A 144,179-nucleotide genomic window follows, 5' to 3' on the forward strand; every position below is an offset into this window, starting at 1 on the left:
CACTATTTTATGTTTTATCTATGTAAGTCAGTGTTTTGTGTATTAGATTAAAATACTTATACTTGATAATTTAACATTTAAAATAATATGAAATATTATTCACTATTTTATGTTTTATTATGTAAGTCAGTGTTTTGTTGTGTATTAGATTAAAATATTTATACTTGATAATATAACATTTAAAATAATATGAACTTTATTCACTATTTATGTTTTGTAAGGCTGTCTTTCGCTGTGTATTAGCTTAAAATATTTATACTTAATAATTTAAAATGTAAAATAACATGAACTAATATTCACTATTTTATGTTTTATCTAAGTCAGTGTTTTGTTGTGTATTAGATTCAAATACTTATACTTGATAATTTAACATTTAAAATAATATGAAATATTATTCCCTATTTTATGTTTTATATATGTAAGGTCAGTGTTTTGTTGTGTATTAGATTCAAATACTTATACTTTAAAATTTTACATTTAAAATAATATGCAATATTGTTCACTATTTTTGTTTTATCTATGCAAGTCAGTGTTTTGTTGTGTATTAGATTAAAATACTTACACTTTATAATTTAACATTTCAAATAATATGAACTAATATTCACTATTAAAATACTTATACTTGATAATTTAACATTTCAAATATATTATTCACTATTTTATGTTTTATCTATGTAAGGCAGTCTTTCGCTGTATATTAGATTAAAATATTTATACTTGATTATTTAAAATTTAAAATAATATGAACTATTATTCACTATTTTATGTTTTATCTATTTAAGTCAGTGTTTTGTTGTGTATTAGATTAAAATATTTATACTTGATCATTTAACATCTTGTTTCATATAATCAACATGGTTTTGCTTATGGATGTGACTGTGTAATCTGAAAACAATTCACTCTGACATATTTTCTTCTGCTCCTTAAATTCCACGATCGGCTATTTATACACTCCTGAGAGACTATCAGACAGACATTTGCATTCTTAACTCATATAATGTGGTGTTTAAAAGGTTAAAACTTAAATGCATATACTTAAATAAATGTCATCTTATTTTATTTTATGTGTTTGTCAATGCTATTTCTTAAACCCGTTTTCATTCTCGCCCCACAGACATTATGGACGCGGCCATGAAATCTGAAAAACAAATCCATGACAGATTTCGTCATGTTCATAATTTCGTCATTCTGTGGACATTATCCCCCAATAAGAAAAAAACATCCCTGCAAAAAAACATTCACTTCCATTTCACCAATCTGTGGACTTAATTATTAATTCCACCAATAATAAAAAAAAACATCCTCTGAAAAAACATTCACTGTCACACCAAGCATTACTGCAGTCATAAAACACACAGTCATAAACCCCTCCCCACCGGATCCACACATGGGTCAAATTTCACATACCACCTGTTGGTCATAAAACCCCCATATAAGGACTTCCTGTCATAAACAATGTCATGAAGGGTCATAAATCAAGGGTCATAAATCATTTTTGACACATAGTCCCCCATATAGACTACTAAAGCCTTTTCTGACTATATGAAACACATTTACACATTTAGCAGATACTTTTATTTTAAAAAGAAGCACTTAATTAATGATGAATACAACACAAAACACACAGGTAAAAAACACAGATTATGAATGATGTTGAGGTATATCAGATAATGTGTTTATATTGTCTTTTGCTGTGAGTGTGATTCAGTGTTTACAGGTTTAATGATCAATCATTGAGCAGATGACAGTGATTTTATGTTGATTTTATTTATTTTATTGCTTTTCTTCTCCAGCTAATGTCTGTTCTGTGTTTCTCTGTTTCTGTTTGCTGATGTGAAGGGATTGATACATGGAGGATACTGTCAGTGATGGAGGGAGAAACTATCACTCTAAACCCTGATGATACTAAAGTACATAAAGACGACAAATTACTGTGGATGTTTGGAACCTCTTGTATTGCTTTAAGGGAAAGCGCTGCTGATAGTTTGACTGTATATGATGATGGTCCTGATGAGAGATGTAAAGACAGACTGGAGCTGAATCATCAGACTGGATCTCTGACCATCACAAACACCACAAACACAGACTCTGGAAAATATGAACTACAGATCGACAGAGCGGGAAAGATCTCAAGAAAGAGATTCAGTGTTTCTGTCTTTGGTGAGTAACTCAAATCTTTACGTAATAATGATTTTGTTTTAAATCAGCTGAATTGATCAAACGAGTATTGATTAATGTTTTAATTATTTTGCACTAAACTTGATCAATGTGTTGTGTTTGTGAGCCACTGAAGACCTCTACAACTATCAACTATCAGTGACGGCACATTATTAATAAACACATTAGCTCAAGAAAATGATTGATTCAAATCACATCAGTCTTTTGATAGAAAGTAAAAATGATCTGCAGTTTCTCAAGCTCAACAGTATAAATATATAAAGTGTAGAGTTAATCAGGATAAAACCATTATTACTGGAACAATAAGAAGAGAAAACAAAGAGGAACGTTAAACAAACCACAATGAAACATGATATTCAATAAAAATGATATTGTTTCCTGGCATAAACACAATTAAACACTGATGTGTTGATGCTGATGATCACACATGAATCAGAGAATATGATTGGTCCAACACACACATCACACACACATGAGAACTGAGGCCATTTGACTTGTTTATAGATTTATACCATCAGTTAGATGTTTATATATGAGAAATTACATTCATTTTATTTATAAAATTAGTACATTTGAGGTATTTAGGTCTGGAGGAATTTATCCATGTTGCTTTTACTACTTCGTTTTCTTTTTTCTGATTTCTGTTCTGTGTTTCTCTGTATGTGTAGTTAAGAAAGAAATAAAGACTGTGACAGTGACGAAGGGAGGATCTGTCACTCTGGAGACTGGTGTTAATGACATGCAGGAAGGTGAACGGATCCAGTGGACGTTTGGACTGGAAACTCCGTTAGCTGTAATCACAGAATGGATTAAGGGAATCACACCATCAGTTTATGAAATATTCGAAGACAGAATGGAGCTGGATCATCAGACCGGATCACTGACCATCAAGAAGATCAGACCCAGAGATGCTGGAATTTATATGCAATGCAAACTAATCAAAACTAAATTATTCAGGGTCGAAGTCTCTGGTGAGTAAAGTAAATATGTCAGTATAATAACAATCTTATTTTAGATCAACCCTGTCAGACATTTAGATGAGAGACTGAGTTTGTATGATGACACTTTCTGATTTCTGTCAGAACAGACTCTGTCAATGTGTGTGTGTGTGTGTGTGTGTAATTGTAAATGATTGTGTTAATATCAAGAAATCTAAATGCAAATATTACATTCAAAATCAACTCCTCCTTACTATATATATATATATATATATATATAAGCAAAGGTTTTCTTTAAGATGATCTGTCACGTGTGTTTTCTTTCAGATCCCACTGATAACAGAAATAACCCAGAGGAGGAAAGTATGAGAAGTATGAATCCAGTGTAACATTATCATCATTCATAATTAATTAATCAAAATCAACTCTCCTTACTATATATATATATATATATATATATATATATATATATATATATATATATATATATATATATATATATATATTTATATATTTAAATCAGCTGAATTGATTAAATTAATGACTATAGGTTTATTTGGTTATATCTTCTTATATGCACAGTCTTCTGCACAAGTATTGAAGAATAATGTCATCTATTATGCTGTATATAAAGGCACAGTTTCATTTCAAATCACTTTAAAATCAAACGAGTATTGATTAATGTTTTAATTATTTTGCACTAAACTTGATCAATATGTTGTGTGTTTGTGAGAAACTGAAGACCTCCACAACTATCTGACAGAGAAACATTCAGTGACGGCACATTACGGTATTAATCATAAACACATTAGCTCAAGAAAATTATTGAATCAAATCGCATCAGTCTTTTGATAGAAAGTAAAAATGATCTGCAGTTTCTCAAGCTCAACACTATAAATATATAAAGTGTAGAGTTAATCAGAATAAAACCATTATTACTGGAACAATAAGAAGAGAAAACAAAGAGGAACGTTAAACAAACCACAATGAAACATGATATTCAATAAAAATGATATTGTTTCCTGTCATAAACACAATTAAACACTGATGTGTTGATCCTGATGATCACACATGAATCAGAGAATACGATTGGTCCAACACACACATCACACACACATGAGAACTGAGGCCATTTGACTTGATTATAGATTTATACCATCAGTTAGATGTTTATATAATGAGAAATTACATTAATTTTATTTATAAAATGAGTACATTTGAGGTATTTAGGTCTGGAGGAATTTATCCATGTTGCTTTTACTACTTCATTTTCTTTTTCTGATTTCTGTTCTGTGTTTCTCTGTATGTGTAGTTAATACAGAAGTAAAGCTAGTGTCAGTGAAGGAGGGAGGATCTGTCACTCTGGAGACTGGTGTTAATGACATACAGGAAGGTGAACGGATCCAGTGGAAGTTTGGACTGGAGACTCCGTTAGCTGTAATCACAGGAGAGACTAAGATAATCTCACCATCAGCTGATGAAATATTCAAAGACAGAATGGAGCTGGATCATCAGACCGGATCACTGACCATCAATAACATCAGCCTCACAGATGCTGGAATTTATATGCAATGCAAACTAATCACAACTAAATTATTCAGGGTCGAAGTCTCTGGTGAGTAAATCAAATATGTCAGTATAATAACAATCTTATTTTAGATCAACCCTGTCAGACATTTAGATGAAAGACTGAGTTTGTATGATGACACTTTCTGATTTCTGTCAGAACAGACTCTGTCACTGTGTGTGTGTGTGTGTGTGTGTGTGTGTGTGTGTGTAATTGTAAATGATTGTGTTAATATTAATCTAAATGCAAATAATACAAGTCAACTCCTCCTTACTATATATATATATATATATATATATATATATATATATATATATATATAAGCAAAGGTTTTCTTTAATATGATCTGTCTCGTGTGTTTTCTTTCAGAAATAACCCAGAGACTGTGCATTTGAGGAGTGTAGACGTTCTCTGACTCCAGACTGTGACATTATCAACATTCAAAAATCAATCCAAATCAGATTTCTCCTCATGTGAGTCTCTAAACCCCCGTATGAAGGAGATCTAGCTGTGTGTGTGTGTGTGTGTGTGTGTGATGTTGAGCAGTTAAACAACAGGATAACATACAGACACATTTCATTTACTATGTTCTTCACACTGATCTTTAGACTAACTCTCATCTTTATTTGATCCTCTAATGTAAATCTAATCAAAATCTCACATTTCATCTGTAACTCATGTCATATAATACACACTGTATAAACCAGTTTCTGTTTCTGCATCTAATAGACAAAATCTCTGATGAGAAATGTCATGCATAGACTATATAAGAAGAATGTGTGTGTGTGCTGAATGTGTGTGTGTGCTAAACCAGTATTTCTCGGACTAATGTGTGTTTTTATATAACAAGCATGTTTAATCCTGAGCTTTAGATGCTTTAACAGTCTCTTCACTTCTAGAAGTTTCTAGAAACAGTTTAATCAGAGAAGCTTTAGCTTGAATCTTTTGTATTTGCTGATTTGAGCCGGACGCACAGCGTTCACTTCATGCTGTTACTGAATAAAATAATCAAAATAAACCACAAAAACACAAATCTTGATGCTGTCGTCTGCTTTATGCTCATCCTGATCCTCCAGACTGGAAAACTGGAGAAACACCATTTTAGTTCTTCAGAAAGTCACACTTGTGTGTAAAGGAATAATAAAGTTGCTCAGAATAAACACATTTGACTGGTACAATATATATAAAAAAACAACACTAATAATGAAGAAAAACAGCAAAAAAAAACAAACAAAAAAAATACTAGTTTTATAAAATGCAACCATACATCACAAAGACCCGAGGAAAGGATCACAACGATCAGAAAACTTTTTAAGTCAAGTCAAGTCAAGTCATCTTCATTTATATAGCGCTTTTAACAATGTAGATTGTTTCAAAGCAGCTTTTCAGAGATAAACGTATAATTTAAGGTAACAGAGATTGTTTTGGCTTTACAGCAGAGTTAAGTTATTTTCCATCTAAAGTTAGTTTTGATTGATTTGCTTCCGTCGCAACGATCATTTGTTATTAAATTAGGGGCCGCTAAGACGACACCATTCTCTCTACACAGACTTTAAACGCGAACCTGTGAGAAACACTGATGGCGTTCACATTCGCATTTAGAATTGGTTCTATAGTTATGTGCGTTTGAATATTCGCAGATTTGGAATTCCCTACAAACCAAGCCTAAACAAGTACTTGTCTTTCCTTATAAATTTTGATAAAGAATTTTATTTTATTTTGTTGCTTTGGGGTAGGACCGCGAAACGAATTTTCCCGACAACGCCTTATCTGTAGAGTGGTAGAGGGATCATCATCCTCCATAGAGAGAGACTTTTTAAAATTGTTTGTATTAGAATTACACAATCAACTTCCATTATTTAGTTTGAGGGAGAATATTAATACTGTATTAATTCATTCTCAGTGTGTGAATGTGTATTATAATAACATGTTAAGCTTCAGTTTTAAGGAAATGTCAGAGAATGAGTAGTTTGGTCGCTCCTCCACTAGTTGGCGCTCCAGTGTCTGTCATCGTGTTTAATTCACCAGTCGCTCTCTTTGCTCCTCTGCCTGATAACCTTTTCACATTATGTTATCTCCTATTGTAGCTTTACAATCTGTTCATTGAAAACTAAAAACTATTAAACATAGCAGGTTTGCTCATTTCAAAGTTGTTTACAGTGACTGTTGTTGTTCGTGGTTTGGCCACAGTGAGGCGCCATTTAACAGACAGTCAATTCACAATTCACAAGAAATATGCTTCAAAATATAATGGCAGGAAGCGATATAATGATGTTTGAAATTAAATGTTTGTGAATTAAGATCTGTTTATACTTTTAGAAAATTCTGTCATCATTTTCTCACCCTCCCAATATTTGGGAATATTTAATTTAATTAATCAATCAACGATACTATTGATCAGCATTACCAAACGTGGACGTTCCACTAGGAACAAACATTGATGTATTGTTTTAATTTATTACTGTGAAGCTGCTTTGATACAACCTATGTTGTGAAAAGCGCTATATAAATAAACTTGACTTGACTTGACTCAAGTTGTTCCTAGACTGTATGAGTTTCTTTCTTCTGCTGAACACGAGAAGATATTTTGAAGAATTTTGTAACCAAACATTTGCTGGTCCCCATTGACTTCCATAGTAAGATAAAAACCCTATGTGTGGAGTCAATGAGATTCATAAACTGTTTGATTACCAACAATTTTCAAAATATCTTATTTTGTGTTCAGAAGAAGAAAGAAACTCAAACTCATTAAAAAAAATAAAATCTTGCAATCTTTTGAACAATGAGCATACAAGGGCAATAACATCCCAATAACATAAAATTAAATATAATAATAAACAAATATAATAGAAAAGAAAAAAAGAGAAAGCAGAAAGAAATTCAGATAACCACAAATAAGTACAAAGAGTTACAAATTATTCAAAGATTAAGGCTTTAAAATTATTTCGTTTATTTTTTCTTTTGCTTTATTATTTATTGTTTCTTTTAACGTATACAAGTAGTGGCCTATTTCTATTTTAAAATGAGTAAAAAAAAATATATATATATTACTCTTAAGTGTAACGCTGAGGTCAGCAGGCACGAAGACGAGTACATGTTCAGGAATGAAAACCGAAGCTAAAGTGGAGTAAACAGAAGATACAATGTCAAAATAAGGATGAGCTCACACTATAATGCTGTTTTAGCGGCTGTTTAAAACAAATAAAAAAATAAAAATCCACCAGATGGCGCCATTTATCAGTTAAATCAATATCATACCACTGATGATCGGAGTAGAAAGATGTAAATCAGTACATCAGTAAAATCAATGTCAGTTTGTCTCTAGTATTAACCACATGTTTATAGTATTGTGTGTAGGCCTGTTTCATCAATCCTGTTCATTTCTCTCTTTACCTTTTGTGAATCATGTGTCTCCGTAAATTCAACTATCAACATTGATGCACTAAACTTTCACCTTTAACATGTTATTCAACATTTGAGCTTTACTAGCGGTTAAACTCAATCCTGAACACAGTGTCTAATCTACTGTAATTTAAAAGCTTTCTGTTTCATGTAGGTCTATATATATTGGACATGGAGCTAATCTTGGAAAGGTGAATTTCAGGTTAATAACACTAGATAGCGCTCTAGTGCAGAATAAGTCAGGCAATTAATTAATTTTAATTGTCTCTTCACTTTATTCATACATTTCTTTACATATTATAAGCGTTTCCAACTCAATATTCATGTCAAGCCATTTCAAACAAGGGCTGTTTGTCTGTAGTGCAGTTTACAATGGGAAATGCATTATTATAGTGATTTTTACCTCTGTAAAAGTATGGTAATGTTTTATCAGACAGAAAGTGTCTGAACCGTCTAAAATTGAAGAGGTCATATTAAAATTATGAATACCCTGGTACATTATTATTTATTTATTTTACGCTCATTTACTTTTAAAATGTGGTGTACTTTAATATGACAAAATCATCATTCTTCCCTGTGTAAATATCACATTACAGGCGTCGTTTATTCTGTGAGAATATGATTCTTCCCCAGTTATGTTATAGTTTAATTTCTGAGGGTTTACATCTGCTGTGTTTGGGTTCCAGCTTTGATATTTACAACATTTGGATTGATATTGCAAAGCAAGGGTGATGAGCTCTGTATACAGATGTCTAGCTAAATTTTTCATTCACAAATGTAGAATTGTGAAATCATCTTCCAAATTTTTTTTTTAAATGAATTTAAACTGTATATAAAATCCTTAAAAGGGTGGTTCTTCAACTACATGCACTTTTGGCCTTGTGAACTTGAGGGGAAAAAAGGGTTCAAATCAAAATTGTCACAGTCTAACAGTTAAATATAACTAGTCTAGTTTAATGATCCATAAGAGAACGCACTTACATTATAAGACAAATTGGTGTTTTTTGACATATTTTCCGATCCGCACTGAACAAATGTAATTTCCATCACATGTAAATATTTGATTATTATTTAAAATGATTATGATATACATAATTTCTTAACAGTGTAAGACCACTTTCACACATAGTTTTACCAATTTATACCTATATTGCAATTATAATAGATTTGTGGATTAAGTAAATTAATTGTCATGAGGCCCAAACACAAAGCTTACATCCACCACAACCTGAAATATAATATTGCATTGTTAGATACATTTCAGAAAAATAACTACTTGTGTTATTACATTAAGTGGAACATTATCCCATAAACTATGCAGAATTTTTTAATGAGTGATTAGAATTTTGTACATATTTTTTAAAAAGTTAGGAGGTGGTGGAAATGACTGGGTGTTGTGGAAATGACAATGAATGGAAGTCCATGTAGAAAAACAGAAAACATTTATTTGAAACCCATTTAACATATCATTAGTCATTAGTCTGTTTGGTTCCATAACCAGATGAACAGTTACAGTCTTACTGTAAACAACTTTAACCACAAATAGTGAGACCTTTATCCAGTTGACCTCCGCAGCATCTTAAAAATAGATGAAAAGGCATTTCAACAAATATATATTTGAATAAATACATTAGCGTTGTACATTTCAATAAATAAAATATTCATATGTAGCCACTCAATCTATGAATTCTACCTTGTAAGCATAAATGTCATTTCCACCTCACCTTTGCCATTTCCACCCAAGAAGGTAATGTGGTGGAAATGACGGTAATGTGGTGGAAATGACGGTGGTGGAAATGATAATCCTACAGTATTTTGTAAAAAAATCCAAGCTAGTATTACAGATTAGCTATGAATTGGTAGCTAGCATTGCATGCATGCAAAAATACATCTATTTGTGTTAAAAAATCTAATTTATTTACAAACTCATTTATTGTTACGCCATGTTTGGAAATGACATACAATAAAAATATTTTCATTTCAAGCTAAATTTACCTTGAGTTTTCTTCTCCAAGTTGCTGAAGAAATTCAAAATCTCCTCCATGTCAGACATGTGCTGTGATGTCATTGTTCATCTCCATAGAAACTACCCAAACAATCTTTCAAAAAAACTCTTTAAAGGGACATTACAGCGTTGTGGTGGAAATGACGCAATACTGTGGGACAACTACATTTTGTATATAAAATCACATTAATAGTTGTCTGACCTTAAATACCTCAATTATGTTTTGATTCTTTTACTGATACTTTAGTCAGTCATAATAAAAAAAAAAATAGATAAATAATTTTTTTACACTTCTTTTTCATTATTGAAGATCAAAAGTCTGGGTGTGGGACAAGCACAAAACAGCAATATTTGCATGTATAATGATGTTTAAAAAGGTGAAAAAATCATCGTAGACTACCGGTAAAAATTTCCTAAAGTACTCTCATTGTAAATTTAACTATGAAAGTGTGAATTTTTCAAAATTAAGAGTTTTTTTATAAAATATGATCAAAGGACATGAAAGTGCCCGTAGTCTAAGAATTGCCCAAAAACTCTGAAAGGTCCTAAAGCACAAAAAATATATGATACCCTAAAACACTTCCCAACTGAGGTAAATAGCTGAAGAATGACTGAATTCTCCCCTTATGTCATGTTATAATTTCTTACCGTTTATCTATTTGAATTTGTTTATTTGAATGTTTCTTTTTCCTTTTATAAATCATCCTTATTTTTGTTACTAAGACTAGGCTACATATATATTTCCTGTTTGTATTAAGAGCTGCTCCCTCTGGCTATATCTTCTCTGTATCCTATTCTGAAGAAACAGATTTTATGCAGCCATGTTTGTTTGTAAATCTTGATATTTTCAATAAAGCAAAAAATAAATAAAATAAATAACAGTATATTATACCAGGCAGTATATTTCCGCCTTCCGACCAAAAAGGCAGTCATTTCCCGATGACGTTCAGGATAACATGGCAGCTTTGCAGTTTTTTTTATTTTTTTTTATTATTGAACAAAGATCACATCAGGGGATATGTATCACACACTAAAAATAGGATAATAAACTCAAGGTAAAGCAATAAAGCAGCAAAGTACATGTATGTAAGCAGGTCGTAAAGTAAACAAGCGTAACGCAACTTATATAAAAGCAAATTCGGGCTATCCAGTATGCAGCACTGCTAACATTGGCTATAACATTAGGCTACTAGCCTAACATGATAATTCATACATATAAATAACACTGCACAATTAAAGACAGACAAACAGATCCAACTAAAACCACGTTTTATTGAGTCAGCAGTTATATACAAACAATAAGGAAACCTTCAATACTTAAGGCTGTTGCAGTAGCGAACCAGCTCACCAATCTGGCTTTCTGCCTCTGTATGCGCGCGCACCCTGTAATGTTTGTAAACAGGAAACCCGTGTGAGCAACCGAGCCGTTCCTGGTGTTGTCTGTGTACCGTTCAGAGAGGAGCCGTACGTGTTTCACACACCAGATTCCGAAAACGTTTACTGAGAGGTTTTAATATAATGTAGTGTAATTTTCGATCAATTTCATTTATTTAAAAGCGAATGTTTATCATGTGTTCATCACATCTCGCTGCGTGCCGCCATGTTTGCGAGACGTCACGTGTACTCGCATCTCTGCAAAGAAAGTTATGGACTTCCGCATGAGTTGTAAATATGATTTAAATGGCATTATATTTCACGTTTCTTAGCAGAAGTTGGAAAGTATCACTTTGTGAGTTGGGCAAATTAACATTGAATCTAAAAAATAATATTGCACAGATGTAATTTGCAAGTACAAAGTGATCACATTTACTAATGACATGGAAAATTCCCACAGACTTGGAACGAATGAGGGATTGCAAAACTGGAAAAGCTGCAGATCTTCATCAGTCCCTCAGAAGTCTGGAGTTTGACGGCATCAGGATCCCTCAAGGTGAGATTTTGTTTGGTAAACGCCTTTTTGAGACATCTGGGATTGAACTTCATTTTTCCGAGACTGGTCTACTGCTTCAAAAATGTTTTTGTTTTAAATTGCTGCTTGAATTACGTTTGAATACTATTTTAATTATGCATTTTTTGTATCTTTTGGCGTTGTGAAGTGCAGAATTTGCTTAAATCATTTTAAACGATTCTGACGTAAATCCATTGAGAGCAATTCATGCAGATTTATGGACCGTTATCCAGTGGATATCAATAAATAAGTGGGCATTTAAAAAACAAGTAGGCCCTATTTAGCCCTATATAAATTTAATAGGCTCGCCAATCACGTGTTTGGTATTTTGTCGGCTGTTTAGAATTATAACCAATCCGATTCGTGAATTAATTGTTGTTTTGATTCGGTTCTTTTCAATGAATTGGTCAAACGGGTTAGCAGAATGGTTTGAATCGAATCACGATTCAGTCTGAATGATTCATTAAAGGGATAGTTCACCCAAAAATGAAAATTATGTTCATTTACTCACCCTTGTGTTGTTCCAAACCTGTATGAATTTCTTTCTTCTGCTAAACACAAAATATTTATTTTGAAGAATGTCGGTAACCAAACCGTTTCTGGTCCCCATTGACTTCCATACATATGCTGTGTTTGAAATCGCCCTCTATACTCTACTCTATACTCTATATTAGTCCACTTGCAATAGTGAATTAAAACGAGTGAGTGAATTTAGACACTGGGGGCCCTATTTTAACGATCTAAGTGCACACTGCAAGTGTCCAAATCCACTTTTGCTAGTTTAACGACGGGAAAAATGGTCGGCGCATCTGGCGCATGGTCTAATAGGGTTGTCCCTATTCTCTTAATGAGTAATGGGTGTGTTTTGGGCATAAAGTGCAATAAACCAATCAGAGTCTCATCTCCCATTCCCTTTAAAAGGGCAAATTCGCTATTTACATTGCTTCTCTAGCGAGAAAATGGATCTGCGGTTTTTTAGGCCAAAACATTTTTTGTCACATACAGCAAACAACTCCTCACTATCCGCTAGCTGCCTGTCCCCTGAACACACTGTAAAGAAACACGGTCTCTGTAAACAGCACAGACTCCACAAACAGCAAGAAAAACAAACTAGGCTAACCCGCACCACGAAACATAACAAACTGTTTCAGCCAATAACCAACAAGAATGATGTGGGGGTGGGGTTTGGGGGGTTAGTGCGCAGATAAGGAGGAGGGAGGGTCTAGCTAGCCTCCGTTTTGTTTGACAATACTTTGAATGTCAACAAGAACAGGGGCGTCGCACCCGTGGGGGATGTGGGTGTTTTAACTTTTCCCGGTGAGAGGGTTCAACACCCGCACTTTTTCCGCAGTTTTGCACAAACGCCTGACTACAGTCGCTCCTCCGTTTCCCTGGCTGCTCTGTGTCAGCGCTCGCTGCGGCTGCCTCCTCTCCCCCTCCCTCTCAAACATGACACCGGCTTTGAGTGTGACCGGCTGATGATTGGCTGTTCTGCCTTAAGTCCCGCCTCTCTTGGTGTGTTAAGGCTTGTTCGACTTCATGCAGCTCTGCGCAGATCGATCGGCGGCTGACTTAAAGCAGTGCATGCCGGTTAGAAATTTTGTCCGACTTGATACAGCGCCGACACCACGTGACTGTGCCGTATGCCATCAAAGTACCGCGAGAGCAATTCGAGAGTAGCCGGAGAACTCAGCCAGCGCAGCTTCTCAAGAGCGGCTGCACGAGGGCTGATGACGACACAGCTGTTTCACGATTGGCCGGATTCACTGCATGACAACGATCACGTGTGTTTCATGTTTATTCGAACACCTTTAGTTCCTCTAAAGCTCTCAAATCAGTTTTTTTATAACAGTAAACACTCTTTTCATGTAGTTGCGATGTTATATTGTGTCATGTTTATCAAATTAAAACTGATTAAAAAAAACGTAGACTCCACTTCATTGATAGTAGCTTATGTTGAACTTTATTCTTGTTCAAACAGACGCTGTATGAAGCAGTACATAAAGAATTGAATGAAAATGTCTCTGAAACATATTATTTGGCAAATATTGGATTTATTTCACTTCAGCACGGATGGGGAGGAGGGAGGGTCGAGCTAGCCTCTGATTTGTTTGACAATACTTCGAATGTCAACAAGAAGTGACGTCGCCCAACATCACATAGAGCAACTTTAAAACGCACAAGCAGACCATCTACGGGACAAAATGTATGTGTGTTGTGGACCCGCATATAGGCGCACATTACTAACGCACTCTTTTAAAAAAAAAAAAAGGTTGCCTTTAGACCAGTTTTCTGGTCTATTTCAATTGCCTCAAAATAGCAACGTGCCAACAATGCGCCTGGACACAATTTGAAGGATCCTTGGAAGAAGGCCTCCGTTTCTCGCCTGTTTTGAAGGATGCATCTGATGTATCCTTCGCGGCCTTCAATCACCCACAATCCAATGCACACATTCCAATACTCGAAAATAAACTGACGGAAAACGAGTCAGAGTTTATTATGAAATGTTAGACAAGAATAATGTTTTCGGACATGAAAGCATAGATGTTATCTTTTGTTTTGCTGTAAATTAATCACTAACACTAAACTGACAATAATATAAGCCACTGGGAGACCGTGGACGGTCAACATTCAATGTATTGCATTACTAAAAGCCAGTTCATATAAAGATTTGTAATACAAAGTATTTTCCTAAATTAAGTTTTAAGAGTATTTTCGTGTCGTGACCGTGTGGGCAGGAACATGTGTGATGAAGCAATGCGCTCTCTTTCTAGCGTTTTAATGCTGAGGAGGACACTACAAGCCTCAGAAGGACTGAACTAGGAGGGACACACCCTACATCAGTTGTACACTCGTTATTATGGTGCATTGTGGGATTGAATGAGTGCACTCAATGGGTGGTTCATAAACAGAGGCTGTGTCCTTCCTAGTTCAGTCCTTCTGAGGCTTGTAGACCAGTGTCCTCCTCAGCATTAAACGCTAGAATGAGATGGTCTAGTACGAGTGCTTGGCTTCATCACACATGTTCCCGGCCACACGGTCACAACACGAAAATACTCTTAAAACTTAATTTAGGAAAAATACTTATTACAAATCTTTATATGAACTGGCTTTTAATTAATGCAATACATTGAATGTACAGCCGTCTACGGTCTCCCAGTGGCTTATTTTATTGTCAGTTTAGTGTTAGTGATTAATTAACAGCAAAACAAAAGATAACATCTATGCTTTCATGTCCGAAAACATTATTCTTGTCTTACATTTCATAATAAACTCAGACAAGTGCCATATTTAAGGGTATAGGAGGCGATTTCGGACACAGCCATAGAATTTTTCCCCGTACTATGAGGCCTATGGGGGCCATCATCTGTTTGGTTACCCATATTCTTCAAAATAGCTTATTTTGTGTTCAGTAGAAGAAATTAATTCACACAGGTTTGGAACAACACAAGGATGAGTATGATGACAGAATTTCCATTTATTGGGTGAACTCCCTTTAATGTCTGACTGATCGTTTAGAGCAGCTTTTCACTCGTAACGTGAAAGTGAATCTTTCCAGACAGTCTTTTGAAACCAAACAAATGTTTTCAGTGATGAAGAAGGATTTAATAAGCTGAACTTATTTGTGAATGAATCTTAACTTGTAGATAGACAATTTTTAGACATGAACATTAAAAAATATACACAAAAATATTAAAAGTATTTTTGGCAAGAGTTAGTTAGATTCGAACTATAATTGATTTGCTGCTCTACTATGAGATATATTTATATTGCCCTATATCTGTTAACAGTAGAGATATTCTTGTAGAGGTAAACTCTAGTTTTGCACACTAGAGAGCGCTCGTCTATGACTCTCTAATAACAGGGGCTCAGAGTTTAGCTGGTTAGCATAGCCTTGTTAGGCCCTGCGGTTAGATACTGTAATTATACCATTTTGTAGGCAAACATCATCTTTCTATTGATGGTTATTAAATGGTAGTATTTTTTCCCCATTAATAGTGTAAAATAGATGTGTGTTTTTCCACTGTCTGCTGAAGGAAGTTTTAATATAGATCTATCAGTGAGTCACATGACATTATGATTGAGGCGGATGCAGTCTGTCATGCTACACTGCCAGTGGTTAAAAAAAAGCATCACTGTTTAAAAGAATGGCTGACTCAATTGCAATGCATTTTTTTTATTTACCTATTTTTAAAATGATTGTTTCTTTGACATTAACAGATCAACATAAGATGTGTGAACCTAGGTGTGATAACAAGATTAGTGGAAACTTCTCAGAAATAACTAAGTGTTGCTTGAGATGCAAATAACTAATTGAAACTAACACTTCTTATCTGTAGGATCACAGATCATGATATACAGTATATATATACAGAGAGATGCAAATGCTGCTGAATACATGCACATAGTAAATGATATTAATATTTCATATTCACACAGTAAGATCTCACAGAGAATATATTTAGAATAAACATTTTCCATTCCGTACTTTATTTTGCAGTAAACGCTATGTTTTGCATAAAGATTCACATGAACACACACACTATTCACAAGAACACATATTCTCACTATTCACACCTCAAGACGAGCAAACACTGATGCACATTAACCACAAACGCTTATTAATAAAGCACGTTCTCATGCTCTCAACAGATGAAACCACATTTTTTTCCAGATCTAAAGCTGAGGCCTTCTGTGGTTTGAGTCTGTTGAATGCAACACTGTAAAAACACACCAAAAACATCTGTTTGCTGCTAATATTTATAACAAAATTAAATGTGTACTGTTATTCTGCAGTTTCATGTATATCAATCATTGACTTTTGATCTGAATGCATTGAGAATGTGCTGTTAGCACATATAAAATGGCTGTTCAAAGTCAGCTGGGATTTCCTGACCACACACTGAGTAAAAAAAAAAAAAAAAAACCCTGTTCAAAATGAATACTTGTGAACAAACATCTGAGCCGTTCCCGTGTGAGATTTAACATCAGTCCCAGTAGGGCATCTTGTAAAGTGGAGGTTTTTACCATGTTATCTATGTAACTTTGCACTCTCCCCCAAATGTTGTGTTAAATTCAGTTAATGTATGATAAATGTCTGGTAAATGTGGATGAGTTGTGGGATTGTTGAGAATCCACACAAGGGTTTTAAGAGCTCAGAGGAAACTATAGACTCACAACCCTAAAGTAAATGTTCAAAGCTAGAAACTGTTGAATAAAATCCAGTTAATGTCCTATGATGCTTAACTATCTCTGTGATTCTTTGTGCTTTTAACCTTTACTATAACTGAAACACACATTACCATGCAGGATCACAATAATCAGAAAAAAAAAAAAAAAAAAAACCTTTTTGAGGAAAAGTAACATTGATGTTCAGAGTTTACATGCACTTAAGAAATTGGTTTATTGCAGCGTTATGAAACGCAGTGTAAGTGTCATGCTCTTAACCTTCATACAATGGCTGATATCAGTAATCAGCTTTAACCAAACCTTTGTGTTACTTTAGTTATCTCTACTCTCACACACATGCACTCTTCAGAAAACAGTAAGAATGCATGTAAGCATGAACACTGATTTTGAATCTTAAACAGCTTTGTTGCAATAATCTTTCTAGTGTGCATGAAAACCCTATTGATAAGAACATCAATAATGAGGAAAAAGCCTCACAGAGTGTTTAATTAACGTCTGGTGATGACACCTGCATATATCACCTCATCCTCCTGTTTAACACTCTGAAAGAAAACACACAGAACATACAAAGAGAACATTTATCAATATTCATAGAATACAATGGCAAGTTTAGTAAAAAAATTGCTAATAAGATCTAGAGGTGAAAGGCAGAAAAGAAGAGTATGATAGGGTTTTTCATAGTTTGTGCCTTTGTTTATGGTTATGGATTAATTTTTTTTTTTTTTTTTTTTTTTGTACTCAGTTTTTATTGTCTTGTTGGATAACAATATCAAAGAGGTATTGTGACAATACAGAGATACATAGCAATACATTCACCACCCTCCCTCCCACCCACCCACCCCTACCGCATGGGATACAACATAACTATTAGTGTAGCACAGTCAGTGTTATAGAACAGTCCATTTAGTGCCTTTCTAGTAAAATGTCCTGAACTCTGGCAATTCCATTGCTCCATGTTTGTATAGTCCGAGATGTAGCGCCGTTGATCTTGGCAGAAGAAAGTTCAAGAAAAAGAATCTCTAAAAAAGTATTCAGCCAATGCTTATGGGCTAAGTTGTGGGGTGGAACCCAAACTTGAACAATGATTTTCTTGGCTGCTGTAAGACCAGCTAGCCAAATTTTCCTAGATCTTTCATTCATGTCTTCAAGTTTAGAGTCATCATTGAGAAGGTGTAAAACAGGGTCCATAGGGAGCTGAATATCAATCAGATCAGACAATGATTGTAACACCTTGTTCTTGGTTATGGATTAATTAAGTCAGTGGCGGATTTAGGCATGGACAGCACAGGCACATACTAGGGCTGCTCGATTAGGGCAAAAATCATAATCATGATTATTTTGGTCAATATTTTTTTGACCAAATAATTTTATTGATTATTTTGGTGTTGCCTTTGGCTTGCTCAGTTGGGGATATTTAATTTAATTAATCAATCAACGATACTATTGATCAGCATTACCAAACGTGGACGTTCCACTAGAAACAAACATTGATGTATTATTTTAATTTATTACTGTGAAGCTGCTTTGATACAACCTATGTTGTGAAAAGCGCTATATAAATAAACTTGACTTGACTTGACAATATTACAATCACGAGTATGAATGGGCCAAATGACCAAAACTTTATATGAGTAATTTATTTAACGATAATGATATATATCAAGCATGTATTTGCTGGAAATGATATGATATGATAATAATATATTATATTTAAATTTTAGATACCAGGAAAATTTCACAATTCTATACCAAATTTCAATATTGAAAAAAACAAAAGCAAAGCACACAAAAAAGCAAAGTAGAAAAAATAGGACACATACAATAAATAAAAAAAATATGCAAATGAAAGATTTTCATGCAAGTATCAACAGGCTACTATACAAATTGGGAAAGGTACTGCAGTGGGTAGCAAAATGGCACCCAATTATGTTTGTTTGTACATGGGAGTTTTTGAAAACGACTTAATTCTAAATGAATCAAATTCTTTTTTTCCTAAGATTTTGCTTTACAAACGGTATATTGATAACATTTTTATGATTACTTAAGGCTACGTACGTCTGCAGAGTTGTTGATGTTTCTGAATTATCTTAACTCAAGGACTGAGCATGTGAATTTTACTATGGAATGCGATCCAGTAAGCATCAGTTTTCTTGATGTTAGAATATACATATGTGATGTGACGGGAAACTCCATACCGATCTGTATCGAAAACCAACGGATCGCAATACTATTTTAAGAGGCAATAGTTTCCATCCTAGACATCTAATTAAGAGTTTGCCTATTAGTCCATTTAAGCGTGTTCGCAGAGTTTGTAGCACAGAGGAATCCTAATCTCAACAATCCGCTGATTTAACGAAAAGATTTTTTAATCGTGGCTACCATAATGAATGGATCGATAATGCCAATTTAATGAGATATCTTCTCAGATATAGTGCTTACAAACTTAACATAATAATTATAAAAAGCAACTTTTTAATGTTCCCATTTGCACTACTAAGTACTCAGCTGATCCTAAATTATCAGGTGTTTTTAAGAATGGTCCGAAATTATTTTTTAAATGTCAAAACAACCTTTGTGATTTGCTTGTAAAATCTGAATTTCCTTCACTTGTAAAACAAGGTATTTCAACTCTCCTCCAGGCAATTACAGGTGTGGCAATTGTGTCCAGTGTGCCTTTACACATAAGTGCAATTCCTTTAGTCATCCACGCTCTGCCCGCAATATTCGATACCTGGTACCATTACCTGTGCTCAGAGCCGCCTTAACCTAATGCTAGACCACCCCCACCCCTTCCTCTCGATTTATGGAGTCTCATTTTAAGAAAGTGTAATATCTGTATTCTACGATTTTTGTGGGGTTTTTTTTGCAAAAAGATCAGCAAATTCATCTAGATTTAAGGCCTTTGCCCTCCTTGACTCAATACTTAGAACACCTAAATTGCTTAATCTTTCATCTGACATTGTGGACCTGAGATAAGTTTTCACCAGCTTTAGTGCATACATTATATTATACAATTAAATTATGCTTATTTTAAATGTATTGTGCAGGCTAGGTATAAACAATATAGGAAAAAACTTGATAATATAAGACGCTTCAAAACAGAGCGCACATCGTATGCGCATGCGTATGCGCATCACGGGTGCAGAATGATGTGCTCAAAGCAACATGGAGTCACAGTGTGCAGCGCTGCGCTGCACAAGTGCGCATTTAAAAGTTCACGGCACAAAGCGAAGAAAAGTGGAGCGCACAAATCCTAGTGTATATCTGTCCAACAGTTTATTGATAATTTGTTTCTTCAGTTTTAAATTCCAGTTATTGTGCGTTTGATGCCTATTCATAGTCCTTGTGCTGTGAACAGGCACACGGTAGCGAGTCATTTAAAAACAACAACAAACATAAAATACAAATACACAAAATAAAGTAATTTTATGCAAATCCACAGCCTTTTATCCAGTGGCGGAGCCAGAGGGGGGTCCGGGGTGGCACTGGACACCCCTGACATGCGATTGGCCACCCCGGGTGCCACCCCAAAATTTTATTTGCTACTGGCAGTTGCTGATGCTGATTAAAAAAAAAAAAAAAATTACGTTCGCCGGCAACGCGGCGCGCGCGCAGTTTTCAAACGGACGAGCAGAGGACGAGAGATAGTTGCAAGATACCGAACTTCACCGAATAAGAAAACATCATATTTGAAGTAAGTTTTTAAGGTTTAGCATCAGGGGGGTTTGCTCCGAATACATTCGGCCTAATACACGCATATACAGTAGGCTACCTTGCCGTGTGTAGCCTACGTTACAGTATACAAATGTTCTAGCTAATGTGAGGATAGGAGATCAAAACGCAGGCAAAGAAGAACAGAAACAAGCGATATCATAATGCGATCACTATAGGACTGTGAAGCTTTATGGGTGTAGGGTGTTGATGGACTCGAGCTGTGTTTTGATCATCATTAAATCTGATCTAGATGTAGTCTTTGATAAAAATGCGATTTTCTCAGCTTTTTGCTCATGTTGCTTTTTATGAAACTTGCCAACATTCAAGTGTTGATAAACAAGTAATAAAAACTCAGTAAGTGTTTTAGCGCAATTTTCTCACCTCATGGGATCACAACACTAAGAGATAGTAAATCTTTTCCTGGATTTTTTTTGTGCGTTCCCGAGATTAGACCTTCCTTAACATAATGCCGAAAACCCGAAGTCTCTAGGTGGTCTGGTTGAGGAGTAGATAGAAGTGCAAGATTGGTGCGCACAGACGCACAGAACAGAAATCACGAGTTAACCAGCGCAATTTGTCCGGTGGAAAATTGCGCTAAAAAGACGCACGAAGCTAGAATTTTTTTTTTTTTAAAGCACAGGGTCTGTTCTTTCTTATGTTCAGATATTCATACAACAAAATATTCTGGGGTGCCATGAAATTGTGAAAATTACCAAAAACACCATTTTTTTTTTTTTATACTGGAAAGTAGGGATGTCCCGATCCGATCACGTGATCGGAAATCGGGCCCGATCACGTGGTTTCAGACTCGATCGGAATCGGACGTTACCTCCCGATCAGGACTCGGATATATATGTATATATATTCTTATTATTATTTTATATTCTTATTATTATTTATCATCTATAATTATGCTGGCACAGATTTACGCCGGTTTCACACTGCACGCGTTAGCAGAGCATAAGCAGCGCAGGAGCAGTGCATATGGTGAGCAGGAGCAGGACACGCGCGTTTTCCTTTCACACTGGCAGCGTTTGTCACGCGCGGCTGAACCGCGGGTTGTGTACAGACAGAGTAGCCTACTCTATAATGGATAAGTTGGCATTGCTTTATTTCGTTTTCAAATACATTTAAGAGAAAATACTTGTCAAGAAGCTTATTTTATTAATAATTTCATAAATATAACTGTTCATCTTTGTTTTTATTGTTCTGGCAACAAGTTTGTTTTTGGACATTTGTTTTCTTTTTAAATTGATGTTGGTCATTTGATCGACTGTTTAAAACACAATAGATATCATCAATGCACTTTTTGGATAAAACTGCGGTGTATTTTGGCCATGATCAATGCATATCACTTTAATTCAGCGTAAGCGGCGCAGCAAAAATAGACTCTGCGCCGAAACGATCACGGCACTCCTGCTTCTGCTCCTGCTACGCGCTGCCGCGCCGCCTCTGCGTGCGGTGTGAATGCTCTAATCTGTTAACATGGGCGCCGAAAAAAATACGCGCTGCACGCTCTGCTAACGCGTGCAGTGTGAAACCGGCGAGTGCAGTTCCTAAAAGCACATTACTGGCTTTGCAAACACTGTGGCACTTTTATTTTTTATTTGTTTACATGCCTGCCGGGTATTTTAAGTTGAGGTGCTATTTGTTTAAATATTAGACTTTTTTTATATTTACTGTTGCACTAAAGTCCAAAAGTGAAGAATTTATGTTATTTATTACTTGATTGTTCAAGCTACCTCACAGAAGTGCTCTGTTTGTTAACAGAGTTGTTGAATGTTAAAATAAGGTGAATTAAATAAAAAATAAGGAACATCCTGGATCTGTTTTTTGCTCTTCTTTATTCTTTTTTTTAATGTATTATAGAAGTATCGGATCGGGACTCGGTATCGGTAGATACTCAAAATCAAATGACTCGGACTCGAGGGCAAAAAAACCTGATCGGGACATCCCTACTGGAAAGAGTTAAGATAAAAATATTTTTAATAAGCACAAACATAGTCCAGTCATTTTATGAAAAAAGGTTTAACAAATTGCAACAGAAGCAAACTCAAATCATTTTGTATCCTCAATATGTCCTGAGTAAGGAAAAAAAGTCCAGAAGAATCCCATTAGGGGAAAGTTTTGAAAACTGTTTCTGGGGATTCACTTTTTATTTTACCTACCTTTAGTCTTCAGCATTTTCCTTAACATTGTCTCCTGTTCTTCCCTCAGACTCGTCCCCCAGAAACAGTCCCACAGACCCAGCCCCAAACCCAATCTCTTAATAATTAATAAAGGCTGGTTTCTAAAGTACTTCTTCCTGCCTCTATGTATTAATGTTCATGGGTAGCCGTAATGGGTTCCATTCAGACCTTAACATTAAGTATTTTACTGTTATATGTCAACAAGATTCAACAAGACATTTTCTCCTGGCTATATCCAATGTTTAGACCTGTTGTGGTATTTATGCAAATTATCACATACATAATTAGATTATGCACCATTTGTCCATGTTAACAACCAATTTAAAAAAAAACTTGTAATACATTTTTTGTTTGTCTTGATGCAAGTAATCAACTCAGTAATTTTCATGGTGATATCTAAAGGTTACAATTTTTACCCTATTCACGTAAGAAAAAGAATGAATAGGCGTATGAATAGGCTATATTTGGGTCTTTTTCAGAATGGGATTCTTCAGGACTTGTTTTTCCTTACTCAGGACATATTGAGGATACAAAATCAGTTGAGTTTGCTTCTGTTGCAATTTGTTCAAGGTTGACCCCCATTTTGGCTTAAAATGACTGGACTAACAGGCAGATCAGACCCCAGCCCTTGCATCATCACCGGCTAGTCAGAGTCAGTGTGGTCAGACTTCAGAACCAGCAACAGCTCAGGGCATCTACCAGACACAGGCAGTCAATCACATACCAAATTCAGGAATTTAAGTTGAGAAGATTTTGCCAGATTAAAAGGATAGTTCACCAAAAAATGAACACAAAAAAATAATTATAAATTAAATAATTATAATTAGAAAGATGTTCAACACTTATAGACACAAACAGAGTGACCCAATTCCTTCCATAAGCTTTTCCACTGTCTGTCTGTCTGTGTGTGTGTGTGTGTGTGTGTGTACTGTGTACCCCCGCAAGTAGCAGTGGCCACCCCCTGGCCACCCCATGTATAAAACTCTAGTTCCGCCACTGCTTTTATCTACAGATCATGCATTATAATGTGAATATATCATATTGGAGAGAGTTTTACCGTGCATCCTGCTGTAACCGGACGAGGCACGCGCGCTGTTTGAATACTGAATGGAGAATGATTGACAGCCGCAGAGGAGGGAAAACGAGTTTCCATATACTTTAATTTAATGACGTAAATAGACTTCTGTCCCTCACATTAAGCTATGGAATGGCTTCAGATGACTTTGTGAAATTATAATGGACCACCCAAGTCACCCACCTGACGTGAAAAAGAGGCGCAGAAAAGCGAGCTGTTTGCATCCCTTAAATAAAAATACTCAGCACCATGAGTTTGTTGATCATATATTTTATCCTTTTTCAAACTGCCACAAACTAACAAACGGCCAGGTTCTAACGTTACACTTCTGTAATGCATTTAATACAAATACAACATATTAACAACTTTACTCACCTCTAGCCTATATTTCCTTCTTTGCTTGAACTAGGCTATAATATTCGCGCAAAACTTCCACCAACTTCTGAATAGAAAAAAACCCTGCAGATCCGATTTAAGCAGTCTTACATTTGTACATTTGCACCCCCCTGGCCCCCCTCTGGAACCGCCACTGCTAGGGGGCCAGTGCCCCTGTGACAACAAGCTTGGACCCCCTTGTGGCCCCCCTAAATGTGGAGTGTGAAATAATTTTTACAAAACAATTTTTTGCTATCGTTGTTTTTCACATCCGTTATTAGACAGTGGCAACACGGAACACAAATGTAAGAGGGACTGCTTAAATCGGATCTGCAGGGTTTTTTTCTATTCAGAAGTTGGTGGAAGTTTTGCGCGAATATTATAGCCTAGTTCAAGCAAAGAAGGAAAAAGCCCAGGCTGGGCTTCAGCCCAGGTAAGCCCGTACATTAATGCGGCCTTGCCTGTGCTTCTACTTATGTGATTTATCTCATTCGTTGCCCTCGTGGTCTTGCGTATGTTGGTAAAACGTCTACTCTAGATCATTGCGATCATCTGACTGCAGTAGATGTGAAAAATATGTATAAAAATGATGTTATTTAAGCCAGCGCAAATACCTGTTTACATCCTGTTTTCGGTCGAAGTCCAAAGTAGTCGATTGTCGAGTTCACGCGCATAGGTTTAGTTACCTATGATCACGTGCGTGTACTCGACAATCGACTACTTTGGACTTCGACCGAAAACAGGATGTAAACACAGGTATGAGCGCTGGCTTAAATAACATCATTTTTATTCATATCTTTCACATCTACTGCAGTCAGATTCACTCGTGTTCACTCTGAAGGAATCACTTACATTTTCTGTGCACTTGTAATGACACATCAAGGATGTTAAGAGGCTAAAAGCAGGTTTAAAACGTGCCCCACTGAAGTCAACAGGGTGCAAATTTTAAAAAGAGGATAACACGGTGTAGGCAACACCGATTTTTGTGTTGTTCTCTGTACTGACAGCACTCCAAATTTACAAAAAAAAAAAAATGAGCTCAATGTTAAATTTTTGTGTTGTTCTCTGTACTGACAGCACTCCAAATTTACAAAAAAAAAAAAAATGAGCTCAATGTTAAAATTGACCGGAGTTCTCCTTTAAGTTGTTTGTATAAATGTTTTTATTTTTATTACATTTTTTTCCTCACTATTATATTTGTTGTTGTTTTTTTTAATATTATCTTTTTTTTTTTTTTTTTGGTATTATTGGTCACATGTGTTACCTATTATTGTCAATTACTTGTATTATTGGTCACTTTTTTGTGTGTGGGCCCGATTTAGGTGATTACCTGTTTCTACTTAAAGTTCACTTTGCTCTACATTTGCATTGTACCTGATGAAGACCTGATGGTCGAAACGTTGTGCTTTAAATACATTTATCTGGAGTAGCATTGCAAGCTTGCAGACTTCACTTTTCTTTTCTTTTTTGTTTGTTACTTTGATGTCCTGAGGGTTGTTCCATAAAACAAGATTAGAATACAAGCCAGGCTTATTTTGGTTAGTCAGACTTATTTTTGGTGGATTCTGTTTCATAAAGCAAACTTAAAATAGTTCAAACTCAGTTACCCTGGCAACTTATGATGGGAAACTAGTGTGTGTGTGTGTGTGTGTGTATGTATGTATGTATGTATGTATGCATGCATGTGTATATATATATATATATATATATATATATATATATATATATATATATATATAAAATGTACTTTATTATGTCTTTCAGTTCGAACACATTTAACACAATTATACAAATAGACAGTTCCTTTAAAGACATATTTTCCCCCAATAAATATTCCTTATTTTTCCTTCTACTTTTTTCTTTTGTGATAATACCCACCAACACATACATATGATTTAAGGGGAAAAAGACAAAAAACAATAAATAAATATTGATAAAAATTTAACATTGACATATTTATATCAAACTCTTATAATGACACATAATTCCTAATAGTTATTCAAGTAATATTATTATGACCGCCGCTAGCGTAGCTAGCGAAAGCGGTCATATAGGGATTGTCAAAGTTTTTTTTTTTTTTTTTTTTTGTCAATCTACTGAATTTTCCGTCAACGATACCAGGGACACCGAAACACCGGGGAACATGAAATTTGGTGGGCATGTAGCCCCACTAGACTTTTACGGAAAAATTTAGTTTGGTCCCCGGGGGCCACTTTATTTTTGTGGAAAGCCAGTGCAGGCCTGAGCGGCGGTCATATTTTGTACCGCTGTGCGGTACATCTAGTTTAAATATCAAATATTTATTAAATAAATAAATAAAATAAAAAATAACTAGAAAATATAGCTGCGAGCAGCGATTGCGGGCCCAAGCCGGTGACACCGCCACCCTGGTGCCTTTAGTTACTCTGAAACTTATATATATATATATATATCAGACAAGTAATATTCTTTGTCTTGTCACTTAAAAAAAAAAAAAAATATATATATATATATATATATATATATATATATATATATATATATATATATATATATATATATATATATATTCTTTTTTCCCCTATTTTTAATATATATATATTCTTTTTTCCCCTATTTTTAATATATATATATATATATATATATAAATATATATATATAAATATATATATATATATATATATATATATATATATATATATATATATATATATATACATATATATATAATTACCTTTTTTTGGATGCTAAACTATTGTTTATTATATGCTTTGTACTTCACTTACGTTCCAATATCGAAGGGAAAAATTATCCTCTTCACATGCGCAAAAATGTGCTTGGAAAATTCACAGTGGAGCGGTGCTTACTGTGAATGTACGAATTGTACTACTGACTATTTAGAGCAGTGTAATCTTTATATGTTAGGTTGACCATTTTATTATTATATTTTATTAAGTCTATAATGAACAGGCTGCAATGTCAAGATTGTAATGCTGGAGTGTGTGTGTGTGTGTGTGTGTGTGTGTGTGTGTTCATGTTTTTCTGTCCCGGTGGGGACTTTAACCTGAATGCACACAGACTCATGGGGACTCGTGTCACAGTGGGGACCTAAATAGAGGTCCCCATGGGTAAACAAGCTTCATACAGAATGAGTTTTTTTGGAAATGTAAAAATGCAGAAAGTTTTCTGTGATGGGTAGGTTTAGGGGTAGGGTTAGTGTAAGGAGATAAAATATACAGTTTGTACAGTATAAAAATCATTAAATCTATGGAGAGTCCCCACAAAGATAGTAAACCGTGTGTGTGTGGGTGGGTGTGTGTGTGTGGCGTGGGCGCGATTGAACAGTGGACACATAAAAACATACTCCGTCATTATACAGGACGACATTCAAACTGCAAAGTGTTAACTTATATCTGTGTACAGTCGCAATAAAACACAACATTCTGCTTTTGTAAAATAATTTCAAGCAATCCACCCCCGAAAGGCGCTAATTTTAAAATTAAACTAAAATGCTCATGGCTGCACGGGCATTCATAACGGTGCGCATCCACGGCGAGGAACGAGCAGAACAGAGTGAATGTTTTTCAGTTAATTCCTACTTCCATAGGAATTCATTTGAAACGCTCGCTCAACCACTATCAATGTCAGTGCGGACGAACATATTTTACTTTCGTTTTTAAGTTGGCGATTCAAAAGCCCCCAGCGGTGTCACACGTCGATTAACCGGTGGTAAAATATTCTCACCGTCACATACCTAGTATATTTTTATGTAGATACAATAGGCCTACCTGATTTTGAACACAAGAGGGCAGTATAGCCCTATGTATGACTTGACTTTTATGGGACTAAATAGTACAATTACTATTTTTAAACTTATAAATATTTATTAAATTGAAAAAAAAAAAGAATAAAATGGGTTTAGTTGTGATATTTTTGTACTTTTATATAGAAATAAATGGTGTTTAATTACATTTTTAGAAGATGAGGCTTTAAGGGTTACTTTACTTTAGTCCTCACTATAGCAAAACCGTTTGAGATGTTTAATATCCGTTCACAATTTAGCATCTTTAATGTATCTTTATCATTTTGAAAAAGCTTGGTGTGAATAAAATAAACCAGTTAGGAAGAGTAGCTAAAAACTCAATGTCTGAAATATCCAAAAAATCCACATTCAAACCAAAATATCTGAATTCCTTTTGCTCTGAGCTAATAACTGTAAATTAGAAAGTTGTCTGACTCGATGAGCCCAATATATATACTGATTTTTGGAACTGTTGGTAAAACTAACCCCCCCACTTTTGTCAAAACCATGTTGAAAGTGATACACTTCCTGCTGCCAGTTGGTGGCGCTATAACTTTGGCTCACAATAGTTACATCCATCTGATCGGCCTCTTACCACGAACACACTGGTGAAGTTTCATGAAGATCAGTTAATGTATGCAGAAGTTATACCACTTCGTGTTTCTCTTTTCTCGCCATAATTTCGTTTCCTCGCCACGGCCAAACCGTTCGAGATATCAAAAATCCGTCCGCAATTTAGAATCCTCAATGTCTTGACTTCATGCAAACCGAGTTTGGTGGGGATTGGATGAATTCTCTAGGAGGAGTACTTCGCATTCCACAGCAAGCGTTTTCCAAACAACCCATAATAGCCGACTTCCTGTTGGGCTGGCGTAAAACTTGACTGGGGGAAAGTTGTTCGGCCCGATGAGATCTATATGTGTACCGAGTTTCATATTAATTCATGCAAGCGTGTTTGATCTATGGACCAAGTTTTGGGACCCCTTTCAAGGGGGCGCTGTTGAGCCCCCCTGCCACGCCCGGGTACCAGCTTCAGCCCGTCCCTGATGGCAGGGGGTTCTGACTTGTGTGCAAAGTTTCAAGAGTTTTTGAGCATGTTAAGGACCCCAAAAGCCCCTGAAACCTTGATTAACAATATAAAAGCAATAGTCAAATCCCCCCTCCCCTCACACACACAGAGACACAGAGAAGAGGGAGAGAAAATTCTTCAGAAAATCCACATTCAAACCAAAATATCTCTCTTCCTGTTGGTCGGAGATAGATCATGTAAATTAGAAAGTTGTCCGTCTTGATGAGAACAATACACATACCAAGTTTTGTTGCTGTTGATAAAACTAACCCCCCCACTTATGATTAAAGGTGGCGCTAGTGAGCCCCTCACCACGCCCGTTTCTGAAACTTTGCACATGTCTACTGGATAATAAATGTGATGTGTCTGTCGAGTTTCATGCATTTTCAAGCATGTGAAGAGTCTCAAAAGCATCCGAAAAGAATATTAAAGTTTGATGCGTTGCCACGGCAACAGTATCTAAGATATCAATAATCCTTTCACAGGTCTACATCTGCCGTGTGTCTACATTATACACATAAAGTTTGAAGCAAATCGGGTAAAAATAAGAGGGTGATTTCAAAGCATTTTGAAAGTGACACACTTCCTGTTGCCAGTTGGTGGCGCTATAACTTTGACTCACAAATGTCACATCCATGTGATCGGCCTCTTACAACTAACACACTGCTGAAGTTTCATCAAGATCAGTTAATGTATGCAGAAGTTATAACACACTTCCTGTTTGAATTATTCGCCATAAATTCGTTTCCTCGCCACGGCCAAACCGTTCGAGATATCAAAAATCTGTTCGCAAGAATTCATCCTCAATGTCTTGACTTCATTCACACCGAGTTTGGCGGCGATCGGATGAATTCCCTAGGAGGAGTATTTCACATTCCATTGTATGCGTTTTCCAAACAACGTATAATAACCGACTTCCTGTTGGGCTTTTGTAAAACTCAGAGCACGAAAGTTGTGCGGCCCGATGAGATCTATATGTGTACTGAGTTTCATATTATTACATGCAAGCGTGTTTGATATATGGACCAAGATTTCGGACCCCATTCCAGGGGGCGCTGTCGAGCCCCCCTGCCACGCCCAGGTACCAGCTTCAGTCCGGCCCTGATGGCCGCGGGTTCTGACCTGTGTGCAAAGTTTCAAGAGTTTTTGAGCATGTTAAGGGCCCCAAAAGTGGCAAAAAGGCAAAAAAAAAAAAAAAAAAAAAAAAAAAAATAATCCTTACGAAAACAATAGGGCCTTCGCCCTTTCAGGGCTTGGGCCCTAATAAAAGGGAGGGTTATATAAAAATGTAGTTAATGTAGACTAATATATATTCCTTTATTTTATGGAATATTCTTTGATTTCAGAGTTGCACATATCTTTTCAAAATGTATACATTTGCTCTTAATTTCATGTTATCCTCTCCATAATGTACTTTAGAAACTAAATCTAACCACTCATTTAAAACTGGGGATTCTTGCTTTCTTCAAAAAATTATTGCATTAAAAGCTGTAATTCTCAGCATCCTAAATAAGTATACATCATCTTTATTAAGTAGCATAGGTCCTATACCCAAAACTATATTTTGTATCTTTATATATTTAGTTTCTTAAAAAAATCTTCCCTGAATTAGGCTACTTCTGTTCAATTTTTTATTAGAAGTATAAAATATATGAGTGTAATGAGCTAGAAGTTCACTGCAACTCATCCAACATCCTAAAGATAAATTATTATAATTAGAAGATATTTCTGGTGTTATAAAATATCGCATATTAATTTGCCAAGCAAAATGTATATTTTAGTCAGAATTATTGCGCTCCTATTTGGCACGCAGCAGCGCTCATTCAATATGAAGATTAGCAGTAAAATGGATACATTTGCACGACTTTCTAACATTTACAGATGGAGAATATAACTGTAAAATGTAAGTTTTGCACTGAGGGAAAAAAAACATGTCACAAACACATAAAACAGCACACAATATACGCTGTTTGATAATGGATCGATTTGATCCACGATCGACCTTTAGGGCTGCTTCAGAAACGCGTGCACACGCAATTATCTAGACTAGATAAACCTGGATCAAATTAGTGAGATTGCGTGAACTTCAATTACCTTTTATGGAACCACTTTAGCCCCAACTTATTTGTTAGGCTCATTCTAGTCCGGTTTAATCCCCGTTTTTCTAAGCGTCTTTTATGGAACAACCCTCTGCACCTGAGCCTAATCTGGGGGTTTGGGATGTGCACACCAGTTTTGTATTTTTGATACTATACAAATTGAATAATCAAATGTAAAATAAAACGGCATAGGCTTCACTATAAGAATAAAACTTTTTTTAAATTCCTATTAAAACTACTAAAATCATTCAGTCAAGAGCAGTAAGTGATTTCCTCTCTTTCGTTGTTTGATTAACATTATTGACATGGGCGTCAGTAGGTTTATTATTAGGCTCCTGTCACTAAGACAAAATGCATGGATCCAATATATTGAAATACATTGTAGCGTTTATACGCCCGCGTAAATATAATTAATTATTATTCATAATGGATTATGATCAATAATTAATAATTTAATAATTTTCATAATTTACTGTAGCAGAATCAATATAATTTTATCATTTCATCCAATGAACAAAGCATAAACAATTATTAACTCTAGTAATTATATTATTAACTCTATTAACTATAATATCTTCCTGGCCAAGAAAGAATAATCCCCAGCTAACAGTAAAGAAATAAATCAAGGGTAAAAGCATAGGTAACTTAGATCGCAGTTCAAGGCAATAAATTCGTAAGCACACTACACAAGTAATAGGCTACTTCTCTTTTCAAATCCAAACAATACTTTATTGATTATATACTAACACATAAAACTAATATCTAACACAAACACACACACACGCATACACACACATTCATACAAGTTTCCGAAAGAAAGAAAGAAAGAAAGAGTTTGGAAAGAAAGAGTTTAAGAGTGAGATGATGAAATCTCAAGATTCTATGCACTTATAACACATAATCTGAACGAACCATCAATAATTAATTTCACCCTTCGTTTCTTAGGTGGGTTACTAAATCTGTATCAAATACACCAGTTCAGTTCAGAGTCTGGAGGCAGTACTTGCTTGTTTGCGTTCCTTTTTTTCTCTTGGGATTCCCTTTTTGCTAGTTGTGTTCGTAAGATAGCATTGATATGAAACAGTACACACTTTCATTCACACATAATATCTAACGATTTCATGACTTGTATGGGATCTAAACAAGTATAGACACATATAGGTTGTAGACAACAAAGAATTATGTAGTTGAACGATGTTTGATTATAGGCCAGTCAAGAATTGTTCTGGGATGGGTTTTATGGATTTTGATATGTAAAGTCCCTTGGTGTGTAAAGTTTATGGGGTTTAAGACATTCCAATCTGAGGTCATGGATATTTCCTGCTGAAATCTGTTTTGTTCATCTCTCGTGGGACCTTTCTGAATGTCTCTGTCATTCTCTTAACCAATCAGTGTTCGGCAACAAATCTAGCATTGACCAGTTATTTCGTTAGTGGGGCTCATCCCTTTGAAGTGGGGCTCTTTTAAATAGCCAGACTGGTGGCGCCGGGACCCGATGGCAAGATTGATGACGATGATGAGAAGTTCTGAACAAATCTTCCCCCTTCATTTGGCGAGAAGCGGAAAGTTTGAATTAATCTTCTGGAAGAAGATAAGTTTGTGTTTGGTTCATCCTCGCAGTCGCTACAACATAAAATTTTCTCCCAACGGTTTACGTTTAATGATGATAAGTTCGGGCCTTTGAGGAGTGAAAGTGCACCACTGGAAATGATCAAAATGGGACACAATCATTTTATTTTATTTATCATATTTTCATAATTGTTTGAAGTCGAAATCGAAACTCAATTTCCATTAATCACACAACCCTAGTGCACGCAAACAAAACATTTTTATGGTAATTTGTGCAGTAGGATTTCTATTGCACATTTGCGTGGTATGTTGAAGATATCATGATATCACCATGTTGGTCAGTTAGCCTTATCGGCAGAGGTGTAAAGTCCAGGTTCAGAAAGTAAAAGTCCTCCCCAGTATTTTGTTCCAATCACCTGGATTTGCTAATTAGCACAGTTTTTCAGCCAGGAGATAATTAGTGAGAACTAATTAGTGAAATCAGCTGGCTGAGTTCATGGGTGGAATAAACATGGCAGGACTTTTACTTTCTGACCCCTGGACTTTACACCTCTGCTTATCGGAGTGGACGCCAAGATTATTTTTTGTGAGCTAGATGGGCTACTAGGAGGTGGAGATCCCCACTGACCTGGCCCTGTATTTTCTTATTGACTTTCTGGGCTCCAACCTTTGGCCAGTGGGTGTGTCGGCCCAGAACGGGCGCAGGATAATTGGGCCGATTTTGGGCCCAATTCTCCCCTTTTGACAATCCTAGTTAAAGTCCAAATTATCTTGATGGTTTTACAGTTGATCTTATCAGACTTTCCTGTGGTGTGAGGTGTGTTAAGAGTGGTTTAATCTACTTGAAAGAACGTCGGGGCTTCACCAATTCTCAAATCTTAAATATCCAACATGTTCAATATATTTATATTTACAATCATAAATCCTGTTGCGTGGGGGGAACCCCGAGGACAAACCCAGCAAACACAGACCATTCCCCTAACGCAAGTATTTTGTTCCCGTTTGGTTAATAGAACCTAATAATAACATTCTAGGAAAGTTCTCTTTGGGTTTTGTAACGGGGTTCAGAGAAGGAGGTGGGAACCGGCGAATGTTCAAACACTTTAATATCCCAATAAACCTACAGCAAAATCAAAGTAAAAGGGGCATCCCCTCTCGGACGACTGCCACACACATACACAAAACGCAATGTAAAGTCCAGGCCTGATCCAGAATCTGGAGCATAAAAGGAGTAGTGGTGACAATGAAGGAAGAGAGAGGACCAGGCCGTATATATATATATATATATAGATTTATAATAAGCATCTCCTCCCAGCAATGTTCTCATGTCCCTCAGCCTCGTCCTGCTTGCCACAGTTTTTTTTTTTTTTTTTTTTTTTTTTTTTGCAACCATAAAATAACGTCCCAGAACGTTGCAGGGTAGTTATTTATTAATAAACCTAAAAATTACTTATACTGAATGTTCCCTAATGGTTATTACTTGTATGTGAACTAAAAACGTTGAAGATGTTTTTGTGTAATGACCTATACAGAGCTCTGAAATTAGTTTAAAGGTGCCTAATGTCCACCAAAAAATCAATTCATACTCCACATTCCATACCAGATGGGGGCAGTATACCTCCAGAAAGTGAGTTGGTCTACTCTAGAGTAACAACCGAGAAACGGCATAGTCTCTATGCTCCTAGGGAAAACTAGTTGTGAAACTAGGGACAACATCTATTTAGAGTGTTACGTATGCTGCCCGCCTGATGCTAATTTAGCAGCATATATCAAGTTTGATTTTCGTTAGCAATACCTCTTCTAGCTAAGTTATCATTAGTCACCAAAAAACATTCGGTCTCATTACACCTTGCATTGTTTTCCATTACGTTTCGTGCGTCCATTTGGGGTTCATTATCATCGAAGACATTTCAAGCTTCTTAGCTAATGTTACATTTTAGCATCAGCTTGGTAGAGACGGGCTCTGGTAGATAACAGGTGAAAACCGGATTGGATCTGTGGGTACAGCAAACTATCAAATGCTCTGACATATAAACATCTTTTCCTATTCAATTTTGCATGGAAACGCTTCCAACACGCTTGCGTGTCGCGTGAAAAATAGGCGTCGTTTCTTAGGCCGGTGACACACCGTATGCGTAAGCGTCTCAGCTGCGTGGCGTGTCCGTTTTTATTTCGGCTCCCATGTTAAAGGAACACTCCACCGTTTTTTGAAATAGGGCTTATTCACCTTCTTTCCTACATTTAGATAGGTGGGCAAATGCATATTTGTCTCAGTGCATGGGTTGTTTTAGTTTGACAGGGTCGGCGCTAGCTTAGCTTAGCACAATGAATGGAATCCTTTGTTGCCAGCTAGCATGTCCTGAGTAAAAGTGATTAAAAAAAACCCCCCCACCTAATTACTTCTTGTGGCCTGCGTATTCACAACGAGTACAAATAGCGATGCTGATTAACACTAGGCGATTTCCTAGGCAGATATTAACTTGGGACTATATTAGGGGGAAGCACAGGCGAATCACTGCTGCTTAGGCGAAGCACTGCTACTTGGGCGCAGAGATATCACGCAACACATGAAATGTGAATATGTGGTATAATATGTGAATGTGAATACAGGTATAATATGGGTCGATCTATAGCCTACATCTAGAGAGGCCGCACTATGCTTAAATATATTTTTATTTGCACAGACGTGCTTCGCCGCGTGCCTTCTTCAGTGCCTAAACGCGTCTGTGCAAATAAAAATAAAAATAAAAATATATTTAAGCATAGTGCGGCCTCTCTCCCACTTCATGTATTATAATTATCTAGGCCAGCACTCTTAAAATTGACAAGTGTACACATTGAGTGAAGCCTGCTCATATCCACATTTACTTTTCGCTCTATACATGCGTCATGTTTAAAATAATCACTTACTCTGTGGACAGTTGTCCATTTGGTCCATTCGGCGTGGGGCTTTTTTTTCCAGTTCACTTTATCACACCGGGAAAAAAATAGAGTAAAAGTTACTGCAGGATGGATCAACGCCGTGAAATCCTCGGTAGCTGTGACACAACTGCCGGCACGCTCATCTTGATCTGACGCGCTGAGCCTGGTCATCGATGGATGGCAGAAACTTGTCCCACTCTCTACAGCACAGACACTATTTCAGTCGGGATAGATTGGCATATTCCCCCAGATTCACACCACCAGTTCGTGTTGGCTCTCATCCTCACGTCCTCAGGCTGTTGAGCGATCGCAACCTCCTCCTCCTGTCATTCTATTTCCAAAGCACGCAGCTCATCTTCTGAAAACTCAGGTATGGTTCTGGCTCTTGACTGTCTGAGAAGTCACCCTCTTCGTCTCTCACAAAATCAGCCATGTTCATTGCCATTCATGTACTGTAGGAAAAATAGCCAGCTACTATTCACGCCGGTATGTTGACATTTCATGTGTTGCGTGATATCTCTGCGCCCAAGTAGCAGTGCTTCGCCTAAGCAGCAGTGATTCGCCTGTGCTTCCCCCTAATATAGTCCCAAGTCAATATCTGCCTAGGAAATCGCCTAGTGTTAATCTGCATCTCTATTTGTACTTGTTGTGAATACGCAGGCCACAAGAAGTAATTAGGTGGGTTTTAAAAAAATTTTTTTAGCACTTTTACTCAGGACATGCTAGCTGGCAACAAAGGATTCCATTCATTGTGCTAAGCTAAGCTCGCGCGACCCTGTCAAACTAAAACAACGCATGCACTGAGACAAAAATGCATTTGCCCACCTATCTAAATGTAGGAAAGAAGGTGAATAAGCCCTATTTCAAAAAACGGTGGAGTGTTCCTTTAACAAGTTACGCGTGCATGATAGAAATAGAACCGACGCCTATTTTTCACGCGACACGCAAGCGTGTTGGAATCGTTTCCATGCAAAATTGAAGAGGAAAAGATGTTTATATGTCATTTTGACACGGATACATATTAATACATGTCATTTTGATGTTTGAAAGTGTCTAGGGTTTGACATAAATGCAAATATAAATGCAATTTAAAAAAATATTATCGATTTTCAAACACTGCACCTGTCAACACAGAACGAAATATTCTATAGCCTATATTGCCGTCAACACTGCGCGTTGTCTTTGCTGCTATATATTTATGTTTAACATGAAGTATAGGCCTTCCACAACTCTCTCCCCATATGTCGAATATATCACCAATGAGGCTTATCATATGTCACCTAGCAGCAGCAGCGCCGCGTGAGACACGCTTCTGGTGTGCAAAGACATGGAAAACGCCACGCAGCTGACACGCAACAGAAACGCCACGCTCATGCCACGCAGCCAGTGTGTCACCGGCCTTACGCCACACATCCAGTGTGTCACCGGCCTAAGGGTCTCTTGCCAAGGGCTTCAGCCATTCTTCCGCTCTCTTCCCTGAACTGAAATGTAGTAGTGGGGCTGTAGGCTACTTTCCACACGATTGACATCAGGTTCAAGTTCGCCCACAAGCCGTGCGAGTTATTCGTGTATTGCAGTTTGGCTGGTGGTTATGTTGCCCGCATACTGCCTCCCATGGCCGAAACTGGTATTATGACACCTGTCGGGCTGTGGCTAGTAATTTAGCATGCTAATTCAGGTTGATATCTCTGCAGCACTATAACTTGTCATTTTTTTAATGACATCATCGCCCTTATTTCTTCTCATTCTTTTGATGCGTGTAGCTCATTTTATGGATATTTTTACCTCAATTCTTACACATGGCACCTTTAATACAGCATAACATGCAGAAATCAGATCAATCAAAATGCATTATAACTTATAATGATCAGATAAATCCAAATTTAAAGCTTAAATATTAAGTCAGGGTTAAGAGTAGTATGAAAAGTATTTCTATCTCCATTTACTGCGCACCTCTGATTTGCATGCGCTTTCTCCTGTCTTTCTCAGAAAACCTTTCGTAATTTAAAGTCCCCCTGTAGTTAAAGGACAAGTTCGGTATTTTACACTTAAAGCCTTGTTTTCAGATTGTTTCTGATGAAATAGAACGGTTAAGATTGAAATTTGGACATGCTGCTGGCCCGAGAATTTTCGGTTTCTTTGATAGCTTGAATGTAACTCTACACCCTGGACTCGTTTAGTATAGGTTCTATGAATATGCAAATGAGCCCCGCCTCCCCTCACTCACACCAGCTCAGAGATCCACTCGTTGATGATCACACGTTGATCTGATTGATTACAAGGTGGTTTGTGACGTCAGAAACACCAGTGATTTCAAACTGTGTTTTTGAGATCACTGTAGGTCATTGGTCACTGTAGATTTAAGGAGAAAATACTCTGCAATGGTGTTGACTTGTGAATTTACACATGGTTTGTCTTAAAGCATATTATAAACATTACATAGACATATAAACAACATAAAAAAACTTGATTTTCACCACAGGGGGACTTTAAAAATTAACTGTCATTTCGTTTTGCTAGTAAATATGATAGTAATTATGATTTTGGATATATTTGACACCCTTATTGAAGAGAACATGATGTTAATCAAAAAGTTTTTGCTTATGGGCCAAAAGAAGCATGTCCCGCTAAACTGTACAATTTAGTGGTAAGAAATACAAATACTGATATCCTAATTAAAATCAAATAATTTTTTTTTTTTTTTTTTTTTTTTTTTATGTCTGTGAATAAATTTCATATTTTAAAAACCATAGATTGTATTGAAGTCATTTGTTATTTGGTACTAAAGAAATGTAAAATCTGGGTACCCTGTAAAATATAGTAGCCTAAATCATATTGTGGCGAGCAGGACTAGGCCGAGGGCCGTGGGAGAATGGCGTGAGGCCGGTGGCGTGATTACTGATGAGCGACACCTGCACGACGCACCGGTCTCGTATCTCTCACGGAGGAGCGGAATCAGAAAAGGAGGAACGACAATCGTGAAGATCAAGAGAGGACCAGGCCTGGACTATTTTATTTGATGTTTTGTTTTATTTTGTGTGCCGGCAGTCGACCGTGAAGGACTGCCATCTTTACTTTAGTTTTTGTATTGGTTTATGTTATTAAAATATGTGGAATGTTCTCTGGTTCCCACTTCCTTCTTCCCATAACATTGAACCTTGTTATACTTACATATAAATGGACAAATTTAATCTTGTATATAATGGTTAATGTGCTCAAATTATTTTTTATTAATTAAACAATAAATAAAAACAAGGTATGGTTTGTATAGTACTGATTATAGACATCCATACATCCATCTTCCATACCGCTAATACTATGGGTCGCAGGTAGAGTTGGTACATTTCACATTTTAACCGCTACCAGTACCAGTGCCTGTATCCAGCAGTACCTTTTCAGTACTTTAGGCATGTTTACCTCAATAACTGTAAAGAATTCCTTTATAGAAGTGTTATTGACATTATGTCAGAGCTGCTTGGTCGCTGTCTGCCATTGTCTGTGATGTTTGTATACTGTAATATTTACCTGTAAATTGTAGGCTACTACCTACTTAATTGAAATAAAAAAACAACCATTTTAATATTTAATAAAACCAAATCATTTCTTAGAAAAAACAAAACAATTTTCCACAAATTTTGTGTTGTGTGTTTTCTGGTTATCAAATGAAGACATAAAACATAATTTAAATTATCTTTTAATCATAAAATTAAACAAACTTTTTTGTCAAACATGCTGCAAAACTGAGCTTTATACTGTTAAATTTAAAATATTATTATTATTATTATATTAAAATATTATACAGGAACACACTGGATTCCACGATTCCATCAGTGTTTTCTGCATCGCGGAAATCATAGGGCCCTAAACTTAGGCACTGGCTGTCTGTAGGTGTGTGTTAGCTTGTTAGCTTAGCTGCAGCTGCTGCGGGAACTTTACAGTACAACTTTACAGTACAAATACAGTACAATGCAGTATTTTAAAGCTTTTAAAAAAATTAATAATTTTAAATATAGCCTATCTCAGTAGCGTAGCCAGGAATCACAATGTAGGTGGGCCCAGAGAAAATCAGGTGGGCACAACCTAAAATGCATCCGTTATCAAAATAGGCCAACACAACTACACCTGCTTGAATACACCACAGTTTAATCAGAGCACAAGTATGTCATCATAAGCAGTGTTAAGAAAGCGATAAGAACAGCATTTCCACTGCGCGCAGCCAGGCCACACCACACGCGTCTGACAGATGCAAAACAACACCATCATCAAATCAGCAGGACAGTATGGACAGTGTGTAAAAACAATGCTTGGTCATAGTCTGGCTTAGCGGCCACATAAACCACGTTATATAAACAACATTGACTTGGCAACTACATAGTAAACGTAGATTGGCTTACTTTTGATGGCTAGCTTATAACAGGAGACGACGGGGCTGGGGGTCGCACACCAGACGCGCCGCGCCACGTCTTTTAAATTCGAACACATTATTCTCTATGAGTGTACACACACCGGCGGCGTCTGTCCGCGGCGCTCAGCAACGGCTCAGGACCTTGTTCAAAATCCTGCCGCGCCACAGAGCGCCATTTACATAGTTAGGGCCCAAGCCCTGAAAGGGCGAAGGCCCTATTGTTTTCGTAAGGATTATTTTTTAGGGCCCAAGCCCTGAAAGGGCGAAGGCCCTATTGTTTTCGTAAGGATTATTTTTTAGGGCCCAAGCCCTGAAAGGGCGAAGGCCCTATTGTTTCCGGTAGGATTATTAGGGCCCAAGCCCTGAAAGGGCGAAGGCCCTATTGTTTTCGTTAGGATTATTATTATTATTATTAGGGCCCAAGCCCTGAAAGGGCGAAGGCCCTATTGTTTTCGTTAGGATTATTAGGGCCCAAGCCCTGAAGGGGCGAAGGCCCTATTGTTTTCGTTAGGATTATTATTATTATTATTATTATTATTAGGGCCCAAGCCCTGAAAGGGCGAAGGCCCTATTGTTTTCGTTAGGATTATTTTTAGGGCCCAAGCCCTGAAAGGGCGAAGGCCCTATTGTTTTCGGTAGGATTATTATTATTATTATTAGGGCCCAAGCCCTGAAAGGGCGAAGGCCCTATTGTTTTCGGTAGGATTATTAGGGCCCAAGCCCTGAAAGGGCGAAGGCCCTATTGTTTTCGGTAGGATTATTATTATTAGGGCCCAAGCCCTGAAAGGGCGAAGGCCCTATTGTTTTCGTTAGGATTATTATTATTAGGGCCCAAGCCCTGAAAGGGCGAAGGCCCTATTGTTTTCGTTAGGATTATTAGGGCCCAAGCCCTGAAGGGGCGAAGGCCCTATTGTTTTCGTTAGGATTATTATTATTATTATTATTATTATTAGGGCCCAAGCCCTGAAAGGGCGAAGGCCCTATTGTTTTCGTTAGGATTATTTTTAGGGCCCAAGCCCTGAAAGGGCGAAGGCCCTATTGTTTTCGGTAGGATTATTATTATTATTATTAGGGCCCAAGCCCTGAAAGGGCGAAGGCCCTATTGTTTTCGGTAGGATTATTAGGGCCCAAGCCCTGAAAGGGCGAAGGCCCTATTGTTTTCGGTAGGATTATTATTATTATTAGGGCCCAAGCCCTGAAGGGGCGAAGGCCCTATTGTTTTCGTTAGGATTATTATTATTATTATTAGGGCCCAAGCCCTGAAAGGGCGAAGGCCCTATTGTTTTCGGTAGGATTATTATTATTATTAGGGCCCAAGCCCTGAAAGGGCGAAGGCCCTATTGTTTTCGGTAGGATTATTATTATTATTATTATTAGGGCCCAAGCCCTGAAAGGGCGAAGGCCCTATTGTTTTCGGTAGGATTATTATTATTATTATTATTATTATTTTGTCAACCTTTCGGCCACTTTTGGGGCCCTTAACATGCTCGAAAACTCTTGAAATTTTGCACACAGGTCAGAACCCGCGGCCATCAGGGCCGGACTGAAGCTGGTACCCGGGCGTGGCAGGGGGGCTCGACAGCGCCCCCTGGAACGGGATCCGAACACTTGTCCATAAATCAGACACGCTTGCATGTAATAATATGAAACTCGGTACACATATAGAACTCATCGGGCCGAACAACTTTCGTGCTCTAAGTTTTACGCCAGCCCAACAGGAAGTCGGCTATTTAGGGTTGTTTGGAAACGCATGCTGTGGAATTTAATGTACTCCTCCTAGGGAATTCATCGATTCGCCTCCAAACTCGGTGTGCATGAAGTCAAGACATTGAGGATGCTAAATTGCGGACGGATTTTTGATATCTCGAACGGTTTGGCCGTGGCGAGGAAACGAATTTATGGCGAAAAAATGAAACAGGAAGTGTGTTATAACTTCTGCATACATTAACTGATCTTGATGAAACTTCAGCAGTGTGTTCGTTGTAAGAGGCCGATCGCACAGATGTGACTATTGTGAGTCAAAGTTATAGCGCCACCAACAGGCAGCAGGAAGTACATCACTATTAAAATGCTTTGAAATCACTGTCTTATTTTTACCAGATTTGCTTCAAACTTTATGTGTACAATGTAGACACACGGCAGATGTAAACCTGTGAAAGGATTATTGATATCTTAGATACTGTTGCCGTGGCAACGCATCAAACTTTAATATTCTTTTTTTATGCTTTTGAGACTCTTAACATACTTGAAATTGCATGAAACTCGACAGACACATCACATTTATTATCCAGTAGACATGTGCAAAGTTTCAGAAACGGGCGTGGTGAGGGGCTCAGTAGCGCCACCTTTAGTCATAAGTGGGGGTGTTAGTTTTATCAACAGCAACAAAACTTGGTATGTGTATTGTTCTCATCAAGACGGACAACTTTCTAATTTACATGAACCATCTCTGACCAACAGGAAGAGAGATATTGTGGTTTGAATGTGGATTTTCTGAAGAATTTTCTCTCCCTCTCTGTGTCTGTGTGTGTGTGAGGGGAGGGGGGGATTTGACTATTGCTTTTATATTGTTAATCAAGGTTTCAGGGGCTTTTGGGGTCCTTAACGTGCTCAAAAACTCTTGAAACTTTGCACACAGGTCAGAACCCACGGCCATCAGGGCCGGGCTGAAGCTGGGACCCGGGCGTGGCTGGGGGGCTCAACAGCGCCCCCTTGAACGGGGTTCTAAAACTTGATCCATATATCAAACACGCTCGCATGAATTAATATGAAACTCGGTACACATATAGATCTCATCGGGCCGAACAACTTTACCCCGGTCAAGTTTTACGCCAGCCCAACAGGAAGTCGGCTATTATGGGTTGTTTGGAAAACGCTTGCTGTGGAATGTGAAATACTCCTCCTAGAAAATTCACCGTGCCCCCTTCAAACTCGGTGTGGATGTAGTCAAGACATTGAGGATGCTAAATTGCGGACGGATTTTTGATATCTCGAACGGTTTGGCTGTGGCGAGGAATCGAATTTATGGCGAGAAAAGAGAAACACGGAAGTGGAATAACTTCTGCATACATTAACTGATCTTGATGAAACTTCAGCAGTGTGTTCGTGGTAAGAGGCTGATCAGATGGATGTAGCTATTGTGAGTCAAAGTTATAGCGCCACCAACTGGCAGCAGGAAGTGTGTCACTTTCAACATGCTTTTGACAAAAGTGGGGGGGTTAGTTTTAACTACAGTAAAGAAAAAATAGTTTGTATATTGTTCTCATCAAGCCGGACAACTTTCTAATTTACATTCAATAGCTCTGGCCATCAGGAAGTCAGATATTTTGGTCTGAATGTGGATTTTTTTGCAAAATCAGCCTCTGAATTTTTAGCCACTCCTCTTAAACTATTTATTTTATTCGTACCAAACTTTTTCAACATGATGAAACTACATTAAATATGCTAAATTGTGAATGGATAATAAATATCTCAAACGGTTTTGCTATGGCGAGGGATTAAATAATGTCTAAAAAGGAAACACTAAAAATCTTCTAAAAATGTAATTATATACCATTTATTTCTATATAAAAGTATACAAATATCACAACTAAACCCATTTTATTCTGTTTTTGCAATTCAAGAAGAATGAAAAAGTTAAAACAGGCTATTTAGTGCTATTTGGTTCAACAAAAAAGCAAACATAGGGCTATACTGCCCTCTTGTGTCCAAAAGGACATCAAAATAGTATATAAAACTTTTTACCAGGTAGGCCAATATTGTATTTAAATATACATGTATTAGGTATGTGTCTGAGGATATTTTCCCACCGGTTAATCGACGTGTGACACTAGTGGGTGCTTTTAAATCGCTAATATAATAGTGTAAGAAAAATAATGATAATGTTGCACACACAAATCACACACATGTGGGAAAGAATGATGCTTTTAAACAACACTAAACCGCCATTAGGTGTCGCCAGGCATCCATCTTAATAAGCGAGTCATTGATTCATTCGTTCAAACGATTCGTTCGAATGAGTCGATCATGATTAAGACAGATGTTTATGGATTGATCATTCAATCTTTGAGTCAACCGATTCGTTAAAAATGCTGAATCGTTCAGTTATGAGAAAACACGTGATGCGTGATGGTTCTGCCGTGATCTTTGTTTAACTATTTTCGCTGCTGAAACAGAACAAAAACAGTCAACATTGCATCTAAAATGTAAGTGACTTAATTGTAACTGTTTATTAACCTGTTGTATGAAATCTAGGGGTGGGAGAAAAAATTTATTCTTAGATGCATCGCGATGCGGACGTGGACGATTCTGAATCGATTCACAAATGTCAAAAAATCGATTCTCTAAAAAAATATTTTTCTAATAACGTAATATTGACGGAAGGCAAAAGGCGGAACTCTAAGCGGACGTGCGTGCAGTCTGTGGCGCGCACATAACAGAGAAGTTTCTTCTGCTCACCAAGGCTGCATTTATTTGATTAAAAATACAAACAAAAACAGTAATATTGTAAAATATTATTCCAATTTAAAACAGCTGCTTTCTATTTTAATATATTTTAAACTGTTATTTATTCCTGTGATCAAAGCTGAGTTTTCAGCATCATTACTCCAGTCGTCACTGTCACATGATCCTTCAGAAATTATTCTAATATGATGATTGATACTCAAGAAACATTCATTATTATTTTAAATGTCGAAAACAGTTGTGTACAGTCTTTGATGAATAGAAAGTTCAAAAGAACAGCATTTATCTGAAATCTAAAGCTTTTGTAACGTTAAACACTACCGCTCAAAAGTTTTGGGTTAGTAATAATTAAAATTTTATTTTTTGGGGAAATAAATAAAATAAATCAGTACTTTTATTTATGAAGGATGAGTTAAACTGATCAACAGTTACAGTAAAGACATTTATAATGTTAAAAATATATATATTTGAAATATATGCTGTTCTTTTGAACTTTACATTCATCAAAGCATTTTGAAAAAAAAAAAAATCTGTACACAACTGTTTTCAACATTGAAAATAATAAAGAATATTTATTGAGCATCAATCATCATATTAGTATGATTTCTGAAGGATCATGTGACACTGAAGACTGGAGTAATGATGCTGAAAACTCAATTTTGATCACAGAAATGAATTACTATGTAAAATATTTAAAAATTGAAAACAGCTGTTTTAAATTGGAATAATATTTCACAATATTACTGTTTTTGTTTGTATTTTTAATCAATAAATGCAGCCTTGGTGAGCAGAAGAGACTTCTCCTAAAAACATTAAAAATCTTACTGACCCCAAACTTTTGAACAATAATATATATATATATATATATATATATATATATATATATATATATATATATATATATATATATATACATATATATGTATGTGTGTGTATGTATGTATGTATATATATATATAAATATAGCTGCGAGCAGCGATGGAGGGCCAAAGCCGGCGGTACCGCCACCCCGGTGCCTTTAGGTAACTAAAGGCACCGGGGTTGCGGTGCCACCGGCTTGGGCCCGTAATCGCTGCTCGCAGCTATATTTATATATATATATTTATTATTATTATTATTATTTTGTCAACCTTTCGGGCACTTTTGGGGCCCTTAACATGCTCGAAAACTCTTGAAATTTTGCACACACGTCAGAACCCGCGGCCATCAGGGCCGGACTGAAGCTGGTACCCGGGCGTGGCAGGGGGGCTCGACAGCGCCCCCTGGAACGGGATCCAAACACGTGTCCATAAATCAAACACGCTTGCATGTAATAATATGAAACTCGGTACACATATAGATCTCATTGGGCCGAACAACTTTCGTGCTCTAAGTTTTACGCCAGCCAAACAGGAAGTTGGCTATTTAGCGTTGTTTGGAAACGCATGCTGTGGAATTTAATGTACTCCTCCTAGGGAATTCATCGATTCGCCTCCAAACTCGGTGTGCATGAAGTCAAGACATTGAGGATGCTAAATTGCGGACGGATTTTTGATATCTCGAACGGTTTGGCCGTGGCGAGGAAACAAATTTATGGCGAAAAAATGAAACAGGAAGTGTGTTATAACTTCTGCATACATTAACTGATCTTGATGAAACTTCAGCAGTGTGTTCGTTGTAAGAGGCCGATCACATGGATGTGACTATTGTGAGTCAAAGTTATAGCGCCACCAACTGGCAGCAGGAAGTGTGTCACTTTCAAAATGCTTTTGACAAAATGGGGGGGTTACTTTTACCCACAGTTACAAAAATCAGTACATATATTGGTCTCATCGAGCCGGGCAAGTTTCTAATTTACAGTCATTAGCTCTGACCAACAGGAAGTCAGATATTTTGGTTTGAATGTGGATTTATTTGCAAAATCGGCCTCTGAATTTTATATATATATATTTTTTTTAAAGTGACGACAGAGAATATTACTTGTCCGATATATATATATATATATATTACATTTTTATATATATATATATATATAGCTGCGAGCAGCGATGGAGGGCCCAAGCCGGTGACACCGCCACCCCGGTGCCTTTAGTGTAACTAAAGGCACCAGGGTGGCGGTGCCACCGGCTTGGGCCCGCAATCGCTGCTCGCAGCTATATATATATATAATTTGTTATTATTTTTTTTCTTTTCTACTTCTCGGGCACTTTTGGGGCCCTTAACATGCTCGAAAACTCTTGAAACTTTGCACACAGGTCAGAACCCGCGGCCATCAGGGCCGGGCTGAAGCTGGTACCCGGGCGTGGCAGGGGGGCTCGACAGCGCCCCCTGGAATGGGGTCCGAAATCTTGGTCCATATATCAAACATGCTTGCATGTAATAATATGAAACTCAGTACACATATAGATCTCATCGGGCCGAACAACTTTCGTGCTCTAAGTTTTACAAAAGCCCAACAGGAAGTCGGTTATTATACGTTGTTTGGAAAACGCATACAATGGAATGTGAAATACTCCTCCTAGGGAATTCATCCAATCGCCTCCAAACTCGGTCAGCATGAAGTCAAGACATTGAGGATGAAAAATTGCCAGGGGATTTTTGATATCTCGAACGGTTTGGCCGTGGCGAGGAAACGAATTTATGGCGAATAATGGAAACAGGAAGTGTGTTATAACTTCTGCATAAATTGACTGATCTTGATGAAACTTCAGCAGTCTGTTCGTTGTAAGAGGCCGATCACATGGATGTGACTATTGTGAGTCAAAGTTATAGCGCCACCAACTGGCAGCAGGAAGTGTGTCACTTTCAAAATGCTTTGAAATCACCCTCTTATTTTTATCCGATTTGCTTCAAACTTTATGTGTATAATGTAGACACACGGCAGATGTAGACCTGTGAAAGGATTATTGATATCTTAGATACTGTTGCCGTGGCAACGCATCAAACTTTAATATTCTTTTCAGATGCTTTTGAGACTCTTAACATACTTGAAATTGGATGAAACTCGACAGACACATCATATTTATTAGCCAGTAGACATGTGCAAAGTTTCAGAAACGGGCGTGGTGAGGGGCTCAGTAGCGCCACCTTTAGTCAAAAATGGGGGCTTAGTTTTAAATAGAGTCACAAAAATCGTTATGTATATTGTTCTCATCAAGCCGGACAACTTTCTAATTTATAGTCATAAGCTGTGACCAACAGGAAGTGAGATATTTTGGTTTGAATGTGATTTTTTGGAGAATTCTCTCTCTCTCTCTCTGCATCTGTGTCTCTGTGTGTGTGTGTGGGGTGGGGGGATTTGTCTGTTAGGAGAGATTTACTTTTATAATTGTTTTTCAAGGTTTCAGGGGCTTTTGGGGCCCTTAACGTGCTCGAAAACTCTTGAAACTTTGCACACAGGTCAGAACCTGCGGCCATCAGGGCCGGGCTGAAGCTGGTACCCGGGCGTGGCAGGGGGGCTCAACAGCGCCCCCTGGAACGGGATCCGAACACTTGTCCATAAATCAAACACACTTGCATGTAATGATATGAAACTCGGTACACATATAGATCTCATTGGGCCGAACAACTTTCGTGCTCTAAGTTTTACACCAGCCCAACAGGAAGTCGGCAATTATGGGTTGTTTGGAGAACGCTTGCTGTGGAATTTGAAACACTTCTCCTAGAGAATTAATTAAATCGCCACCAAACTCGGTGTGCATGAAGTCAAGACATTGAGGATGCTAAATTGCGGACGGATTTTTGATATCTCAAACGGTTTGGCCGTGGCGAGGACACAAATTTATGGCGAGAAAAGAGAAACACGAAGTGTTATAACTTCTGCACACATTAACTGATCTTGATGAAACTTCAGCAGTGTGTTCGTGGTAAGAGGCCGATCAGATGGTTGTAACTATTGTGAGTCAAAGTTATAGCGCCACCAACTGGTAGCAGGAAGTGTGTCACTTTCAAAATGCCTTTGACAAAAGTGGGGGGGTTAGTTGTATATACAGTAACAAAAATCAGTACGTACATTGGTCTCATCGAGCCGGACAACTTTCTAATTTAAAGTAATTAGCTCCGACCAACAGGAAGTCAGATATTTAGGTCTGAATGTGGATTTTTGGGATATTTCAGACTCTGAGTTTTTAGCTACTCCTAACTGGTGTATTTTTTTCACACCAAACTTTTTCAACACGATGAAAATACATTAAAGATGCTAAATTGTGAACGGATATTAAATATTTCAAACGGTTTTGATATAGTGAGGGATTAAAGTAATGTACAAAAAGGAAACGCAAAAAGCCTCATCTTCTAAAAATGTAATTATACACCATTTATTTCTATATAAAAGTATACAAATATCACAACTAAACCCATTTTATTCTTTTTTTTTTTCAATTTAAGAATTACTTGTATGTTTAAAAATAGCAATTGTACTCTTTAGTCCCATAAAAGTCAAGTCATACATAGGGCTATACTGCCCTCTTGTGTTCAAAATCAGGTAGGCCTATTGTATCTATATAAAAATATACTAGGTATGTGACGGTGAGAATATTTTACCACCGGTTAATCGACGTGTGACACCGCTGGGGGCTTTCGAATCGCTAACTTAAAAAGGAAAGTAAAATATGTTCGTCCGCACTGACATTGATAGTGGTTGAGCGAGCGTTTCAAATGAATTCCTATGGAAGTAGGAATAATCTGAAAAACGTTCACTCTGTTCTGCTCGTTCCTCGCCGTGGACGCGCACCGTTATGAATGCCAGTGCAGCCGTGAACATTTTAGTTTAATTTTAAAATTAGCGCCTTTCGGGGGGTGGATTGCTTGAATTTTTTTTACAAAAGCTCAATGTTGTGTTTTATTGCGGCTGTACACAAATATAAGTTAAAACTTTGCAGTTTGAATGTCGTCCTGCATAATGACGGAGTATGTTTTTATGTGTCCACTGTTCAATCGCGCCCACGCCACACACGGTTTACTATCTTTGTGGGGACTCTCCATAGACTTAATGGTTTTTATACTGTACAAACTGTATATTCTAGCTCCTAACACCAACCCTACCCCTAAACCTACCCATCAAAGAAAACTTTCTGCATTTTTACATTTCCAAAAAAACTCATTCTGTATGGTTTATAAGCTTGTTTACCCATGGGGACCTCTATTTAGGTCCCCACTGTGACACGAGTCCCCAGGAGTCTGTGTGCATTCAGGTTGAAGTCCCCACCGGGATAGAAAAACATGAACACACATACACACACACACACACACACACACACACACACACACACACACACACACAGACACACACATTCCAGCATTGCAGTCTTGACATTGCAGTCTGTTCATTATAGCCTTAATAAAATATAATAATAAAATAGTCAACCTAACATATAAAAATTACACTGCTCCGTTTAAATAGTCAGTAGTACAATTCATACTATTCACAGTAATCACCGCTCCACTGTGATGTTTCCAAGTACATTTTTGCGCATGTGAAGAGGATAATTTTTCCCTTCAATAGTGGAACGTGAGTGAAGTACAAAGCCTTTAATACACAAATGTTTAGCATCCAAAAAATGTAATTATATATATATATAAATATATATATATATATTTTTTTTCTTTTTTTTAAAAGTGTGTGTGTATATAAATATATATATATATACCGTATATATAAATATATATATATATATATATATATATATATATATAGCTGCGAGCAGCGATGGAGGGCCCAAGCCGGTGACACCGCCACCCCGGTGCCTTTAGCGTAACTATCACATCATATACTGTGTGTGTATATATATATATATATATATGTATATATATATATATAAATATAGCTGCGAGCAGCGATGAAGGGCCAAAGCCGGCGGGACCGCCACCCCGGTGCCTTTAGGTAACTAAAGGCACCGGGGTGGCGGTGCCACCGGCTTGGGCCCGTAATCGCTGCTCGCAGCTATATTTATTATTATTTTGTCAACCTTTCGGGCACTTTTGGGGCCCTTAACATGCTCAAAAACTCTTGAAACTTTGCACACATGTCAGAACCCGCGGCCATCAGGGCCGGACCGAAGCTGGTACCCGGGCGTGGCAGGGGGGCTCGACAGCGCCCCCTGGAACGAAATCCGAACACTTGTCCATAAATCAAACACGCTTGCATGTAATAATATGAAACTCGGTACACATATAGATCTCATCGGGCCGAACAACTTTCGTGCTCTAAGTTTTACGCCAGCCCAACAGGAAGTCGGCTATTATGGGTTGTTTGGAAACGCATGCTGTGGAATTTGATGTACTCCTCCTAGGAAATTCATCCATTCGCCTCCAAACTCGGTCAGCATGAAGTCAAGACATTGAGGATGCTAAATTGCGGACGGATTTTTGATATCTCGAACGGTTTGGCCGTGGCGAGGAAACGAATTTATGGCGAATAAGGGACACAGGAAGTGTGTTATAACTTCTGCATACATTAACTGATCTTGATGAAACTTCAGCAGTGTGTTCGTTGTAAGAGGCCGATCGCACAGATGTGACTATTGTGAGTCAAAGTTATAGCGCCACCAACAGGCAGCAGGAAGTACATCACTTTCAAAATGCTTTGAAATCACTGTCTTATTTTTACCCGATTTGCTTCAAACTTTATGTGTACAATGTAGACACACGGCAGATGTAGACCTGTGAAAGGATTATTGATATCTTAGATACTGTTGCCGTGGCAACACATCAAACTTTAATATTATTTTTTGATGCTTTTGGGACTCTTAACATACTTGAAATTGCATGAAACTCGACAGACACATCACATTTATTAGCCAGTAGACATGTGCAAAGTTTCAGAAACGGGCGTGGTGGAATGGCTCAGTAGCGCCACCTTTAGTCAAAAATGGGGGCTTAGTTTTTCCTAGAATCACAAAAATCGGTATGTATATTGTTCTCATCGAGCCGGACAACTTTCTAATTTACACTTATAAGCTCCAACCAACAGGAAGTCAGATATTTTGGTTTGAATGTGGATTTTCTGAAGAATTTTCTCTCTCTCTCTGTGTGTCTGTGTGTGTGTGTGGGGGGGGTTGTCTATTCCATTTAATCTTTGTTTTTCAAGGTTTTAGGGGCTTTTGGCGCACTTAACGTGCTCATAAACACTTGAAACTTTTCACACAGGTCAGAACCCACGGTCATCAGGGCCGGGCTGAAGCTGGTACACGGGCGTGGCAGGGGGGCTCAACAGCGCCCCCTTGAACACGGTCTGAAAACTTGGTCCATATATCAAACACGCTTGCATGAATTAATATGAAACTCGGTACACATATAGATCTCATCGGGCCGAACAACTTCCGCACTCTAAATTATTAGCTCCGCCCAACAGGAAGTCTGCTATTATGGGTTGTTTGAAAAACGCATGCTGTGGAATTTGAAACACTCATCCTAGAGAATTCATCCGATCCCCACCAAACTCGGTGTGCATGAAGTCAACACATTGAGGATGCTAAATTGCGGACGGATTTTTGATATCTCGAACGGTTTGGCCGTGGCGAGGAAATGAATTTATGGCGAGAAAAGAGAAACATGAAGTGTTATAACTTCTGCATACATTAACTGATCTTGATGAAACTTCAGCAGTGTGTTCATGGTAAGAGGCCGGTCAGATGGATGTAACTATTGTGAGTCAAAGTTATAGCGCCACCAACTGGTAGCAGGAAGTGTGTCACTTTCAAAATGCTTTTGACAAAAGTGGGGGGGTTACTTTTACCCACAGTTACAAAAATCAGTACGCATATTGGTCTCATCGAGCCGGACAACTTTCTAATTTACAGTCATTAGCTCCGAGCAACAGGAAGTCAGATATTTTGGTTTGAATGTGGATTTTTTGGATATGTCAGACTCTGAGTTTTTAGTTACTCCTCCTAAGTGGTTTATTTTATTCACACCAAACTTTTTCAACATGATAAAAATACATTAAAGATATATATATATATATATATATATATATATATATATATATATATATATATATATATATATATATATATAAATATAGCTGCGAGCAGCGATGAAGGGCCAAAGCCGGCGGCAACGCCACCCCGGTGCCTTTAGGTAACTAAAGGCATCGGGGTTGCGGTGCCACCGGCTTGGGCCCGTAATCGCTGCTCGCAGCTATATTTTATTATTATTATTATTATTATTATTATTTTGTCAACCTTTCGGGCACTTTTGGGGCCCTTAACATGCTCAAAAACTCTTGAAATTTTGCACACTCGTCAGAACCTGCGGCCATCAGGGCCGGACTGAAGCTGGTACCCGGGTGTGGCACGGGGGCTCGACAGCGCCCCCTGGAATGGTGTCTGAAAACTTGGTCCATAAATCAAACACGCTTGCATGTAATAATATGAAACTCAGTACACATATAGATCTCATCGGGCCGAACAACTTTCGTGCTCTAAGTTTTACACCAGCCCAACAGGAAGTCGGTTATTATACGTTGTTTGGAAAACGCATACAATGGAATGTGAAATACTCCTCCTAGGGAATTCATCCGATCGCCGCCAAACTCGGTGTGAATAATTTTTGATATCTTTAATACTGTTGCCATGGCAACGCTTCAAACTTTAATATTCTTTTTTGATGCTTTTGAGACTCTTAACATACTTGAAATTGGATGAAACTCGACAGACACATCACACTTATTAGCCCGTAGACTTGTGCAAAGTTTCAGAAACGGGCGTGGTGAGGGGCTCAGTAGCGCCACCTTTAGTCATAAGTGGGGGGGGTTAGTTTTATCAACAGCAACAAAACTTGGTATGTGTATTGTTCTCATCAAGACGGACAACTTTCTAATTTACATTAACAATCTCCGATCAACAGGAAGAGAGATATTTTGGTTTGAATGTGGATTTTCTGAAGAATTTTCTCTCCCTCTCTCTATGTCTCTGTGTGTGTGAGGGGAGGGGGGGATTTGACTATTGCTTTTATATTGTTAATCAAGGTTTCAGGGGCTTTTGGGGTCCTTAACGTGCTCAAAAACTCTTGAAACTTTGCACACAAGTCAGAACCCCCTGCCATCAGGGACGGGCTGAAGCTGGTACCCTGGCGTGGCAGGGGGGCTCAACAGCGCCCCCTTGAACGGTGTCCCAAAACTTGGTCCATAGATCAAACACGCTTGCATGAATTAATATGAAACTCGGTACACATATAGATCTCATCGGGCCGAACAACTTTCCCCCGGTCAAGGTTTACGCCAGCCCAACAGGAAGTCGGCTATTATGGGTTGTTTGGAAAACGCTTGCTGTGGAATGCGAAGTACTCCTCCTAGAGAATTCATCCAATCCCCACCAAACTCGGTGTGCATGAAGTCAAGACATTGAGGATTCTAAATTGCGGACGGATTTTTGATATCTCGAACGGTTTGGCCGTGGCGAGGAAACGAATTTATGGCGAGAAAAGAGAAACACGAAGTGGAATAACTTCTGCATACATTAACTGATCTTGATGAAACTTCAGCAGTGTGTTCGTGGTAAGAGGCCGATCAGATGGATGTAACTATTGTGAGTCAAAGTTATAGCGCCACCAACTGGCAGCAGGAAGTGTGTCACTTTCAACATGCTTTTGACAAAAGTGGGCGGGTTAGTTTTAACTACAGTAAAAAAAAAATAGTTTGTATATTGTACTCATCAAGCCGGACAACTTTCTAATTTACATTCATTAGCTCCGGCCATCTGGAAGTCAGATATTTTGGTCTGAATGTGGATTTTTTGGATATTTCAGACTCTGAGTTTTTAGTTACTCCTCCTTATACATAGGGCTATACTGCCCTCTTGTGTTCAAAATCAGGTAGGCCTATTGTATCTATATAAAAATATACTAGTTAATATGTGACTTTGAGAATATTTTACCACCGGTTAATCGACGTGTGACACCACTGGGGGCTTTTGAATCGCCAACTTAAAAATGAAAGTAAAATATGTTTGTCCACACTGACATTGATAGTGGTTGAGCAAGCATTTCAAATGAATTCCTATGGAAGTAGGAATTAACTGAAAAACATTCCTCGCTCGTTCCTCGCCGTGGATGCGCACCGTTATGAATGCCCGTGCAGCCGTGAGCATTTTAGTTTAATTTTAAAATTAGCGCCTTTCGGGGGGTGGATTGCTTGAAATTATTTTACAAAAGCACAATGTTGTGTTTTATTGCGACTGTACACAAATATAAGTTAACACTTTGCAGTTTTAATGTCGTCCTGTATAATGACGGAGTATGTTTTTATGTGTCCACTGTTCAAATGCGCCCACGCCACACACACACACACACACACACACACACGGTTTACTATCTTTGTGGGGACTCTCCATAGCCTTAATTTTTTTTATACTGTATAAACTGTATATGCTATCTCCTCACACTAACCCTACCCCTAAACCTACCCATCACAGAAAACTTTCTGCATTTTTACATTTCCAAAAAAACTCATTCTGTATGATTTATAAGCTTGTTTACCCATGGGGACCTCTATTTAGGTCCCCACTGTGACACGAGTCCCCATGAGTCTGTATGCATTCAGGTTGAAGTCCCCAACGGGATAGAAAAACATGAACACACACACACACACACACACACATTCCAGCATTGTAATCTTGACATCGCAGCCTGTTCATTATGGCCTTCATAAAATATAATAATAAAATAGTCAACCTAACATATAACAATTACACTGCTCTAAATAGTCAGTAGAACAATTCATACATTCACAGTAAGCACCGCTCCACTGTGGTGTTTCCAAGCACATTTTTGCGCTTGTGAAGAGGATGATTTTTTCCGTCGATATTGGAACACGAGTGAAGAACAAAGCCTATATTAAAGAATAGTTTAGCATCCAAATACATCGCAAATGTTGAAACATTTTGATTCTAATGAGAGGGTTACGTGAGCCCAACACTGCTTTCTTTCATTTTTATTTTTACATTAAATTTAAAGGATTTGTTGTGGAATATTTTGAGTGTATCATAAAATCAGAATAAGGTAAGTCAAGCAATATTTTTGGTCTTTTATTTATATATATATATATATATATATATATATATATATATATAAATATAGCTGCAAGCAGCGATGAAGGGCCAAAGCCGGCGGTACTGCCACCCCGGTGCCTTTAGGTAACTAAAGGCACCGGGGTTGCGGTGCCACCGGCTTGGGCCCGTAATCGCTGCTCGCAGCTATATTTTTTTCTTTTTCTTTTTTTTCTTCATTATTTTTTTTTTTGCCTTTTTGCCACTTTTGGGGCCCTTAACATGCTCAAAAACTCTTGAAACTTTGCACACAGGTCAGAACCCGCGGCCATCAGGGCCGGACTGAAGCTGGTACCTGGGCGTGGCAGGGGGGCTCGACAGCGCCCCCTGGAATGGGGTCCGAAATCTTGGTCCATATATCAAACACGCTTGCATGTAATAATATTAAACTCAGTACACATATAGATCTCATCAGGCCGCACAACTTTCGTGCTCTAAGTTTTACAAAAGCCCAACAGGAAGTCGGTTATTATACGTTGTTTGGAAAATGCATACAATGGAATGTGAAATACTCCTCCTAGGGAATTCATCCGATCGCCGCCAAACTCGTTGTGAATGAAGTCAAGACATTGAGGATGAATTCTTGCGAACAGATTTTTGATATCTCGAACGGTTTGGCCGTGGCGAGGACACGAATTTATGGCGAATAATGGAAACAGAAAGTGTGTTATAACTTCTGCATACATTAACTGATCTTGCTGATACTTCAGCAGTGTATTCGTTGTAAGAGGCCGATCACATGGATGTGACCTTTGTGAGTCAAAGTTATAGCGCCACCAACTGGCAGCAGGAAGTGTGTCACTTTCAAAATGCTTTGAAATCACTTTCTTATTTTTACCCGATTTGCTTAAAACTTTATGTGTATAATGTAAACGCACGGCAGATGTAGACTTGTGAAAGGATTATTGATATCTTAGATACTGTTGCCGTGCCAACGCATCAAACTTTAATATTCTTTTCGGATGCGTTTGAGACTCTTAGCATGCTTGAAATTGGATGAAACTCGACAGACACATAACACTTATTAGCCAGTAGACATTGTAATGGAAAATTTAGATTTTCATTGATTTACAGTGTTGATTTTCATTATTTTCATTATTAAGACATTGAAATGATCTTTGCTGGACTGTACGTAGTCTGCCAACATATGACTAATGTGTGTGTGTTTTTAAACACTGGGAAACAGGTGAGACATCAGGAGGAGGCAGGTTGAAAAGGGGCTCTGACCCCTAGGGTCAGAGGCCGGCCAATTTAGAATTTGTGAGTTTGTAAGAACAAACTTAGCAGTATCAGAAAACTAGCAGGGAAGCCTCTCCTTGTTTAGATAAGGGCCTGTAAGCAGAAGACCTTGAAAGCAGTATAAAGACTCCTCTGCCCTCCCTCTCCTGGTCGCACTTGTTTCACAGACTGTACTGGTGACTTCTGTGTGGCAACTGGGCCTTCTTGCAAGAATAAATACTTTTAAAAGACAATTTGACTCAGAAATGTCTCTTACGCAGGTGATGATTGTTTAATGAATATTTTTGCCACAACAACATGTGAAAAGTTTCAGAAACGGGCGTGGCAGGGGGGCTCAACAGCGCCCTCTTGAACAGGGTCTGAAAACTTGGTCCATATATCAAACACGCTTGCATGAATTAATATGAAACTCGGTACACATATAGATTTCATCGGGCCGAACAACTTTCCCTCTGTCAAGTTTCACGCCAGCCCAACAGGAAGTCGGCTATTATGGGTTGTTTGGAAAACGCTTGCAGTGGAATGTGATGTACTCCTCCTAGAGAATTCATTCATTCACCTCCAAACTCAGTCAGCATGAAGTCAAGACATTGAGGATGCTAAATTGCGGACAGATTTTTGATATCTCGAACGGTTTGGCCGTGGCGAGGAAACAAATTTATGGCGAGAAAAGAGAGGAGACGAAGTGTTATAACTTCTGCATACATTAACTGATCTTGATGAAACTTTAGCAGTATGTTCGTAGTAAGAGGCAGATCAGATGGATGTAACTATTGTGAGTCAAAGTTATAGCGCCACCAACTGGCAGCAGGAAGTGTGTCACTTTCAACATGCGTTTGACAAAAGTGGGTGGGTTAGTTTTACCAACAGTTACAAAAATCTTTATATATATTGGTCTCACTGAGCCGGACAACTTTCTAATTTACAGTTATTAGCTCAGAGCAAAAGGAAGTCAGATATTTTGGTTTGAATGTGGATTTTTTGGATATTTCAGACTCTGACAGTTTTTAGCTACTCTTCCTAACTGGTTTATTTTATTCACACCAAACTTTTTCAAAATGATAAAGATACATTAAAGATGCTAAATTGTGAACGGATATTAAACATCTCAAACGGTTTTGCTATAGTGAGGGACTAAAGTAAAGTAACACTTAAAGCCTCATCTTCTAAAAATGTAATTAAACACCATTTATTTCTACATAAAAGTATAAAAATATCACAACTAAACCCATTTTATTCTTTTTTTTTCAATTTAATAATTATTTATAAGTTTAAAAATAGTAATTGTACTATTTAGTCCCATAAAAGTCAAGTCATACATAGGGCTATACTGCCTTCTTGTGTTCAAAATCAGGTAGGCCTATTGTATCTACATAAAAATATACTAGGTATGTGACGGTGAGAATATTTTACCACCGGTTAATCGACGTGTGACACCGCTGGGGGCTTTTGAATCGCCAACTTAAAAACGAAAGTAAAATATGTTCGTCCACACTGACATTGATAGTGGTTGAGCGAGCGTTTCAAATGAATTCCTATGGAAGTAGGAATTAACTGAAAAACGTTCACTCGGTTCTGCTCGTTCCTCGCCGTGGATGCGCACCGTTATGAATGCCCGTGCAGCCATGAGCATTTTAGTTTAATTTTAAAATTAGCGCCTTTCGGGGGTTGATTGCTTGAAATTATTTTACAAAAGCACAATGTTGTGTTTTATTGCGACTGTACACAAATATAAGTTAACACTTTGCAGTTTGAATGTCGTCCTGTATAATGACGGAGTATGTTTTTATGTGTCCACTGTTCAATCGCGCCCACGCCACACACACACACCCACCCACACACACACGGTTTACTATCTTTGTGGGGACTCTCCATAGATTTAATGATTTTTATACTGTACAGGCACCGGGGTGGCGGTGCCACCGGCTTGGGCCCGCAATCGCTGCTCGCAGCTATATTTTTATATTAAATTTACATTTATTTGTCTCAAATCGTAGTTAATGTATATACTGACTTCACTCTGGGCTGCAAAATACGTTTAGTTTTATATTCATTTACAGAAATCAGCTGTTTGAATGAAAATTGAGTTGAACACTGCAATGATTTCGTTATAGTCCAACGATTCAGTCAGTTCTCCTGAACATCTGCATTATCTTCCTCCTGCGGCAGCCGTGGTCTTTTTGACACAAACTTTAGTGTTGCTCGGTTTAATTTTAGTTTAACATAACTTACTTAGCTAAACTTCAGTGTCCCTCTGTGGAATGTGCTCGTTGTTGTGGGGGTGGGGGTGGGGGGGAGGGGATGGGCTGTTCGCAATCTGACTGCGAAATGCGCTACGTGGGCATTTCGTCATCACCGTGACAACCAAACAAGAATCAAGAAACATTAAGATTTATTTTTAAAGGTCAAAATTGTGATAATCGCAACATAATTTCATAGGCTACCTTGTGAGGCCACTGACTGGATGGGCCTGACTGACAGGTGGGTGGGCCCAGGCCCATCCAGGCCCACCCGTAGCTACGCGAGTGGCCTATCTTGTGTTTGATTAGGAGCTTCCATCCTGAGGCAAATAGCCTTGTCTGCTTCTAGTTTTGTGAAATGTAACCACGCTTCAGAACGTTTTCGGTTAGCCATTGCCCTGTGTGTAGTGTTTGAACAAGCTGCTAGGTCACATGGTCTCTCTCGCGCCCAGATGCGTTCTCAGGTACCGAAATTTGCACTGATTGGTTTAATGCGAGTCGGTACTCAATAGTACCTACGTAATGCGGTCGGTGCCCTTAAAAGTTCAGAGTTCGGTATGGCGGCAAATCAATGCCTATAAAGAACCGAGCGCAGAACTGATGCTGGCGTGCGTGGTAAATTACTTCCGCGAGAGGATTACAGATCTTCATGCGAGGAAACAGGAACTCGCGAGCTCTTTTCAAACCCTACGCGCGCATGACATCTCTGCACACAATACAAGCCATCGCGCGCTAGGACTCACAGCACGCTCATGATTATGCCCCACGCTTTCGCGCTTGATCTTCTCTCACCTGCCGCTTTTGCTCGCTCAAACCATAGATATAAACACTAGATGTCGCCTGGGCTACGGCAGTTCATTGGAACGAATGCGTCAATAGAGCCGCCATCTTGGAACAGGGGAGCCCCTCCTCTTTAATGCATCAGCGTCAATGTAGGCAAAGGTCTAACGGAAATAAAATCACCATAAATCGTCATGAATGCGATTTTCTAGTTTTTATGGTTCGTTCCAACGGTCAGACATGTATTTATCGTTGAGTCCAGAGAAAATTTAAGGTTTTGATATTAAGATAATTACTTCTTTTTCAAAATATAATGCATAGCTAGTAGTAGGCCTAAGTTTATTAGTCATATTCTTCCACTTGAGTAAACTTAGAATAAACTATCGCTATATAATATATTATATATATATATATATATATATATATATATATATATATATATAAAAATGAGCAAGACTTGGCCACTAAATATTTCATATTCAATTATTTTAATGATCACAATTAAAGTTTTAATTTTATTAAATCGAACAAGCGAAACATTCAGCATTCAATCAAATATTCTAAAATGTTTTATTCAAAAATAAAAAATGTTTTATTAAGAATAATGTTATTTCAACATAATATCTCGTTATTTCGACATAATATGTGTGCGTGCAACAAGCAAGAAGTGCATTTGTAAATCCGGTGACGCGTGCATTGATTTTTGTTAATAAACTTCTGACAGTGTCGACTCGGCTGCAGAGATGAAGTTGACGATCGCCATCTCTGTAGTGAACGCGCCTATAGATAGAATTGCAATTTGCACATAATGGATAACGTAATCAGAGAGTAGCCTTTTTCTTTCGTTTTGAATTATTTCGTTTAAAGACATTTCAAGCTTTGTGTATTTGATGTATTTCTCATGTCTGTGTGAGGCATACACTGAGTTTCGTTAAGTTAGGATGAGATGCGCTCCAGTTAACGTGCAATGTAAGGGCGCCTCCATGATTATATTAACAGGTAATTTGTTGATGAATAAAATTGATTAAAATTAAGATACAATTTATACAAAACGAAATTCACTTTAAAGAAAGGCTTTAAACAGTTGACATTTTCACAAATTCCAATGTCCTTCCACACCTCCATCCCCAGTTTGAAAGGAAGAAACAAGCCCTTGAGCCCACTGTATCCGTGTGCAAAACTCACACATACATAAGATTTATGTAATTCTATGTATAATAATCATGGATGTACTGTTTGAAGAATGTCAGGGAGAGAACAAGCATACTATTAGGACTGTAGCCTACAGGTTACAAGCGTCACACATTTTTTTCCATTAAAAGGTTTGAGTACAATCGGTAAAAAAAAATCAAAAGTTAGGAACAACACAGCACAACACAGCCAAAAGTGGGTATTGAGGATCAACTCCTGCATTATTGTACATTTTAAACACAAGGTTATTTCAAATAATATCTAAAGAGTACAGCACATTCACAGTTCATTTTCTGTGCGAGAATCTTCCTCCAAGCAGAGAAATGTACACTTAACTTATAAAAAAACAACTTGACTACTACCATCCACAGAGTAAATGTAATCCCATGCTGTCTGATTTAGATTTCGTTCGTGTATCCATACGCAGCACAAAAGTCCAGCATTATCCATGAACTCGAAGAACAGGCGGAGATAGCAGCGTTACCTAGCTACTTCCTATGACAAGTCCCCTGTTTAAAGATGGCGGCGCTTTTGACGCATGTTTAGAACCCCAAGGCGACATCTAGTGTATATATCTATGGCTCAAACACTTTGATTTTTGGTATTCGAGGGGCGGGACTTACTGTTTTAATAACCTCAAATGTCATTGGTTACTTCCCCTTTTCCGGAAGTCAGTTGTGATTGGACGCCTGTCCAATGACCCGTAATTCACTTGAATTGAGACTTGAGATCACTTAATTTATTTTTAGTTTATTTATTTATTTATTTATTGTGGTTTATTTATTATTGTGCTTGTGAAACAGGAAGTCTTAGGGGTACTAGTAATTGTGAAGGTTCCTGGGAGGAGAGAACAGGGAGAGCGCGAAGGGGCAGGGCCGCCTTCTGAAAAGAAAACGATTCGCGAGCGCAGAGAAGAGAGAGACATTAGGCTTGTTCGACTTCATGCAGCTCTGCGCAGACCGATCGGCGGCTGACTTGAAGCAGTGCATGCCGGTTAGAAATTTTGTCCGACTTGATCCAGCGCCGACGCCACGTGACTGTGACATGTGTCATCAAAGTACCGCGAGAGCGATTCGAGAGTAGCCGGAGAACTCAGCCAGCGCAGCTTCTCAAGAGCGGCTGCACTGGGCTGCACGAGGGCGGGTGACGACACAGCTGTTCCACCATTGGCCGGATTCACCGCATGACAACGATCACGTGTGTTGCGTGTTTATTCAAACACCTTTAGTTCCTCTAAAGCTCACAAATCAGTTTTTTTTATAACAGTAAACACTCTTTTTATGTAGTTGCGATGTTAAATTGTGTCATGTTTATCAAAATAAAACTGATTAAAAAACGTAGACTCCACTTCATTGATAGTAGCTTATGTTGAACTTTATTCTTGTTCAAACAGACGCTGTATGAAGCAGTACATAAAGTATTTAATGAAAATGTCTCTGACACATTATTTGGCAAATATTGCATTTATTTCACTTCAGCTGTGGTAAAGTATGCAAACACCACGTGAGCGGTCACTACGGGAACCAGAAAGTGTCCGACTTCACGTCTCCGTTTGCAGCTCCTCCCCGCCTGCACGCGGCTACTCTCGCCGATCAGTTGCATCCAGCCGCAGCCGATGTCGAACACACCTATACTCTCACTGAGAGATCAGCTCGTCTCTGTGAGCAGCTTCTGCATGGGATTTCCCCAGACAGGCAATGCACTCACTGAGCTCGTCAGATGGGTGCAGAGGGGCGTGGCGCAACATTTAAATCAACGTCGCACAAATTTGCACAAATTTGTTCTTTTAATATTTCGTCAGATGGCCGCAGGGGAACGGTGAATCAGCTGTGAGCATGCCGGTGTGTCAGGCTACCGGCGGCTGAATCTGCTTGCTTGCAGAGCAAGAATTCAGCTCGTTGCTGGGCTGTTTGACGGCGAAAAGGCTTTCTTGCAGGAGAGTCAACGCAATGTGTGAAGATCTTCGTTGAAGGAGAATAAATCTGAATCCTATGGCGAGATGAGCTGCTTATATAGGCAGATCCCCCCCCACCCCCCACCCCCCACCCCGGTTTTGGCGGATGCTACGCCGTGCAGTTCCCACTATTTAGCCAATAAGCGTGTGCAGATCACTGCACTGTTATACAATAATCTGAGAAAAGGAGTTTCCCCATAGCGTTTAGCAAGACGTAATATGAGTGAATGTTTTGAAAGGGAACTAACTTTCTGGAATCTAAATACCAAATTGAAAGCAAATTGACTGAAGACTCACCTCCAGCTGACGCTGTAACATGTAAAGTCCATGGCTGCATCCGTAATTGCATACTTCCCTACTATATAGGAGGCGAAAAACAGTATGTGACAAAAATAAGTATGTCCGACAACATGATGAACTAATCCTTTTATATTTTTATTTTAATTTTAATTTTATTTCTGTTTTTATTTTTGTTATTAAATTCTGACTGTTTGTGTTGTATTTTGTGGTTTTAAAATTTTGTTTTGCTGATTGTTCGAGATAAATAAAAAGGAAATTAAATTAAATTAAATGAATGTAGTACGTCTGGATTACATTCATACAACACGCATTCATGCGATATAGAACTTACTTTTCGTAAAGTTGTGAAGTAATTACTTTAATAATAACTACTCAAGGAGAGTGTGTGATTTTGGACGCAGACCAAAACGGTATCTCCAAGACAAACCTTTTTTCCCCGCGATCTTATTTTTTGTAAATATCAGTCCAAACACTAGTATTGCCATTTCTTCTTGTGTTTTACCTGGCATGTTTGTTTACTCTAAAGTCACGTTTGACTACGAGAGATTTTGTGAGATTTCCCTTCTTCACAGTTGGGACTCTGGTTGTTTGTGGATGGACTCTGTTAGTGTGTGTTGTGCTGTCTTGGTCACATTGGGCACTCCACACAATATAGGATATATTATACACACTTTTATATTTTTGTCATATTTGTGGTCTTTCACATTTTGAAAATCTGATTAAGATTAAGATTGATTAAGATGCCTTAAGGTGTCATGTCTCTACACAAAACAGTTTTCTGATGTTGCTTTTTCTTTATTGACTGCTATCTGTAACATTACCAGGCACTATAATTACATCCTTATGATGACACATATTTGATGACACTTATTAACATTTATTGTTAATTAGCGAGCTAGACTGAAGATGGCTAAACTCTCTCGCACATTACAGCCAGTCATCTAAATATAATAGCAACTTTTCTTTTATATACACAAAATTTTTTTTTATACATTTATAAACACAATATTTTAAAAGCAAATATTTGCAGAATAGCTCATCACTTATCAACCCTCCTTTAAGCGTATAATGATTAATTTGATTGATACGAGTTCTTGTTTTTTGTGCATATAACATAGTAAAACAATATAATGACAAGAGTGCGATTTTCTTGAATATTAGCAAGATGTGGTATTAAAATGTGGTATTCATTTTGTTAAACAGTTCAATAAACTGTTAATTGTATTCATTGACAAAGACAATTTTATTGACGGTTTTTGCTCTATTTTATTAATGAAAATAGTTCCATACAAAACAGAACAATTGCGTCCTCCAGTAATAGATGTTTCATTTATGAATGATTATCAGTGTGCATGTCTTTATATCGGATAAAAATATTATTTTTTACATTAAAGTTTTTATGCACATTTTTTAGATTTTAAATTCTTAATGCACATAAAAAACTTAATTGCGCTTAATCTAAAATGCCTGATACAAAGTGTCTCAGTATAATTATCTCCCAGAACAGTCTCATTTGACAGCGTTCTCAAACATCAGGCATCCGCCTCAGAATGCAAGATAAATTGACCATGTTTATTGTGTTGTATGCATGCAAAGGCGCATTTAATTTATTATATATGAAAAAAAGAGCCACCATTACTTCTCCTACTGCTGCAACTTACATTTTTCTTAGTGATATTTGGTGCCAGTTTACCAGGAAGTGCTGATTTTGTTCTCTTGAACTCATTGGATGGAACGGGAGCTTCATCAGAAATGTTTTATGCAGTATTCTAATTTAATTCGCAACATGACACTGACACTGTTTTTAATGTTTAATCTGTAAGCTATACCATACGTGCCGTGACTTTACTGGAGTGCTGAATTGCAGATCTGGTGTAAACATTTCCACATCGCTACGATCAGATCTTTCTTAACTGCCGTTTTATCACCTCTGTTATTTTTGTTGTGCGTTTATTTTGTTATTGAGAGGAGCATGCTGCACATATAGTATATACATATTCACCTAAATAAATATAAAAAATAAATATTCATCTAATAGATAATTATTCATTTAAATGTCACTCTCAGCAATATTGAGACATTAGGGGTAATAGACACATGAACTGCCCCTGAATCTCAAGTGTTTGTAAAAAAAGAGGTTTGTCTCTGGCTACTTCGTGAAAGTTGTGATAGTGTCAGCAGATTGGGGGGTTGGGAACTAAACATTTGTTTCACACTGTTTTTTTTTTAAACACTCTTGAGGTTGGGTGAACTTCCCATTTAAATGTTATACATACGCATGATCTTTTCGCAGAACTAGCTTAAATTTTTTTTTTTACATTTATTTTTGCTCTCTTAAACCGCTATGGCATTCATTTTTAGTGAGTGTATGAAGTCCGCTTTCCCAGGAAAAGCACGCCACGACAGAAACAAAGAACAACTTTAAATCCTAGATTTCAAACCCTGGTGAACCACATTTAACTGGCCGTGTCAGATTAATGTTGTACTTTTAGTAACCCCACTATAATCAAAACTGGTAGTTGTATTTGTTTTAATTTAATAATAAAGAAAATCAGGAAGCAAACCCATTTACCCTTAAACAGGAAAACACTAAATGCATCTAAATGTGATTCTGCTATAATGACACAGATGACAGTCATAAATGATCTTACCGATTTCGTGTTTCTCTTGTAGAATGTTGGATCAGCGTAGGTTATCTCTTCAACACGAGTCTCAGCTGTAAACATCAATAATAGATGCATTAAATCAACAAAGTGGAATCACTAAATCAGTTTTCATCCTAAAAATACATAATTTGAGGTGTATTATTAAAGTGTATAATTATTCATTATCATACTTCATACATGTTTAACAGTTGTATCAGTAGTAGGAGATACTTGCCTTCTTGATCAGCTTTTCTGTGTTTCTTGCAGATCCAGATCATTCCGACTGCAGCAACAATCATCAGAAATCCAGCAGCAGCAGCAGAGATCAGTGCTGTCGGAGATACAGGACCTGGAGGAGGACCTGAAGGAGTGTGTGGATCTGGTGTTGTAGCGGCTAAAGAGAGACAGTCATTAGTGTGAGTGAATTAGTAGGAGAAAGTAGTAGATCTGTGTTTATCATAGCTGACATGGAAGCATACAAAGACAATAGTGTAGAGGAGGACCCAGGTGAAGTTTATTATGTTTAATATTTATTATTATGCACAGATGTGAAACATGAACTAAGAACTTGACTGATAACAATAATTTGACATGTGGAACATGGAAACAGCATATTGTTGAATACACAACAAAGTAACATGGCAAACATAAGGGCTTAAATACAAGACTATGGGGATCACATGACAAAAGCAACCAATGAAAAGATAGAACGAATGAAACAAGAATCAATAGGCTTTTTTTTTTTACTTGAACCGGCACTGCACAGACCAGTCGGTGAATGACATCAAAGTATCGCGAGAGCGATTGGAGAACAGACGCTCCGTATGCTTTTGAATCACTCGCGGTACTTTGATGTCATAAACCGATCAGTCTGTGCAGCGCCGTTTCAAGTCAACAAGCCTAATGAGTAAATGCTGCATGGAACAAACGAACCAATGAAAACAAGGCACATGACAGGATCACATCAAGGGAACAGGGAATCACAAGACTAAATTCCAAAATAAAAGACATGAAAACATGAACAAAACCTATAAAACAGACATGACAGTCTATAACACACACCATGAAATGTCTGCATCATAAAAGTTAATTGGGATGTCAGTTGGTGAGAGTTTAAACTTGTGATGAGGTAAATAATTTCACACTACATTTTCCTCCCTGTATCTCACCATCTTAATGAAACGCTTGGTTTTGTACAACACTGAAAAAAACAGTGAAACGTTTCCCTGCAGTCAAAGTCTGTGTTAGAGCAACAATTATATTGATAGAAAACAGAGCAGGATTGTGTCTTGCCTGAACGACTCCTAATAGCACTATTTGATCTGTAGTGTCTGTCCTGTTCTTATCTCTTCTCCTGGGTATCAGTCAGTGGATCATGGAGACGGTTATTTTTGTTACTGTGGAGATTTTCCTGTTTTGAGGTGAAAGCGACTACTCTACTTTCTCCACATTATAACGTCACAGTGTTTTAGCTTGGTTTCAATAAATGTTTTCAAGTGAGGTTTTGAGGTCTGAAATGTAAAGTATGTTTTAATAATACAATGGCCTCTTATATGTCAAACGATCAAACACAATTTCAGGTGAACGTTCAGGTCCTCGCTGAAATGGCCACGGTTACAAAAGGATAAGACAGGATTATAAAGTGATAATCTTTCTGTAATACTCTCCCAGAAGCTGCTCTGTTTGAATGGAAGTCAATGAAGATGTTTCAGTCTACAAAAATAAAAAGCTTTTCTGTGGAGACGGTTCATCATATAAGTATATGGCTAAGTTTGCATGAAATATCATTTGGACTGATCTATATGGGTTTTTATATGAAAACAAAATCTGTTTTTAGAAGCCTATATGGATTAATATTTAAAATGGAATTATAGTATCATACAGAAATGTCAAAGATCACAAGTAAATATGATTTTTTTTATTTTGTAAGAAGAATTATAACAATAAAATGGCACTTCTGTAATATATAATAGAGTGAGCTGTATGTCTCTACTCACCATAGACAGTAACAGTGAATCTGTATGTAGACGGTGAGCTTCTGCGGCTGATCTCAACTTCATAAACTCCAGTATGATTAGCTGTGGTGTTCATGATGGTCAGAGATCCAGTCTTCTTGTCCAGCTTCAGTCTGTCTCTGAATCTCTCATCAAGAACATCATAGATCGTATTTTTCACTCCATCAGTTTTAGCTATAAGAGGCCCATTAGTTCCAAATGTCCACGTTATCTCTTCACCTCTCTGTATTTCAGTGAGACTAGAGTCTAGAGAGACTGAATCTCCCTCCATCACTGACACTGACTTCACTGCATCTGTGTCAGCACACACTCCTGAAGAACACACATAAACAGTCTCTCAGTCACACATTCAACTTTAAGTTGTTTTAATGAAGCTTTAACTGTTAGTTTCTAAATGATTACAAACTTTGAGAAAGTAGAAAGAAACAGCATTATGGGAAATAAATGGCAGGGTGGAAAACAGAAATCTTCACACACCTGCATATAGTTTACATTTTACGTTTTGGTTTAGTGTTATTAGTTCCATAAGTAATACAACATGCAACTTCTCATGTTCACATCTACATCTCAGTAATATCTGTGAATAAGAGCAAGAGCTTCTTCTGACTGATTTAAATGGTGGACTGTTGATCTGAACTAACTTTTACCAGAACACCCCAAAAAGTTTGTAACTCACCATCCAGACGGCAAAAGTACAGCCAGAAAAAAACTAATGTTTTTCCTTTAAACATTTTCTTCCAACAACTCTGATGTATGAAATAGATGTTTAGAAAGATTATCTGAGAGCGATGTGGACATCTACTTCTGTCTCTGTGTCTCGGCTGAGTGAGCATGCGTGTTGTGCGTTTTGCAACCCTGATGTTTTTTTCACATTTTCATTGGGCCGTGTGTCATTGTACTAATGATGCTGTATTGATTCAGACCAACAAAATCTTGGACTTGGAAAAAATAACTGGATGGTATATGTTTTCAAGAGAACATGATTATTGAGAGTTTACATTTCTCCCTAAATATAAAATTAATATGTTGCCCTTCTAAACATGTGGGCGAACTGGAAGCAATGATTTTTCTTTTGAAGTGGTACAAAATTAGACCTGGTGCAGCTGACTTGTGATCTTCAGTCACACATGTTCAATAAGTCCACATTCAGGGTGTTTCATTTGTCTTATGATCCTTTGACTGTGTACCCTTTCTACCCGAGCCTCTCCTCTTATGTTTACTTGTTTGTGTAATGACTGGTCCACTGAAGGCAAGTTGAGGTGAGAAACATGGCCAGACCAGAACCCACGAACAAGAAACAAACTCCCAAAACGTGACAGTCTGCCCTGTTGCTGGTTTTCACCCTGCCTGTTTTCATTGTTTGCTCCTGTGACATCACTGTATTAAGACTGGACTGTTTTCTGGATTCAGATTTTTGACAAACGTTTTGAATGGACTGTTTATGCAATTAACCTTAAAGTCCACATGAAATCAAAATTGACCTTATTTACTTTGTTTGCCTAAATTGATCGCGGAGAAGCGCTAGAGTAAAACCCTGCCCTCTGTTCAATATTCCGTTTCACTGGGAAATACGTCACAACACTGGAGAAAAGTCGTTTGCAACTTCCGGTTCACACAGACTTTAATATTCTTAGTCAGTTTGAGTCCACTTGAAGTCTTCCACAATCTTCCACAAAACACTAGGCTTGTTTGAGATGTGCCTTGCCTCGCCTGAAATGTATGCGAGAGTAGGCGGCTGCAGTGAGAGGAGGAGTGAAAAAAGCGCAGGCAAGCTGGACAGATCTCTCTTCTCGCAGTGGATCTGACACCTGCAAGATCAAAGATGGATATCGCGGGATTCACACTCGTGCAGTGTTGTAAATAAACTGGATGTAATTCAAGTTCTGTTGCTTTTATACGAAAATAAATAAAATGAACAAGACACCCAAAGTAGCCTACTTGTTATTTTAATTCTATTCCAAATACATGTTTATCAATATTTTTTTCTTTAATACAGACATATGTGGGGTTTTTTTAGTTTGTTTTTTTTATATATATAAATTAAATTGCATAACCCAAAGAGATCGCACTGTCAGATAGTTTGGGAATATTCACACATAACATATACACATAAAACATGATATTAGAGTTTTACAATCAAACATTTTAAAAGAGAACAATACATCACGGTTGTTTAAGCCAATGAACATTAAGCTGTGTCGTCAGCAAGTCGTTGCCCATCATGCTTTTGATCAGCGCAGTCGGTGGAGAGCAACTGCGCGCGACTGCAGAATCCGACACGTGCGCCTTGCGCTCGCGAGAGATTTTTGACATACGTCAGCATGACATCAGAGCCAGGCGGACCGCACTCGGACACATTTCTAACCGGCATGCATCTCGCGCTGATCACCGGTGATCGGTTCTGCGCAGATTTTGCTCATCTCAAACAAGCCTACTGATGTGATCCCACTGTCATTCATTAATTATTTAAATGACGAATGTGTGCGACAGACAGTAAATGATCCATACATAATTCTTGTTCAAACAGACGCTGTATGAAGCAGTAGCCTACATAAAGTATTGAATGAAAATGTATCTGAAACATCTGTGTATTATTTGGTTCCCATACTTTCTGTGTAGCCTACTTTCTGGTTCCCGTAGTGACCGCTTACGTGGTGTTTGCGTACTTTACCACAGCTGAAGTGAAACAAATGCAATATTTGCCAAATAATACACAGATGTGAGACATTTTCATTCAATACTTTATGTACAGCAATTTGATAAATATGACACAATATACCATCGCAACTACATGGAAGAGTGTTTCCTGTTATACAAAAATCGGTCTGCGCAGAGCTGCATGAAGTCGAACAAGCCTAAATTCTACCCTGTTAAATATAGGCTTGTTCGACTTCATGCAGCTCTGCGCAGATCGATCGGCGGCTGACTTGAAGCAGTGCATGCCGGTTAGAAATTTTGTCCGACTTGATACAGCGCCGACGCCACGTGACTGTGACGTATGCCATCAAAGTACCGCGAGAGCAATTCGAGAGTAGCCGGAGAACTCAGCCAGCGCAGCTTCTCAAGAGCATAGACATAATAAATACATAGACGCCCTATTGGCCGCTTTGGAACGTTGCTGCGATACGTCAACGCGTCCGCCATTTTGCGGAGGGCAAGACTGCGCTGTAATCAAATGCAAGTAAACAGGTGAGCTGCGGTTTTTCTGTATAAAACCCCCAAAAAATATATTTATCAACCGATTTCAGTGGTTTGTATGTGGTGTACAAAAAAGTTCCATTTCTAGTTATTTAAAATCTCGATAGTTAGACTTATAAAATGTATTTATTTTTAATAAGGAATGGCCAAAGTTCAGGGTTGTCATGTATTTGGTTTTTCATTCTTGGATAAGAATTGTGAACACCCCCATACTGAGATATAATTTAATTTTCACATTAAATTAAATAAAGTTTTCTTATTGTGGGAAAAGCATATTCTGTCATTGACCCGATTTTAGCAATAAAAAAGATAACTGATGGATCCTTTATGGTAATACATGGTACAACTACAGTGCAATGCAAATGGTAATATAAAATAAAGTGAGAAGTAGGCTAATAGTAAATAGTTTAGTCAATAAAATAAACAAACAGTATACAGCAAATTAAATAGTAATGAAAAGTATAATTATATAATATCATGTACTAATATAATAATAATAATAATAATATATTGATAATAGCATATAGTTTATGTATAATACTATAATAATAGCAATAGAATATGAAATATCAATTACAGAATATAGACAATAAAAAATAAGTTAAATAGTTACTATGAATAGTACAATAATTTAACAGCATAACTATAATAGATTGATAATCGCAAGTGGTATATTATTATAATAACAATAATAAATAATGTAAATTTATATATTTTAAAATATTCTTACATAGGCTATATAAAATAAAATGACGCAACCCTGTCTCTTTTTGTTAAATTTAAGTTTTTAAAAGGTATAAGAAGCTATACAAGTCAAGAAATAAAGTAAACGATTCAGTCAAACATACAGTGGGCTACACCGTTAAAGTCAAATAGCCTAAATATATAAAGTTATGAAACTTCACTTTGCCCTCAGCCAAAACAATCTGCCAAGGAACAAATAATAGATTAATGAAACCAAAGATCGCCCGTTAGATATACACAAGACGAATTATTCTCACTAGACTAAATAGTCTAGATGGAAATAGGGGTCCACGCACACCCCCCGGCTTTTTTTATGCCATCTGATTTTTTCAAATCTTTAAAGTGTCTATTTTCAGAATCTGCCAGGTACCAAGCTGAATTAATGTCCCAAAGGCTTCATTTTTAACCCTTTGCGGAACCCAACCGGAACCCGACAAATCAAAAAATTATATAGAAAGTGGCATAACATTTGAAGTAAACAACATACAGAGACAAATGAACATATTTTCCCATACAATTCTGACCCCAGGAATTGAATGGAATGGTTATTTTTGACATTTGAAAACATATTGACCCTATTTCTGGACAAAAATAGCAAAAAATGGCCAAAAATGTGTAGAGGATCAACTATATTTTCATTTTCTCAAGCGCATAGGGTGATTTCTTTTTCACAAACTGTTATTTCTTTATCATTCAAGTGTCTATTTTAAAATTAAATTGGGTACCAAGCTGAAATAATGTCCAAAATGCTTCATTTTTAACCCTTTGCGGAACCCGACCGGAACCCGACAAATCAAAAAATTATATAGAAAGTGGCATAACATTTGAAGTAAACAACATACAGAGACAAATGAACATATTTTCCCATACAATTCTGACCCCAGGAATTAAATGGAATGGTTATTTTTGACATTTGAAAACATATTGACCCTATTTCTGGACAAAAATAGCAAAAAAATGGCCAAAAATGTGTAGAGGATCAACTATATTTTCGTTTTCTCAAGCGTATAGAGTGATTTTTTTTTTTCACAAACTGTTATTTATTTATCATTCAGGTGTCTATTTTAAAATTAAATTGGGTACCAAGCTGAAATAATGTCCAAAGTGCTTTATTTTTAAACCTTTGCACCAAACCCGAAAAATCTAATGTGATATAAAGTGCCATAACTTTTGATGTAAACAACTCACAGAGACAAATGGACACATTTTTCCATACAATTCTGACCCGGGGAAATTGTTATTTGTTATATTTTAGAACATCTTGACCATCTACGGTCAAAAACAGCAAAAAAAAAGCTAATTTGACACCATTTTTATTATACTAATAGCAGCCTGAAATGGGGTTTATTTTAACCTTTTACTGCACCTATCCTGAACCTGAAGAAATTGAAAATAGCTTTATTTTTGAAGTAAACAAAACAAAGCAAATTAACTTAAAAAGTTTGGTAATGTTGGGGCTTTGCAGTTGGCAGTTGGTGGCTGTCGGTTGGTACCTGCAGACCACCATCTCCCACTGCTTTCTCTTTTGGAACTATTTCAGTACGTATTTGAAACTATAATTAAGATATACCTTTGTAGTCATAACAAAGTCATAAGTCATTTTTCAACAGTTTTTACTATAATCACAGGCTTTCGGAAAGTGAAAAGCTGTCATATCTACACAGTATCCGAGATATGAGACTCTGTTAAGGAGCCAGTTCACCATACCGCATGATGGATATTTGAGAACAGATTCCATTAACATTAGAGGACTTACCTTTGAATACAATTGGCTATCACCAATACTGCTATAAAAGCTTTACAGGGAAAATAGATTGTTTTACAAGTGCCAAAGGCTTCTACATCTGGAGAATCATCATTGAAAAAGGACTCTTTGCGCCATGTCAAATCTCTGTCAATTCAATCTGAAGGATAGCCTGGAAATCCAGACCTAAACCTAAAAGATTAATGGTCTGGTGTCGACTAATGCAAATCGCCCGGCTCGAGGGGCGGCACCAAGCGTGCATTTGAAAATCTCACTGCACGCAATTGGATAACACTACGACCAATCACAACAATAAAACGCTACCAGCGGAGTTAACTGGTAGATTAGACTCTTGCCGTATCCGGTCGGCAAAACAGCAAAAACGTCCTTCTTGCAGAGGAACGATTCGAGCACAGTCTTCTTTTCCTCTTTTAGATAAAAAGCTAAGTCTAATTCGTTCATTGTAGCGGCCAAAGCTGTTTCAAACAACTGGTATTCATCCATAGCCATCTTGCAATGTTTACTAATGACTTCGACGTCACAGCGCTGTCGTCATCTGTTAAGCTCGCCTCTGGCCCGCCTATACCAGATAACCCAATGTGATTGGTGCAGCTCCGATCGAGGGGCATATTTAATGAGCATCATTACTCAACACCAGAGTATCTCGCTGAGCAAATTCAACTTGTGCTCTCGTGAGAACTCTGGATTACCAGGGTATCTGAAGGAGCTCCAAGAAGGTGTTCCTTCTTGTTTCCCAATCATTGCATTTTCTGTGACAAAGCAAAATCCAAGTTCAAGGGCAAGACTGAAGAGCTTACAAAGTTTCAGAGTTGGAAACACAAGGAACCAGCCTGGAAAGTTATTGAACCTAGGGCACAGGAATTAAAGAAATAGGCTCTTTATCGCAAGGTGTAGGAGAAGGACCTTTTTGCAGTGGAAGCTAAGTATCATCTATCATGCAGAAACAACTTCAACACAGAGTACCAAATCCATGAGCATGGAAGGGAGAGAGCAGAAAAGGCAGCAGACAACATTGACAGTCTGCAGGCCCAGAAGATAGCAGCACATAAGTCGTATTTTGTGTTAAAGGATTACATTCTTAGGAATGTGATTGAATGCAAAGAGGTTGTCCAGCTAAGACCCAACTTGTACATGAAGACATTGGAAAATCAAGGTTCCCTTTCGAGACCGGTCACTTCATATTGCATAGCTAATATGCAGTGGCAAACTCCTTTCCTCAAGAATATTAAAGCTAATAATTTAAAATGCAGTGCAGCTGCACAGCGAACACAGCAGAGCGTCTAGCTCGCCCATTGGCTGTGCTGCGGCAACTGCACAACCTATGGCCAAGCGCCTCTGACGTGATGGGCGCCAAGTCATCTGATTGGGTCGCACGTCAGAGCGCGCCTAAATGGGCGTGGCCTTAGTTAAGTCAAGTCAAGTCAAGTATATTTGTATAATGCTTTTCACAATACAGATTGTATCAAAGCAGCTTCACAGTATTAAATTAAAATAATACAACAAGGTTTGTTTCTAGTGGAATTTATTCATTGATAAAATAAAATAAAATATCCCCAAAATATCCCCTTAGTCTATAAAGGAATCCCATTCTGGCCAAATAGCAGGTTTAAATCGACTGAAGTGACAAATCCCGACAGATTGTAATAGTGCGGCAGGCTACGCAATACTCGTTCCCTTACTCTCAGGGAACCGAGGTTACGTTAGTAACCGAGTACGTTCCCTTTCAAGAATGGTCACTTCGTATTACGTAGCTAATACGCAGTGGGGACGCAATGTAAAATGCCGCACTATTAGCAAGTGGCTGCATACAACTGGATCCTAGGGAAGCACCCTGAGGTTCACAGAAACAAGCCCAACATAGTGACAGTAACCAGTCGGGTTTCATGAATAAGGGGCTGGAGTATAAGGGTCGCTCCGAACATAAGTCCCAGGACAATTGTGCTAATGGACAGTAATAGGTAGACTAATAAGATTGGACCCTAGCTGGAGTACTGACGATGCAGCGGCCATGAGACCGAGAAGCCTCTGAAACTTCCCGAGGGGCATGCACGCACCTACCCTGAAGGACCCCTTATAGAGAGAGCCCACTCTGGTGTGAGCCGCGCTCTCATCATTGTAGAGTCAATAACTGTGCCCAGAAAGATTACGTTCTGGCTGGGTAACAGTTTGCTCTTGGAAAAATTGACCCTGAGCCCCAGGCATTCCCATAGCTGAGGAGCATAGATCTGTCTGTCAATAATTCGGTCTTCGACTGACACATAATGAGCCAATCGTGGAGATAGTTCAGCACGCGCACTCCGTTGCCTCAGGGGAGAAAGTGCTGCGTCCATGCACTTTGTCAAAGTACGGGTTGCTAGAGACAGACCGAACGGTATGACCGTGTATTGATAAGCCTACCCCTCGAAGGCGAATCTCAAGAATGGCCTGTGATGGGGAGTTATCTTAATGTTAAAGTAAGCGTCTTTCAGATCCACCGTAAAAAAAACAATCCCCCGGGCGAACCTGCGCGAGGATTTGTTTGGTAGTTATCATTCTGAATGGCCATCTCATGAGAGCTTTGTTCAGATGTCTCAGATCTAGAATGGGGCGAGTGCCACCGTCCTTTTTTGGTACAAGGAAGTAACGGCTGTAAAAGCCTGACCGGCTCAGCGCGGGGGGACTAATTCTATTGCCCTTTTTTCTAGCAGATTTTGCACTCAGGTGAGAAGAACGTGAGCCACGCCGCTTCTCACCGAGGTCTCGATGACCGCCTGAAACCATGGGGGTCTGCGAGGGAATTGGAGCAAGTAACCTCTCTTTATAATGTACAAAACCCATTTCGACACTCCAGGGATGTCTTGTGAACCGCTCAGTCTCAGTGTCCGAATTAGCCTAGTTCCGGTAGCAGCAGCGCTAGCACCAGACTGTGAGAAGGCGGGGTCAGCTGGGCCTGTCCACTCTTCCTCAAGCGATGGAGAGGCTGTCGTCGTGTTTTTCGTACGATCTGCCGAAGGAGACGAGACCTGTCGCTTGAAGGGAGAGGGGGGAGAGGCATTGGTCTGCCTGAGTGAACAGGACCGGCGAAGTAGAAAGTGACTGAGAAAGTGAGAAAGCTACAGTGTCGTCATCTCGAAAGAGAGCTAGCCGCGTCCACAGTGTTGAGATGGGCAGGCTCTTGCAGTGAGAGCAGCCTGCGGCAGAGAGTGCAGCTTCAGTGTGGGTGGGTCCCAGGCACGTGGCGCACTCCGAGTGCCCATCTTCCTTGTGTATGCGTGCTCCGCATAAGGTGCACGAGGGGCGAGGCATTTGAAACAATGTTCGCTAAATTTGACTCTTTTAGAACTGAGTGTCGCAGCAGCGAACACAACAGTAGCAGTAAAAGGATATAGCATTTTTCTCGCCGGATGGCCACAGAAGATAAGCGGCTTCGAGGTAAGTTAAAGGCGCTGTCTGCTGTATGCAAGGCTTGCTCTAGCTGTTATTGCTTGTTTCGACGGCAAAAGCTTCAGAGGAGGTCAGAGTCGTGAAGAGTCGCTGAAGGAGATAAAATCTGCTATTTGGCCAGAATTGGCTTCCTTTATTAGACTAAGGCCACGCCCATTTAGGCACGCTCTGACGTATCAGATGACTTGGCGCCCATCACGTCAGAGGCGCTTGGATGGTTAGTTGGATGGATAGTTTGTGCAGTTGCTGCAGCACAGCCAATGGGCGAGCTAGACGCTCTGCTGTGTTCGCTGTGCAGTTGCACTGCGTTTTAAATTATTAGAAATAAATTATCAAAAGAGAAAGCAGTGGGAGATGGTGGTCTGCAGGTACCAACCGACAGCCACCAACTGCCAACTGCAAAGCCCCAACATTACCAAACTTTTTAAGTTAATTTGCTTTGTTTTGTTTACTTCAAAAATAAAGCTATTTTCAATTTCTTCAGGTTCAGGATAGGTGCAGTAAAAGGTTAAAATAAACCCCATTTCAGGCTGCTATTAGTATAATAAAAATGGTGTCAAATTAGCTCTTTTTTTGCTGTTTTTGACCATAGATGGTCAAGATGTTCTAAAATATAACAAATAACAATTTCCCCGGGTCAGAATTGTATGGAAAAATGTGTCCATTTGTCTCTGTGAGTTGTTTACATCAAAAGTTATGGCACTTTATATCACATTAGATTTTTCGGGTTTGGTGCAAAGGTTTAAAAATAAAGCATTTTGGACATTATTTCAGCTTGGTACCCAACTTAATTTTAAAATAGACACCTGAATGATAAATAAATAACAGTTTGTGAAAAAAATAATCACTCTATACGCTTGAGAAAACGAAAATATAGTTGATCCTCTACACATTTTTGGCCATTTTTTGCTATTTTTGTCCAGATATAGGGTCAATATGTTTTCAAATGTCAAAAATAACCATTCCATTCAATTCCTGGGGTCAGAATTGTATGGGAAAATATGTTAATTTGTCTCTGTATGTTGTTTACTTCAAATGTTATGCCACTTTCTATAGAATTTTTGGATTTTTCGGGTTCCGGTCGGGTGCAGCAAAGGGTTAAAAATAAAGCATTTTGGACATTATTTCAGCTTGATACCCAATTTAATTTTAAAATAGACACTTAAATGATAAAGAAATAACAGTTTGTGAAAAAGAAATCACCCTATGCGCTTGAGAAAATGAAAATATAGTTGATCCTCTACTCATTTTTGGCCATTTTTTGCTATTTTTGTCCAGAAATAGGGTCAATATGTTTTCAAATGTCAAAAATAACCATTCCATTCAATTCCTGGGGTCAGAATTGTATGGGAAAATATGTTCATTTGTCTCTGTTCATTTGTCTCGGGTTCCGCAAAGGGTTAAAAATGAAGCCTTTGGGACATTAATTCAGCTTGGTACCTGGTAGATTCTGAAAATAGACACTTTAAAGATTTGAAAAAATCAGGTGGCATAAAAAAAGCCGGGGGGTGCGCGTGGACCCCTATTTCCATCTAGACTAAAAGACATCAGATCCAGCGGCGAACTTCAGAAGCACTATAGCCGAGGCAAGGCTGTTCTCGGCGGGGTACATGAGCGCTGAGCGCCCGGTGATCGCTGGCTCTCACAACTCCGAAACCGCCAGATAACATTTTTAAAAAGGCGCTCTCTTTATAAATAGACCACAGATTTGAGCTTTAAACAACTACATTGTCGACTGAAAAACTCTTAAAACTACATTTCGTGACACAATAACAGTAGTATTTTTAAATTTCGCGGCCTTTCTCCTCTGAAAATAAAAATAGTAAATGAAATACAACCAGGAACAAATTTTCAGTTTTGCTTGTGAAAAGAAATTCCCTGAGACCTGTTTTTAATTGTGTGGCGATTTGTAAAGCCCCAAGCAGCACACGAAATAGGCATTTTTCTCAATTCTCGTTATGAGAGGTATGGGAAAGTTGCCCTCCGCAGTATGGCGGCGCCGTTGACGTACGATCCAGCGGCCAATAGGGCGTCTATGTATTTATTATGTCTATGCTCAAGAGCGGCTGCACTGGGCTGCACGTGGGCTAATGACGACACAGCTGTTCCACGATTGGCCGGATTCACCGCATGACAACGATCACGTGTGTTTCGTGTTTATTTCGAACACCTTTAGTTCCTCTAAAGCTCTCAAATCAGTTTATTATAACAGTGAACACTCTTTTCATGTCGTTGTCATGTTATATTGTGTCATGTTTATCAAATTAAAACTGCTTAAAAAACGTAGACTCCACTTCATTGATAGTAGCTTATGTTGAACTTTATTCTTGTTCAAACAGATGCTGTATAAAGCTGTGCATAAAGTATTGAATGAAAATGTCTCTGAAACATCTGTGTATTATTTAGCAAATATTGCATTTATTTCACTGCAGCTGTGGTAAAGTATGCAAACACCACGTGAGCGGTCCCTACGGGAACCTGAAAGTGTCCGACTTCACGTCTCCGTTTGCAGCTCCTCCCCGCCTGCACGCGGCTACTCTCGCCGATCGGGTGCATCCAGCCGCAGCCAATGTCGAACACACCTTATTTTATGATTAAATATAAAAGTAATATTGACACAAAATGCTCTTTTTGCCAAGTTCACACAGAAACTGTTTATCATTTATTTTGGTCTTGTTTCTATACTGAACAACTATGGAAAAATATTGAAATATTTATTAAAGATAATATCCAGCAAGATATATCAGTAACCTTTAAAGACATTATTTTTGGATATTTTGAGTCTGACCCCAATAAAAAAAAGCCTGCTTTGTTATTAATGTATTTTATTTTATTGGCAAATTTTACATTCATAAATGTAAATTCACCAATAACAAACCGATTTTTATTGTTTTTTTTAAAGAATTTAAAATGTACCTTAACACTATTTCATCCTCAGTAAATAAGAAAGCTATTAAAACTATTTCAAATTGTAATGATTTTAATTTGTATACACTAAATGATGTATAAGATGTCTTACCCTCATGATTCTTTTTTTTTCTTTTTTTTTCTTCTTTTTTTTTTCTTCATTTCTTGTTATTTTATTTATCTTAGTTATGTTCTGATATTTTGTATGTTCAGATGACATTGTACATTATTACTATATTTTGTATTGACATTTTTGTGATTCTGATACAAAATTGTATACCATGTTTGTCATCTCTATTGTTTGCAAGCATAATAAAAAAATTAAAAAAATTAAAAAAAAAAAAAGCTGCGCTGCCTGAGTTCTCAGGTGTGGTGAACAATCGGGTCAGGTGTGATGAATAATACGGTTACTCGGTGTATTGGGTCCGGGCGTAGGACCCCATTAGTATGCCAGTAGGCTGTGAATACGGTAAGGCAGTATCAGTGCAGTATAAGCTCATAGCACGATCATCGGATAACGTTAGCTGTATGCTATGCTATTATCTAAGCTAACTAAAAAACACACTAACAACGAGAAATGTTTAATTTCACAATCTATAGCTTCGGTTAAATACTAGTATATGAAACGTATAATGTAAAATACATTAAATACATTGATGACTCGTTCTAACGTAGTACAAACGTCTTATATAATAAAGTGATTTTGTATGATTTATAACCAGGCACTAAAGCGATTACCCATAAAACGTGCTTTGAACCAATCGGATTGCTTGGGTCCTCAGCCCGGACCCATCTCTTCAGCCGGGGTAGGTGTGTTCGACATCGGCTGCGGCTGGATGCACCCGATCGGCGAGAGTAGCCGCGTGCAGGCGGGGAGGAGCTGCAAACGGAGACGTGAAGTCGGACACTTTCTGGTTCCCGTAGTGACCGCTCACGTGGTGTTCGCATACTTTACCACAGCTGCAGTGAAATAAATGCAATATTTGCCAAATAATACACAGATGTTTGAGACATTTTCATTCAACACTTTTATGTACTGCTTCATACAGCGTCTGTTTTAGGATAAAGTTCAACATAAGCTACTATCAATGAAGTGGAGTCTACGTTTTTAAGCAGTTTTAATTTGATAAACATGACACAATATAACATGACAACGACACGAAAAGAGTTTTCACTGTTATAATAAACTGATTTCTCTTTCACCCGATTGCCGTTGAGAAATCTCAGATTTTATTGTAGGTTTTGCAAGTTCAACATGGGTTATAGGTCGAAAGTTGAATGAACGAGTACTTATTTCTTTTCGATTTCTTACAGGTTGAGTTGTTGTTGCCCATAACCATAGACAGTAAAAGAAATGGACACAGCGACCCCATTGGAACTCAATTGAGACAAGTGAAGCCCATTTTCAGCGATTTCTTAGCACTTCCTTTCCTGACGCGCAGACTCAAACCGAGCAAAGCGTTACACGGACCACGTGAGCAACCCGTCTGTCTTCTAGTAGCTGTGCCAAGAGAAATCTGAATCATTCCCTTCCGAATCTTGCAGAGACGGAGAGTGTGAGTAGGAGCTGTCCATAAGCTTGGAGCAGGAGAAACTTTTGCTAGGTATTCTGATTAATTATATTGTCATTTTGCCTCCACGTCCCCCCGATTGCCCGCGAGCTTCTCCTCCCGTCCATACGGTAATCTCTCTACTGTGCGACAGAGAGTCGCGTGGTTATGACGCAATCGTTAGCCTACTTTTACAAAAACTGCTTCTACGGGTCCATAACATAAGCTACAAGGTAATGGAGCATTTTATACATTGTCGTGTATCTTTAGAAATAAATAATGGACAAATGGAGTCTTTAAACGCCTCAGATGTAAAGTTATTCGCTGTCAAAGTGACGCCAAAATGAATGGGAGTCAATGGGATGCTAACGCAAGTGAAGTTCTGCTACAAGATGTCGGCACCCGGCCGACTTCAACTTCCGGTCGACTTCCTTCCCGCCTGCCCATAACACGCTAGCATTCTGCTAATGACGTCAGCATTCTGACATCATTGACATTTTAAAAGACTTTTTAAACCAAATAAGTGACTCTAAAAAATCTAACACCCAGCAATGTGTAATTTCTTTGCATCTCCTTTCGAATACAACATTCAAATTACTAGACAAAAAATTATATCCTGAGAAAAGTGGATTTTGAGGGTTTTTCGCCATAGACCTCCATTCATTCTGCACTCGCCTGCGAGCGCCCCCGCATGGACAGAGACGCGTTACTGCAGCCAGTCCAGAAACCGGAAGTAAGCAGAGAGTGCCAATTCTCTTCCTATTAGACATTCTCTGCCGGCATGCACTGCTTCAAGTCAGCCGCCGATCGGTCTGCGCAGAGCTGCATGAAGTCGAACAAGCCTAGCTTGTTATCTACACATCTTCACAGCAGACGCGCTCAGATACTTAATTGTAACTATTTCAGACCACTGAACTGTTGAAGAAAATGATTTACACATTTGCTTTTTGCTCTCTGTGCTGTTGCTGTCTGGTTGGTGAGTTATAAACATGTTTTATAATTTAAAGTTTGATGTTATTTGTGTGGAGCTCTAATCAACTTCAGTTCCACCGTCAATGAGTTAAAAACGGTTTAATTATGTAAAATGTAAACTATGTGAAGGCGTGTAAACACAGATTTCTGTGTTTTCCACCCTGCCATTTATTTCCCATGATGCTGTTTCTATCTTTCTACTTTTTTTTCAAAGTTTGTAATCATTTGGAAACTAAAGCTTCATTAAAACAATGTAAAGTTGAATGTGTGACTGAGAGACTGTTTCTGTGTGTTCTTCAGGAGTGTGTGCTGACACAGATGCAGTGAAGTCAGTGTCAGTGATGGAGGGAGATTCAGTCACTCTAAACTCTAGTCTGACTGAAATACAGAGAGGTGAAGAGATAACGTGGACATTTGGAACTAATGGGCCTCTTATAGCTAAAACTGATGGAGTGAAAAATACGATCTATGATGTTCTTGATGGGAGATTCAGAGACAGACTGAAGCTGGACAAGAAGACTGGATCTCTGACCATCTTGAACACCACAGCTAATCATACTGGAGTTTATGAAGTTGAGATCAGCCGCAGAAGCTCACCGTCTACATACAGATTCACTGTTACTGTCTATGGTGAGTAGAGACATACAGCTCACTCTATTATGTATTACAGAAGTGGTATTTTATTATTATAATTAAGATGATTCAACTTTATTGTTCATGTACAAGTATAGATCTTATGAAATATAAAAATGGGTGACGGGGTCTTGCATTGGACATAGCACACATGATGCAGTTTGTTAAAATGCTTTCAGTGGTGATCAGGAAGGGATAGGTTGACTATTTCTAGTCTCCTCAAGAAGTAAAGACACATTTGTGCATTTTTATTACTCTTTATCTACTCTCTGCCATGAGAGTATAGCAGCTCAAAAAAATCATATGGATGAAAACTGTGAAATTTGCCATGATGATTGATGAAGGTCTGAAAAGTCTCCAGACCAACTTTGGGGTCTGTGTGTCAGTCATATAACACCACTGACGCATCAAATTTCATAGCTAATAATTTAGCATAGAAATATTGTCCTAATTACATTAAAACACTTTGATTTGTTGCCTTTTTTGGATGTTAAAGGTGAACTAAGTAACTTTTTTTACCTTAACTGAACAGCTTCGGAGTCATTGGAATGGTTATATTACTTATTTCGGGTTGAATGGTGGTCGTTTCGCACCCCCCTGGTGCCCGTGAGCGGAAAATACGCACTTGCAACTTTGAGCCGGCGGGTCGCCGGCCGCCGCGTCAGGAAGTATCGCGTGATATCAGGTCTCGCGATGTAAACAATTGCTTTACGGCCACAAGAAATCTGCTAAAATGCTGTCATTATTGCGCTCCCTCACGCTGTCCGAACCCGAATGAAGAAGACGTTTTAAAGAATGTCCCATCTGCTTTAATGTCGTTGATCTATAGCCTCTGGTGTCTGAGAATCACCAACGAGTTTTTACAACAGTGTTGTCAAATATCTATTCCGAAGCTGTGGGGGGAGCTCTAGAGAGAAACCTGCGAGCAAAAAGCGAGAATACAGCGAAGAAATCCCGAAGCTACTGAGTGCTGCTTTAATGTTTCACTGCTCCTCTTTTCTCCACTCTTTCCCATAAGTGGCTCCAAGCCTCGCAAAACTTAATTAATTATTTTTTTTTATTTTCAACATCATTCTGGTTCCACACCAAAGCAAAGTTAGTCAGGATGTTTTTTAGCAATACTTTGGTGTATTTAAACTTAACTTGGTATATATTGTATACCTGTGTGTATGTGAGACTGTATCCTATCAGCACTACAGCCACTTGAAATATTTTTTCTTATTCAAGATGCAAGAGCAACAGCAGAGCTTATGCCAGTTTTGAAAGTTGGAAGTGTGGGTCAATAGATAGACGTTGGCTCTTAAATGAGAACTCCGGTCAATTTTAAATTTGTTAAATTCATTTTTTTGTAAATTTGGAGTGCTGTCAATACAGAGAACAACAACAAAAATCGGTGTTGCCTACACCGTGTTATCCTCTTTTTAAAATTTGCACCCTGTTGACTTCAATGGGGCAGTATTTAAACCTGCTTTTAGCCTCTTAAAATCCTTGATGTGTCATTACAAGTGCACAGCCATGTGAGTGATTCCTTCAGAGTGAACACGAGTGAATCTGACTGCAGTAGATGTGAAAGATATGAATAAAAATGATGTTATTTCAGCCAGCGCACATACCTGTATACATCCTGTTTTCAGTCGAAGTCCAAAGTAGTCGGATTGTCGAGTTCACGCGCATAGGTTATCACGACTACTGGCAACACTGTTTTTTGTCGTTGTTCTCTGTACTGACAGCACTCCTAATTTACAAAAAAATGAGCTCAATGTTAAAACTGACCGGAGTTCTCCTTTAATCATTGCGTTGTGGGTTTTAATCTCACACAGTGTTAAGATCTGCCTCTATTCATGTTATTCTTTGCATTGTGCTTTGTTGAATGTAGGTCATGCATGGCTTCATAATTTATTCTTATTTCTCTGTACTTTCATGTTTTTCAGCTCCTCTGCCTGTCATTAGCAGTAACTCTTCATCATCATCAGTGTCTAAATGTGTGCTGCTGTGTTCAGTGGTGAATGTGAGACATGTGACTCTCTCCTGGTACAAAGGAATCAGTGTATTGTCCATCATCAGTGCGTCTGATCTCAGCATCAGTCTCTCTCTACCTCTGGAGATTGAGTGTCTGGATGATTCCTACAGCTGTGTCGTGGCTTCTTCATTCACCAACTGGACCACACATCTCAACTCTGAACTCTGCAAGACATGTCCAGGTACATCAGCAGTTATTTTATTTAGTTTATGTGTTCCTGGTCACTCATGTAATGTATTTTTATCAACAAAGTTATTAATGGATGTTTTGATGTTCTTGGACACTGAACTCTTTCTAGATTTTGTTTGTTCCTTCAGGAGAAATTCTATTTCAAAACTTTTTAAGCAAGTTTAACTTGACTTTACTGTCAACTTATCTTGGCTTTTCTTTCTGCTGAGATGCTTTCATTGAAAAAGAGGTGAAAAATAGGTCCCAGAGACACCTATGTAATAGCAATTTTTTAAGTCTTAATGAAAAACAGCATCAACAGGTGTAAGAAACATTCAAGAGGCAAATTGTAATAAAGAGAAAAGGCTTTATTCTCTGAGGATTCTTTTCACAAAAGCCGCAGCTACCCAGCTTGGAAACAGACAATCTTAAAAACTTAATAAAACTGAGACATTTTATACAGGTTTCTAACATCTTGACCACACCTTCTTAGTTTCTGTAACTTTCCAAAAGATACCCCCTATCTTCAACTGGCCTGGACTGGTTTTCTACCCCCCTGAGCAGGTCACACTGTTCTTTGTCCATGAGAAGCCAAAAGGCCTTCATTTATGACCTAAATTACCTCCTGCTTCCCTCAGTTGCTAGAAACCCTCACAGAAACACATGATTAAATGGAATTAACAGTTTGGAAACAAATGAATATAAGAAATACTGATTTTTTCCACAACACCTATTAAAACACTGTGTCTCTGTGGCACTTGCAATTGCTCTGTTTGTTTGAACGTCTCAACCAACCAGACACTGGCAGGCACTAGTGTTGTCAAAAATATCGATATTTCGATAAATATCGATACTGAAATATCTGAACGATACCAATACTAATGTCCCGAAGTATCGATACTCCCATACTAGCCGAGCTGTCACTTTAACTTCTCTCCAAAGGCGCATTGACAAACACCACACATGACCGCACTCGTCTCATTCGCTCTGTTTAAATAGCAAAAGTGAAGTGAATGAAAAGATAGCGAGTGCGGCGCCCTCGCGACCGCCTTTGGTTGATAAAGAACACCGCGAGCTGGCGTGTCGGAGAATAGCGCGGACACGCGTTAAAAACGCACCGTGAGCGGGCATGTCGGAGAATAGCGCGGACACGCGCTACACACCGCGAGCTGGCATTTCGGAGAATAGCGCGGACACGCGCTTCACACTGAGCGGGCTGCGGGCACCCAAAAGATTGCTTGACTATCAATATCCCTCACATCACTCATTTTTTTAAATTCTGAAAACAGACTTAATTAAACGAACAAGCTCCAGGGGGACCATTTAGCAGCATGTACCTGTATGCTACTCACCATCAATGGGTCACCTCTTTCTGAATTCCCCTATAACTAACTGTAACTCCCCTGTAACTTCTCATTTTAACTTTTCTGAAATATTAACCAAGATGGCCTAGTATTGTTGTAATAAATATGTTGTCTCGTTTTTCCACTGTAATTCTTAAAGTTAATATAGGCCTAATCTGACTGTGGAATCTTAGAAGTAAATATTTTAACTGTGGTCAAATGTAAATTAACTTGTGCCTATTTAACTTTATTCAAAAAAATATAATTTAATTTTGCAATTTGCCTTCATTAGCGATTACTGAGCTAGACAATGTCAGTGGCATCACTGAATTCAATAATGAAATGCCTTTAACTGAAAATTGAATGTTTACGGTAATCTTATTATTATACATTACTGACACTCTATCCTCCAATTTGATAGTGTTAAGTGCTTTGACACAATCTTTCTTGTTAAAAGCTCTATATAAATAAAGGTAACTTGACTTGCCTTCATGTCGATCCAGTGAGCATTGTTTTCGCATGTTATGCACGCACGTTTGTGTTTAAATCTATTCATCAAATAATAACGTTAATGTATTAACCAGCATTTATGACCGATAAACAATGCATTTGTTACAGTATATTTTAATCTTTGATAACAGTAGGTAATAAAAACACAACAGCTCATATAGCTCTGGTCCAAAGAAAAAATATTAACAGATAGAACTCAGGACATTTTTATAAAATATACCTCATTGTCATGTTCTAGACTTGTTATATTCAGCTTTAAATAAAAAAAAAAACCCTTAATATTGTGGCAGTTTTTCTCCGTGGTATCGAAAATGGTATTGAATATCGATATTTTTTAAGGTATCGTATCGAAGTTAGAAATTCTAGTATCGTGACAACACTAGCAGGCACAAATTTAGTAGAAATAGTGACACTTTCCTTGACCGTTTTTAAAAAACACTTTTTTTCAACATCACGTCATATAACGTCATGAAAGAGAGAGTCGTTTACCGGGCTCTGCGTTTGGCTTGGCAGAGCAAATTGGTATTCAGTAGGAGCAGTTGTAATTCAGTGTGTTTTCATTTTGTTATTGTATTTCAATTTATCATCGTCATAGTAAATTATTGTGTTTGTGTAGTTTGCACAAACTCCAGCCTGTCAGGACATCGAGTCCACAGGTTCCTTACAAGAAAAAGGATGGCGCTATCTTCCGTGCCTGGGTGCGTTCTGTGCAGGTGAAGAGACAGGACTTCACTTCTGCATCTGCTTTGAAAAGCACAGTAGTGTGTAGCGTTCACTTTAGACAGGTGATATGATGAAGTTCAACATGGTAGCACATGCGGGTTCAGAGTCAGACAGCAAGCATCAAAGCCTGGGTGCAGAGTCAGACACTGCACATCAAGTCTGGGGTGACATTCTCCACAAAGGCCCAGTATGCTTCCACCTCCTTGCACCACTAACTTTCCTCAGCTGTCAACATGGCCTAACATTTCCCACATAAGCACCTGTGAAGCAAAATTGTGTATCGGGAAAATGTTTATCTCCGCCTATCTGTCTCCCTCTCCTGCGGTGATGAGAAACCGCTATATCACATAACGTTAGTGTATAGCATATACACCCGCATAGCAGGTTCATAATTGTGTAGCACCCTCTTCCCTCTCAGTAATGACGTACTTGAGCTCTTAGGGCGGGTACTCGGGTTCAAACTTTGCAGTCTCTCGACTAATTATAAGGGAACTCTCTTAACACCCTTTAGCACAACACCCTATTTCCTCTGTTTAGCTATAACCATGCATTTTATGAGAATGAATTAACCCAATAGAAATATTCAATTTAACTTTCAACCAAACCAATCAATAAGACTTCACACTTCAAGAAAACGATTACAATGTTTATTAAAACAAATATGAATTTTAATGAAAAATAGAAAATATGAAACAAAAGGGAGAACAAATAAACAGTAAACTACAATTAAGTGCCTATTTTAAAATGATCACAACTGGGGGCAGTTAGGATATTAAAATGATACACAATCTCGGATTAATGTACTTTTAGAATTGTATGTCAATCTACAGATGAATATGAATTTGGCAGTTGAGTATGACTCCTTTTACCCAATAATAAATCAAATGTCTCTCAATATGGTTTTTACACTTTTTTTAAATGCCCATCTATTTACATGTCGGCTAAATTAAACTTCCCTTTAACAGAAAAGGAATAATAATAAATCAAACCCCTCTTAGGAAATACAACGGCAGTTATGATTTGACAGATAAACACATTAACTCACGTGGGCCCACATAATCACGCTCACCCCTCGTTGCAGGCCTGTAACAGTTGCTCGCGTGCATTGTGGCCGCAAAAACAAAAAGATAATTGGCCGCTTCACTCCGAAGAGCCAAATAAATATTAAATGGGATACCTTAACTCCGTAGTGAAGAGTCCTCCCTCGTTAGGAAACTTTAATCACTCAGTTCTCTTACGAGAGGTGTCTTGTCCTGCGTAATATCTTCCGCTTGGGGAAAACCTCTTTTCCACGAGATATTGAAGCCAAAAAATTATCCTTATAATTTTGTATTATTGCAAAACGCGTTGCGGCAGCATGCGGCCATGGGCGAGACAGCTCGCGCGCCCATTGGCTGCTCTGCGGCAACTGCATCAGCCTACCGAGCGAGGCCTGAGGTGACGTCAGGCCAATGAGGGCGCTTCACGCCCTCTGCGTCACGTCCCGCCGAAACGGGCGTGGCTTAGTCCTATAAAGGAAAGCTCAGGACAGCTGATCCCTGATTTTTCATCTCTTAAGCGAAGCTCACGCATCGTTTGATCCCTAGAGAAGCCGCGCCGTCTGAAGAAGCCTTTCAGCGGGACGAGCCATCATCTGAAGCTGCTGGCCACGCCGCCTTCTACTGCCGCTACCGCTGCGCTATCCGGCGCCTATATCCTTTCTCTGCTGTGTTTTGTGTATGTATGTGTGCTCGTCGCCGCGACACACACTCTCTTTGCACTAAAAGAGCCGGGCGTCTTTTTCAAGACGCCCACTTTCCTGAGGATCACGCAGCACTCGCGCTCGCTGACGGCGACTGCCCTCACTGCGAGCCAATTGCCTATGGTGACTCTGAGGACTCACCTGGCATCCTTCTCCGAGGCTGCTCCTCCTGGTAGCGGACGGTCGGGGTTAGTTTTTCTTTACGTTACAAGAAAAGCTACGCTGCTCCTGCGCGCGTCACTCACTGGCGAAAGGAGAAAAGAGTGTTTTTTAGTCCCGCCACGGCCGGACTGGCCTCTTTTCTCTCACATTTCTCAGTTCCTTGATCAGGCGACTGGAAATATCATATTGCTGCAAGCGAGTCTGTTATAAACACGCACGCCTGCCAGCAAACGCCGAAGAATACATGTTGACGCTCTCTTATATGCTCAGCGCATCCGAAAGCCTGTGTGTTTCCCCCTGTGGCTCAGTGGCGGAATCATAGGTTTTTCGCACGGGAGACCGGGGTTCGAATCCCGGTCTAGCAGCATATATTTATGCCGCCAATGCTTCGCTCTGTCAGTTCCCTGAAGGCGACTGCAGATGTGCATTTTGCAGCCAGCGAGCGTGTAGTAAAACCCGCTCGCCTGCACCCAAGCACCATTTCTACGGTCCCCGTGCATCGCTGGCAACTGAAAATGTCAATATTGCAGTGAGCGAGCCTGTTGTGCTACCCGCACGCCTGCAAACAAATGCCAGCGTGGATAATACTCGCGCTAACTGAATGCCAATGTGTCTTCCCCTGTGGCCCAGTGGCAGATTCTCAGGCTTTCGCACGGGAGACCTGTGTTCGAATCCTGGGTCTGCCGGCAGAAAAAATTATGCCGTCAAATGCTCGCTCTGTCAGCTCCCTGAAAGGCGACTGCAGATGTGTATTTTGCAGCCGACGAGCACGTGGTACAACCCGCCCGCCTGCACCCAAACGCCGCTTCGAGGGCAACTTCTCGCTCCGTAGCTCGAGGCCTCGCTCTTGCTCGAACAGCCGCCGCTCCGCGTGGGCCACGGCCAAGCATTGCGGTGAAGCCCGAAGCCATCCTAACACGCCTAGAAAAGCGTCGGTGTTCGAGCCCCACCGTGGCCAGACTTCCACTGAAGCCCGTCGCTAGTTCAGTTCCAAGAAATGTGACTGTTCCAGTGTATTCTGCAGTGTACAAGCCAGAACAGCTGCCCGCTTGCCTGCACACAAAAAACGTTTTTACGGCAACCCAGATAAATCCCATAGGAATGTATTTTCTTGTGTCCCGGCCACGGCCGATGGTGCTATAAGTGTAGAGAAGATGCCCACTGCCTAGTGCCCATCCCTACACACAAGCACAGCCCTTCACACAGGGCCCGCGCTCATAAAATCGACTCAGGTCGATCGCGCACACAACATAGTGTGCCCACTGCCCAGTGCCCACAAACACTATGTTCTGCATGTCTCACGTTTTCTGTAAAAACGAAACCTGTGCGCATTCGCTCTGCTCAGGCAGACGGGACTTGCCCAGCCCTCCCTCGCTCGGTTAAACACCGCAGCGGGGTCGAGCACGGGCATCCTGCCCGCTGTGATCAGCGCGCTCCCCGCCTCATATGTAACAGGCATAACGCCTATGTTACAGCGCACCAAAGCGCCTCTGTCACCAAACGAGCAGAGCGCGCTTCGCATTCAACCCCTAGCCACCCATGCAGTTGCGTGGGCAGCGCTTCCCGGGGTTTCGGAATTAGACATTATAAAAGGAGGCTATTCGCTGCAGTTCTGAAAGTCCTACGGGACTCGCCCAGCCCTCCCTCACTCGGTTAAAAAATACAGATAGCGTCACGTCACAGGCAAACTTGAGATTCGCCTTCGAGGGCCAGGCCTATCAGTACACAGTCCTACCGTTCGGTTTGTCCCTAGCACCCCGTACATTTACGAGGTGCATGGATGCAGCGCTCGCACCCCTCAGACTCCGAGGCATGCGAGTGCTGAACTATTTGGACGACTGACTGATTCTAGCTCAATCACGCTCAGAGCTCGTGGAGCACAGGACCATTTTACTCGATCACCTCGAGAATCTAGGTCTCAGAGTCAATTGGGCGAAGAGCTCTCTGAACCCCAGTCAGACGATATCTTTTCTGGGCACAGTTCTGGACTCGCAGTCTATGATAGCACGGCTGTCATCACAGCGCGTACTAGACATTCAGCGCGCACCGAGCTCTTTCCACTGCGGCGCGACCGTCCCGCTCAGGAAGTTTCAAAGGATGCTCTTATGGCCTCAGCATCATCAGTTCTTCAGCTGGGCTTGCTCCGCATGCGCCCTCTGCAGTTCTGGTTGAAAGCGCGGGTATCCGGTCAGCTTCGTCTCAAGGTCGATCAGATTTGCTTTTCAGCTCTGAAACCTTGGAAAGCAAACGACTGGTACCAAGCAGGTGTAAGCCTGGGCAGGGCTCGCAAAATTTCAAAATCGCTGGTAGCCCTTCGGGCAGGCACTCTTCAGATTTTGGTAGCCCGAAATGAATTTTACTAGCCCAGATAAAAAGACAATTTTATTAATGTAGGAAATTGGTTAGGAGTCAAAACAATGAATCAAAAACTTTTTCAAAACACAAAATATCAACAAATATGCATCTGGTTCTAACTGAACTGAAAGGTGTGTGTGACCAGTATGAACATGAATCAGTCTGTGTCTGTGGCTCAGCCCCCAATGAGGGTATGAAAAAAAAAGAAAAAAAAAAAGTAACACTTTAGTTTAGGGTCTAATGCTCACTATTAAGTTTCATTAACATGCAGATGGCAGTGTTTTATCATCACGGAGGTCCCGAATGTGAGGTAGACTAGCCAGGGGGGTTCGGGGGCAGCCCCAAGAAAATTTTGATTTCTCTGATCTATATGTGCATTTTAAGATGTTTTGAGGGCCAAAAAATTGGATAACAATAGCTTTAAAACCATGTAAGTGGGCAGCTGATTATTTTTCTCTCCTATTCTCTTTGTTTTTCTCTTGCTCTGTCTCTTCCCCTCCTAAAGCTGAGCTTTGACTGATATAGGCTTTTCATTTTTGTCTGTCAATGAAGTAAACTTAGGGTCAACTGATAGGTTGATTTATGAATCATTTTCTCAGACGCATTAATTTACTGAAAGCTACTAGGAAAGCTAGGTAGCCTAAATAAGTTTATTAAATTCATTCACGGTATGTACACATTCATTATTGATCTTATTCCTAATACAGGGCTTTAGAATCAAATAGGTCCTACATTTAAGGTTATTAGGGGGTTCAGATTTTTTATTTCTCTGATAATATCATATTATGTCCATTTCAAGACGTTTGAAGGCCAAAAAAGGGTAAGAAATAACCTAGCTTTAAATCCATGTCAGCGGGCAGTAGATTATGTGTCAATACCTGCTCTCACTTCTTCTCCATCACTCTTACTTTTTCTCCCAGTCTCCTCATCTTGCCCTGTCTCTTCCCCTTCGAAAGCTGAACTTTTTAATTTACTGAAGGCTTCAAATTGTATATTAATTCTCAACATGTACACATTCATTATTAATCTTGTGCCTAACATGAAAACGGCTTTGTTAATGCTCTGTTAATGTCCCCTCACAATGACAAACTAATTATTAGTCATGTTACATAGGCCTATTTTCAAAATGGCGAAATTCAACAAAAGTATATTCGTTTGTCTGATTATTTTTGTCATTCGTTTCACATTTATGACTTAAAAAAGCTGTCAAATATGAAATGTTTAGTTTAGCTACTTACATTTTCTCTCGCACTTGACCGTAAACTGAAGCGTCAGTCGCTCTGCTCAAATTCGCGCTCAGCAGCTTCTTGTGAACATAAAGCCCGCCTACTTTGATTTGATTGGTCATCTCAAATATTCTGACATTGACAGACCAATGAGACTCAGATGAACACACACACACACACACCTTTCTGACGTGCACTCTGCTCTGCGCCGCTGCGGATTGAAGATGAAGAACGCGCTGAATCTGATTATAACAACACTGAAGCGAACACTATTTCAGATAGCCCGTCGGGCAGGCCGGTTATGCATTTTGGTAGCCCGACTGGAAAACACAATAGCCCCGGGACGTCGGGCAGGCGATTTTGTGAGCCCTGCTGGTGACTTCCTAGAGGGTGAAAGTGGTGTCGACAGATGCCTCCACCTCGGGATGGGGAGCGCTGCTCGAGGGCAAACCGTTCTTCGGCCAGTGGTCAGAACGGGAAAAGCTTCAACATATCAACTGCCTGGAAATGTTGGCAGTGGACAACGCGCTGACGCGTTTTCGTTCTCAGATAAAGGGCCACCACGTCTTAGTCCACTCGGACAACATGTCAGTGGTGTCCTACATAAATCGCCAAGGCGGTCTCAGATCTCGAAATTTATACAAACTGGCGAAATGCCTCCTGGTATGGCTCAGCGCAACCTGCGCTCGGTGAGAGCAATGCACGTGCCTGGGCTACAGAATTTGGGGCCAGACAGACTGTCCAGGAACAACATTCCGGCGAGCGAATGGTCTCTACACCCGCAAACAGTCCAACTGTTGTGGGAGAGATTCGGCAGAACGGAAGTGGACCTGTTCGCGTCTCACGAAAACGCTCACTGCCCTGTGTTCTTTTCCAAGAGCAAGAGCGCGCTGGCCCAAGCGTGGCCGCGCTGCCCGCTCTGTTTTTTCCCCCCGTCTCTCTCCTGCCTCAGGTGATAGAACGGATCAGGAAAGTAAAATGCTCAGTGCTGCTCGAAGCGCCACTCTGGAAGAACCAACCGTGGTTCCCAGTTCTGATGCAGTTAGCAGACACTGCCCCATGGTCAGTGCCATTGAGGAGGGACCTCCTCTCTCAGGCCAAGGGTTCGATTTGGCATCCTCACCCGGAGTTGTGGTCCCTTCATGTATGGGCGCTCAACGGGTACCCGCTGACCTGCCAGAGGGAGTGCTAAATACTATCACTCAGGCTAGAGCTCCGTCTACCTGACGGCTCTATTCTTCAAAGTGGTCTGTATTCTCCGGTTGGTGCACAGCTCGGGGTTTTTCACCCTTCGACTGTGGGGTGACGGAGGTTCTCTCCTTCCTACAAGAGCTGCTGGATAAGGGCAGAGCCCCCTCCACGCTCAAAGTCTATGTGGCGGCCATAGCAGCGTTTTCTAAATCAACACTCGATCAGTCAATAGGAAGGAACGATTTAGTTATCCGCTTCCTCAGGGGGGCTAGGAGGCTGAATCCTCCCAGACCTCCCTCAGTCCCTATGTGGGACCTTTCTACGGTGTTGGAAGCCATGAAAGGTGACCCATTCGAGCCTATCCAAACAATTAGCCTCAAACACTTGTCTTTCAAAACAGTGTCGGACGAGGAAGGGGACGCAAGCTTTCTTTGTCCAGTAAGGGCGCTAAGAGCTTATGTGTCTCGCTCGTCTGTTTTCAGACAGACAGAGCAGCTGTCTGTTTCGTTCAGCGGACGTTCCAAGGGACTGGCTGTTTCGAAACAGAGCCTATCCAGATGGATAGTTGACGCCATAGCGTTGGCATACACTGCCAAGGGCTTACAGTGCCTGTTGGGTGTCAGAGCGCACTCCACGAGAGGTGTGGCCTCTTCGTGGGCTTGGTGTAGCGGGATTTCCTTGCAAGACATATGTACAGCGGCGGGGTGGTAGCCTGACTACGTCAGACTTCGTACTTCCGCTCAATTTCATTTAGCTTCTGTACTCAGTCTGAGACAGCTTCAGAGCTTTCTGTTTGCCACCGGTCTGGAAACAGCCGGGCCAATCAACGAACAGAGGGCGGGCTGAGAGCCGTGACGTACACGCTGATTGTACCGTGGATGCGTAGATTTACTTCACATAATCTGCAAAAGTTGTTCACAGCCATGTTCACTCCGGTATTTCGCTCGATGGTTTTGTTTTCGCATCATACATGTGTTTACAGTGAAAGTTAAATGCGGCTGAGCATGCGCATAACACACGCCATAACCAAACGTTATGTGATTGGCTTACGGGTAACCAATGATTTTAAACTTCAGACAAGCGCCCCCCCGCGCGAGAGAAAACACTTCTCTATTATGCTATTCCAGACTCTCTCTACGAAGCAAAGTGAAGTAGCAGAGTCTGGTATTACCAGGCTAGAGGGGTGGGTCTCGCCGTCTACATTTATAAGGTTCTATAACCTAGAGGTTCCCGCTTTACAGGCTAAGCTGCTGTCGGTATAGACGAATCAGTGCTGTCTGGTTAGGACACTGAGGTCATGAGCGCTGCGCGCCGCAGACTGTTTATGCTACAGGCAGTATTGCGCAAGACCCGCATTTCCTGCATCAGTTCAGGTCAGTTCCGCCCTGTCTGTGTGATGTCATGTTTAACGTTTGCGTCTATGGACGCTGCTGTATATGGATAGAGTGATTCCCCTCCTCTTTCCAGGACTCTCTGTGAGTTCCCCTGGTGATTGTGCACTGTAATTCCTGGGCTTTGCCTTCAGGTTTATTGGTGTTTGATCCCAGCACGCACGGCGTTTTGCATTGGGTCCCCTAGCGTAAGATACTTACGCAGTACGAGAGAAGAGAACGTAAGAGTTCTAAAGAGAAGAAGAGTTCTTCTACGTTACTCACGTAACCTCGGTTCTCTCTAGAAGAGGGAACGAGTACTGCGTATCTTGCCGTGCATGCAACACACTCTGTTTCGCTTCGCTGATGAAAAACCAGGGATCAGCTGTCCCGAGCCTTCCTTTATAGGACTAAGCCACGCCCGTTTCGGCGGAACGTGACGCAGAGGGCGCGAAGCGCCCTCATTGGCCTGACGTCACCTCAGGCCTCGCTCGGTAGGCTGATGCAGTTGCCGCAGAGCAGCCAATTGGGCGTGCGAGCGAGCTGTCTCGCCCATGGCTGCATGCTGCCACAATGCGGTTTGCAATAATACAAAATTATAAGGATAATTTTTTGGCTTCAATATCATGGAAAAGAGGTTTTCCCCAAGCGGAAGATATTATGCAGTACTCGTTCCCTCTTCTAGAGAGAACCGAGGTTACGTTAGTAACCGAGTACGTTCTCACTGATATGCACGTACTGGCGATCCTCGCTATCCCCCGTTGCCAGGGAAACCCTGAACCTCTCTGTGATTTAGGGCGCTACCTGGATGTTTGATCGTGCAGCTTCTCCTTATCACCGTTATTCACGCTGATATTTAAAGTCCACTTTAGTATTTAGCTACTCAGTCACTATTTCGTTTGTAGTAAGCACTAACTCATCTGGAACTCACAAGTGTACTGACAAACAGAAAGTTAACTCAGCTTACAGCCAGCGAATCTTGCGAAAACAAAATAAATACTGCTAAATAAACTATTTCAATACTTTTCGTTGCTCAAATAAATAAAATCAACCAATCCTATTCGGATTAATCGCGATTCTCTCACACATACAACGGCGCACTTCGACACACACCTCCACCATTCGCCTCCTCTCTTCCTCTCTTTTTTTTCCCCTCCCCACTCTCAAGAATCAATCAAACTTCACATTATGTAGATATCAGGCGGGCTTATTCAATTATTCACCAATGAATAACGGACTAGTAAACACTAACTTGTTGGTAAAACCCACGTTTTGCACATGTAAATTACAACCAAACTATAACACATACGATGCTCTTAAAGGGGTAGATACCCATATACACATTGTAAAGAACTATAAATTCAGTAAAGAAACATTATTATTAAGGGACCTAAATACTTTTGTTTAACTGTGAGGAGAAATCCCAGGGTTACACTTGTATAGCAGGCTCATAATTATACGTCTGAACTGTCATTGCCATCCATTGTTTTCCTATTGTTTAAATTGGCCGCTCTCCCTCCCGTTACGTCACTTCCACTTTGGCATTTTTAGGTGCGGAAGTAAAATTTTCTCACAAAAACGACTCAAGAAGCCTTAATAGCATATTTATAAGTATATATTTAAAGAAAATCTATTTCCTACATAATTTTTCTGTACATTGACTCACAGGGCTCTCTAACCTGCAATATGCCCTTTAACATTCAATGATAAATAAATGCAGTATTTTGTTCCTCTCAGGTGAAATGCTGTTGTTGTCTAAATTTTCTGTTCTGATTCATATTGTTCTTTTATTTCCTCAGACTGTGTTTTCTGTTGTCATATTTCTGAAGCTGTCACCCGATTGGTCATCTCTGCTCTGGTGGCTGTGGCTGCTGCTTGTATTGTGGTGTATGACATCACATCCAGAAAACTTGAACAGGAGAGAATATAACAGACATCATCATCATCATCATCATCAGACCCTCACAGATGAATCATATAATAGGCTTGTTTGAGATGTGCCTTGCCTCGCCTGAAATGTATGTGAGAGTAGGCGGCTGCAGTGAGAGGAGGAGTGAAAAAAGCGCAGGCAAGCTGGACAGATCTCTCTTCTCGAGGATCTGACACCTGCAAGATCAAAGATAGATATCACGGGATTCACGCTCGTGCACACTGTTGCTAATAAACTGGATGTAATTTAATTTCTGTTGCTAAAAAGAATAACTATAATGTATGGCGGAATAGCACTTGGGAGCACTTTGACTCGGTGCAGTAAAAAGTCACGCTTAAAAAATCCTCTCCCCCTCTCCCTCTCACTTCTGTCATTAGAACCAACGTGACTTTTTACTGTGCCGAGTCGAAGTGCTCCCAAGTGCTCTTCCGCCATGCATTATAGTTATCCTTTTTACCCACTTAGAAAAGCGCCACTTTTATTTTGCTTTTATTTTTATTTTTTATTTCACCAAACTTGGTCGTGTAACTACTCGTGTAACTGTATTTAAATAGGGAAAACGTGGAGGTGTTTGGTCGCTTCTAACTTCATCTGTTTAGTCCCTAATGAATGAACTGGGCTAAGCTAAGTGCTATCAAAGGGTCACCGCACGCCAGAGCGATTGAGTGCACTCACTGATACGAGAGAGATATGTATCAACTCGTCTTAGTTAAGGGAATAACATAGTTTAATATGAAAAAACGGTGGAGTGTTCCTTTAAACCAATGAGCATTAAGCTGTGTCGTCAGCAAGTCGTTTCCCATCATGCTTTTGATCAGCGCAGTCGGTGGAGAGAAACTAAGCCCCACTGCAGAATCCGACACGTGCGCCTTGCTTGGTTACTTCTAAGGCTGTGTGTATGTTTCGCACCTTTAAGGACAGCCCACTGAAAGGCCTATAAAGAAACCATGTAAAGTATGTTAGCCAGTCTGATTTGGGAAGAACTGCAGTCGCGTACAGCGAAGTCCTCAATAAAGAATAACTTTGTTTGAACGTAATCCCCAACGTCTCCTGGTTTCTTGCTTCGACGAAGAAAAAAGTTTTCAACACCGGCATGCATCTCGGTGATCACCAGTGATTAGTTCTGCGCAGATTTTGCTAGTCTATGGTTTTCTTTGGTTTATGCTTTTCTTATTAACATTATTATTAAGTACCGCATAAGTATTGTTTATTACTCTGTGCATTAATCTGTGCATGTGGCAAAGTTTAACAACATTTAGTAGCAAGGAAGTATCGCTGTTGTAGCTAATGTAGCTTTTGAGTGGTTACAGTATTTTATTAAGTGAGGTATTGTTGTCAAGGCTCTCTCCTTCAGACTGTGCTCCATTCGGCTTTCACCCAGCTGCTGAAATTGTCATGTTTTCCATTGGTATTGAAATTTATATATAAAAAAAAAAAAAAAAAAAAAAAAAACCTTGACCAGTGTTGGATTACATTTTTATTAAATGTTTAATTTAGTTTTTCCACTGCAATAGTATATAAACTGATAAAGTTTAGTAGACTGATTTCAGGTGATTATGGAGTCTTCAGCAAAGAGTCTCCTTTCCTGCTAGACCTGTTTTCTCTATTGTGTTTTAAATAAGTCAGATCACTTGATTCTCACCTTTCGGAGCCCAGACGTTGAATCGTTAGGTTGATTGACTTTCACCTTTTGTCTTTAATGGCACTGGGATGGCTCTTGGAATTGGAGTTCCTGGCCAGTATCAGCATGTGAATAGTTATGCTGATTCAATTGGACTCAGAGTAGGGTGTGTTCCTACTTCATTTGCATGCTTTGTTCAGAGTCTCCACCTCTATGTAATCCCTCCCCCTTGGAATGTATATAACTACAATGCATACTGTATTAGATTAGATCATGTTGGAAGTTTCTACAGCCGCGTACAGAGGAGTTCTCAATAAAGAATAACTTCTGTTGAACGCGATCCCAACTGTCTCACTGGTCTCTGCTTCGAAGGAAGAAAACTTTACAACACCAGTGTTAATATGTGATGGGTAGCAAAACATCCACTGAAAACATGAGGACCTAGAATCTGAATTGGGACTTGTCAATTGCAGCATTGAGTAGTCAAACATTTAAAAATAAATCTTTGATGGGACAATCTGTTTAAAAAAATGTAACATAACAATCAGTAAAAATATCAGTAAATTATTTACGGGGCACTTTAACTTATGTAAGACTGTAAGAACTCTCTCTCTTTCACTCTCTCTCTCTCTGAGAAAACAAAGGAAATTAACATCTGAACGATCTTACTATGTTAACATCCCCATTCCAGACACGATCACACTAAAGTTGATCGGCTCCAAATTTCCCTTCCACATTTCATTTCTCTCTCTCATGGTGAGATCACCTGAAATTCACCCAAAATATATATGGTTTAATGTGAACAATTATCATACAACACTGTACATGTTTGGTATCATTTGAAATGTGTCAGTACGAGTGGTACAAAGGTGTCATCTCCACTGAAGTAAACCAAAAGGTAATAAAGTTTTTAAGAGTTTAGAGATAACTATCTTTCAGAGGAAGGTGGTCGCAGGCAAATGGCATCCTGCTCTTAAAATGTGTAAACTCTGAATGCAAATTCAAAAGTTTCCACGTGAAAGGAGTTTATGTTTGGTCTGAGTACTTAAGGAAAATGTCTCAAGAGGCTCGGGGCGTCCTGTAATCGGATCAAACCATAATGCTGAGACTCTCAGCATAATGTAGACTATTTCAGGTTTGCATCTTTTACTCTTTACCTCAGAGCATTTGATGTTATTGTATTGATCATCTTTGAATTGATTTTGTAATTGCCATAATACATTTACCTGACATAATAAATTGTAAACATTTGATTTTATTCTGACTTACTCTGAAATTTTTAACTTTAGTAGATTACGTTGTATCCATTGTTACTGCAAATCTGCATCAGATTAGTGACGGACTAGAGTCCAGTTTTGAGTTGATCATATAGGGCACACCAACTGTGATCTTAGATTTCCAGCTAATATGTGGCACTAATTCAAGTTTACTTGGTTTTGTAAAGACTGAAAAGGGAATTTACATTTAGGACAGCAAAATGTAGCTTGGCAAACCTAAATAAGGTGAGTCTTACCTCAGTTTAATGTAATATAATGTAAGTGTACGTGGGAAACCATGCCATGACCAAACCAAAGTTACTACCAGAGAAAGTAATATTGGTTAGCTCATATTTGTAGTAGTGGCCATGACCTAAAGAAAACGTTACTTTTATAGGCCTTTATCACAACACAATAGAACGCCGGGAAGTAGCCGCGAAGTAGTGTACAGCGTCTTCTGGTTATTGCATTCACCATGGCTACCTGTTAATTATCAGTGGACTACTCCGCTCTCATGTCTCCCAAAAGTTTCTTTCTTTTTTTTTTTTAGTTTTCTTGATTACATTTGAATGGTTTAATTAAATTGTTATAACCAATTGTTTAAAATGTCATGATTTAAGCAAAAATTTCTTCAAAGATTAAACCAAACTTTTATTTTGACGGGTTGTCGTGTAGACCTTTGAGTCTCTTTGTTTACGATATGATGATAGTTTTTCTCAAATGAAGCTAAAATGCTGCTGAAGTGACTTTTAGAGCAGCTGTGTTGATGAAGTGCATTAATGTAATACGTTAGGCCAAGGGTGTAACTTTGGTTTGAGAAGTGGGGGGGACACAAAATGGGGGAACATTTTTTCGATTTGAATCCCATTTCCTGCATTTACATGCATTTTGGGACTATGGTGATACAAAATAATTAATAATAATAATTTTGAAAATAATTAAGTTGATTATAATGATAAATTCTGCCAAAAAGAATAGTAGGATACTAAACTTTGTATAACAAAAATATGTCTTAATTTTTTATTGTTTAATAGGGGCCGATTGCCAAGACATGAGAGAATCATTTTATAAAGTCAAATATGTTCACTATTAATGTTTTGTGTGTAAATAAAATTGAAATAAAGTGAGACTCAATTTCCACTGTAATGTAGAAACAACATAAAGACAGCACATTTTAAATAATTGTTTAATAGCATCTTTTTATGAATGAAGGCCTGTATCACTGATATTAATATAGCTACCGATGTCTCGATGAAAATTATTTTTTCCTCCAAATTTTAAACATTTATTAGGCTTCAAAAATATAGGCTAACAACTTAATTTAAGTGAACTTTAAACAATCCTCACTTAAACCCATAATAAATGTCATATTTACCTAGGGCTGGATTAACAATTTCCTGTGCCCTGGGCATCAAGACTCAAGGCCCCCCATAGTTAGGGGGGTTCGGGGGCATGCTCCCCCGAGAAAATTTGGATTTCTTTGACCTACATATGTGTAATTTAGGACTTTTGAAGGCCAAAAAATTATAAGAAATAGGCTATTTAAAACCTTGTCATTAGATTATTTGTCAATACCTGCTCTCTCATCATCTTCTTATTCTCTCAGTATTCTTATCCTGGCCTATTTCTTCCCCTCCTAAAGCTGAACTTTGACTGATAGTCTTTTCATTTCCGTCTGTGTCAGTGACGAAAGTAAACATAGGCTCAACTGATATTTATACGTTTTATGAATCATTTTCTTAGTTAATTTACTCAAGGCTACCTGTAGCCTAAGTCAGTATTGCCATTAGGAACCTTCTGCAAGCTTTGGAATTTGAAAACGTCTGTTTTTAAATGTTAAAAGTAATTTTAAATAATAGAAATTATAGGCTACGTTTACCGCAGTTGGTGGAATTGGCAGACGTTCCCTTAAGCATTGTGCGCTGTGGAAACGCGTCAAAGCATTCTCAGGTATAATTATGCAGCATTAATGCACAAATGATTTCGAATGAATATTTTCATCATGTCGATATACAATGGTCACATAATGTTAAAACTAATCTTGCTATTGATATCTTTGTTAGACTACCGACCCTGTAGAACAAATGTCCTGTTAATATCGAACCTAAAAACAAACTTTTTCCGCACTCAACCAGCGGGAGTGCATTTCACGAATTAGTAATCGCTGGCGTTCAGCGGGGAGGGAGGAAAGACTTTGTCTGCGTGAACCCGTGTAGATGCACCTTATGCAGACTGTAAAGTGTTTCATAACTTTATTAAATTTCTGTGTATTTCCTACCTGTCAGGGCCCCTTAGATGTCATGTGCCCCTGGGCAAGTGACCAGTTGCCCTAATGGTTAATCCGGCCCTGTATTTACCTGTGCCTTTCCAGGTACGAACTATACAGAAATTCAATAAGGTTATCAAATAGTCCGCACTGCATAAATTATAAATTACATAGATTAATCCTTAATGATTTTCTCTGTTCCCTTTGTTCTTTGGTTAACTTTACTGACAGAGGGAATTAGTGGCTGCTGTCCCTTTAAGATCTGCCGCTGACAGGATTTCACGCATTTAATTTTCTCATTTACTCTTGACTTTCATTTAAGATTTTATTTAACTTATTTAAGACTGTTCTTGTGAGGATACTCGACAAAATGGGCATTTTGGCATAAATGTGTGTGTTATTGTTCGATTCTGGCGCGCTGTCTGTGCGTCGTGTGCGTGTGTGTGCGTCAGGAGCGCTCCCTGCTCGTTAGAACTTTCATTGAGCTATTTTTAGAGTGTGGACGCGACGTTCCTGGACGCAGCAGCTAACATCGCCACAAGCTTTCTTTGTCCTGCTCCTCCGTGGCGATGAAGGTGTGCAATTTTTTTTTTTTTAAATCATAACGAATTGGAAAGTGGGGGGGACACAAACGGGATTTTGAAAAGTGGGGGGGACATGTCCCCCCTGTCCCCATAGGAAATTACGCCCGTGCGTTAGGCTGAAAACATTGCGAGCGTCATGCCTCAGTGTGTGTGGTAAACATAGAGGTGGTAAATGAAACGGCGCGTCTGTGCCATTCATTCACAGAGACGCACAGAACATGCTATTTAATGGTGTTTCTGCAACTACGTGCACTTTTGACTATCCCAATTTTAAAAAAATCAACCTCTATGAATTTCAATTTTAACCATCACAGTCTATAATACATATAAAAATGTACACAAAATAAAATGTAGTCGTTAAGATTTTAATCTGGAACATGTTTATTTTTTATGTTTTTCGGGTCATCTTCTTAAAAAGTGTCCTTACCGCAATGTTACAATAACGTTCATTTTATACATTTTTCTTTAGTAATTTCTATAAAAAATTTAATATATGTAAATAGCTTTTTCAAATTTGATGCAGTTTTGTAAATACTGATAAAAAAAATAATAATATACAAAATAGGGAATTTCATGTTTTTTCTATGCCATGTAAAAAATTTACAGTAACCTTAGATGTCAATTGTTTCCATACACACAAAAGATAACATAATTAACTTTTTATGACAAATGTTGCAATTTCAATGTGTTAATCATCTCAACTTAAGTGTAAAAATATTTTTTTGCAAATGAAAATGTGAAAAAAATGAAAATAGAGCAGTGCTGCGGTAATGACATCTTGAGTCGGTAAAGACAAAATATTTTTTTATGTAAAAAATGGCATGTTTATATATATACTAATATATACTTCAGTACTAATAATATACTGAATATTTGTCATTTAATATACAGTAAACCTTGAATTTGTCTCTACCGCAACACAAGGTCTTTACCGCAACACCTAAATTTGCTGCGGTAAAGACATGTTGCGGAAATGACATTTTTGCTAATATTTTAGCTAATTGGCAGCTAGCAAGGCCTACCACATTAGTTTTGACTCTAAGCATCTTAATATACATGAATTCAACAGTAATATACATTTATTTTTAAAATGTAGTTCAAAAATACACAATTATTAAGCTGAATGGTAAGGACGCACAATAAATACTAGAGCAGAAAAGATGATGTTTACCTTATTTTTTTGGTATCTTGTGAGTGAGGTAGTGTTGTGGCCCAGTCTGTCAGCAATGTGCTCAAGTGATAATTTCTGTTTCCATAGAAACTAGACTTGTTTGTGTTCGATTAAATTTCATAATAAAAGCTTTTTTTCATTGTTGCGGTAAGGACACACTTTTGAGTGTGGGACAGGTACATTTAGTTAAAAAAATCATAAAAATTATCAGTAAATAATACAAAGAATTTTAAGATGCTGTAAATGAATCTGTATATTAAACAATTCTATTTGAAATAATGTCATATTGTAAAAGAATGAGCTAATTTTAAGTATCTCAACATTGAAACCACGGGTGTGGGACATGAGCAAAAATGGTGTTTGAACCTATAAATGCTTCATAATTTTACATTAAATCATATTATTTATTAATTATTTTTTATGTCAAGGTGTGTATTGACACTACGTTTATATTTATGAAACATCAAATGACAAATTTTAACATAAATCTAAAATTTCACTCCTGGGACTTAAAAGTGCCCGTAGTTGCAGAAACACCCTTAAATGGTAACGAATTAGAGGAGCGAAGATGGATGACAATCAGAGTGTGAGTATCAAATGCGAATACATTTTTATTTGTTTAACTTTAAAAACAATTGTGATGCATTTCATTGGAAAGTTAATGTAGCCAACGTGATGGGGATTTGCTAAATAAATAGTCTTGAATGCATAGCCATCATATATTAGCCTCTAATGCTGTAAAATGAGTTGTTCATAACGGAACTGTTGCATGCTAAGCCTGTGTTGACTTATTGACAGCACAATAAACTGTAGCATGTTCGTTCTGAAAGCTTGTTAATTACTCATTGTTTTTCCATTTTAATTCAGTTAAAATAATCGTAATGTTTTCACTGTCACGTGCTCTCAGTCAGTCTGTTTAACGATACCCACAATACATGTTATGAGTAGGCTACGTCTCTTCATTGACATGGTTTTATAAAGTTGGTTGAGACATATGACATTTTAATAGTCAGACATAACAGAGAGACCATCATAATAACTGACTGTTAAAATACCACGTGTTAGATTGTGTCATTTGTGTACTGTATATGAAGTGCTTTCAAGGACACAGCTCAGGGTATGCAATAGTATGACAAAAGATAAATAAATAAATTGGTTAAGTTCTAGGCTTAGGCCTAATTTATGTCTATTTATTTATATGAAATTTACTTAAAAATGTTTTTCAAGAAACACATATCATATGTATAATATGTTATTTCTATTCAGATTTCTTGCATCTCTCTCTATTATTATTAAATAATAATTTTAAAAAAATATTATTATTTTTTCTCAGTTCAGATGGGCTTTATTGACATGAGTGTTTCTAGAACCTTTGTTCCCACAACATCAAAATCTTTTTCTTTTTTTTTTTAATTTTTGAACAGTATGCAATAATAGTATTAAAGGGACTGTAAGTAGGAATTTCTCCCATCTAGTGGTGAAATTGTATTTTGCATTCAAACGAATAATGCTCTCCAGCGCCTCACTTTTTCAAATGCGCGTTGCATCTACGGTAGCCGTTATGTACCAAAAAGCTATGACAGGATGTCTTATAATAGCACTTCGAGTTTTTCTTCCGCACTAGATGGGCAACAGTGAGACAACCCCCAAAACAGGAATGGTTTTACAGGTGGAGGCCACTGACATTTTTTCCCTACTCATCTTTTTGGACTGTTTTTCACCAGTTTTGCATTTGGCTAGGGTCAGTGTCACTACTGGTAGCATGAGGCGATACCTGGACCCTACAGAGGTTGCGCAGGCAGTCCAGCTCCTTCAGAATGGCTCATCAATACGTGCCATTGCAAGAAGGTTTGCTGTGTCTCCCAGCACAGTCTCAAGAGCATGGAGGAGATTCCAGGAAGACAGACAGCTACTCTAGGAGAGCTGGACAGGGCCGTAGAAGGTCCTTAACCCATCAGCAGGACCGGTATCTGCTCCTTTGTGCGAGGAGGAACATGATGAGCACTGCCAGAACCCTACAAAATGACCTCCAGCAGGCCACTGGTGTGAATGTCTCTGACCAAATAATCAGAAACAGACTTCATGAGGGTGGCCTGAGGGCCCGACGTCTTCTAGTGGGCCCCGTGCTCACTGCCCAGCACCAGGGAGCTCGATTGGCATTTCCCATTGAACACCAGAATTGGCAGATCTGCCACTGGTGCCCTGTGGTTTTCACAAATGAGAGCAGGTTCACCCTGAGCACGTGACAGACAGGAAAGGGTCTGGAGAAGCCGTGGAGAATGTTATGCTGCCTGTAACATCGTTCAGCATGACCGGTTTGGTGGTGGGTCAGTGAGGGTCTGGGGAGGCATATCCATGGAGGGACGCACAGACCTCTGCAGGCTAGACAATGGCACCCTGACTGCCATTAGGTATTGGGATGAAATCCTTGGATCCATTGTCAGACCCTATGCTGGTGCAGTGGGTCCTGGGTTCCTCCTGGTGCACAACAATGCCCGGCCTCATGTGGCGAGAGCATAAAGGCAGTTCCTGGAGGATGAAGGAATGATACCATTGAAGGGCCACCACGCTCACCTGACCTACATCCAATAGAACACCTCTGGGACATTGTGTTTCGGTCCATCTGACATCACCTGGTTGCACCTCAGACTGTCCAGGAGCTCAGTGATGCGCTGGTCCAGATCTGGGAGGAAATACCCCAGGACACCATCCGTCGTCTCATTAGGAGCATGCCCCGACGTTGTCAGGCATGCATACAAGCACGTGGGGGCCATACAAACTACTGAGTACCATTTTGAGTTGCTGCAATGAAATTTCAGCAAAATTGACAAGCCTGCTGCATCATTTTTTCACTTAGATTTCTGGGGTGTCTTTGAATTCAATCCTCTGTAGGTTGATTATTTTCATTTCCATCAAACGATGTGGCATCCTTTTCGTTCATAACACATTACCCAGTCCATATTAGTATAGATATCCAGCATGATATTTTTTCCCCATTGAGATCTGATGTGTTTTCAAAGTGTTCCTTTAATTTTTTTGAGCAGTGTATATATATATATATATATGTGTGTGTGTATATAGTATGTGTAAATGTGTGCATGTGTATATATGTATATATGTTTGTGTAAGTATATGTATGTGTGTGTGTGTGTGTGTGTGTGTGTGTATATATATACAGTATAGCCTATATATATATGTGTGTGTGTGTGTGTGTGTGTATGTAGTATGTGTAAATGTGTGCGTGTATATATGTATATGTATGTGTGTGTATATATGTATATGTAAATAAACATGTCCTACATCTCATTTAGGTTCATGACTTACAGGCATTTAATGACTTTCTGGAAACTCATTGAACCTGCAACCCACAAAATGATTCGTGTGACTAGAGCAAGAGCAACTACAATGAGGAGTGAAGCTGAAACAAGAGGCAGTGCATGGGTAAATAAAAATAAAAAATAGAAAAACAGAACCTAATTTTACATTTTCAGTGAAAGCCTAGCCTACACATTATATGTACATAATTGCAAACCTTGTTATTTTTATAGGATCAGTCCCTGCAGCCCATTGATGAGTTCTTCCTCTTCATGATCCACCTCTCAGTTGGCCAAACACAGTGAGATCTGTTCCACAGATTCAACATTCATCAGTCTACAGTTAGCCAAATTATTACAACCTGGGCCAATTTTTGGTACACCATTCTAGGCTCTGTCCGCATATGGATGTCTGAGGAGGAAGTCAAGGCTCATCTTCCCAATGAGTGCCAGGACTACCCAGACACACAAGTGGTGATCGACTGCACGGAACTGCGTTGCCAAACTCCATCCTCTCTCCTGCTTCAAAGTGAAGTCTTCTCCAATTACAAGTCCCACTGCACCTTCAAGGGGTTAATCGGCATGGCACCACATGGTGTGGTCACCTTTGTGTCATCCCTGTGCAGGATCTGTCAGTGACAAGGAGCTTTTTAAGCAGTCTGGGATTGTGTCTCTGTTGAAATCTGGAATGGCAATAATGGTCGACAAAGGTTTTCTTGTTGATGACTGTGTGCCATGCAAAGTCTACAGACCTGCTTTCCTGTCAAAAAGGAAAGCTGACGGCTGATGAGGTAAAGAATACACAGTCCATTGCTCGGCTGAGGGTCCACGTCGAGCGTCTCATCCGCAGGGTGAAGGAACACAAGCTGTTCGACACAGAAATCCCTCTTTCCATCACAGGGAGCATCAACCAGCTGTACACTGTTGCTTGCCTCCTTGTAAATTACCAGAATGGTCCCTTAGTAAAAGCATGGGCAAAGGATTAAAGATAAGATAACTTTGTTTGTGGATTGATGAATTTGGATTTATTTTTGTTCAAATATAATGTAAACATGTAAATATAAATAACTTTGTACAGTTTTTATATACAGTGATGTTGAGTAAATAAAAATAAAAAAAAACTTTGATACAATATTAAATTATTATTTGTCTTTTTCAGAGGTGGACAGTAACAAAGTGCATTTACTTGAGTACTGCACTTAAGTACACTTTTTGAGTATCTGTACTTTACTTGAGTATTATCTTTTCTGGAAACTTTTTACTTTAACTTCACTACATTTGAAAGACGAATATCATACTTTTTACTCTACTACATTTCTGTCAAGGTCCTTGAGTAGAAAGTAGTAACATCAGTCAGGGGATGATTGTGATTTGGAAATTAAAGTCGGGTTGACGTTTTAAGTCTACCATGTATGGTTACGTTTTTATGGCTTATACCCCAACTGTCAATGGAGAAATTGTATTGAATTTTTTACTTCCAGAACAGGTGTTGCACCAAAAACTGTGACCCATCAGATTCTGTGACCCAAGAGGGCGCTGCTGCACATCTTATGAGGTCACACATTTTGATAGCTGCCTATATTGTGATCATATATTGTGACCTATGTGGTACTGAGTCTGTGATGACTCTAATTCATAAAACATGTGTCTATATTAGTCTGAATGGATGCTATATCAACCCTAAAACAGTATTTTGAAGTTTGACTCATTTATTAGGCAGTTACAGTGAGGTCACACATTTTGACAGCTGTCTATCATATTTTGTGACCTATCATATATTGTGACCTATGTGGTACTGGGTCTGTGACGTCTCTAAATAATTAAACATGTGTCTATATTAGTCTGAAGGAATGCTATATCAACCCTAAAACAGTATTTTGAAGTTTGACTCATTTATTAGGCAGTTATAGTGAGGTCACACATTTTGATGTGCAGCAGCGCCCTCTTGGGTCACAGAATCTGATTGGTCACAGTTTTTGGTGCAACACCGGCTGTGGGCGGGACTGTGATGCTCTGTACAGACACAAGGAAGATTCAGCCATATTTGAAAACACGACTGCTCTTTTTATTGTTTTTGAAATCAACAAGCAATTTAGACCAGTCTCTTTCAGTATAATAGAAATCATCAAGATATAGCCTACTTTACCAATAAATCGGCGTAAACGTCTCTACGTTGGCCTAAATGTTTTTCTTTTCCTGTTCGTCGTCTCGTATAATACGATCTCTGGTTCAGGGCGCGGCTCAGAAACACTGAGAGAACAGAGGACTTGAATAACTCTACGGATCATCTACTATCCATCATCTCTACAGCAACATGAAGAGCGCACTTATACATGTTCTTTTCTTATTATTTGCAATCGGTAAGTGACTGTTGTTGTTTTTTTAAACATAGCTGTAACTTAGCACTTTCGTTTTCTACACACTGGAAATGAGCATTTTCTTTGCAATATTTTCTTATTCTTTGAATTTCAAAATGTAACATCTGTGATCACTGCTGGACATCTTTTGTATAGTTCACAATAACAATGACTAGCCTACATTATATTTTAGTAGGTGTAATATTTATAGTAGACACTGGCAGTGTTCACACAGGCCTTGGTGTTTTTAACGCCTTGATGCATAGGTCACCACTTGAGGGGCTTTCGCACCGGGTAGTTCTAGGAACTATCCATCTAGGTGGTTCCCTAGAAACATTTTCCTTGTTGCATTCGCACCGCCAACTCTGAAGTGACGTAAGCAGCGCTTGTTGTTGTGACCTTTATTTTTAGGCGCTGAGAACGTCAGTGTGTGCTCTCTTATTCTCAGTGTTCATTAGTTTACGATTTGTCGTACAATCCTGTCTAATACGTTATTAGATGATCATATACTGTTATACATAGAAAGTAGACAGTATATGAAAAGTTATTAGCGTGTGCCGTGTGTTTGATGTCCAGTGTTGCTAGCTGAGCAGAAATGCATAATCATGTTTCGCTTGGCACCCTAAAAGTTGCGTTGGATTTTCTCTTCAGCGTAAAGGTTAAAAGGCCCATCTATCACTGTTTTACATGCTAGTAACGTTAGAGTTAGTTTGTGGAGTAAATTTAGGCTACATACATTCTGCAACTTTTTTTTTTAACCCTTAATGCATGAATTATGATAACCTCAGTCAGGATTTTTTTTCCTATGTGTTTTTATTGCTCTTAGGGATAAAAAAACAAAAAAAAAACAAGATTTGAATTTTTAATTTTTATTTATTTTTTACACATTTTTCAAAGAGATTTTCAGATGTCCACTTGAGTGGACAGCATGCGTTTATGGTTTAAACTGAAGATATACTGTATTAAACATAATACAATAATCAAACAGATAAAGTATGTGTATTTAACAAACTCATCAATCAATTTATATCAAATCATGTGAAAAGTGAAAACTATATAAATGTGAAATATTGCAAAGGCAATTGAACTTCATACAAGTTGCACTTAGTGAATCTATGAAATCAGAACATGAGGACGTGATTCCATCAGAATTTTCTACAGTCTGTCAGGGTTCAACTGTGGACTCAGTTGTACCACTCAGATGCTCCCTCCAGTGCACCAGAGTATGTCAATTTACTCTTATTAGCTGATAATTCTGATTATGTTCAAGATGGACACATTTCTAGCATAGCGCTCCTCTGAAAAAACCTAGCGATACGTTTTTTTCAATCTCATCTGAAATGATCAGTGTTAGGGGTAACGCATTACAAGTAACATGCATAACACATTCAGATGACTTTTTTGATGTTACAAGTAAAGAAACGCAAATACATTATGTAATCACATAATTTTTTTTGGATGTCAATGAAAATTACATTCTAATAATACAAATACATTTATTTACAGTAAAAAAAGTCACTGCAGATTAAGTATTTTCAAAAACAATATTCACAGTATAAGTATGAACTGTAGCTGAAATGTAGCCATTGATGCATGACGTCCACTACAGTGGAAAGATGATTAATCAGATTTTTCTCCCAATCTAAAATTAAAACTTGGAAAATGTAATTGTGATAGGACTCATTAGATATTGCTTGATGCTGCAATATTTACAAGAGTCTCCTAGGATAGAAGGAATGGGTGGATATTCCCGAGCAACTTGGCATTTCTGACTGACCCTTGGCCATCTTGGTTTGGAGGGGGAAAAATCGACACACAAAGGCTTGCCACTTGGTTGTAATGTATAGGATGATGCACCAGGGTCCAATGAAGAGGTTGATGTGCAACTATGCCATCAAAACATGAAAGGGTTAAATGGCGGATAGGCGTACCGTTTTTTTTTTTTTTTTTTTTCATTGTAATCATGTTTATTGTCTCCAAAACGTCTTTATTTGCATGAACATGATCCAAAATTATAATGAATTTGATTTATTCCCTTAATGCACCTTTCTGGACCTGCTAATGAATATGCTGGGTAAATTAATCTTGAATATCCCTTCCATCTTTGTTTGTAGAATTCTTCCAAAAATTGAAATATTTCTTTGTAACCAGCTATTCATTATTTTTTGCACAACAACTTTAATATTATTTTCTTCGCTGTCCCTGAATTTTTTTGTTATAGTTATTCCCAAGTATGTGATCGCATTTAAGGTTGTATCATCCGCTAGTTGTGTAATTACCAATCTTCCCAAAACACTTAAAGGTTTTATACTTTCATTATTTGTAATATACAGCGCTAGTAATTCAACTGCAAGTAAGAAAATAAGTTGGCTAATTGGGTCTCCCTGACGTATTCCTCTATTTATATCAGATCTCCTTGTAGTGCCTGATTGAAGTAAGACAGCATTTGTAATTTGTTTGTATAACATTGAAACAATATTAATGAATTTTCTCCCAAAGCCAAAATGTTACAGTGTCCTGGGACTTATGTTTGGAGCGACCCCGGCTCTTATACTCCAGCCCCTTATTCATGAAACCCGACTCACGTCTGGTTACTGTCACTATGTTGGGGTTTGTTATGGCTTGTTTCTGTGAACCTCGGGGTGCTTCCCTAGGCTCCAGTTGTATGCAGCCAGTTGCTAATAGTGTGGCATTTTACATTGCGTCCACACTACGTATTAGCTACGTAATACGAAGTGACCATTCTCGAAAGGGAACGTACTCGGTTACTAACACAACCTCGGTTCCTTGAGAGTAAGGGAACGAGTACGTTCCCTTTCGCTTCCTTTATAGACTAAGGCCATGCTTTTTCAATGATGATGATTCACCAGATGTAGAAGCCTTTGACACTTGTAAACAATCTATTTTCCCTGTAAAGCTTTTATAGCAGTATTGGTGATAGCCAATTGTGTCCCAAGGCATGTCCTCTAATGTTAATGGAATCTGTTCACAAATATCCATCATGTGGTATGGTGAACTGTCTGCTTCACAGAGTCTCATATCTCGGATACTGTGTAGATATGATAGCTTCTCGCTTTCCGAAAGCCTGTGATTATAGTAAAAACTGTTGAAAATTTTCTTATGACTTAGTTATGACTACAAATCTTAATTATAGTTTCAAATATTTACTGAAATTGTTCCAAAAGAGAGAGCAGTGGGAGATGGCGATCTGCAGGTACCAACCAACGGCCACCAACTGCCAACTGCAAAGCCCCAACATTCCCAAACTGGCAGTTAGTCAACTTTTTGGAATTTTTTTTTTAAGTTCATTTGCTTTGTTTTGTTTACTTCAAAAGTAAAGCTATTTTCAATTTCTTCGGGTTCAGGATAGGTGCAGTAAAAGGTTAAAACCCCATTTTAGACTGCTATTAGTATAATAAAAACATTGTCAAATTAGATTTTTTTTTTTTGCTGTTTGACCATAGATGGTCAAGATGTTGTAAAGAATAACAAATAACAATTTCCCTGGGTAAGAATTGTGTAGAAAAATGTGTCCATTTGTCTCTGTGAGTTGTTTACATCAAAAGTTATGCTACTTTATATCATATTTAGATTTTTCAGGTTTGGTGCAAAGGGTTAAAAATAAAGCATTTTGGACATTATTTCAGCTTGGTACCCAATTTAATCTTAAAATAGACACCTGAATGATAAAGAAATAACAGTTTGTGAAAAAAAATAATCACCCTATGCGCTTGAGAAAACGAAAATATAGTTGATCCTTTACACATCTTTGGCCATTTTTTGCTTTTTTTTTCAGAAATAGGGTCAATATGTTGTCAAATGTCAAAAATAACCATTCCATTTAATTCCTGGGGTCAGAATTGTATGGGAAAATGTGTTCATTTGTCTCTGTATGTTGTTTACTTCAAATGTTATGCCACTTTCTATATCATTTTTTGATTTTTCGGGTTCCGGTCGGGTGCAGCAAAGGGTTAAAAAAGAACCCTTTGGGACATTATTTCAGCTTGGCACCTGGCAGATTCCGAAAATAGACACTTTAAGGATTTAAAAAAATCAGGTTGCATAAAAAAAGCCGGGGGGTGCGCGTGGACCCCTATTTTTTTACATCTAGACTACAGAGACTGTAAAATAAAACTGTGCTCAAGTTTATCAAAAGCTTTAAAGAAGTCCAGAAATAATAGTATACCATCACCTTCTATCAAGTGTGAATAATCTAACAAATCTAAGTAAAACCAGATGAATGTTATTGTGTATTAATCGATTTGGAAGAAATCTAGAATAGAACCACATAATGATATTGAAAGTATTCTGTTCTCAGTAAGGTACAATAAATTACTATTACATTAAAGGAACACGGCGACTTTTTGGGACTTTAGCTTATTCACTGTATCCCCCAGGGTTAGATGAGTCCATACATACCCTTCTCATCTCCGTGCGTGCCGTAACTCTATCTGACGCACCCACCGCTAGCCTAGCTTAGCACAAAGACTTGAGGTGAACAGCTCTAGCTAGCATACTGCTCCCAATAAGTGACAAAATAACGGCAACATTTTCCTATTTACATTCACCACGGGGCTTCTCAGGTGCTGCGAGCAAATTTTGTCAGGTGCCTTTTTTTTTGTCAATTTTCTCACTATAAGTGTTAAGTTATGGTCAGACAATCCTGTAATCATATTAAAAGACTTAACTATATGATCAGATTTTTTGGTAAAGATTAAACACATTTAATCTTTACCAATCAATCTGATCATATAGTTAAGTCCTTTAATATGATTACAGGATTGTCTGACCATAACTTAACACTTATAGTGAGAAAATTGACAAAAAAGGTTTAGTCATCGGGTTTTAAATAAAAAAACAGATAATTTTAGAATACCAAAAAATGAATTTAGTCATTTAAAAAAGGCTTTAGAAGACATAAATTGGGAAGAGCATTTCTCTCATAATTGTACTGAAAAAGATTCAAAGGTTTTATCAGATATCATTCAAAATACTGTAGATAGTTTTATGAGACAAGTTAAAAGTAGAAGGAGGAAGCAAAATTGTCTGCCGTGGTTAAATGAAAATATTTGGTCACTTATGAAACAGAGAGATTATGCACTGAAGCAGTTTCTTAAATCTAGGATGGAACACGAGAAGCGACATTTTAATAAATTAAGGAATAAAGTAATAAGTGAAATTAAAAAAACAAAAGCTAAATTTTATATTTCTATAATAGAAGGAAAGGGTAATACAAAACGCATATGGGAAAATTTGAGAAATTTAACAGGAAAATATAAAAGAGTGCAAAATATTGAACTTGAGTTAGAAGGAAAATGTATTAGTGATCATGGTATGATAGCAAATACTTTTAACAATTACTTTGTGGACACAATAAGTGTTCTCTTAAAGTCATTTTGTCCAGAGATTCCTTGTATTACAGTGACTGATACTGCTCTACCCACATTTACTCTTAAGCAGGTGTCCAACACAAATGTTGACAGAATAATAAGCTCTCTTAAAAATTCCAGAGCTAGAGATAAATATGGATTAGATTCTATTTTTTAAAAACTCATAAAGAATTACTCAGAGGACCACTAACTCAGGTTATTAACTTATCAGTAAAGCAATGAATCTTTCCCTCTGCATGGAAATATGGAGTAATTACACCAATTTATAAATCTGGAAATTGTGTAGAAATAAGTAATTATAGACCAATAAGTATTCTCCCCATAATGTCTAAAGTTGCTGAAAAATGGGTAGCAGAGCAAATAATTACATATCTCAATAATAGTATGTTTTCTCTTCATCCTATGCAATTTGGTTTTAGAAAAAAATATTCAACAGAAACTGCAAACTGTTTTATGTTGGAAAATATCAAATCTAAGATGGACAAAGCCTTTGAAACTGTAAATCATGACATTCTACTTTTTAGGTTACTTAATTTTAATTTTTCGGCTGAAGCCATTATGTGGTGAATAGGTTTCTGAAAAATAGAAAACATTGTGTAAGAGTTATAAATGCAACATCAGAATATCGAGATTATAATATTGGAGTTCCACAAGGTTCTATTTTGGGTCCATTGTTGTTTAGTATGTATGTAAATGATTTGCCAAATGTTTGTCCTCCAGATGTTATTTGTCAAATGTATGCTGATGATGTTGTCCTGTATGTACATGCGAAAAGTCAAAAACAGGGCACAGAAATTGACTGATACCATGGATCTGGTTTCACAATGGATCGTTAAATCATGTTTACATCTTAATATGAAAAAAACTGTTTGTATGTTTTTTACTAAAAGGCCAGGGGTCTCATTTATAAAACTGTGCGGAGGAACCTTACTAAAAGTGTACGTGCGCCCGAAAGCCAAAAATGGCGTACGCAAAAAAATATTCAGACTTATAAAACCGTGCGTACGCCAGAACCTGCGCAGAATTCACTTTATAAATCCCAGTCAGCGGAAGATTGTGCGTACATGCGTCTCCACCCGAAATAACCATATATGGAGCTTACAACGCCTAGTTTTACTATGCAGATCCTCATCTACATATCATTTGCATATGATTATTCATCCACGTGATAACTTAAACGTTATCACGTGGATAAATAATCATGCAAATGATATAAACGGTACAAGAAACATTACATTAATACATATCAAGTAGTTGTCTATCCTTGCCTTGTTTTTGAATAGCCTACATAAATCAAATAGTGTAAAATACATTTCAGAAAAAGTTTTTCTCAATCTTTTCCACTTGCCGAATTGTATTTTTAATTGATTTATATTTTTAATGGAAATAGATAGGCCTTGGGCATTATTTGCACGAAACTATTTTCTCAGACAATCTGGTATTATCATGATAAGCAATTATCTCTGTGGTTAAAACATTAAAGCACGCCACAGGAAAAGTGTTCAAAAACAATCGCATCCACAACAAATATTTCTAATGATTGAATTTAAAAAAATGTTGTAACTTCAGTAATGATTTCATGTTTAAGTGTTTAACTCCATTCATTTGAATGGCATATTTAATATAAATGTTTATATCAGAAGTATTTTATTTATTTAAACTGTTATTTGCGTCAGTTTCACTAAACGGCTCAACACGCTCGCTGCCGCGGACATTTAAGAAGGAATGGATATTTGCTTCAAGTGACAGGCTTGGTGATTGAAATTGTATTTGTATAATCTTTCTGTATATGTTTAATTTTCTTTAGATTTTCTGTATAAAAGTGACCAAAAATACATTTAACTCCAGCTCACCATCGGTGTCGCCAAAGTGCTCCATCTCCATCTCCAAAACGTTCGTACGCATGGGTCAGAGTTTGCGTGCAGGTGCGCAAATTTTCCCGTCAAGTTTTTCTTTATAAATCCCACCTTTTGCGCAGGAACTGGCGTACGCATGTTTTCAGCCCCGTTTTGTGCGTACGCAAGCTTTATAAATGAGGCCCCTGATCATGATGCAAAAGCAGAAGTATTCATCCAGGGGCAGAAAATTGAAGTACACGAATTTAAATATTTAGGAATAATAATAGATTCTCAGCTTTCTTTTAAAAAACATGTGAAGAAAGTGATAAACACAGTGAAATTTAATTTAGCAAATTTTAGATTTATTAGAAATTGCTTGACTACAGAGGCAGCAGTCTTATTTATGAGCTCAATGATTGTTCCACATATTACATACTGTATGACTACCTGGACAAAAACATTCAAGACATTTCTTAAGCCCATTGAAAACATATATAAACAAACTCTCAAGGTTCTAGATAAAAAGTAAAATAGTTTTCATCATTGTAGTATTTTAGCAAAGTATTCCCTTGGATGTTGGGAACATTTGATTCAATATGCTGATTTGATACTTGTTTTTAAAATTCTGAATGGCATTGCTCCTCCAGTTTTTAAGGATTATATTGATCAGCTAACAGGACGGTATACACGAGCTGGTATTAGGGGTGATTGTAAGGTGCCATTAAGAAAAACTACCTTTGGCCAGCTATCTTTGGCTTTTAGAGGAACACATGAATGTAATAGACTTCCAACGGAGTTGAATGAATTAAAACAAATAACAGGTCATTGTGGTTTCTCAAAAAAGCTGAAAAGATGGTTAATGTTAAATCAAAATTGTGAACATTTATAGGTATTCTGGTATGGTAGTTTTTTATTTGTTATTTTTCTGTATTGTGCTGTATATGTCCTTAACATCAACCTGCAGAAGGGACAACGGATGAAAATTAGCTAGTGTTGGCTAAATCTGTCGCATTTTACATATGGTTATGTATTATTAATGTGTACTGTCCCTGATTAAATAAAATAAATAAATAAAATCACTCCGCCCATGTAGCAGTGCTTCGCTTTCTGAGAATATAGTTCCTTTTTATTTGTACACGCTGTGACTATACAAATCACAACATGTAGGCGTTGTGTGTGTGTGTGTGTGTGTGTGTGTGTGTGTGTGTGTGTGTGTGTGTTTAACACAGGGTGTTGTGATGCGTCTAGTGCAGTGGTGTAGAAAGAGAGGAAGTTGCATGCTTGTGTGTTACTTGCTTGCCAGCCTCTTGCTTACAGCTCACTACCGCTGGCTAGCCCTTGGTGGTGAACATGGAAGCAACTATTGTGTAGTCTCCCCATGCCAGTATAAAGCCTCTCCTTCACCTCTCCTTCACGGTCGTCTTGGATTCTGTCCTTGCCATCGGACTATATCCCCCTACAGCAAAGTAGTGGCGCATGAGCAGGCGCATCTCTCTCATCACTTAAATCTGTGCGCAGATATCATCTATTATCTTGTGGTGTGTCTTCCAGATCCTCTAGCAGGCCATGCTTGTTCCTGCCCCCTTAAGGCCATCAGAAGAAACTTTTACATGCCCTGTCTGTGAAAGACAGTGTGCATCCCGCATCAGACTATACAGTCATCAAAGAACCCACAAATTATAGAAGTCATCATCGGACGACGATGGACTACCTAGAAGAAGTGTGTGTGTGTGTGTGTGTGTGTGTGTGTGTGTGTGTGTGTGTGTGTGTGTGTGTGTGTGTGTGTGTGTGTGTGTGTGTGTGTGTGTGTGTACATGATGGGAATAAACAGAACAATGTAGACTCAGATTTAATGCAGACTGCAGCAAATCATGCGAGATTTATTAGTGCCACTGATCAGTCGGCAAGTCTGATTGTTTAAAATGTTTAATTTCTGACTGACTATGTTTCTGTTTGTTCTCCAGGTGTGTTTGGTGATGCAGATAAAGCAGAGACAGTGTCAGTCATTGAGGGAGATTCTGTCACTTTACACACTGATGTTACTGAAATACAGAGAGATGTGATAGAATGGAGGTTAAATGGAAGTCGCATTGCTAAAATCAGTGGTGACAACTCCAGTGCTGATGGGATATTCAGAGACGGACTGAAGCTGGACACACAGACTGGAGATCTCAAGATCACAAACATCAAAACCACTGACTCTGGAGAATATAAACTAAAGATCAAAAACTCCAGAGGGTCCTCAGAGAAGATATTCAGTGTCAGTGGTGAGTGTCTGACAGTTTTTTAATTTAATAATTGCTATACATAATTAACACCATATGAACAATTTAATTTCTCTACACTGTTTTGTTACAGATGCAAAATGTTACTGGCAAACTCATTTATACAAAGAATTTCAGTTTAAAATGAGGTTTATAAATAAAATATTTCTCATTATCCGAGGAGAAAACTGACAAACAAACCCTTTAATATTCAATACAATTGCTGCTTTATTATAAGGAAAAAACAACAGATTTCATATTTATTTTAATTATATGGTACAATGAACATATCAGTACAGTAGCCAGTAACCAGACTTATATTTCTTAAAAAGACAGTTAAAATATGTAATTTAAGCTATTTTCTTTTGTTGGTAAACAGTTCATCAATCAGTGAATAAATGATAACCATCAAAACAGCTGCGAGAAAATGTGTATTTTGTATTGTTGAGATGAATGTAGACGTGTAGGTCTAGAGGTCTTCTGATCTTGAATTGGTAATTAAGATTGGCTTCCGTTGTCTTTCAAAATGACAATAAAGTTTAATCTGATCTAAGATGGAGGAAAAGCAGATTTCCAAATAATCAGTCAATAATTACAGGAGTCCAAATTGTATGACACCTCAGATGCAGTTTATTGTGCAAACACATTTCTTTGTAATAAACAAGAAAAATAACTGTGTCTATAATGTCTGATTTCTAACTATAAATAATCCCAAAATACACCAGAGACTCACAAACAGATTTTTTTAAATCTAAAATAAACGAAAATAAAATAGACCCTTTACATGCTAAGGAGCCCCTTTGTGGATGTGTGTGACTCCATATTAATGTGTTTCCATACTTTGATACAACATACTTCATCAGTCAAAAAAACTCACCAATTGATAACGCCTACTTAAAGCATAATAAGCATTCACTATAAAAATAAATATTAATTGTAAATAGAACAGAATAAAATAAACATTTCAGGTTCCAGAAGTAAGTGACACAACAGACAATAGATATCTATTCTAATAGAATATTCTATTTTTACAATAGATATCTGAAATAGATACATAATGTTCAGGATTGAGTTTAACCGCTAGTAAAGCTCAAATGTTGAATAACAGACACTTTCAGATATCTATTGTCTATTGATCGGAGTAAAAAGATGTAAATATCAGTACATCAGTAAAATCAATGTAAAATCAATGTCAGTTTGTCTCTAGTATTAACCCCTTGTTTATAGTATTTTGTGTAGGCCTAACTGTTTCATCAATCCTGTTCATTTCTTTTTTTTACCTTTTTGTGAATCAGTGTCTCCGTACATTCAACTATCAACATTGATGCACTAAACTTTCACCTTTAACATGTTATTCAACATTTAAAGCATCTAACCACTTCGATCAACTCTGAACGAGTGCTGACTAATTGGTCTAAACCGGAGTGTACCGCCCGCGGGCGCCACCTAGCTGCGAAAATATTCATTATCACATTTTTCAAAAATATTGCCTTGATTAACACAAAATTGATGTCATTTGAAAGCTTACAGTCTGAACTTTACACTGAATGTAGCCACTTTGAAAAAATCCTAAATATTGCTGAGTTATTTGCTGATAAATATAATTTCTTTTTTTCATAATCTATAAAATAATGTACTGCAATGCAAAACATCATACAGCTCATGAAACATTCACAGATCATTGAAAATGGCACTTCATTTTTTACAGCATATTATTACAATTAAAATGAGCCCAAAATGAACAATCTATTGCTTTTATGACAAGATATTCTTCATGGAGAAACAATTCCCTATGAGGGGTGTCAAAGACTGAACAAAAAGGCTATCTCTTTTCCAAATGCTGTAACTTTTGATTCCTTTATCCAAAAAAAAAACAAAAAAAATGTATCCAGATGCAGCTAACATGTAGGGGGACTTCACTAAAAAAAAATTTTCCTCCTACCTTATTATTCCATGACAAATAAGAAATATATACAAAATCATAATAAAAATTATATATATTTCTTATTTTTTAATCAGCAGTTTCTCTGCAGGAGAATGTCCAAATGTAATCTAATTTATATTTTCAAAAAATGTAAAAAGTGTTCTTTCAAACGATACCTACCTTTTGACTCTCCTTGCTATAGTTTTGGAGTTATGATTATATATAGTTTTTATATAGTTTGGAGCAAAATTTGCTGTTGCAATCTTACCAGTTCATTTCTCTCCCTGTGTGTGTGTGTGTGTGTGTGTTTGTGTGTGTGGGTGCCATATTTACACTCTTGATGTTTTAGAGTGTCACCCCTTCTTTGCTGTACACTTTTTTTCAGCACAGTGGCTGATCTGTAGTTTGTACCACCAAAGGTTTCTCTGAGTTTTCCTATGTTTTCGTATTTCCCATTCATTTCCTATGTCGGTCATTTTTGACCCGTAAGAAGCTAAGTGTGACTATTTTTTTACGACCCTTTAACATATCAGAATCCAAAAAATTTAAAACGTAAATGGTTTCGGTAATTTTTGACCCGAAAAAGCTCAGAGGGCTAAATAAGCGAAACAACAATAATATATTTTAAATATAGCCTATGTAAAGTTTAAATCACCCGCTCAGCTCCGCCCTCTGTACTGGTGCGTGCTCAACTTTATATGTCACGCAGAGATTGACAGGATATTCCAATCTAATATTAATATTCTCATCCCTTGCATACGTGAAAAACAAAAGAAAGGCAGCGCCTGTCAGTGGAGCACGATCTACGAGATGCACTATCCTCTCAATCCTCGCAAAAGCAGGCACATGTGTCCCATTAAAATGCCTGCGACACAGTTCCATCTCCATGCACTGATATTTTAGTTTAATTTAAGTTATAAGGTCAGGTTTGAACAAAGCAAATGAGAAACTAAAGAAAATTTAATTGGAGAGTTAAATTGGAGAGAGAGACTCTTTTAATTATTATTTAAAGAGTTAAGTATCTATATTTTAAATGTTTTTTGTTCCAATGATTCCCACATAAAGTAATTGGTTCAAATTGTCATAAAATACACTTGTCTGTTTACAACGAGTTGACAGTTTGAACGTTCTTGTTCACTTTTATTTTTTTATTTTTTTTTGAAGATCTGAGGTGAATTGTTCTTTTCAGTATGGCTATACAATACACACAAAAATTATATTCAAACTCACTCAGCCGCTTTTAACATTAAATAAAGCACATAAACAGTACCTGAGATTATCATACTTTCTGTTGTTGTTCCAGCCGTGAAGTCACTGAAAAATAGAATCGTTGCGTGTCGCGGTGTCGCGGTGTCGCGGTGTCGTGTCTGGACACTGTGTTAGGCCTATCTCTGTTGTGATGCATTCATAATAAATGCATGCAGCTCTTTATGCTTCAATTGTTGTTTGCTCATCTAGATTTAATTTTATATATGGATCAAAATCACTATAAAGTGCCTTTGGTGTCCTCATCAGAATCACTCCGTCATCATGAACATAATGCAAAATAATGAAATTCTGAGGTTATATGATAAATCAACAAACATGTACACACATAGAAGTACAATGATAAATCTCTTGAAATGTGTTTTTCTTGTTTTATACCATTTTCATTGATTGAATGTACCGTAGCCTATGTGACTTTGGTATGTCCCACACGCTGCTCAGCTAACTTCAACGAATGTAAAAAGTGAATAAATGACACAAAGTTTAAATAAATTTGATCATATATATATGGTATTTTCATGATAATATTAAACATATGTATGTACACATGTAAGTTTAGTTTAATTGGGTTGGGGTGCCATGCTTTCGAAAAGTTTGGGAACCACTAGTGGCTCGAACAGCTGTTACCGTCTATCAAAAGAACAACAGACTGATGTATTTCTCTGACAGAAAATCCTTTTCTCTTTCTTCTTCAGCTGTGTCTGGTGTTGATGAAGTGAAGTCAGTGTCAGTGACAGTGGGAGAATCAGTCACTCTAAACTCTGGTGCTGTTATACAGAGAGATGATGTGATAGAGTGGAGGTTTGGAGATCAGAACTCTCCTATAGCTGAACACAATAGAAAGACTGGAATCTTCTCAACATCTGATGTTCCTGATGGGAGATTCAGACACAGACTGCAGCTGGACTGTTTGACTGGATCTCTGACCATCAGGAAAACTGGACCCAAACACTCTGGATTTTATGAAGCTGGTATTAGGAGAAGCAGCAGCAGACACACCATACACAAGTCATACAGCGTGACTGTCAGTGGTGAGTTTATCAACTCTTTTATAGTAATAATGAGTTTATTTAGATCAGCACCCTAGAATAGTTTAAATTAACATTTATTTGCACAAAAATAAGGCTAAGAAACAACATGTGGAGCTGTTAGTTTAGTTTAGTTTTCCTCAAACACTTGATCATTATGCTGAAGTGATGTTCTGATTTGAGTGCTTAATATCTTATATAAAAAGAATTAAATGAAAAGTGGAGATTTTAATCATTCTGTTCATCAGTTTCAAACACCAGTAAAAGCACAGGCGCAGTCAGGAGTGTGTCCTTATTTGTAAATCACTTTGGATAAAAGCGGTATGAATACTGTATGCTTGTGCATGGGAGATGAAACACTAATTTGTGTATTGCTCATTTTGATGACAGATTCAAGCCTTTTACAGACTAATTGAAATTAGCATTATTATACAAGACTTGATTGCTATACATTTGTTAACTTAAATTATTGACTGTTAAAAATCTTCAAGCATGCATCTAAAGCTATATCGTGTAACTTTTGTTTTTATTAAAAAAAATATATATATTACAAATAAGAGAGCAAAAAAATCCATCCTCCAAACCATGTCTTTACCAAAATACACTTTAATAAATCTATAATAATGATTTATATTTTAGAGCAGTTATATGGATTTTCAGGAAATTGCATGCGTCATTCACAGTGTAGCTTGAAGTAATGTCTGAGTAGCTGTTACTCGATGATCTTCATGTGTTTGTTGTTACAGGGGAAATGAAGTCAGCACTATCAGTGAAGGAGGGATATTCAGTCACTCTAAACTCTAGTCTTACTGAAATACAGAGAGTTGATTTAATGCGGTGGATGTTTGAAGACACTGTCATAGCTGAAATCAAGAAAGCACAAAAACGATTCAACACATCTGATGATGTTCCTGATGAGATATTCAGAGACAGACTGAAGCTGGATGAGAAGACTGGATCTCTGACCATCACAAACACCACAACTGAACATGCTGGACTCTATGAACTACAGATCAACATCTTCAGATTCACCATAAACAAGAGAATCACTGTCACTGTCACCGGTGAGTAGATCAAATCTGTCGATGTAAAAGTGTCTTATTTAAATCCTAAAGTTAAACTTCATTTGAACACTTAAACATAACAGTTGAATCTTAGGACTGTCTTTAGACTGTTATAGTTTGTCTTTCAAAGAATTTTGGTGCAGAAGACTACAAGATATTAGTGAAAAATACTATTATTGTCATAACCATATGCATATTGTCTTAACATTTGGTTATAAAGAGCCTCTTTTTTGTTAAACTTAATGTTTTTTCGTTTTATTTAACATTCTTTAACACTGATTACATCTAAATTACCAAGGAGCACACCAATTTTGCATTTTGTACTTGTTTCTCTTTTTGGATTATTATTTATTTTTTATTTTTTTATTTTTTATAATTTTCTCACTTGATTCCCAGTGAAGAGAGTAACATTAAGGTATTGAAGTAAGTTGGGAGACACTAATGCTAATTGACACTAATTATTGCTGCATATTTCCAACTGATTTTTAATGGATTAATCTGCATTACTGTTTGTAATGTTCTTGTATAAATCAGTTGTGTGTTCACATCAAACACTCGCTGTAACACACTAATACAGAAGATGAACACAGTGAATGAGAATATCATAATAACTGAAATTACATTAGAGGCTCTCATGGTCATTAATGACTTCATTTAAACAGAACCAGATTTATATTTACTGTTTTAGCTATACAGTGTGTGCAGAATTATTAGGCACGTTGATTTTCTGATCATCATTTTTTCAGGCACATTTTACCCATTCCAAACCACATTTATCTTAATAGTATTTATTTTGTATTTACTATTAATTTACTATTAATTTAGTATTTAATCATTTATAAGTGATACATAATTGTTCATGAAGGCTGGGAATGAAAAACGCCTTATATTCAGGTGTGCAGAATTATTAGGTGCTATAGTCAGACTCATCCACTCACAATAATGACTATCATTACAGTGTGAGATCTACACTCGGGTTTAACGGTATTCACGGTCTGGTGCCGGTTGTGTCTGTGGGTTTAAATCATGTTCATGTTATCAGGGACCAGGATTAAGAACAACTCTTATAGAACATACTGTTTAACAGAAGCAAGCAGAAAAGCTGGACAATTTCTAGTGAGCCTGCTGTGCTAAAACATGAATATACTTCAGGGATGCCAATAATTGTGGCCAAAGTGAATTAGAGAAAAACATTTATTTCATTTTCAATTGTTTTACTTCATTGATATGTTAGATTTTTGCTAATTATTTTAATGAAAGATCAAAAGGATAAACAATGCAGAGTCATATTTACCAAGGGTCCTAATAATTCTGTTGACTGCACTGTTATTATTACAATAACTAACGAGTTGTCAACATTTTATTCTTGAGACAAGCACTCTTTTTAAAATTAATATTTTAGTTATATTTAAATGATTTATAAAAGGGTTGCACAATATATTGGAAAATTGCAAATGTACATTATGAATGGTTTATGATATTTGAATAATTTTTATAGGCACGTTAAATTGATTTTATGTATAATATTATATTGCTTTAAGAGTGTAAAATCAATTAAAATTATATATCATTTTTTAATTTTTTTTATTAACCAATTATAGGTTTCACATTCTTTCTGGGAAAAGAAAGCATCATATCGAATATCACATTATTTTCCAATTTCTCGCACATCACATTTTTCTTCAGTATTGGGCAGCCCTAAATGATAACATTGATATAATTCATTACAATGATGATCACATCAAAGTTTCCATCACATGTATTTCTCTTATTTTGAACTCTTTCTCCACCATTTCACTGTTAAACATTAGGGGGCGCTATTACACATCTTCTGAAAGAGGACTGAATCTCCTGATTAAAACACATGTGAGGCAGATGCAAAAACATATGTAAAATAACACGATCATCATTATTAAACCGCATATCAAAATTCAAAACTGCACAATGTTACTGAATGAAATGTCGACCCAGGACGAGCTGCAGGACTGTGAAGCTTTAGGGGTGTTGATGGACTCGATCTACATCTGTGTTTCGATCATCGTTCTGAATCTGATCTGGATGTAGTCAAAGACAAAAACATGATTTTAACTTTTAGCTCAATGTTGCTTTTTTATGAAACTTACCCACATTCAAGTGTTGAATAAATGATAAAAAAGAATGCATAAAGCTATAATAAAACAGAGGGCAGTGGCCAGGTAATATACAATTTATAATTTCCTCAGACTGCTAACTAAGAAAATAAAATGTAAGTAATATGGAAGACACTAATACACTAATCATTTATGTTAGTTATGAACATGTCAGAGCTCCTCTGTATTTGCAGTAAATGTTTTAAGACAGTTGGCACATTTCAAAAGGTTTTTAAAAGGTTTTTAAACTGTTTAATCTGCATTACTGTTTGTATTGTTTTTATTGAGATCAGTCGTGTGTTCACGTCAAACTCCTGCTGTAACACAGTAATACAGAAGATGAACACAGTGAAAAGGAGAATCATGATATCTGAAATTACATTAGAGGCTCATTTATGATTCACCTTTAACAGAATCAGATTCATATTTAAATAGATCAGACTGACAGATTCACTCACACTGACTCTCTCTTTATCATTACAGATCCAGGTTTGTCTCCAGGAGATAAAGCAGGGATTGTTCTTGCTGTTCTGCTGGTATTAGCTGCTGCTGTTGCTGCTGGTGTGATTTACTATCGCCGCTGGATCTCTGAACTAAAAGCATGTGAGTATTACAGCTGATAAAGCACGAGAAATATTGAGCTTTATTATGCTACAGTAGAGATTAAAAGTGTAAAATGTTCATAATCATGTTTCAAACACTTTACATTTGTATGTATGTGTGTGTTGTAGTTTTGCTAATAAAAGCAGGGTTAAAGAAACAATAATCAATACACAGATATTAAAGAGCACTGACCTGTGGTTTTGTTTAAGAATGAACGGCTCTGAATGTATTTTTACACAACTTTATACAACTATTTTATTGTTGTGTGGAAATGACATTTATAGCGAGTCCACACTTTTTAAAATGCAGTTTCTGTTAGTGTTGGTGTCTGGGTTTGGGTTAAAATACAGTATTTATAACTAGCTTTAACAATAGACTTCTGTGTAATAACTGAGTAGACGTGTGTCTCAATCATAACTGATCTGCTCTCCTGACGGGTGTTTTGCTGCTTTCACACAGATTCTGTGCACTCTTCATCTGGTCAGGTTCAAAGGTCATCTTAAACCAGCGCACCAGCTCAGAGTAGTTTATGATGCTTTTCATACCAAAGAAATGGAAACTCTTAATAGAGAAGTTATAGATTTATTTAAATGATAGGAAATACAGAGCAATGGCTTCAGGGTGTCACAGATGCTAAAATAATAAACACAACCATATCAAACAAAACCTGAGATTAAAATCAGATTAAAATAAAGCCTTCTCTGACTACCCAACATGAAACACATTTACACATTTAGCAGATACTTTTATTTAAAAAAGAAGCACTTAATTAATGATGAACACAACAAAAAAAACACACAGATTATGAATAATGTTGAAGAATATCAGATAATGTGTTAGTTTATATATTGTCTTTTGCTGTGAGTGTGATTCAGTGTTCACAAGTTTAATGATCAGTCATTGAGCAGGAGTCAGATGTGGAGCAAATGATCATGTTGATTTTATTCCTTTCTGCTTTTATTGCTGTTCTTCTCCAGCTAATGTCTGTGTTTCTCTGTTTCTGTTTGCTGATGTGCAGGGATTTATAAATGGAGGATACTGTCAGTGATGGAGGGAGAAACTATCACTCTAAACCCTGATGAAGAACATAAAGATGTCAAATTACAGTGGATGTTTGGAGGCTCTTGTATTGCTGAAAGGGAAAGCGCTGCTCATAGTTTCACTGTATATGATGATGTTCTTGATGGGAGATTTAAAGACAGACTGAAGCTGGATCATCAGACTGGATCTCTGACCATCAAAGACACCAGACCCACAGACACTGGACAATATCAACTACTGATCATCAGATCGGGAAAGATCTCAATAAAGAGATTCAGTGTTTCTGTCTTTGGTGAGTAACTCAAATCTTTATGTAATAATGATTTTATTTTAAATCAGCTGAATTGATTAAATTAAGGACTATGGGTTTATTTGGTAATATCTTCTTATATGCATTATGCACAGTCTTCAGCACAAGTACTGAAACATAAAGTCATATATTACGCTGTATATAAAGACACAGTTTCATTTCAAATCACTTTAAAATCAAACGAGTATTGATTAATGTTTTAATTATTTTGCACTAAACTTGATCAATATGTTGTGTGTTTGTGAGCCACTGAAGACCTCCACAACTATCTGACAGAGAAACATTCAGTGACGGCACATTATTAATCATAAACACATTAGCTCAAGAAAATTATTGAATCAAATCACATCAGTCTTTTGATAGAAAGAAAAAATTATCCAATGACTATAAATATATAAAGTATATAAAGTTAATCAGGATAAAACCATTATTACTGGAACAATAAGAAGAGAAAACAAAGAGGAACGTAAAACAAACCACAATGAAACATGATATTCAATAAAAATGATATTGTTTCCTGGCATAAACACAATTAAACACTGATGTGTTGATGCTGATGATCACACATGAATCAGAGAATATGATTGGTCCAACACACACATCACACACACATGAGAACTGAGGCCATTTGACTTGTTTATAGATTTATGCCATCAGTTAGATGTTTATTTAATGAAAAATTACATTCATTTTATTTATAAAATTAGTACATTTGAGGTATTTAGGTCTGGATGAATTTATCCATGTTGCTTTTACTACTTTATTTTCTTTTTCTGATTTCTGTTCTGTGTTTCTCTGTATGTGTAGATCAGACAAATGAAATAAAGACTGAGTCAGTGAATGAGGGAGGATCTGTCACTCTGGAGACTGGTGTTACTGACATACAGGAAGATGATGAGATCCAGTGGAAGTTTGGACTAGACACTCGCATCGCTGAAATCACAAGAGGGATTAAGGGAATCTCACCATTAGGTGAAAAAATATTCAAAGGCAGAATGAAGCTGGATCATCAGACCGGATCACTGACCATCAAAAAGTTCAGACCCAGAAATGCTGGAATTTATATGCTACGCAAAACTGAAGGAGGAAATATCAATACTAAATTATTCAGGGTTTCTCTCTCTGGTGAGTAAATCAAATATGTCAGTATAATAACGATCTTATTTTAGATAAACCCTGTCAGACATTTAGATGAAAGACTGAGTTTGTATGATGACACTCTCTGATTTCTGTCAGAACAGACTCTGTCAATATGTGTGTAATTGTACATGATTGTGTTAATATTAAGAAATCTAAATGCAAATAATACATTCAAAGTCAACTCATATACATTCATATAGTCAACTCCTCCTATATATATATATATATATATATCAAAGCTTTCATTTAACATGTTCTGTCTCGTGTGTTTTCTTTCAGAATCCACTGATAACAGAAATAACCCAGAGGATGTGCCTTTGACAACAGTGTTCTCTGACTCCGGACTGTGACATTATCAACATTCAAAACCAATCAAACTCAGATTTCTCCTCGTGTGAGTCTCTAAACCCCCGTATGAAGGAGATCTGTGTGTGTGTGTGTGTGTGTGTGTGTGTGTGTGTGTGTGTGTGTGTTGAGCAGTTAAACAACAGGATAACATACAGACACATTTCATTTACTATGTTCTTCACACTGATCTTTAGACTAACTCTCATCTTTATTTGATCCTCTAATGTAAATCTAATCAAAATCTCACATTTCATCTGTTACTCATGTCATATAATACACACTGTATAAACCAGTTTCTGTTTCTGCATCTATTAGACAAGATATCTGATGAGAAATGTCATGTATAGACTATATAAGAAGAATGTGTGTGTGCTAAACCAGTATTTCTCTGACTAATGTGTGTTTTTATATAACAAGCATGTTTAATCCTGAGCTTTAGATGCTTTAACAGTCTCTTCACTTCTAGAAGTTTCTAGAAACAGTTTAATTGAAGAAGCTTCAGTGTGACTTTGACTGTTCATCTCTGTGTGAAACTCTGATATTGCAGGAATTATCTGAACTTTTATATTACTCTAGTGTTATTTGGCCTTACTCTATTTTCTTATATTATAATGTCTTTTTTATGATACATAATTGCACTTATATTTTTATCAATCTATATTTTGTATTATCTGAAGTGAATCTGGCCATCTGTGTCTCTCAGATCAGATGTGAATGTGAAATTATAAACTCTGAAATTATGGATTTCTGATTGTTCTTTTATTTCATTTTATTAGAGAAGCTTCAGCTTGAATCTTTTGTATTTGCTGATTTGAGCCGGACGCACAGCGTTCACTTCATGCTGTTACTGAATAAAATGATCAAAATAAACTACAAAAACACAAATCTTAAGTCTGTCGTCTGCTTTCTGCTCATCCTGATCCTCCAGACTGGAAAACTGGAGAAACACCATTTTAGTTCTTCAGAAAGTCACACTTGTGTGTAAAGGAATAATAAAGTTGCTCAGAATAAACACATTTGACTGGTACAATGTAAGAAAATTACACTGATAATAAAGAAAAACAGCAAAAAAAAAAGTACTTTTATACAATGCAACAGACCCGAGGAAAGGATCAGAAAACTTTTAAAAAATTGTTTGTATTAGAATTACACAATCAACTTTCATTATTTAGTTTGAGGGAGAATATTGATACTGTATTAATTCATTCTCAATGTGTGAATGAATTATAATATAAAATATCTTAAAAAAGAAAGCAGAAAGAAATTCAGATAATCACAAATAAGTACAAGGAGTTACAAATTATTCAAAGATTAGATTTAAGGCTTTAAAATTATTTAGTTTTTTTTTCCGCTTTATTATTTATTGTTTCTTTTAATGTATACCAGTAGTGACCTATTTCTATTTTTAAAATGAGTAAAATTAGTTTTTTATTCCTCCCATTTACATTTGTGGATAAATAATTTTTAGTAAATTCACAATATAACAAAAATTTAATTCACCAGTATTATCATAAAAAAAAAAAAAAGTTCAAGTTCAAGGAATTTGAGGTCGTTTTGAGTGACTCAACAGCGCGATATTCAGCATTATCTCCATTTATTTATTGCTAAATAAACAAGTGTTACGCTGTGGTCAGCAGGCACGAAGACGAGTGCATGTTCAGCAATGAAACCGAAACTAAAGTGGAGTAAACAGAAGACACAATGTCAAAATAAGGGTCTACATAATATAATAACAGAACACAAACGGTAACCTGACAATAAGCTTGTTAGGCCATTGTTATATAACAGTTAGTTCCGATCCTCGAATCTCACTTTATGAGAGGCTTTCTGCTGATATTTCACCAGGATCGGCTTCGCTCGTCTCTGCGTGTTATAGAGAGGCTGTCATCAGTGCCGTTACACTGTTACACCACAAGGTGGCGCCAAGCGACTGTCTTTGAGTGAGTCATTAAACTGTTCATTCAACGGAAATGTAAAAAAAAAAAAAAAAAATCCGGATTCATTCAAAGATAGATGTAATGAAACAAGCTGTTAATTATTTTAATATTTATTTTGAATTTTAAGCTCCACTTTGCAAGGCTCAGCTGAGCAGCAACGCTGAAACTGATGCTTCACTTCATAGAGATCAGTGGCATTGATTCATTGTATTGACCAGCGCTGACGCCATTCGTTACAAATATGCTTAAATGTAAAAAGGATGATTTTTTGAAAGATTTCGCTTTCCTTTCCTTTTCACGAATACGACTTGAGAGATATTTTGCTTTTCCGCTTCCGGTCTGCTGCGTGAGATCACGTGAGGCGCTTCCTCTGGCACGATCATCTTAATAACATGTTGTAGTGTGTGATGCGCCGCGATTTTCAAATCTTGTAGTGTGAGCATGTTTAATATTTTAGGGAAAAAAATCTCCAAAGATTCTCCTTAAGTGTGTGCAGCAACCATATTTCACAATAGGTTAGGATTTTAAAACTCCTGTAGGCCTAGTGTGTGATCCAGTAAATAACCATTAGTGAAACCAACCAACTATTTTCCCCAAACCAATTAACTAAAAAGAAAGATTTATTTTGGTGTATAATGTATTTATTATTTCAAAATAAGCATTTGTGAGGGGAGAAATTGTGTTTGTACAATCATCCATGATAACAGTGCCTGTTTATGAAAATTTTAAAGTTTTATGGGAAGCTTGTTAATGTTAAAATTACAATTAAGGAGAAATTCAATACCACATACTTTTTCAAAATAAATATTGGGGATATAATATCATAATTTATCTTTAAAACAAATATAATAATTCGTTATAATAATTTGTTACATTTATATAGCGCTTTTTCTGAGACCAGAGACCTCAAAGCGCTTTACATAGAAGGGGGGGATTTTAATGACCACAGAGAGTCAGGACCTCGGTTTAACGTCTCATCCGAAGGAATATACAAAAAAATATAGTTTTGTATCCATTTAATTTTAAAAATAGTATTAGATATATTTCAAAATCAAGTACATTTAGCAAATTACAAAGTATTTCTTTTTTTTTAAACAAGGATGTTTATTTTTCCAAATGAAATCATACATTTATTTATCTCATTAATGATGAGCGGGGATATCTATGGCAATCATTGTGTAAACTAGTCTTGATAACCCTTCAGATTTTGATAATAAAATTCCCCCCTTTAAAGATAAGTCTCTCATTAGCCATATGCTGAATTTATTTTTAATTTTATTGATTAATGGGGTATAATTAAAATTTATTATTTCTTTTTGGAATTTGCATATATTAAATCCTAAATAAGAAAAAAACATAATTCTGACAAGTTATTGAGTCTTTCTTTTAATGCAAACATTCACAATATTTAATATTTATAGATGATCCTGATACTATAGAACCTGTTAAGACACTCAAGTGATGATTTTAATTCTTAGATGTTTTTTTATAAAAATGGTCATATCATCTGCTAATTGGGAACATTTATTTACATTATTGGCCAACTGAAACAAATTGATTTTAATTTGAAGATTACTTGCATGACCAATAAAAATAACAGAGGACATAACAGATATAAATAACGGAGGACATAATCACTGTTTGACACTTCTACCTTGAATCTAGGATTAGTCCCAAAAGGATTTTTTGGAAAAAATAAACCACACAATTTGAGAATATAAATATAATAACATAACAAATATTTTAATAATTAGATTTAGTTTTAGTATTGACAACATAAAACATAACTAATTGTAGAAGCAGTATTTTTATCTGTGCAGTTTGAATATATAATAATTGCAATAGTTCTGTAACAGAATTATTAAAATATGTTATGTTATTATATTTATATTCTCAAATTGTGTGGTTTATTTTTTCCAAAAAAACAACAAAAAAAAATCATTTTTGTAAACATGTTGGCCTAAAATCCATTTGCACACACATGTTAAACCTCCTGTTGATTTTATTTATTTGAGATTAAAGGTGCTGTATGTAGTTTTCAGCGACCTCTAGCGGTGATGTTTCAGATTGCAACCAATCATTTTTCAAGCGCGTGCTCGAATTTATGAGCGAGCACTGTGTGTACCTTCCAGACTGAGACGCAACACACCGGAGAAAGCATCACACAACATGCTGGAAACTAAGGTAAACTCCCACTGCAACGTTACAATAATAGGCTACTTTTATCAGCTTGACGTTGAACTAATGCTCCATGCTCCTACCATGATAAGTATGGAACCCTAGCAACCGTGCCGAATTTTGCCACTGCAAGCACCACTTCACATTTTCTTCAGGAAATGTACATTCTAGGTTTGTAGATAAGGTTTCTCCATGATTCAAATGCCCTGCCGATGTTGAGCCGTGTTTTTTCACCCGAAGTTCATCCGATTCACGTCTGGCCTTACGAGCTTCAGCAGTTTTTTTTTTTTTTTTTTTTTTTTTTTTTTTTTATCAATATGTGGAGTTTGTGTTGGAGTCTGTGTTGTGCTGGGAGCAGGTCGTTTCTTAGTGTTATCAGACATGTCATAAGTTGCATAAGTCATAAGTCCATGTCATAAGTTGCAGTGTCGTCGCTGTTGAGTGCAAAATCAGTAGGCTAGACGAGGCAAGAGGCAAGAGGCTCGGGAGCGCGCATGCAGGTGACGTCACTGGCGGTAAATCCGACCCGGGACCTTCACATAAAAATAAGAATACTTGCTTTCAGAGGTAATAGCAAAACCCGCAAAGTGGATAATTTTAATGTGAGATTACAACCCCTTCACACACAGGCAATAAAAAAAGGATTCGTTTTGGTAAAAAAGCTACATACAGCACCTTTAAATTAAAACTCCAAGATGTGGTATTAATAACAATAACAATATTTATAATATCTGCATGTTCTGTTTTCTGTGAACCTCTTGTTGATCTGATGTCATAAACCAGAATAACACCAGCCACGCCCACCAGAGCAGAAACGACCAATCGGAGCACAGCTTCAGGAGTATTATAACAGTGGTGGACATCTGGGGAGAAAAGAGGAATAATGAATTGTGATTTTCAACATGCTGAGTCGTCTCTGTCAGGAACTCAAAACTGGGCTGGAAAACATGAGAGAATAGAGATCATTTATTTAATCACTTATAGTATGTTAATAAACAGCCGGAAGGGGGAGATAATGCAGAGCCCCACCAACATATGAATCCACTTGAAAACATAGATGGACCTCTATTTGAACTGAATCAATACCTTGTTATCTCGTTAATGTGTTTAGCATTCTCTGACAAATAAATTAGTAGTTTCTAGACTATTTTAAGTCGTAAAGTGAGTTGTATGTATTAAAATTGTTGTAGACCTAATGAATGATCGCTCAACAGCACTCCATAATTGTTACATAAAGCTGTGGTGGAAAATGTAAATGCAGCGGGTGCTAACTAAGAGCTGTTGGCTTAGAAATGAGTATGTCCTGCTTGTTTTTATGTTACTTTAAGAAACAGTTCCGGACTAATCAATCCGGTTCAGCTAAACACACGAGAGTTGGTCCAAACACACTCACTTGCGATCTTTGCACTTGACCATTTGTCCATTTAGGCTATACATGACGTATTTACGGAGTTTGGCCAAAGTGTTCAAGTAGACATTCCACCAAAATGAGTTCCTAGAACTAAAATCGTTCCTAGTTCCTGCGGTGAGAACACGCCAAAAAACGTGTACTTCCGCCAATAATTCTATGTTCCTTCGGTGCGAAAACCCCTAAGACGAGGTGGTCCTCACTGCAGAACACGAAATCCAGATCCAACTCCTCCCACCTTACATATAAGGCTCATTTGACTTGAACCGGCGCTGCACAGACCGATCGGTGAATGTCATCAAAGTACCGCGAGAGCGAATAGAAAGTAGACGGCTCCTTATGCTTTTGAATTGCTCTCACGGTACTTTGATGTCATAAACCGATTGGTCTGTGCAGCGCCGGTTCAAGTCAAATGAGCCTATTCCTAAACCTACCAATCTCCACCCCTTAGATCTGGATCCAACTCCGCCCCCTGGATCTTGTGTACTGCAGTGAGGTGCTACTGATTAATACCGCAAGTGTTTTAAGATTTTTGTTTACTCAGTGTGACACGTTAATTACTGAGTGATTGTGGTGCTTCATTTTTAAACTTTTATAAAGTTTTATAAAATACATTTCTGTTGGGTTATGTTTAGTTTTTTTTTCTGTTTTAGTTTTTGATTTTTACCCGTTTGACTGTTTTTTTTCTCTGTTTTTCATTAGCTATTTTTCCATCCACCCATCTGTATACACATTTTGGGATATTGCATCAAAAACTGCTGGATGGAAATGCCAAGATAAGCATAAATTCTGAGTCTGAAAAAAATGTTTTATCTGGAAACATGCGCATTAAACTATGATGGAAACACATTTACCAAATAAATTCTTCGATGCACATAAAAAAGTATTTTACTTTATTATATATGAAAATTATTATATACAGTGGCTTATCCTAGTTTTCTTATTGATATTGAATGAAGCACCATTTCATCCAGTGAGTCGAAGAGGACAATATACATCATCACTTCCTGATAAACTGGTGCTAAATACTATGCGCAAAATTGGAATATCACCTAAAACACTTGTATACATTGCTTTGATTGGTTTGATTTTGTATATAATGATATTGCTTTCTGTCAGTCTTTATTCCGTCTTCATCGCATTATGTTGGTCGTTTTTCTTAGTGAAGAGTATTTTGAGTATTTTTATAGTATTACAAATAAACAAAGACATTGTGTGTTGCAATTAGATTCTTCCTTATTTTCTTCACGTCAACTAACTGTGACAGAACGACAGAAGCTAACAAATGGATCTAGCGGCAGTAGAAATGGTTCTGATCGCTCCCTCGAGGAACACACACAGGACTTCGTCTGCTCCATCTCATCCATTATGATGACGCCAGCCTGTGTGTGTTTTTCTAGGAAGGCTTGCCTTTAGACGTTCCTTGACACTCATCAGCTGGGTGCTAACGCAGTGCTGATCCCACTTCACCCCTGATGAGTGTGAGGAGGATTCGTCATTGCTATCGCCCACATTCCTGACACCGTTCCTGAAGTTTCTGTCTGTCCCGCATCAGGGAAGGAGGTTTCTTTTAAACTCTCTTGCCAGTCCTGTATCGGCCAAGGAAGCCATTTTGTAAACTTGCCTGTGTTACCAAGTTCTTTGGCCCTGTCTTCACTGGCTGTTTCCAACCCTCCGGCTCTTTCATGTGAAAATGTGTATGGAATGACAATAAAAGACCCTTGAACCTTAAACCTGGCTGTCTTCACTGAGCATCCTGGATCAGCCTGTGAGAGACTTTTTTGCTCCAAATTTCCACAGTATGTCGTCATGTGTGTGTATTTCAGTAACATCGGTGTGTAGAAGCACAGATTATGAGACAGCAGATCTCGCAATAATACTGACTTGATTTACCTGTGAAAAACTGCAAATCATCTTAGCTTGTTATAGACACTTACCAGTCAGACACCGCCGACACAAACAGAACAAAACAAGCGTTTGAAACATTTTCTTTAAATGTTTAAAGATCTTTAAATGAAAAATGTGATCTAATAAGATAATCCACCAAAAACAATCAAGCTGTTCATCTGATGTCTGAATCCTGATCTACGACAAAGTTTGACCCTCCTAGTTTACACACACACATACTCACTCTCTCTCTCTCTCTCTCTCTCTCTCTCTCTCTCTCTCTCTCTCTCTCTCTCTCTCTCTCTCTCTCTCTCACACACACACATACACACAGAGAGAGAGAGAGAGAGGCACTTTATATATCGTTACATAAAAATGTTCTTCTGGCTCTCTTCTCTCTTCTCTTGTCATTTAATACTGATAATGTTGAATATTGGAATACTCAATAAAATAATTTTATAGTGTTTATAAACTACTTTAAACTTCAAACTAATTTAAACTTTAAACTACTTTAAACTAAATAAAAAATATGTAATATTGGCATATTACAGTACTTTGGCTCTGACAATGAAATGTCTTTATGAGAACATTTCCAAAAATAAGCACCATGATACACTTCTGAATCCTGTAGCAAAGAGTATAATACATGCATGCTTCGGCCTATGAATAATAAATGCATATTGTGGTATTACCAGTAAACACAAGTTCAAGGAAAAGTTCACCCGAAAATAAAAATTTGTTGAAAATGAACTCACTCTCAGGTCATTCAAGATGTAGATGAGTTTGTTTCTTCATCAGAACATTTTACACTGGAGAATATTATGTGTTATTATAGATAAGACACAATAATTGTTTCTAACATGTACCTGCTTCTGTCTCTGGACTTTTATTCTGAAGTTGTTTTCCTGTTTCCTGTGCCATGTTTGTAGTCCCTTGAAGTTTTTCTTGTTTGATTGATGGATTTGTCTCATTAATTTCATTAATTGATGGACTGGAGTCGTGTTGTGGATTATTGTGATGTATTTATCAGCTGTTCGTTTCTGCTTTTCTCCACAGTGTCTTTCAGCGCAGTTTTCACAGGTTCAGTTCAATAAAGAACACAATGGAGATATTTCATGGATCAATCCTTGCAGGATTTGAACCTAATAACCTGAAATCTCACAAACCGACCTGCATGTTGTTTGATTGACAGCTTCTCTAAAAGAGCATTTTCTTGTTAAAAATGTAAAAAAGGTAGACCTCCATGCAGTTTTCAAGGTATGACCACCAGACCTTCAGACTGTTCTGACTCTTGTGTGTTGTTACCTATATCTTTTCTAACCGATTCGATGTACGGGATTCTGGATTCAAAAATAGTGCAGACACTGGACAAAGGTAGAACTTTTTAGAGCGCATGTGTCGACCAGCGGCGCTCATTTTCGCTATCAAATGGAGCACATACTTTGAAAGGCTACCGTGTGTTAGACTGTAGGCAACAAGAAACAAAACAGAGTTTCCAGAACGCAACAGAAAAGCAATCACTTTATGCGGGATTTGGCATGACAGAAAGAGCACTCCATTTATAATCACCTAAAAGCTGTCCCTCATCTTAGCTCATCACGATCACGAATATCATATCATAATTGTTATAATGAGAGGATTTGCGAGCGTGCAGAACTCAAGAGTCCACTCACCGCTCAAAACGCCAACTTAAACACCTCTGATTGGCCATTGTGTTCAAAAAATCAACAGATATGTTTGTGATTGGCTACTATGCTGAGGTCTGTAAAAACAGATTGTAAATAGCAACCTGTGATGTTCTACAGAGCGCAAATACAGATACGCACTAAATTCTTTGCGTATTATGACGGAGAAAAATAATCCTACACCCAGTGGCGGTTCTGGCATTTTTGGTGCCTTAGGCATTTTTTATTTTAATGACAAATGTCGAGACCGTATCCATGTAATATGGGAGAGTGCAGAACTCTCCGCTCACAGGCGAATTCCTTTCACTCTTGCATGAAAAGTGTCTGAAAGCTGTGTGTGAGTCATAGCAGCGCCCCATGACACACATTGGCGCACTATATTGTGCCTATGCCAGGACCCGCCACTGCTAAGACCAGCAGTTTTGAGCAGCTTTTCCCTCTAAAAGCAAACAGCTGCAGCTACAGATTGTTTATGTAAGAAAATGCCATGATAGCAGGATTTTTTTTTTTTTTTTTTCATTTTCTGTGACTGTAACCGCTTTTCATTTCTCTCTCTGTAATCTTTTGTGATTCAGAGTTTCCTTAATGCCTCTGATAGAGACTTATTGTGATGGAACCACTAGGTGGCGCTTATTCACTGTAGTTACTTCATTATGTATTCAATTCAACAATAACCTACTTATTATCTTGATAAATCCATAGAACAATTTTTGTGATATTTAGGAAGATTGAAACACTCAATTCAGCATTTAACACTCAATTTGCACTGTTACAACTTAAACCTTTAAGACAAACAATTTAGTGTAAATTAGTGTGCCATTGCAACAACATTTCATTAAATAGAAAACGAACGAATATTTCATTAAAAACTGCACTTAAAAATTAACTGATTATGTTCTATAGGTGTGTGTTTCTGTGCGTTGGTGTCTTTTGTGTACATGTATGTGTGTATGTTTGTCAAATATTTAGTTAAAGATAAGAAAATCGGTGTCTTGCTCAGGAGTGAAAACATGGAATAGGACCTCTCCATATCCTCCTGGGATGTGATGATTACTTCTTCATACACCAAATCCTCACTGACAGTGTCACGATGAATCAAGATCGGTGTATCCTATACCAGTTCTGTTCCTGTGGGTAATACAGCCCTCTCTGTTGTGATGCTTGGTGTGTATATATCATCAAGGATTGTGTTCTTGTTAACAGGACATCCCAGGTTAACATCCCTGAGCCCCTGAATCCAGGCTGGGCGTTTTCAGTTGTCTCAGTCTTCTGCCAGGCCTGGCGAAACAGAGAGAAGAACTGTGTTTTGGGGAGCTTCTGTCCTGCCGTCCTCCTTATCCACTTCCAGCCCTCCTCATACCAGTTGACCTATCAGTAAGCCCCTCCCCTCAAAACGCAGATGAGCCAATGGCAGATGAGTATCAGTTGCACGGGATGGGATCATGGACATCGGTTTTATGGTGTTTATGTTACAAAAATGGTAAAACGATGTGCCTGGGGTTCTTGTAACACTGATCACAGGAATACTGAGAGGATAGGCATGGGTATTAGTGTATTGAATCACAGTACTGTGCACGCGTTCACCAGTGCGTTTCAAAAGCATGATATGATTTGCGTGAACATCTGCATATGACTGAAGCCCGGTATATTTATAATATCACTGATGTGAGCGCAGTAACCTTACCTAAGGATTCAACCCCAATCCCAATGAAGACGAAAACGTTAATTAAAGTTACAATTAAAGTTATTGAGTCAATGCTAACAAGACTTTAACAGCTAACTGTTCTCATGCCATTTACAGTGTAGGTTAAAAACACCCGATGACTTAAAGGAACACTCCACCGTTTCTTGAAATAGGGCTTATTCAGCATCATTCCTACATTTAGATAGGTGGGAAAACGCATTTTTGTCTCAGTGCATGCACTGTTTTAGTTTGGCAGTGCCGCTGCTAGCTTAGCTTAGCATAATGAATAGAATCCTTTGTTGCCAGCTAGCATGTCATGAGTAAAAGTGATAAAAAAATAAAAATGGTTATTCTCCCGCTGCAAGAACTTTCATGGTTTCTCCTTTAGAGTTGCCACAGGGCTTACCCACCTCCCCAACCACACGGGTAGAGCAAAACCGGTCTTGCTGGCCAGATTCATCGCAATCAAAAGATGTGATGAAATATATTTGATCGCAAGTTCCTCCAGCAGGTCTTCATACTGTTGAAACCACTTTCCTACCACACTAGAGTTCAAGTCAAGTCACCTTTATTTATATAGCGGCGCTTTTTACAATACAGATTGTTTCAAATCAGCTTTACAAAGATAACAGGAAAATAATGCGACAAAGTTTGTTTCCACAAGAAAATAGTGTCACAGCCCAGCTTATGTTTAATTTTTGTTGTAAAACAGTTATTAATTTAGTTCATTTATATATGAGTCATTCTACGAAACGGGTGCCATTTCCACTTTGCAATTTTCCAAATTTTCATTAAGAACAAACTTATTTTTGAAAAACTTACAACTTTAAAGATATGTTAATCCTCCAAAAAATATATATTTTCCCACCTCAGATATATTTTCCCACCAAAACAGTCTCTGTTACCATAAATTATACTTTTATCTCTGTAAAGCTGCTTTGAAACAATCTACATTGTTAAAAGCGCTATATAAATGAAGATGACTTGGTTGAAAGTACTGTTGAAACCACTTTCCTACCACACTAGGGATCAAGTCAAGTCACCTTTATTTATATAGAGCTTTTTACAATACAGATTGTTTCAAATCAGCTTTACAGAGATAACAGGAAAATAATGCGACAAAGTTTGTTTCCAGAAAAAAATAGTGTCACAGCCCAGCTTATGTTCAGTGATGTTTCATTTTTGTTGTAAAAGTTATTAATTTAGTTCATTTATATATACAGTATAGCCGCTCTGGAGAAAACTGGGATGTCATTGTCCAGCTCAGTTCAGTTCTCATATAATGGTGTCAATGCAGGCAGATCAATATTATTGTTGAATATTAAATGAAATGTCCTAAGCAAGCCAAAGGCCAATGGCAAAAAAAGCCTGGAAAAGGAGCGACAGTGGCAAGGAACCAAAACTCCATCAGTGGCAGAATGGAGAAAAAACCATTGGGAGAACCGAGACTCAGTCGGGGCGCCAGTTCTTCTCTGGCCAACGAACAAACAGTGTATGATTATGATCCTGGCAGCATTACAGGTCAGAAGTCTATTATAAGAATATCATCCAGTTCCATTCGGCCCTGCTGAGGTCTGGATTCCGTTTCAGAATATTTCTAAACCAGTAACCCCCAGCAATGCCTTTTATTTCAGAAAAGTCTTTGATATTTGATATCTTTGAGCCCTTTGCATCATTAAAAGTAATTCCTAGACATCGCTTGTGGTAAGGGGGAAGCCTCTTTTGGAGAGGAGCTTCATAAGATTGGCCAGTTCTTTCTCAGATTCCACTGAGCTGGCAAGGATTTCTTCTTCGCAGATTCATAGCCAGAGCCAGAAACTTTGCCACTAATGAGCCGTTGCCACTAAAGCGCCTTTGCAAATAGTCTTTGGATTGTTCAAAGCCCTTGCTAAAAAGCTTATATTAACTGTCTGCCTGCTCTCAACTATCTCCTGGTATTCATCAATCACCCCTCATTCTGTCATTTCTCCATGGTTGTACAGACATATTCTTGCTTTCTTTCCCTTTCTCCTCTCTCTTCTTGTCTCTCTGTGTCCTTTTTGTTGTTGTTTTTTTTTAGTTTTTTTTTTTGCTTGTCCTCTTGCCATACTGTCTGCAATGCAATTATTTTAGAACTGTTAAGATTTTGTAGGATAAATGGATACATATTTAGCCCTATAAACCTATTTTCACCCTCAATTTATGTGTAACTTCTGTGCTAAAGTGTGTGTGTGTGTGTGTGTGTGTGTGTGTGTGAGCAGCCCATTTTAGCCCAGCCATTTCTACCTAAAATGACCC

General features: G+C 37.9%; 2 protein-coding genes across 4 annotated transcripts; both read left to right on the forward strand.

The window, feature by feature from the left end:
• Nucleotides 1-11,108: 11,108 nt before the first annotated feature.
• LOC311084866 (uncharacterized protein) lies at nt 11,109-101,053 on the forward strand. Of its 3 annotated transcripts, XM_084117160.1 has the most exons (6): nt 11,109-11,819; nt 11,925-12,020; nt 66,531-66,679; nt 83,138-83,467; nt 85,402-85,671; nt 98,079-101,053. In XM_084117160.1, exons 4-6 carry the CDS (start codon nt 83,179-83,181, stop codon nt 98,207-98,209), a joined length of 690 nt encoding a protein of 229 aa, XP_083973286.1. In that variant the 5' UTR covers nt 11,109-11,819; nt 11,925-12,020; nt 66,531-66,679; nt 83,138-83,178; the 3' UTR covers nt 98,210-101,053. The 3 variants fall into 3 exon arrangements, 2 of the variants coding, with proteins under 2 accessions (XP_083973286.1, XP_083973285.1); XR_014606639.1 differs by lacking the exons at nt 83,138-83,467; nt 85,402-85,671; nt 98,079-101,053 and adding an exon at nt 79,841-80,972; XM_084117159.1 differs by lacking the exons at nt 11,109-11,819; nt 11,925-12,020; nt 66,531-66,679 and adding an exon at nt 82,657-82,841.
• Nucleotides 101,054-110,347: 9,294 nt separating this feature from the next.
• On the forward strand, nt 110,348-132,008 carry LOC311084839 (uncharacterized protein). Its single transcript, XM_084117114.1, has 8 exons — nt 110,348-110,781; nt 119,971-120,273; nt 124,156-124,491; nt 125,235-125,552; nt 128,165-128,284; nt 129,303-129,617; nt 130,443-130,760; nt 131,055-132,008. Exons 1-8 carry the CDS (start codon nt 110,736-110,738, stop codon nt 131,123-131,125), a joined length of 1,827 nt encoding a protein of 608 aa, XP_083973240.1. The 5' UTR covers nt 110,348-110,735; the 3' UTR covers nt 131,126-132,008.
• Nucleotides 132,009-144,179: the final 12,171 nt, after the last annotated feature.

This window comes from Abramis brama (genome assembly GCF_963993115.1).
Source record: "Abramis brama genome assembly, chromosome: 6".
In the NCBI taxonomy this organism is placed as follows: domain Eukaryota; kingdom Metazoa; phylum Chordata; class Actinopteri; order Cypriniformes; family Leuciscidae; genus Abramis; species Abramis brama.

Excerpts from the sequence above, each read along its gene's own strand:
- LOC311084866 (XM_084117159.1), top strand. The coding sequence starts at position 82,793 with ATGATTTACACATTTGCTTTTTGCTCTCTGTGCTGTTGCTGTCTGGTT. Across the intron at positions 82,842-83,137 it reads GTGCTGTTGCTGTCTGGTTG|GAGTGTGTGCTGACACAGAT; the intron begins GTGAGTTATAAA and ends TGTGTTCTTCAG. Across the intron at positions 85,672-98,078 it reads ACTCTGCAAGACATGTCCAG|ACTGTGTTTTCTGTTGTCAT; the intron begins GTACATCAGCAG and ends TTATTTCCTCAG.
- LOC311084839 (XM_084117114.1), top strand. The coding sequence starts at position 110,736 with ATGAAGAGCGCACTTATACATGTTCTTTTCTTATTATTTGCAATCG. Across the intron at positions 124,492-125,234 it reads ATACAGCGTGACTGTCAGTG|GGGAAATGAAGTCAGCACTA; the intron begins GTGAGTTTATCA and ends TTGTTGTTACAG. Across the intron at positions 125,553-128,164 it reads AATCACTGTCACTGTCACCG|ATCCAGGTTTGTCTCCAGGA; the intron begins GTGAGTAGATCA and ends TTATCATTACAG.